This window comes from Megalobrama amblycephala, linkage group LG1 (assembly GCF_018812025.1).
Source record: "Megalobrama amblycephala isolate DHTTF-2021 linkage group LG1, ASM1881202v1, whole genome shotgun sequence".
Taxonomy (NCBI): Eukaryota; Metazoa; Chordata; class Actinopteri; order Cypriniformes; family Xenocyprididae; genus Megalobrama; species Megalobrama amblycephala.
In genome coordinates this window covers 42,914,490-43,018,625 of record NC_063044.1, presented here as the reverse complement: position 1 = coordinate 43,018,625, position 104,136 = coordinate 42,914,490, and the positions used below count along the sequence as shown (strand labels likewise).

The 104,136-nt window shown below is 37.7% G+C and overlaps 6 protein-coding genes, 1 long non-coding RNA gene and 1 pseudogene across 11 annotated transcripts; 2 read left to right on the top strand and 6 right to left on the bottom strand.

The window, feature by feature from the left end:
* Window positions 1-3,323: 3,323 nt before the first annotated feature.
* LOC125270539 lies at window positions 3,324-11,032 on the bottom strand (annotated as a pseudogene).
* A 597-nt stretch (window positions 11,033-11,629) lies between these two features.
* LOC125270555 (von Willebrand factor A domain-containing protein 7) lies at window positions 11,630-15,772 on the top strand. 3 transcript variants are annotated; one of them, XM_048194267.1, is made up of 7 exons: window positions 11,635-11,849; window positions 12,222-12,381; window positions 13,623-13,901; window positions 14,084-14,177; window positions 14,283-14,399; window positions 14,984-15,161; window positions 15,422-15,761. In XM_048194267.1, exons 2-7 carry the CDS (start codon window positions 12,223-12,225, stop codon window positions 15,534-15,536), a joined length of 942 nt encoding a protein of 313 aa, XP_048050224.1. In that variant the 5' UTR covers window positions 11,635-11,849; window position 12,222; the 3' UTR covers window positions 15,537-15,761. The 3 variants fall into 3 exon arrangements, with proteins under 3 accessions (XP_048050232.1, XP_048050224.1, XP_048050215.1); XM_048194258.1 differs by having other exon boundaries at window positions 11,636-11,849; window positions 12,174-12,381; XM_048194275.1 differs by lacking the exon at window positions 12,222-12,381 and having other exon boundaries at window positions 11,630-11,849; window positions 15,422-15,772.
* Window positions 15,773-25,773: 10,001 nt separating this feature from the next.
* Window positions 25,774-29,690, bottom strand: LOC125270588 (nuclear factor 7, ovary-like). The gene is made up of 6 exons (XM_048194340.1): window positions 28,112-29,690; window positions 27,904-28,012; window positions 27,576-27,793; window positions 27,472-27,494; window positions 27,272-27,390; window positions 25,774-26,554 (listed from the first exon to the last, which is right to left on the bottom strand). Exons 1-6 carry the CDS (start codon window positions 28,508-28,510, stop codon window positions 26,046-26,048), a joined length of 1,377 nt encoding a protein of 458 aa, XP_048050297.1. The 5' UTR covers window positions 28,511-29,690; the 3' UTR covers window positions 25,774-26,045.
* A 9,708-nt stretch (window positions 29,691-39,398) lies between these two features.
* Window positions 39,399-54,177, bottom strand: LOC125270424 (nuclear factor 7, brain-like). Its single transcript, XM_048194031.1, has 6 exons — window positions 53,304-54,177; window positions 48,828-48,923; window positions 48,512-48,742; window positions 48,403-48,425; window positions 48,203-48,321; window positions 39,399-41,496 (listed from the first exon to the last, which is right to left on the bottom strand). The coding sequence occupies exons 1-6, from the start codon at window positions 53,700-53,702 to the stop codon at window positions 40,994-40,996; spliced, it is 1,371 nt and encodes a 456-aa protein (XP_048049988.1). The 5' UTR covers window positions 53,703-54,177; the 3' UTR covers window positions 39,399-40,993.
* A 14,822-nt stretch (window positions 54,178-68,999) lies between these two features.
* Window positions 69,000-78,758, bottom strand: LOC125270451 (nuclear factor 7, ovary-like). Its single transcript, XM_048194076.1, has 6 exons — window positions 78,172-78,758; window positions 77,976-78,071; window positions 77,609-77,839; window positions 77,509-77,531; window positions 77,305-77,427; window positions 69,000-71,061 (listed from the first exon to the last, which is right to left on the bottom strand). Exons 1-6 carry the CDS (start codon window positions 78,562-78,564, stop codon window positions 70,548-70,550), a joined length of 1,380 nt encoding a protein of 459 aa, XP_048050033.1. The 5' UTR covers window positions 78,565-78,758; the 3' UTR covers window positions 69,000-70,547.
* Window positions 78,759-84,249: 5,491 nt separating this feature from the next.
* On the top strand, window positions 84,250-95,304 carry si:ch211-106h11.3 (CCN family member 1). 2 transcript variants are annotated; one of them, XM_048194065.1, is made up of 5 exons: window positions 84,250-84,889; window positions 86,745-86,958; window positions 88,005-88,409; window positions 90,169-90,347; window positions 93,221-95,304. In XM_048194065.1, exons 1-5 carry the CDS (start codon window positions 84,842-84,844, stop codon window positions 93,524-93,526), a joined length of 1,152 nt encoding a protein of 383 aa, XP_048050022.1. In that variant the 5' UTR covers window positions 84,250-84,841; the 3' UTR covers window positions 93,527-95,304. The 2 variants fall into 2 exon arrangements, with proteins under 2 accessions (XP_048050022.1, XP_048050013.1); XM_048194056.1 differs by lacking the exon at window positions 84,250-84,889 and adding an exon at window positions 85,386-85,652.
* LOC125270460 lies at window positions 85,256-90,287 on the bottom strand. 2 transcript variants are annotated; one of them, XR_007185350.1, is made up of 3 exons: window positions 90,150-90,287; window positions 86,721-86,950; window positions 85,256-85,394 (listed from the first exon to the last, which is right to left on the bottom strand). It is a non-coding gene; the product is annotated as an uncharacterized LOC125270460 (long non-coding RNA). The 2 variants fall into 2 exon arrangements; XR_007185349.1 differs by lacking the exon at window positions 85,256-85,394 and having other exon boundaries at window positions 86,557-86,950.
* A 298-nt stretch (window positions 95,305-95,602) lies between the features above and the next one.
* ddx39ab (DEAD (Asp-Glu-Ala-Asp) box polypeptide 39Ab) lies at window positions 95,603-103,274 on the bottom strand. The gene is made up of 10 exons (XM_048194043.1): window positions 103,121-103,274; window positions 101,288-101,496; window positions 101,073-101,200; window positions 98,986-99,262; window positions 98,781-98,899; window positions 98,402-98,533; window positions 98,064-98,173; window positions 96,689-96,833; window positions 96,464-96,611; window positions 95,603-96,044 (listed from the first exon to the last, which is right to left on the bottom strand). The coding sequence occupies exons 2-10, from the start codon at window positions 101,493-101,495 to the stop codon at window positions 96,028-96,030; spliced, it is 1,284 nt and encodes a 427-aa protein (XP_048050000.1). The 5' UTR covers window position 101,496; window positions 103,121-103,274; the 3' UTR covers window positions 95,603-96,027.
* Between the last annotated feature and the right edge of the window lie 862 nt (window positions 103,275-104,136).

The following is a 104,136-nucleotide window of genomic DNA, read 5'->3' as shown; positions in this document are numbered from 1 at the left end:
TTGGAAAAAAAAAAAAAATGAAACAGTTAAAAAAATATGAGTGTAGTGTTGGAAATAGAATAGAATAGAATAGAATAGAATAGAATAGAATAGAATAGAATCTAGAGCATGTAGTGTTGGAAAAAATAAAATAAAATAAAATAATAAATAAATCTAATGAGTGTAGAAATTAAATAAAATAAAATAAACAGTAAAAATTCAGATGAGTGTAATTTTGGAAATAAAATAAAACAGTAAAAATCTAGTGGGTGTAATGTTTGAAATAAAAGTAAAAAAAAAAACAGTAAAATATAGTGAGTGAAATGTTGGAAATAAAAAAAAAAATAAAATAAAATAAAAAAATTGAATTACTGTAATGTTGGAAATAAAATAAAAATAATAAAATATTTAAAAGAAAGAAAGAAAGAAAGAAAGAAAGAAAGAAAGAAAGAAAAAGGTGGGCAGTGACTGTTTTTAATGGTCTCTATTATATTTAGTCTGTCTCCTGACTAAGATCATGTAGATTTTGAGTGAGTTCACTGTGTTGGTCAGAGCTTCTGTCCTGCCGTCTGTTTCATAATTGATAGACAGAGAGAGATATAAAAGAGGCGAGCTGCACATGCTTCATGCTGCTGAAGGGCACGACATGAAAGAGAGGCAGAGAGAGAGATTGAGAGATGCTGATTGGTCTTGCAGGACTCCATGGCAACAGATGCTGAGTGTGTCTGATAAGAGATGAAGCCGTCAGACTGTAAGTGGCTCTTCATGCTGATCTGTGTGTAAATCTGACCTCATCATCATCAGGTAGATGTTTGTTTCTCATTCAGCTTCTCTTTCTGTATTAAACTGTTTCATCTCATTTTCATCTCTTGCTGTGTCTCTCTGTTTAGTGATTGAACCTGCTTTATTCTTGTCATCATTTATGATGTTGCTTCCAGAATACTTTAAATCAGAAATGTCACTCCACTTTACTAAGAGTACATGGTGATAACACATTTACTTTAATATATACCATAGTACTGTGTGATTACCACATTTATATGTCCATTGTCTTTTCATCAGAGTCTAAAACGTTGCATTAAAATGGTACTATATGCCCAAAAAACACTGAAATACCATGGTGCATTTAGTAAATATATTCATCATTACTATAGTACTGTGTTTATTTACCAATTTTCACAATTTTTCATTTGTTTATTTTAATGTAATGTTTATTTATTCATCAATGTGTTATTCATTTATATTAATATTATTTTTATTATTCATTTTACTTTTTGTTAACCTTTTCTCTAACTCTACACAGTAAAATCTCCAGAGTTAAATCAGCTCTGCATAGAGTACATTTGGTCCCTCTCTAAATAGTATTAAAGTAACACTGAAGCAGAGTTAAAGTTAATGAGATAATTAAACAATTAAAGGGATAGTTCACCCAAAAATGAAAATTTGATGTTTATCTGCTTACCCCCAGCGCATCCAAGATGTAGGTGACTTTGTTTCTTCAGTAGAACACAAATGATGATTTTTAACTCCAACCGTTGCCGTCTGTCAGTCAAATAATGCTAGTGGATGGGTACTTCTACTATAAGAGTAAATAAAACTTGCATTGACAAGTCCAAATTAAACCCTGTGGCTCGTGACGACGCATTGATGTCCTAAGATATGAAACGATCGGTTTGTGCGAGAAACCAAACAGTATTTATATAATTTTTTACTTCTAATTCACCACTATGTCCAACTGCGTTCAGCACTCGATTCGTAAGGTCTGATCGCGCTCTGACAGCGGAAGTGATGTCTCGCGCATATACTTCAATGAGTGCTAGACATCACTTCCGCTGTCAGAGCGCGAACCAAGTGCTGAACGCAGTTGGACATAGTGGTGTATTAGAGGTAAAAAATGATATAAATACTGTTCGGTTTCTCGCACAAACCGATCGTTTTGTGTCTTAGGACATCAATGTGTCGTCACGAGCCACAGGGTTTAATTTGGACTTGTCTATGCAAGTTTTATTTACTCTCATAGTAGAAGTTCCCATCCACTCGCATTATTTGACTGACAGATGGCAGTGGTTGGAGTTAAAAATCATAATTTGTGTTCTACTGAAGAAACAAAGTCACCTACATCTTGCATGCGCTGGGGGTAAGCAGATAAACATCAAATTTTCATTTTTGGGTGAACTATCCCTTTAACCCTTAAATGCATACCTCGGGTCTTTAGTGACCCAGGACGTCATTCACTACCCTCCTCCTTGTTCATTTTTTAAAGTTAGACATCAACCTTCTTGGTATTCCTCAATCAATTCATTATAAAGAATATAACAAGAAAAAAAATCATAAAATTATAAAAGAATGCCTATTTTTGTATTCATTTTTTGTAAAAATTGTATAGGGTCGCAAACGACCCGAGGTGTGTATGAGTGTACGTATATTTTTTCTGCACAACAATAATTTAATCTTAGATGACGGAATAAGTGCAATTCACCTTTATTCCACTAGGTGGCAATGTCTGATACACAATGCTGAAGTGACGACTCATTCAGACAGAAAACAAAATAATAAGAAAAACATGAAATGGCTCAGCGATTTACTGCAGAACAAGTACTGAATGCAATCAAATATGACTGTAACTGTTATTGGATGGATCTGGTGAAGCTGTTAGCGATCGAAATATTGACTTTGAAGATGTTGAAAATTATAGTTTTGAGAATATGTTTGAGATCGCAAATGGGCTCATATTCGTGACCTCAAACATAAAACTAGCCCAAATGAGCTCTGACGAGGACAGTGGTGATGGCATAAAACATCTGCTCAAACTGAGCCCTTTCAAGCTCCAAAAGGTAACAAAATATGCTTTATTTTATTCTTCTGTAATTGTTACTCTATCAGAGGAGTTTTATATTATCGCGACAGGTAGAGATCCTTCCGTGTTAGATAAAGATCCGGGTCGATAAAGACCCGAATATGTAAGAATGGTTGGCGAAACAGTCATGCATTTAAGGGTTAATAAGGCTGTGAATGAAGTCATTTGTAGTTCTTGTGTTTCTCTTTTCTTCAGTGATTCTGCTTGTTAACAGCAGGTGTTCATCACTAATGCACAATCATCACTTAATGAATTGCTTAATTATCTCATCAACTTTAACTCTGCTTCAGTGTTACTTTAACACTATTTAGAGAGGGACCAAATGTACTCTGAGCAGAGCTGATTTAACTCTGGAGATTTTGCTGTGTAAGAATGCTGGGTTAAAAAACAACTATGTTTGGGTTTTTTATGTACAACCTTGGTAAAAAATATGAAAAATACCTTAATTGTCACACTGTGGCTGTAGTAATCGTGCTACGCAAGAGAATCCGATAAACACTTCTTTATTCATTCACAAAGTAACATACAGGAGATCACAGGAGCAAACTAACAAACAACCACATACAGTGAAACAAAGACTGATGGCTTAAATACACTGAGAGGGTGATCAACTGAACAGAAACAGGTGTGTGGAGCTAATTAACAACCAAGGAAACTAAGTAGGGAACACAGGCATGAAAAACAGGGACAGAACACAGTAAACTAAACCAAACTGAACATAGACAAGTAACACAATGACCCAACAGGATTAACCCATCAATTGGGTAAAAAAACCACAGCATTTTTAGATGGAGAACCCCTATTTATTTTAATCTGTGAAAGTGGCTTTTGTGGAGTTGAAAACATTGATCTCTGTTCTTCCTCCAGCATGGATGAAACTCCAGGGAGGTCTGCTGGTTTCGGGATCACCATCAAAACTAGTGAGGATGGGGGAAAGCGTCACATGGTTAACCTCCGGCCCGCTACGCTCTTCCGTACGGTGGGTCTGACGGGTCTGTCTGCTAGTTTACCACCCCATCGTCGCCTGCGTTCAATCTTAAACACGACCCGAAACACATCGGGTCAGTCTGTTGATCGTTCTGACCCGTTAACAGGTCGACCTCACCGAAACGCACCCTTAAATGGACTCAAATGCATTCAGACACAAGACAGGCCATTACCCAAAATTATACATTCAAACCCTCAAAACAATGAGATATCCTTAAATAAACCACTGGAAAGAGTCTGCGTTCAGAGCAGGCATAATGGCAGACGGCTAAATGCTACAGCAAGGACCCGCCGCAGAGACACCGGAATTAGGACTGAAAAGGAAGAGTACTTGTTTGAAGAAGTTTGGCGGGGACAAGCGCCAAAGGAGATGAGAAAATACAAAAATAAAAGTCTAAACGGCAGAGACGAGGCATCAGAGCTCAGCCAGTGGATACAGAGTTTAGAAATAACAGACAGGAAGAGGAAACAAACCACAGAACGACACTGGAACGACTCTGGTGGGCGTGGCATCAGGGCGGAGCCAGTATGTAAATGGGAGGGGCAAAAGAGGAGAGACCGACGCCCACACTTCCTGCCGCCTATCACTCAAAGCGACTGCTTGCTTAACGTCCCTCTGATCCTTCCGGACAATTCCCCACCCCCGTCGCCCTGCTCTCCGTCGGACATCCTGTTCTTTCCTCTATCTGTTCCTCACATCCAGCCTTTTCCCAGAGAGAGGAGAGGAGCCGCACCAGCTCAACATGACTGACACTGTCTATCACTGACTGCAAGAGGATCTTCATGTGTGAAATATACAGGCAAACATTTGGACACTTTTTTGTTCTTTATTATAGTACTTTTACTATGTTAGTCTTTGGGGATCAAAAACTGTTTGATTACCAGCATTCTTCAAAATATCTTCTTTTGTGTTCAACAGAAGAAAGAAACTCATACAGGTTTGGATCAACATGAGGGAGAGTAAATGATGACAGGATTTTAATTTTTTGGGTGAACTATCCCTTTAAGAACATTTCTGAGAAGTTTTACACATCCTACCCGTGATTTATTACCAGCTGTAATCAATTAGTTCTAAACTAAGTTTTTAAATTTAATTAACATTTTTGTGGATTAACGAAAGCCTTTTACATTAATTTATTTCAACAATAAAAATATGATTTAATCACTATAACTGAAATAATACAATTATTCATAAAAATTAAATTTTTGTGTGAAGAAAAATTATATTTAATTTTTAATTTAATTATATTAATTAGAATTATATTTAATAATATGTGAAAATCATAACACTTCACTAAAACAATCAGGTCAAATGTACTAAAAAAGTCTTACAATTTTCTAATTGGTCTAAAGTGCCATAGAAAAATGAAAATTAACTGTTTACTGAACTATCTGAAGAAAGATGTATTAAAATGTCTATGTGAGTGTAGCTGTAGTGTTGGATATCATGTGATAGTCATGTGATCAGCTGTGGCCCAATCATACTCAATCGTACTGATACTCAGAACAACAATACTCTTACTCCTGTGATATGGATTAAATACCAGAAACTAACAGTTTAAGAGCATTTCTGAGATGTTTTACACATTCATATATTTCAAAACACGATAACTATCATTTGCCAGGCTTCATCCTCTGGAGGTCACATTTGAGATGTTTTTAAGAAAAGTAACCATTAAATTGCAAAATAAGAAAGAAATTACAGTATTTACACCTCAAGAGGAATAACAGTCATTTTTTTATGGCTCATATTCCTAAATAAGGCATAATTGATGACGCATGTGGCCTTTTAATGCGACCTCCGGAAGATGCAGCCTCCCAAATGAGATGCTGCATTTGTGTGTAAAAGATGAAAGCAGATTCAGACCTACAGGAGTAACAATTACTGACTACTGACCGGTAAGATCCTCAGAGAGTCAGAACAACAGAAGAATGGAAAGAGTGTGTCAGTGAAGGTGGTTGTGAATGTGTGTAGATGTGTGTTAGTTACAGGATCAGAGAATGACACTGTTCCTCTGTAATAGTCCAGATCAACTCTCACACGATCAAGCTTCTGTTCAACATGAAAACCAGACCGTTCATACAGTCCATATTGATCAAATTGCACACTCCAGACATCAGTGTTAAAGAAATCAAGTCCCTTCCTCTCGTTTGATGCTGTAGTTACTCCAAGACTCCAGGATATACTCTCTTTAACCTCCACATCCCAGCAGTGTGTTCCTGAGTTAAAACCCTCTGAACCCAAAACACACCAATTCTCATCAAATCTTTCTGGATTATCAGGAAGAGGTTGAGTTTTCGAGTTCCATGTCACACTGGTCAGATCATCAGACAGGATGAGAGATGGATTCGCAGTGTTTGGATCCAGGATCACAGGAGCTGATGAAATACAATCAACAGCTGATTTTATTCTGATGTTCATATAATGATCAAGAACCGTACACAGATTATTATGAATTATGACACTGTTGATCAAACACATCAGACATTTTCCTCTGATCACTGTCAGTGTTTTTAGTCACACACTCATTTTTATTATCAGTGTTTAATGGCATCAGATACAAACATTAAATGATTCAAACATTTGTGTCTCATCAAGAGAAACTGATATTTTGGAAAAAGTTTAAATCACAATCAAACAATCAGAGCTGTTGAGATGAAAAAGTGTATCTGTAAAGATTCTGTTCATCTTCATCTGATCATCTTCATTAAACTGAAATCTCTTTAAATACTTTGTTACTGTCTGATGTGTTTGACTCAGTAATGAATAATTTCAATCATGTTAATATTATAAGATGTAATAAATGTGTGTGTTGTGAGTAACTGAAGCAGTTCTTCTGGTAAACATCATTATCTGAACAAACCCTCATCATTGTGTTTCTGAAACATGGAAACATCAACATTCATGAAGCAGCTCTTCTTCTGGAAACCCTTAAAAATCATTCAGGATTCATGAAAATCCTCTGAAGAAAAAAACATTTTGAATGTTTCTGCAGTTCTTAAAAATTGAATATGTTCTCTAATATACCAATAACATCATCTTAATTATTGTTCTCATTATAAAAAGAAAACATATTTCCATATATTTATGAGCAATATATTAAATGGTTTAAATGATCTCAATATATTACATTATATTTAATAATACATAGGGAATTTAGTCTTTTCATATATTAACCCTTTCGAGCGTGAGTTTAAAATATTCTAACTGTCCCCCGAGTGAGTTTTTTTAAGGCGACCGTTATTTTAGAACGTTTGCCTTTAATGTTTCCATAGCGACGCGTCTTGTTGTCACGAGCGCTGAACGCAGCCACGATAACACTGTATGACAGATGGATAGCTATTATTTTGTTTTTCCTTGTTTATTTAAAATATTCACAAACTTGCTTTCCATGTTATCAACTATCTGATATTCCGATCCTCAAATATGTGTAAGTGAGTGTGTTTTGTCTTTAAAAGCCTTTATAAATGATCTTTATCTTGATCTATAATGCGAGATGGGCGCCGCCATCTTAGTTTGCCCGGCAGTTCACAGAGTCCTGTCAGTCGGATTTACAGCAGGTGAATTCATCCGTTTCTCCCGAAATATAAGCAAGTAAGTGGCTGGTGAACTGGAAGAATAATAGAGTAAACTTTATAGTTACTTAGGCCCATATGTGTGTCTGATATGAATAAATGTCGGCAAATTGTATTTGAATGGATTGTTATTGCTCCTTCCACTGATGTCTGACATCAGTGTGTATTTTATAAACTCTAAATATATTGTTTTAATGGTGCTTATGCGTATTTAAATGTCTGAAACCTTAAAAGAAACGTTATGTGGCTGAAAACACTGCATAGTTGTGATATATGACAAGAGCTGCGCGCGTCCGTCTCGCACCCAGGGCGCGAAAGCACAGTTTGAATCTGGCAGTTATGTGATGTCACTGAACGTTCGAAATCCCATATGTGGGACCCTACGCCCAGGGGCACAGAAATAAAAATCCCATATGTGGGACTGTACCGCTCAAAGGGTTAAAAATGACATTTACTATAAAGTAGCCTATGTGTGTGTTTAAGAGCACAGATCTTTTCCAGACTCACTGTTTTGGACGATGTCCTGCATCTTCTCGCAGACTCTGAACTGCAGGTTGCCCAAGTAACGTGACACATGAATCAAAGCTCCAGAAGCCATCTGTGGATCCGGCTGTGAGATCTGGACTCTGGAAGAACATTCAGGAGTCAGAACTGCAGTGGCTTTGGATCAGAACCAGAGAGACCAGAGACACCAGCAGATCACTCACCTTTCCATTGAGACTGGAAACTCCTGCAGAACAAACACACCATTTATCATCAAGAACTCAATCAATCATCAATCAATCAATGATGTGAAATCAGACCTTCAGAAAGCAGACGTCATTGTCTTTCATCATCTCCTCCATGTCTTTAATTGTGTGTGAAAGAGCTGAGATGTGTCTGTTTATCTCTTCCAGCTTCTCCTTCATCATCTGCTTCTTCTTCTCCTCTTCCTCCCTCAGTGCAGTGATTGTAGCTTCTTCTTCATCTCTGAGAAACTGATGAAGCTTCTCAAACCTCTGTTTAATCTGACGCTCTGTGTGCTGAGCTTGAGACTGAAATCACAGTGTGTGTTTCTCAATAAAGGAACATAAATTATGTCAGACAAATCAATTCAGCTGTTCTAATCAAACTAGTAAATATGTCAGTAGAATCAATCCTCACCTTGATGTGTTGAACTGTTTTCTCAAACTCTCCTTTAATGTTTTCATTGTGTTTCAGTTTCTCTTGTAAGGACTTCAGTGCTGTATTGAGCTTCTCCTGCAATTTAAAGAGAAAATCTATGAGACACCAGATATTTCTGTAATATGATCTCATATGTTATACATAAGGTTAATCAAGTGTTTATCTTCATCTGTAAATCAGTCTTACCTTATATGATGAAACAGCTTCACTGATGGGTCTGAATGTGTGATTGACGTGTTTCTGTGAAGTAAAGCACACTAAACACACAGGCTGTTTGTCCTCCAGACAGAAGAGTTTGAGTTTCTCACTGTGTAAACTGCAGAGCTCCTCAGATCCTGATGAACGCCTCTCATTTCTCTCCTTCAGGAACGACTCACACAAGTTTTTTAACACAAGATTACATGGAGGCTCGTGTCTTGACAATCTCCTGCAGACAGGACACTCCTGAGTTTCCTTTCCTTCTCCAGAACTGCTGAAGACACTCTTTACAGACACTGTGACTATAAAACAACAGGATCATTGAAGATTTCATGACACACAGGACAAGAAAAATCATCTTCAGATAGTGAAGCCATTTTCACTGTTTGACCTCCAGAAATCTAAACTCTTTCACTTTCTGAATCAAGGTTTCAAAAATGAATAACCACAAGAATCACAGAGATCTACTGTCTGATCAGAAACAAACTTTGCAAAAATCCTCATTGAAAGTGTTTATCTTCCTTCTTTGACCGCTGATTCCCCCCCCCCCCCCCTTTTTTTTTTTTTTTTTTTTTTTTTTTGTTTGCTTTTGTTGAAAGAGAAGAGAGTCAGTATGACAGGAGAAATAAGTCAGTCTCTTCCTGGTGAGTGTTGTAAGAGGGTGAAGTTTCTGTTTAAAGGTCAGACAGAAACATTATGATTTCTTCAGATTAATTTTTAACAAAATGCATTCAAAACTAACTAATGTTGAAACTATGAAGTTTAATGCTACAAAACCTTGATACAAACAAATATTGATAATAAAAAGACTCAAAAAACATTTATTGCACTTAATTTGTTGTTGAGTGTGTTTGAAACTCGAGTTTCACCAGGATCAATCATGAACAAATCTTTGTCAAATTGATTTCTTCACATGCTGAAGTTATTGCTCCAGTAATAAACACTGATTATCGTGCTGATTTTCAACGCGAGCAGAGGTGACTAAACAAAAACTGTACTCAAGTAAAAGTACAAGAACTTATAATTACTCAATCAGAAGCAATAGTTATAATGTCAATAACTACGAGTAAATGTGAAAAAGTATCCAACAGAAAGTCTAATTCATTAGCGGTACAAGCAAGATAATGATGATGTTGAATCAGTGAAGCATGTAGGCGATGTGAAAAGGGAGAAAGACTGTTTGTAACCAAAAAAAGATAAGTCACTAACAGAATACCCAAGACGTGTACATGAACGAAATGAACGTCCTGCATACAGAGAAATATGTAAGCTTGTCACAAAAAGAAATTGCATGGAAATAAATGCACAAGTGCACTGAAATGACCAAGTCAATGACAAGGACTGAAACCATTAAGATCAATAACTAGATTCTGAGTGTAAAGTGACATAGATGCAGATTGTAAAGTCAAATCACTAAGAGATCTGGATGCCTTGAAGAGAAATGACATGAGAAAATCACAATATAAACTAGGAGCAAAGTGAAGCCACAAGATGTCATGCTTGAGCTGAAGAGTTTGTGTTTAAGTCCAGGAGAAGAACAAAAAACATTGATAATATGCTGCATGTTGCTTTATTTAAAAGTCAGTAACTGACTAACAGTGATGTCTGTGATCTGCTCAGTTAACGTGATGTTTGAATTAATTCAGTTAAACTTTAGATACACAAAGTATTTGAAAAATATTTATGGTTTAATAAATACATTTAAATGCACAACCCATTTAAATATGGAGGACAGCTTAGGGCAATTTTTGACTTCACTTATTGCACATTATTTTGGACTTGAATGTTGTACTTTTTTTACATGGACTTATTTTTTTTTATTTTTGTTTGTTTTGTTATTGTTTTGTTTGAGATGTTTTGAATGAAATGAGTGGATTTAGAGGACCAGTGTTGTAATTCTACTGAATGGCATTTAATAAATTCATTCACTCATACTGGATTAACACTTCTTTGCTGAACTTAATTAAAGTTGGATGAACATTAACCCCAACTCATCTCGAAGCTAGTTGCCTTAAATGTTTAGGTTTTGTAAACTTAAATTTCTATGCAAGTAAACTGAGTAAACCCATTGCATCAAAATTATCAAGTGGCCCATTATTTTTTGAGTTCATTAAACTTCCACTTAGTAGAGGGATTTGGTTTCTTAGAAAACCTGAGTATTGGTAACTCTGTTTTGCAAGTTAAGTACTTAATTCAGTCAACTTTGAGACTGAAGTTCACTGAACTCAAACAAAATTTTATTTTTGTGTCTCTAAAACTTTTTCCCCAAAATGTATTAACAAATCTAAATTTAGAATGTCTGATCTTTGGCAAGAAAGTATTGGTGAATATAATCTATTAATAAAGAATAACCACTTTTAGTCAGTGATGAGAGTAGTGAATTATTCTACTTTATGATGCTGAAAACTATATCATCTGATCATCTTTGTTTCTGGCTTCCTTTGCAATAAATGATGTGCTTTGGTAAACACTGTTAAAGACCACAAACTGACATAAAAATTCAATAGTCAAACTGCCCAAATAAATGAAACACTGTCAGAAATAAAGACAATCTGGTTAGTAATGAGAGAAGCTCATAATGCTGTTTGTGAACTGTTTAATCCTCTGCTGAGATCTTCAGAGATTTGCCCCCAGTTTCAGACAAGGCTTAAGCTAGTCTCAGACTAATGCACGTTTCATCTGTTTTAACTGAAAGCAACTTGTACTCAGATATCTTAAAATATGTCAGTGCTATTGTTTTGTCTCAAGATGTACACCAGTAAAAAAAATTTCTAAAGCACATTTATAAAAGCTTAAATATCCTAATTGAACTAAGACCTAATCTTAGGCTAAACCTTGTGAAACCTGGCCAAGCATTTTCAGTTGATTTCATCTAAGGCTGTGTCTGGAAGTCAGTTCTTGTGTTCCTCTTCAGTGATTGTGATTGTTACCATCAGGTGTCTTCAATAATCAAACAATCATCACCTGATTAATCACTTAATTATCTAATTAACAATGCTTCAGTTTTATTTTTAACTCTCTGCTGGTGGTTCCCATTTAAACACAGAGCAGTGCTGATTTAAGGGAAAGTTGAGGATGTTGTGCTGAGGTAAGCATCAATACACTTAAAAGACTCTCTGCAATTTCACATTATCCTGCACTGAAAAAAAAAAAGAAGTAGAAACCGCTTTCACTCAGAAATTGCTAGTAGAATTAACGAGTAATTGCAAAGAACACACCTTTTTTTTTAAGTAGAAAAACAGATAGTAATTTCTTGTAAAATGTTGTCGAATAATCTCCGTTTTATGTACAACTTTTTACAATGTGTAAGGAGCACCAACAATGAAAAATATAAATTAATGGATTAAAGTTCTTCTACTGATAATAATTTATTTTGCTTTAAAAAAATGCCCTGCATCTGTTGTATTTCAAGTCGATCAGTGATATTGTGAATTGTTCTTCATATTCATGATCACCTGAGAATGAGGAGCACATTTCTTCTGTTGAGTCTTCTGATTGGTGCTCAGACCTTTCATATTCTGCAAAAGCTGAACTCTAAAAATCATCAGGACATCACAAGAATGGCCATCCTACATGCTACTGAAAGTGTCTGCAAGAGTGTTGACAAAGACTTCAAAACAGTATGAATATATTATATTTTGTACAAAAATATGCTGTGTTGTATAACAGAGTCAAAAGTGTGACATTTTAACAATGATGAATGATATTGGTGCCATACATTCTGTTTTTAAAGTAAAATACACATCATCTTCCATCATGATGTTCAAACTGTTTTTTTTTTTTTTTTTTTTTTCTTAAATAGCATCATTATTATAATTATATTTATGTAATGTACTCCTGGTCACCTTTACTGTATTTAAGAAAAGATTCCCAAGAAACCCGACATGTTTGATTTGAAATATTTTGATAATTATCAAAAAAAAAAAAAAAAAAAAAAAAATTCCCAATAACTAGATATACAAAGATGGTGCACTCATGAATAAATGGAAGACAGTGCAATATTATGGAATAAGTCCTGCCTTCTAAATAAAAGAGCCAATCACCTATTTTTTTTAAAAGTCATCGCGTCACTGCAGCTGCCGTTAGAAGTTTTTTAGTTGCTTTGTCATTCTGAGACACTCGCTTATAACTGCAAATGCGCACTGGCTGCTCCAGCCTGGAAAATTCAGTTTTCTGTCATGATTTGAGGCTTTAGAAACAACGTTCATGAGACAGTTGTTGTCAGATTTCATTGGTGGTTTCAAATATGAAATTTAATCATAAGCTTGGCGAACAGTTTTGGAGATTTTGATGTTTACCCATTCAAAGAGATTGAAGCTGTACGTGCATCACTGAAATAGCTTTCAAAGATGGCCGCCGAGTGACATGACTTGCCTTAAAGGGACTTTGGTTTTTCATAGAAGTTAGTGCAGGACAAAACATAAGTTTAAATATAGTGAAGTGATTTAAAATCGCCCCTTCACATCAGAAATGTAAGATGCAAACAAAACAGGACACTAACAGAGCATTCTGTTCAGTGTTATATTGTAACACAAATATTAATATTCTCTTTAAGTTAAACTGTACTTTATCTTTTTCCATTCAAACCACACATTATTCCTATAGTTTAATCATAATGTATGTTCAGAGGGTTTATTGCATAGCATTCAGTTGTCAAATGTTTCTTATTAATGACTAACATCATTTTCATTGAAGTGCTTCCAAACTTGCAGCAGTGCCATTTAAAGTTTAAAAACTTCAAAAGAGAAATACAGATGCATTGGATTTCTTGCTTTGAGTTGGCAGTGAATGATATGAACATTCATTATAGTAAGATTGTTTTGTTTGTTTGTTTGTTTGTTTGTTTGATGTTGTTGAACAGCCAGAACCACTGGACTCAAAGACTCTGGCAGAGGCCTGCAATCGAAAAGACTTTGCAAGTAACTTTGAAACGTGCATAAGAATGATCTCATTTTACAATGTGATGAGAGATATAGCAAATATTCCCGGTCAGCATCCGGAAGAACATTTTGACAATGAGAAATTTCAAGAGGGAAAAGAATCCATAACCAGTGGAATAAAGGCTATCACAGGTTACATTGAAGAAGAGAAATTTTATGATGCAAGAAAGGTGCTTGGAAAAATCTTCCATACTTTACAGGTGAGCTGAAGATGTGTCATTGCTGTGAATGAGAATCATGAAAATGTGATTGAAACATTAATTGGTGATGAGATCATATCAGATTTCAGTTAAACTGCAGAAATGCAGATTAATTTACACTCAAGCGATCATATGAAGTAAGTCTGAATCTCCTAATTCACGTGTGTAATTTTGGTAAAAAGGATTTCTACAGTCACAGTAACTGGATTGAGCTGAATTACACCAAACCCTGTACTGCTCTGATTGATCCAGAAGAAAATATACCCAACCCTGCTAGTAAGTGTGTTTTTTTTTTTTGTGTGTGTGTGTGTGTGTGTGTGTGTGTGTGTGTTGTACTTATGAAACATGTAAAGCAATAAAACATTTGCATCTTTCTTCCAGAAAAGGAAATGGAGACATGTGATAACTCTTCTGATTCAAACTCTGAAAATATTAAGGAAAGCATTATTAAGGAAAGGTTTCTGACATCAGGATACGCTAGAAGATCCAGACCAAAAGGTAAGATATTTTTATACAGATTACAGATGGACAGAATCAAGTGACATTTACTGTTTGAACTACAGTCAAACATTAGGGGGTAGGGGGCAGTCATGGCCTAATGGATAGAGAGTCGGACTTGTACCCCAAAGGTCATGGGTTCGAGTCTCAGGTCCGGCAGGGATTGTCGGTGAGGGGAGTGAATGTCCAGCGCTCTCCCCACCCTCAATACCACGACTGAGGTGAGACCCTTGAGCAAGGCACCGTACCCCCAACTGCTCCCCGGGCTGCTCCCCGGGCTGCTCCCCGGGCGCCGCAGCAATGGCTGCCCACTGCTCCGGGTGTGTGTTCACGGTGTGTGTGTTCACTTGGGTGGGTTAAATGCAGAGCACAAATTCCGAGTATGGGTCACCATACTTGGCCACATGTCACATGTCACTTCATTAAGGCCTAACCCAACCCAGCGCTGAGTCACACTAAAATGACCCAAATTTGGGTTGTTGTTAAGATTCCAGCTCTGCTCACTTGGGTAACCAGCTTCATTAGGTGTGCCTCTCTAGTGTGTGTAGAAATAAAACCACCATACCTGCCTTTCATTTTGACAGGAAAGTGCAGCCATGGAGGTTTTCCTGATTACCCAGAGGGTATAAATAAGGATTACAGTGATTCCAGTCATGGTTCACTCCATAATCAAGCTGCAGATATTGCTATTGATGCCTGTGTGCAACTGCTGGAGAAGATCTTGAGGAGCTTGAAAAAGGACCCAGCTCTCAACTTCTTAAGGTGGGGGGTTAACCAGCTTTAAGGAGTTAAAATCATTTATTAATTACCCAAACCCTGTCAGGACGATACAGGCATTCTGAGAAATTCTCCTTAGGAACAGCCAATCAATGATTTTAAATGAATGAGCCTACTGATCTTCCTATCCTTTACACAGTTAGTTACATTATATTAATTACATTGAGCATGTTTTTAGACTTGTGATCCAGCAGTGGAGAATCACTGATCTATGAGTTATTGTCTCTGTTTCATCTCCCTCTCAGACTGATGGGGCTTTATTCAGAAAAGCCAAAGGGTGAATGGAAACCTCTCATTTCTTTCTTGGACTTCAAACTGAGATATCCGGATGCAAGTGAGGATGAATATGTGGAGGTTTAATGTCAGTGTGTGATAATGATGATGATTAAATAATAATTTCAAATCTCTGTTGCTTCCTGTCATTCATCTTTTTCCTCATGTGATCAGTGGAATCATACTTTTTATGTCACAACAGATCAGAACAAAATAAAGGCCAAATGTATTTTGGTAACAGAAAAGAGGTCAAATGTTATTGTACTGGAGACTCTTCCACTATTCAGTTTTTGCACTAGATTTAGTTTAGGAAAATGTAGTTCAAATATTAATCTTGCTTCCTTGAATGCAAAGGCGATTGATATTGACTGACTATGCAAATGTTCAAGAGTATGTCAGTACGTCTGTTCAAAGTTACACTAAGAAAAACATCAAATTCATTTAATGTTCCACTGATCTAATCTGAACACAGTAGTCAGATATTATTAGCTTAATTTGTTATAACAAAAGAAAATATTCTTTACTTTTATAACTGTTTTCCAAATGTTTTCTCTTAACACACACTAAATCCACACTATCTCCGATACAGCTTCAGAGCGGTAAATGAAGGTATACACGTATCCCATCATGCATCATGTTCAGGAACTTACGCACCCAAAATCACTAGATGTCAAGGAAAACTATGCAGTGCAAGGTAATTTAATTAAATATTACGAATAATTTGTGTAAAACGTAAAGTGTTGCACATTTTATTGGTGCAGAGATGAGTTTACTTTAAATTCTTACAACACCATGTTGTAAGTGTGACCCATTAGATAATCAAAATTTCTACACACACTGCGGTCTTCACTTTGACCAAATATGAGAAATATGAAGTAGACAAATGGTCAAGTGCAAAGACCGCAAGTGTGGGTATTGGGACAGGCCCAGTCTCTCACATATGTATACCTGGACCACAAAACTTGTCACAAGGGTCAATTTTTTTAAATTGAAATCTGAAAGCTGAATAAATAATCTTTCCATTGATGTATGGTATGTTAGGATAGGACAATATTAGGCTGATATAGGTGCTGGTCATATAATTAGAATATCATCAAAAAGTTGATTTATTTCACTAATTCCATTCAATAAGTGAAACTTGTATATTATATTCATTCATTACACACAGACTGATATATTTCAAATGTTTATTTCTTTTAATTTTGATTATTATAACTGACAACTATGGAAAATCCCAAATTCAGTATCTCAGAAAATTAGTATATTACTTAAGACCAATACAAAGAAAGGATTTTTAGAAATCTTGGCCAACTGAAAAGTATGAACATGAAATGTATGAGCATGTACAGCACTCAATACTTAGTTGGGGCTCCTTTTGCCTGAATTACTGCAGCAATGTGGCATGGAGACGATCAGTCTGTGGCACTGCTCAGGTGTTATGAGAGCCCAGGTTGCTCTGATAGTGGCCTTCAGCTCTTCTGCATTGTTGGGTCTGGCATATTGCATCTTCCTCTTCACAATAAGGTCAGGCGAGTTTGCTGGCCAATTAAGAACAGGGATACCATGGTCCTTAAACCAGGTACTGGTAGCTTTGGCACTGTGTGCAGGTGCCAAGTCCTGTTGGAAAATGAAATCTGCATCTCCATAAAGTTGGTCAGCAGCAGGAAGCATGAAGTGCTCTAAAACGTCCTGGTATATGGCTGCGTTGACCTTGGACCTCAGAAAACACAGTGGACCAACACCAGCAGATGACATGGCACCCCAAACCATCACTGACTGTGGAAACTTTACACTGGACCTCAAGCAACATGGATTGTGTGCCTCTCCTCTCTTCCTCCAGACTCTGGGACCCTGATTTCCAAAGGAAATGCAAAATTTACTTTCATCAGAGAGCATAACTTTGAACCACTCAGCAGCAGTCCAGTCCTTTTTGTCTTTAGCCCAGGCGAGATGCTTCTGATGCTGTCTGTTGTTCAAGAGTGGTATGACACAAGGAATGCGACAGCTGAAACCCATGTCTTGCATACGTCTGTGCGTAGTGGTTCTTGAAGCACTGACTCCAGCTGCAGTCCACTCTTTGTGAATCTCCCCCACATTTTTGAATGGGTTTTGTTCCACAATCCTCTCCAAGGTGCAGTTATCCCTATTGCTTGTACACTTTTTTCTACCACATCTTTTCCTTCCCTTCGCCTCTCTATTAATGTGCTTGGACACAGAGCTCTGAACAGCCAGCCTCTTTTACAATGACCTTTTGTGTCTTGCCCTCCTTGTGCAAGGTGTCAATGGTCGTCTTTTGGACAACTGTCAAGTCAGCAGTCTTCCCCATGATTGTGTAGCCTACAGAACTAGACTGAGAGACCATTTAAAGGCCTTTGCAGGTGTTTTGAGTTAATTAGCTGATTAGAGTGTGGCACCAGGTGTCTTCAATATTGAACCTTTTCACAATATTCAAATTTTCTGAGATACTGAATTTGGGATTTTCCTTAGTTGTAATCATCAAAATTAAAAGAAATAAACATTTGAAATATATCAGTCTGTGTGTAATGAATGAATATAATATACAAGGTTTGCTTTTTGAATGGAATTAGTAAAATAAATCAAGTTTTTGATGATATTCTAATTATATGACCAGCACCTGTACAGCTATTTAAAAATCTAGAATTTGAGGGTGCAAAAAAATCAAAATATTGAGAAAATCACCTTTAAAGTTGTCCAAATTAAGTCCTTGGCAACACATGTTACTAATGAAGGGAAAATGTTGATATATACAGTAGGAAATTTACAAAATATCTTCATAGAACATGATCTTTACTTTACTTTAATATCCTAATGATTTTTGGCATAAAAGAAAAATCGATAATTTTGACCCATACAATGTATTGTTGGCTATTGCTAAAAATATACCAGTTCGACTTATGACTTGGTTTTGTGCTCCAGGGTCACATATTTAGAAAGATTCAATCTAGCACATTAGTATGTCCTTGTCGGTCCCCTCTCTCTCATATGTAATTTTGAAAAGTCAAATTCATTCGTGTGAATAATTCATTCATAAGGTTCTTGAAAATGAACAGATTACACAAAAGTTAAGCGGCTGTTTCGTGTCTAAATATAAAAATGTAGGCAGTTTTCTAGTTTGTTGTTGCTGTATTTAGTGTAAAAACGTTGTTTTTGTCCCAGAATACTATGGCTTTGATTAAAATATCAAGTAGCTGAAATAGCTTCATTGTTTTAATATTGCTATGTGTACAACTAGTTGCTTGATTAGTTTAATGACTTTAAATTATGAGTAGATTGTAGCTTGACAAGTTACTGTTTTAAAGCAGCTTTAAAGGGAGACGATGAGCATTGAGGTCCACACCGAGGTCCATCCACACTGTAAAAAATGACCGTGATTTTAACAGTAAAAGACTGTAAAAATGCTGCGGTGAAAAACTGTCAATTGGTTTACAGAAAGTTTCCGTACTATATACGGTGAATAACTGTAATACATCTAACGGTACATTTAATGTAATTTTACGGTAAAATACCGTTAAATTCACAGTTTTTAGAAGTGAAAAATAACAATTCATTGTAAAATTTACAGTGAAAAAACGTAAATTGACATTCCCACAATTCCCTGTGTGACACTTCACATTTGATATATTTTTGTTGAAATAACTGTTTCTTCTTAGTTTTTCTCATTTTTTTCTAATCAGTTACGTACATTAGGGTTTTATGTTACATCTAATGTTGTTAAATTAATGTTTATTGCATTTTTAAAATTTCATGCATGTTATCATGATGGTGTTTAGTGTGTGTGTGAATGACACTGTGTGCACCTTCTATATATTAGTATTGTCCTCCTCAGCTTGTGGAAAAGCTGCTTGTGATGAACTTTGATTCATCATGTGACTCTCATCACCACTGTGTTTGGTGACTGTCAGTGTATTATAAAGGTACAAAACAGATATTAGTACTTCATTAGGTTGGTAAATTAACATTATATCAGTTAATGAAATGTTATTTTACCGTAAATTTTACTGGGATTTTTTTTTTACAGTGTGTAACATTGATGTTAATATTACTGAAATTCAATGTTAAATATACATATTTAAAATCTAAAATTCACATGTAACTCCGTAAGTATGTTTACGGTTTGATGTCATTTTTACAGTATTGTTCTGGTAACCACAGCTGCCGGTATTTTTCCGTAGAAACAACGGGATTTTTTTTACAGTGCACTGGGAGATTTCTGGCCTCGCCACAGCTGGTCTTGACACAGAAAACGGTCACAATGTTTAAAGTCAGATAAGGACAGTCTGCACAGGCAAAGTCTTCTGAAGTGATAGTGACCACCCAAAAGGAGAACAGAATTATCCTGGTTTTCTTAAGGCTGGCACCTGAAATAACAACATTAAGGCGGGTTGAACATTAAGATGAAAGTACTGCAGAATGTTCTTTTTTTCCTTGAGGTGTGCTGACTGGATGCTGTAGCAGCTGGACATGTCTGTGATCCTCTTGGTCAGGTTTGCTTCCACCTGCACTTGGCTGTAGTGGTCTTCTGTCTGTGGAATGACTGGTTGTACCAAGTCTGTTGTGTTGGTCAGCATGAGCAGAACATGTCAGGAAAGTCTCATCACACTTTACGGAAACATCTGTCCGCCCCAGTTTTAATTGATCCTGTGAGAAGTCCTTGGTCACCTTAAAGTAGAAGGTTTGGTTTGCCGGGCAGGTCAGATCTCCATGGGTGAAGGATTCATTTCACTGATTATGCTCCATTGCGTGCAGGACACCTGAACAACCTCTGAGTGACCATTCAATACTTGAACACTGATGAACTTGGTGTTATTGTAAGATGATAAAAAGGGTTGTTGAAAAACACAATAACACAAAAAATAACAACACATGGTGAACTCATATTAAAAGTGTGAGTGGTAAACAAGGTCTCCTTTTAAAAGTCCTGTCTTTAGTGAGCAGGTCTCATTTAATCACCAGATTCTTCACTATCACTGTTATATAATAGTGGAATTTAGACTTGGTCTGGATGCGTTAAAGGCAACTATCAAAGAGTCAAAATAACTAGTATATTTACCAGTGGTACGCATAATTAAATACATCACGTACTTAAACATCGAAATACACAATTTCATAATTACAATTATAAAACTGTCTATATAATAGTTGTTTTAATTGCAAATCCTTAATGCAAAACTAAGGTTTCAATCAAATCAATTAGAGAATAGAATTTACAGAAACAGATTTCAAATCTTTTGTTTAGCTTTTACAACCATCATTTGTGCATTTGATGTACAGGCTAAATCACACTCAAGAATATGAATCTGACTGAAAATTATGTAACAGACTGACAGAAATGTCTGCATTTCAGTTCTAACTGTTTTGTTAAATTTGTCATTAGTCATATGTTGGAAACTAGGGGGCCCTCCTAGTTTCCAACAATGCCAAGGACTGGACATAATAAACGTTTTGTCCAATGAGTAGGTAACTTTAATTGATGTGTGACTAAAGCCATGCACATGTCCTGCATATTACAGTGTTTCCATAACACCTAAAAATTGGCACAATTAAAAAAGAAAAAAAAAATATGGCAATAATTTCCCTTGTCCTATATATATGAAGGTGAATGATGTATGCTAGATTTGCATTATGTCCATACTTTTAGCCTAGATATCTTATGATCTATGCCAGGTAGAGATGAGTTTGGAGTGTGTGTTCTGTATGTTTGTGTAGAAGGTGGGTGGTGTCTATCCTACCATAATTGTGTTGCATAATTTAGTTCCAGTTCTACACTGGGAGGCCATGTATCTATTCGTGTTATGAGATGTGGATGGCCTTTCTACAGTTTCTACACCCCCATCTCCTGCATGTGAAGTTGGGCACTCTTGTGGACACTCTTGTGGAATCTGGCCCTAAAAATGGCAGCTGTCAATCCTGAAAGGGAAACAGACACAGAAAAAACAAAACAAAAACAGATCTTGAACCTTTAAACAAATTGCATTAAGATAGATGGTGCTATCTTAATTTTTCTTGAATGGTCTTATACAGACAGTTGTTACAGATGGTTTTGATCTGTTAAGATTTTATGGCATTAGAAGAAAATTTGTTTTAGTTCACAGAGACATAGATCATTATTATGATTATGTTTCTGTAAAGAAAAAGGCCAGATAAACTGAATGTTAGTGGTCAGATCTGACTGCTGGTGTTTAAGCATGGTCAGAGAATCTTGCACCTTGATTTGCTATTGCAGCTGTGCTTATACAGTCTGTTGTGTTGTGAGCATTATGACACTCGGGTCTCCTGGGGAAATCTCATACTAGCTAGATCTGTGATTAGGACACCAGATCACCTTTTGTAGTGTTGTGCTGTTTGTTTAGCAATTGGTATTTATGGTGTCATTCAAATACTTGACCATTTGGACTTCTGCCTGATATTAACATTTCACACAACTTTAATTACATGTCCAGTAAAATAACTTCCCTGACAAGATCCCATATGATCTAGCGCTCCCAGACAGGAGTTTGCTAACACTTGTCCACTTTATATGTGGTTTTGTTGCAAAGGAAAATCAAAACTTGCACCTCCCCTTGTCACTGGGTTACAGATCAGTAGAATCAAATTTTTAATTCATGCATTGATCTTGAATGGATTTAGCCTATTCAAGATATGACAATCAGGTTGATTGTTTTAGTTGATAAATACTGGGCATTGTAATTTTTCTCATTAAAGATTCTTGCACAGATGGAAGATAAAGAAATTATTCCCCATTAGTATGATTTTTCTTTCCTCTTCCAAACCATTGCTTGAATCATCATGAAATTTAAAGGCCATCCTTGGCCATTATAATATAAAATATATCATAATGTGATCATGATATAAATTATATTAAAATGGTATAAATTAAAAATCATTTTATTTGCTGGTCTCAAAAGGGCATTTTGGCCCTGCAGCTACAGCTGTGCTGACATGAGCATTGTGTTCACAGCAACAAGACAAACTGGAAACCAGTTATACACTTTGAAGCTGCGAAAACTGGATCAAATCATTGCTCAATTTAAAGATTTTTGTGACTACAATATAGAATTGGACACAGTTTTCTTATTTTTGGACTAAGATGTTATCAATTACATTCCACTGAGAATCTATTTGGATATGAAAAGAAAAGGTTGGACAAACACAGGTCTGATTGAGAGCTCAAAGATTAATTCTGTTAATTGTTCGTTAATCTTTTGAGACACTAAAAAAACATACAAGAGTTCAGTGATTTTAAAGTCTGTAATTAGACCAAGGTAAAAGCTATGTTTTATAAGACTGAGCCTTAAACAGTGCTGTTTACACCATTCGTGACATCAGTAGTAAACCTTCTTAGCACCTCTTGAACAATTTCAAAGTATAGTGATGTGATTCATCTTATTCTTTGGCTAAATTTCTTTCATGAAACAAAGACAAGCTGAGCATGTCCTCTGAATGGGTGAAACCCTCAGGCTTGGTTACATTTGATAGGCTTGGTTTACGTTTGATCAATTTTAGTGTATTTTCTGCATGGTAGCTCTCCAGGACTGAGACATAATTTTAACCAAATCTTTTCTTTTGAAAGTTTTTAGTTTCGCAGCACTGTTTTGTCCAACTGCACATTTCACACACATAGGATTCTAGTGAGAGATTTTGTTCCTTGTTATCTTTGGGTTCATCCAATCACAAAATTTATTCAAGTTAATGTGGCCATTCGCTTATTTTAAGTGTTGCAATGTTGCTGCAGCAAAGCAAATAAACAAATAGCAAGACTTCTTTACCTCAGAATTGTATTTTTAGAATTATTATTATATGGAGTATCATCATTGGCAGCTGCCAAGCCACTCCCTAGCAACCAAACAGAGTACCCTAGCAACCGTTTTGCAAAATCTATATCTCTGCATCAGAACATCATACAGACATGGCGGTTGGCTCCTTTGACTAATGCTAGCAATCTGGACTTCCAACATGCTACACATGCTAGCAGTGAATAGCTACATGCTAATAGTGATTAGCTAAGTGCTAAAGTGGGCTAAGGTCATGCTAACTCTATAAAAACTCCATAGTAACCATCTGTGAAAACTACCAACCACCTAGCAACATCATAGCAACCACCCAGGTTACCATAGCAACCGCCTAGCAACCACCCAGAACACCCTAGGAACTGCCTAGCAACACCTTAGCAACCACCCAGGTTACCATAGCAACTGCCTAGCAACCACCCAGAATACCCCAGCAACCGCATAGCAACACCCTAGCAACCACCGATTACCCTAGCAACCGCATAGCAACACCTTAGCAACCACCCAGAATACCTATCTATCTATCTATCTATCTATCTATCTATCTATCTTTCTAATCTATCTATCATCTATCTATCTATCTATCTATCTATCTATCTATCTATCTATCTATCTATCTATCTATCTATCGTAGCAACCACCCAGATCAAACAAGCAACCACCTTGAACACCATGGCAACAGCACAGCAACCACACAGAGCACCCTAGCAACTGCATAGCAACCACCGAGAACAGCATAGCAACCTCCTAGAATATCCTAGCAACCACATAGCAACACCTTAGCAACCACCCAGAGTACCCTAGCAACTGCATAGCAACACCCTAGCAACCACCCTAGTACCCTAGCAACCGCATAGCAATACCTTAGAAACCACCCCGAGTACCCTAGCAACTGCATAGCAACACCTTAGCAACCACCCTGAGTACCCTAGCAACCGCATAGCAACACCTTCGCAACCACTCCAAGTACCCTAGCAACACCTTTGCAACCACCCCGAGCACCCTAGCAACCGCATAGCAACACCTTCGCAACCACCCCGAGTACCCTAGCAACGGCGTAGCAACACCTTATCAACCACCCTAAGTACCCTAGCAACCGCATAGCAACACCTTAGCAACCACCCCGAGTACCCTAGCAACCAAATCTATCTGTCTGTCTAATCAAAACTACTAAACTAAAACTTAAACTATTTCAAACTGAAAAGCTTCAAACTAAAAGGCTTTTAAAACTGTTTCAAACTTTCTGGCTAGGCTTTTTCGAGCCAACTTTACTTTTTTTATCTAGTTTTAATCTAATATTATTTGTTCAATTAAATGCAATGTTTGTTTATTTGTTTATTGTCACAGTCACCGTCTCGTCCCGTTTGTTTTGACTGTCACGTGCTTCCTTGTTTTCAGTTCCTGCCACTCATCATTCACCATGGACACTGATTACCCTCAAAGCTGTTTGTTATTTGCATTGTGTATTTAAGCTCCTTCCTGTGTTCTGTTCAGTGTCCGGTATTGTTTGATGTTACTCGTGTTTGCTGTCGCCTGTGCTTCCATTTCTTGAGATTAAACTATGTTGTGTTACTTGTATCTACTGTCCTCATCTTCCTTTGGAGTGAACTATAACATTAATATATTAATGTTATTAATACTTATTTAATTTTTACATTTTTGCTCTTTTTCTCTAAACATTTAGAGAATCCCTACCCCATTATTTTTAATCCAATTTTTTGTATTTGTTTTAATGTAATGCTTATTTATTATTCAATCAAATATATTTTTGTTTATTTATTTATTTATAATAATCTAATTATTTTTAATTTACAGTATTTATTTAAAAAAATATACTTTTCTTTAATTTTTTTTTTTTTACAGATCTTAGCACTTCCTTGTGGCCCCATGGACCCCAATTAAATAAATAATAATAAAATAAATAAATAAATAAATAAATAAATAAATAAATAAATAAAACACCCCTAAACGAAATGCATTGAGACTCAAGACAGGCCATTACCAAACATTTTATGTGAAAACCCTCAAAAAGATGATGAGATATGAATAAACAGCCACAAACAGTCAGTGTTCAGCGCTGGCTTCATGGCGGGGACAGGCTGAAGGTGGCCAGAAAAAACAAAATAAATGCATAAACAGCAGAGATGAGGTGTCAGAGCTCAGCCAGTGGATACAGAGTTTAGAAACAAACCACAGAATTCTGGTGGGCGTGGCATCAGGGTGGAGCCTTTATGCAAATGGGAGGGGCAAAATAGGAGAGACAGACGCCCACATTTCCTGTCGCCCCTCACTCAAAGCAACTGCTTACATAACGTCCCTCTGCCCCTTCCAGGCAATTCCCCGCCCTTGTTGCCCTGCTCTCCGTCAGACATCCTGTTCTTTCCTCTATCTGTTCCTCACATCCAGCCTTTTCCCAGAGAGAGGAGAGGAGCTGCACCAGCTCAACATGACTGACACTGTCTATCACTGACTGCAAGAGGATCTTCATGTGTGAAATATACAGGCAAACATTTGGACACGTTTATGTTTTTATTGTGGTATTTTTTCCATATTATGTTAGTCAACAGGGATCAGAAACTGTTTGAGCATTCTTCAAAATATCTTCTTTTGCATTCAGTAGAAGAAAGAAACTTATAGAGGTTTGGATCAACCTGGCAAGGAAATGATGACAGAACTATAATTTTTGGGTGAACTATCCCTTTAAGAGCATTTCTGAGAAGTTTTACACATACAAATAATGCAAACAAGATGAGTGTAAAAGCTTGATCCAGATATACAGGAGTACCAATTACTGACTATTGACCGGTAAGATCCTCAGAGAGGAATGACAACAACAGAAGAATGGAAAGAGTGTGTCAGTGAAGGTGGTTGTGAATGTGTGTAGATGTGTGTTAGTTACAGGATCAGAGAATGACACTGTTCCTCTGTCATAGTCCAGATACACTCTCACACGATCAAGCTTCTGTTTAACAGGAAAACCAGTGGAGGGTTGGAATACTGGGATAAGGACGGATGACTTATACCACACACTCCAGACACCAGTGTTAAAGAAATCACGTCCCTTCCTCTGGTTTGATGCTGTAGTTACTCCAAGAACCCACCATGAACTCTCTTTAACCTCCACATCCCAGCAGTGTGTTCCTGAGTTAAAACGCTCTGAACCCAGAACACACTGATAGATGTCAAATCTCTCTGGATTGTCAGGAAGAGGTTGATATAAGCGGAGTCTCACACTGGTCAGATCATCAGAGAGGGCGAGAGATGGATAAGCCGTGTTTGGATCCAGGATCACAGGAGCTGATGAGACACAATCAACAGCTGATTTTATTCTGATGTTCATATAATGATCAAGAGTGAACCGTACACAGATTATTATGAATTATGACACTGTTGATCAAACACATCAGACATTTTCCTCTGATCACTGTCAGTGTTTTTAGTCACACACTCATTTTTATTATCAGGGTTTAATGGCATCAGATACAAACATTAAATGATTCAAACATTTGTGTCTCATCAAGAGAAACTGATATTCTGGAAAAGTTAAAATCACAATCAAACAATCAGAGCTGTTGAGATGAAAAACTGTATCTGCATAAAATTCTGTTCATTTTCATCTGAACATCTTCATTAAACTGAATCTCAATGTGTGTGAATTTGTTACTGTCTGATATGTTTGACTTTAATGAATAATCAATCATGTTAATATTTTAAGATGTAATAAATCTCTGTGGTTTGAGTAACTGAAGCACGTTCTTCCAGTAAACAAAAAAAAAGAAAAACGTTTTGAATCTTCCTGCAGTTCTTGAAAAATTCTTAAGTTCTCAAATACACCAAAAAGAATTATTAAGAAATATTTTATCTTATCTAGAAATCCTTGGATTCATAATATTGATAATATTCCCAATATGCTCTTCATTTACTACACACTGAAATAATCTAGTGCCTTTGTATCATGAAAACCCCTGTGTGATTTCCAGTGTGTGTAAGAGCACAGATCTTCTCCAGACTCACTGTTTTGGACGATGTCCTGCATCTTCTTCCAGACTCTGAACTGCAGGTTGCCCAAGTAACGTGACACATGAATCAAAGCTCCAGAAGCCATCTGTGGATCCGGCTGTGAGATCTGGACTCTGGAAGAACATTCAGGAGTCAGAACTGCAGTGGCTTTTGATCAGAAGCAGAGAGACCAGAGACACCAGCAGATCACTCACCTTTCCATTGAGACTGGAAACTTCTGCAGAACAAACACACCATTAATGATCAAGAACTCAATCAATCATCAATCAATCAATCAATCAATGATGTGAAATCAGACCTTCAGAAAGCAGACGTCATTGTCTTTCTTCATCTCCTCCATGTCTTTGATTGTGTGTGAAAGAGCTGAGATGTGTCTGTTCATCTCCTCCAGCTTCTTCTTCATCATCTGCTTCTTCTGCTCCTCTTCCTCCCTCAGTGCAGTGATTGTAGCTTCTTCTTCATCTCTGAGAAACTGATGAAGCTTCTCAAACTGCTGTTTAATCTGACGCTCTGTGTGCTCAAGCTTGAGACTGAAATCACAGTGTGTGTTTCTCAATAAAGGAACATAAATTATGTCAGACAAATCAATTCAGCTGTTCTAATCAAACTTGTAAATATTTAAAAAATATCAATCCTCACTTTGATGTGTTGAACTGTTTTCTCAAACTTTCCTTTAATGTTTTCTTTGTGTTTAAGTTTCTCTTGTAAGGACTTCAGTGCTGTATTGAGCTCCTCCTGCAATTCAAAGATATCAGAAATGTATTTAATATATGATCATATATGTAAAACATGAGCTTAAACAAGTGTTGATCATCATCTGTAAATCTGTCTTACCTTATATGACGGAACAACTTCACTGATGGGTCTGAATGTGTGATTGATGTGTGTCTGTGAAGTAAAGCACATGACACACGCAGGCTGTTTGTCCTCCAGACAGAAGAGTTTGAGTTTCTCACTGTGTAAACTGCAGATCTCCTCAGATCCTGATGAACGACTCTCATTTCTCTCCTTCAGGAACAACTCACACAAGTTTTTTAACACAAGATTACACGGAGGAGGCTCATCTCTTAAGGATCTTTTCCTGCAGACAGGACACTCCTGAGTTTCCTTGTTCCTCCAGAACTGTTGAAGACACTCTTTACAGAAACTGTGACTACATGATAAAATAACAGGATCCTTGAAGATTTCATAACACACGGGACAAGAAAAATCATCTTCAGATAATGAAGCCATTTTCACTGTTTGAGTTCCAGAAATCTCAACTTTACTTTCACTTTCTAAACCAAGGCTTCAAAAATGAATAACCACAAGAATCACAGAGATCTGCTGTCTGATCAGAAACAGATGTTTTAAATCCTTCTTGAAAGTTTTTCCTCCTTATTCTTCATTGATTGCTGAATCTTTATTGCTTGTATGACAGAAAGGAGAAATAACAAGTCAGTGTTTTCCTGGTGAGTGTTGTAAGAGGGAGGAGTTTCTGATCATGCGATTGTGTTTAATCTCTCCCTCCCTCTGACTGCAGCTCCTTTCAGCTTTAAGTCCTCCACTATCATTCCTGTTCCACAGAAAGACACAGTCTCTTGTCTTAATGAATGCAGACCAGCGACTCTCACAGCGGTTCTCATCAAGTGTTTTGAGAGCTTTATTAAGAAACATCTCTTGACCCACTACAGTTTGTTTACAGCACTAACAGATCCACAGAGGATGATATTTCATTTACCATTCACAAAATTCTAACTCACTTGTAAAATAAAGACAGTTATCCCTGATTACAGTTATCCCTGATTACTAGTTCGGCATTTAACAATATGATGCCCTCAAACCTCATAACCAAGCTGTATAACCAACATGTTCACCTCTGAAAACACTCCTCCAGCACCTCGAATGAACACAGGTGATCCTCAAGGCTCTGTACTCAGGTCCTATTCTGTTCACTCTCTTCAGACATGACTGTGTCGCTGCCTAGCCAAACAACATCATCATAAAGTTGACAGGTGACACCACAGTCGCTAGGTGTTTTCGACTTCGGCTGCGGCTGGATGTAACCGATCGGCGAGATTAGCCGCGTGCAGGCGGGGAGGAGCTGAAAACGGAGACGCTCACTTTAGGGACAGTGCGGTTTTTCTGTTTTATGCTTTTTGTGTCTATTTTCAGAATTAAAGGAAAATAAACTATTTTGAAATGCAAATAGCACTGATATATCAGCGAAAATATGCTGCAAAAATATAAAGGCACTTAAAATATAATTATAGTATTCTTTGTTTATTGAACGTGTCATCAGCTCAACTTGAAGGACCGTGTGGTTTTTCTCTTATTCACGCTTTTTATGCTATATTGTCTATTTTTAGAAAAAAAGAATAAACTATTCTGAAATGTAAATAACACCGAAATATCTGTGAAAATTACTGTACAATTACAAAGGTATATAAAAAACAATTACATCATTCTTTTTTGCACGTCATCATTTGAATGCATTAATGAATCAATTGAATAAAAAATTAATTCATGCAAATATTACAGATTTCAATATCACAAGGTAACTGACTATCAGCTCCAGCTCCAGCTTGGATCCAGCCTGTTATGAAGACTTCAGATGAAGGACTCCAGAACATCAAACATGGATGATTATACAAAATTATCATGTTATCATTGCTTTGCATGCACACTACTTTTGCTTAAAAGAAGTAATATCTTACAACTGTACGTTCTGATATCAGGGTTTCATAGTGATAGTATGTAATAACTTTATTTTAATGCTAGATGACAATGTATTTGCACTCCTTAATAATCCAATTGTTGAAGATTTTTCATCACCATGAACAGCAACAGAACAACTTTAAAGGCAGCAGAGTTATAGCGAATAGTGCAATTTCTCATGTAACTGTTTTGTCACATCTCTCAGAATCATGGGATCATAACTCGATGCTACAGTAAAATTGCTGATAATGTTGTATGCTGACAGACAAGTTATTTGGGAATAGGGTTCCAGTGCAACTTTGAACGCACCCTTAAAGGCAGCTGAGATATAGCGCCTCAAATTGGGCCAAAAGTGCAATTTCTCATGAAACTTTTGTCACGTTTGTCAAATTCATGGGTCCATAACTTTAAAGTGCTACAGTAAAAATGTCTGAAAATGTGCATGGTGACAGTCAAGTACATTGGGAATAAGGCCCCAGTGCAACTTTTAACGCAGCCATAAAGGCAGCTGAGATATAGCGCCTCCAATTGGGCCAAAAGTGCAATTTCTCCTGTTACTGTATTGTCACATTTGTCAAATTCATGGGTCCATAACTTTAAAATGCTACAGTAAAAATGTCTGAAAATGTGCATGGTGACAGTCATGTGCACTTGGAATAAGGCCCAGTGCAACTTTTAACGCACCCATAAAGGCAGCTGAGATATAGCGCCTTCAATTGGGCTAATAGTGCAATTTCTCCTGTTACTGTATTGTCACATTTGTCAAATTCATGGGTCCATAACTTTAAAATGCTACAGTAAAAATGTCTGAAAATGTGCATGGTGACAGTCAAGTACATTGGGAATAAGGCCCCAGTGCAACTTTTAACGCAGCCATAAAGGCAGCTGAGATATAGCGCCTCCAATTGGGCCAAAAGTGCAATTTCTCCTGTTACTGTATTGTCACATTTGTCAAATTCATGGGTCCATAAATTAAAAATGCTACAGTAAAAATGTCTGAAAATATGCATGGTGACAGTCATGTGCACTTGGAATAAGGCCCCAGTGCAACTTTTAACGCACCCATAAAGGCAGCTGAGATATAGCGCCTTCAATTGGGCTAATAGTGCAATTTGTCCTGTTACTGTATTGTCACATTTGTCAAATTCATGGGTCCATAACTTAAAAATGCTACAGTAAAAATGTCTGAAAATATGCATGGTGACAGTCAAGTGCACTTGGAATAAGGCCCCAGTGCAACTTTTAAAGCACCCATAAAGGCAGCTGAAATATAGCGCCTCCAATTGGGCTAATAGTGCAATTTCTCCTGTTACTGTATTGTCACATTTGTCAAATTCATGGGTCCATAACTTTAAAATGCTACAGTGAAAATGTCTGAAAATATGCATGGTGACAGTCAAGTGCACTTGGAATAAGGCCCCAGTGCAACTTTTAACGCACCCATAAAGGCAGCCGAGATATAGGGCCTCCAACTGGGCCAAAAGTGCAATTTCTCCTGTAAATGTATTGTCACATTTGTCAAATTCATGGGTCCATAACTTTAAAATGCTACAGTGAAAATGTCTGAAAATATGCATGGTGACAGTCAAGTGCACTTGGAATAAGGCCCCAGTGCAACTTTTAACGCAGCCATAAAGGCAGCTGAGATATAGCGCCTCCAATTGGGCCAAAAGTGCAATTTCTCCTGTTACTGTATTGTCACATTTGTCAAATTCATGGGTCCATAACTTTAAAATGCTACAGTAAAAATATCTGAACATATGCATGGTGACAGTCAAGTACATTGGGAATAAGGCCCCATTGCAACTTTTAACGCACCCATAAAGGCAGCTGAGATATAGCGCCTTCAATTGGGCTAATAGTGCAATTTCTCCTGTAAATGTATTGTCACATTTGTCAAATTCATGGGTCCATAACTTAAAAATGCTACAGTAAAAATGTCTGAAAATATGCATGGTGACAGTCAAGTGCACTTGGAATAAGGCCCCAGTGCAACTTTTAACGCACCCATAAAGGCAGCTGAAATATAGCGCCTCCAATTGGGCTAATAGTGCAATTTCTCCTGTTACTGTATTGTCACATTTGTCAAATTCATGGGTCCATAACTTTAAAATGCTACAGTGAAAATGTCTGAAAATATGCATGGTGACAGTCAAGTGCACTTGGAATAAGGCCCCAGTGCAACTTTTAACGCACCCATAAAGGCAGCTGAGATATAGGGCCTCCAACTGGGCCAAAAGTGCAATTTCTCCTGTAAATGTATTGTCACATTTGTCAAATTCATGGGTCCATAACTTTAAAATGCTACAGTGAAAATGTCTGAAAATATGCATGGTGACAGTCAAGTGCACTTGGAATAAGGCCCCAGTGCAACTTTTAACGCACCCCTAAAGGCAGCTGAGATATAGCGCCTCCAACTGGGCCAAAAGTGCAATTTCTCCTGTTACTGTATTGTCACATTTGTCAAATTCATGGGTCCATAACTTAATAATGCTACAGTAAAATTGCTCATAATGTTGCATGGTGACAGTCAAGTGTACTTGGAATAAGGCCCAGTGCAACTTTTAACGCACCCATAAAGGCAGCTGAGATATAGCGCCTCCAATTGGGCCAAAAGTGCAATTTCTCATGAAACTTTTGTCACGTTTGTCACATTCATGGGTCCATAACTTAATAATGCTACAGTAAAATTGCTCATAATGTTGCATGGTGACAGTCAAGTGCACTTGGAATAAGGCCCCAGTGCAACTTTGAACGCACCCTTAAAGGCAGCTGAGATATAGCGCCTCCAACTGGGCCAATAATGCAATTTCTCCTGTAAATGTATTGTCACATTTGTCAAATTCATTGGTCCATAACTTTAAAATGCTACAGTAAAAATGTCTGAAAATGTGCATGGTGACAGTCAAGTGCACTTGGAATAAGGCTCCAGTGCAACTTTGAACGCACCCTTAAAGACAGCTGAGATATAGCGCCTCCAATTGGGCCAAAAGTGCAATTTCTCCTGTTACTGTATTGTCACATTTGTCAAATTCATGGGTCCATAACTTTAAAATGCTACAGTAAAAATGTCTGAAAATGTGCATGGTGACAGTCAAGTACATTAGGAATAATGCCCCAGTGCAACTTTTAACGCACCCTGAAAGGTAATTTAATTCACATTCACTTGTAGCAAAAACACAATAATCTTCTGTTATGAGATGATATCAGAACGTACAGTTGTAAGATATTCTTTTAAGCAAAAGTAGTGTGCATGCAAAGCAATGATAACATGATCATTTTGTATAATCATCCATGTTTGATGTTCTGGAGTCCTTCATCTGAAGTCTTCATAACAGGCTGGATCCAAGCTGGAGCTGGAGCTGATAGTCTCTAGTTGTGATATTGAAATCTGTAATATTTGCTTGAATTAATTTTTTATTCAATTGATTCATTAATGCATTCAAATGATGACGTGCAAAAATAATGATGTAATTGTTTTTTATATACCTTTGTAATTGTACAGTAATTTTCACAGATATTTCGGTGTTATTTACATTTCAGAATAAACTAAGCGTGAATAAGAAGCTACAAACGCGGAAGCGTCGCGTTTTTTAAGGTGGACCGGATAGCGTCAATAAGAAGCTGCGAATAAGAAGCTGGATTCAGCCTCGTGTTTTATTTTGATAAACGCGACACAATATAACATCGCGACTACATGAAAAGAGCTTTAACTGTTATAAAAACACAGATTTTTGAGCATTACTGGAACTGAAGGCGTGACAATAAACACGAAACACACGTGATCGTTGTCATGCGGTGAATCCGGCCAATTGTGAAACGGCTGTGTCGTCATCAGAGCTCGTGCAGCTCCTCTTTAGAAACTGCGCTGGTAATTAAATATATAAACAATACTGATACAAGGTGCTCATTTTGCCAATTGAAACAGAAACTGTCTATCATCTATTTTGGTTATGTTTCTATACTGAACAACTATGGAAAGATATTGAAACATTTATTAAAGTTAATATCCAACAATACTGTACTTACTGTAACTTTTAAAGATATTATTTTTGGCCACTTTGATTCTGATTCTAATAACAAAGCTTGTTTTGTTATAAATTTAATTTATTTTCTTGGCAAATTCTATATCCATAAATGTAAATTCTCTAACAACAAACCAAATTTTCTTGTTTTTTTGAAAGAATTTAAAATGTGGGGGGTCAGGACCCCCGCAGTTTTGAAAAGATAGAAGTCGACTCCCGCACTTTTGATAAGGGCTGCTTCAATTAGTCACACTATATCAACTTTTAGCTTAGGATATTTTCTTTCAAATGAGACCATTTTCACGTTTCTGTGAGCTTCCGTTTGTAAATAATCAGCTGTTTTGTCACGGATGTGAACAGGAAATGCGCTCTTGAATGGAGAAACACACAATCTCCAAACCATCGATCAAAGCGTGCTAACGTTTTAGGACAGGTTGATGGTATATAAATCATGCCCGAACGTTAGCGTTTGTCAATCAAGCCAAACCGTCCATTCAGAAACCGAGAAATTTGACACTTTAAAGGTGCCCTAGATTATGTTTTTAAAAGATGTAATATAAGTCTAAGGTGTCCCCTGAATGTGTCTGTGAAGTTTCAGCTCAAAATACCCCATAGATTTTTTTAATTAATTTTTTTAACTGCCTATTTTGGGGCATCATTATAAACGCGGCGATTTTATGCTGCGGCCCCTTTAAATCCCGTGCTCTCCGCCCACGGAGCTTGCGCTTGCCTTGAACAGTGCCTTAACAAAGTTTACACAGCTAATATAACCCTCAAATGGATCTTTACAAAGTGTTCGTCATGCATGCGGCATGCATGCGGCAGATTATGTGAGTATTGTATACTGTTATATTGTTTACTTCTGATTTTGAATGAGTTTGATAGTGCTCCGTGGCTAACGGGTAATGCTACACTTTTAGAGAAATTTATAAAGAATGAAGTTGTGTTTATGCATTATACAGACTGCAAGTGTTTAAAAATGAAAATAGCGATGACTCTCTTGTCTCCGTGAATACAGTAATAACTGATGGTAACTTTAACCACATTTAAAAGTACATTAGCAACATGCTAACGAAACATTTAGAAAGACAGTTTACAAATATCACTAAAAATATCATGATATCATGGATCATGTCAGTTATTATTGCTCCATCTGCCATTTTTCGCTGTTGTTCTTGCTTGCTTACCTAGTCTGATGATTCAGCTGTGCACATCCAGACGTTAATACTGGCTGCCCTTGTCTAATGCCTTTTATAATGTTGGAAACGTGGGCTGGCATATGCAAATATTGGGGGCGTACACCCCGACTGTTACGTAACAGTTGGTGTTATGTTGAGATTCGCCTGTTCTTCAGAGGTCTTTTAAACAAATAAGATTTATATAAGGAGGAGGAAACAATGGAGTTTGAGACTCACTGTATGTCATTTCCATGTACTGAACTCTTGTTATTTGACTATGCCAAGATAAATTACATTTTTCATTCGAGGGCACCTTTAAGGTAAGGAGGCTGATCTCTCAGGTTGATGGCTTGACTGAAGTTTTCGTGAGGATTTATAGTTTATGGACTGTTTTGATTTCGGTAATTACATCTTGAAAGGCAAAAGCATTGATGGCATCTATAAAAGAGATATCTGAAATAGAAACGAAAGTGATATTCATCCAGTGGAGGACGCACGAGAGGAGATCTGTGCGTTTCATTGGTATGTGTATACTGTAATACTGCATTTAAAATGCTTATCAGTGGCGTGCACTGTGATCGTGAAAGTGCCTTTTGTGGTCGCTTCGCGGTGCTCCCGTGTTCCCGATGTGAACGTGAGCTCCAGTCCATTACAATTTAGAGCGGTTAAGGCCCGGGTATACTTAATTTCCCGCGTTCCATTCAGTCTCGCGCGAGCCTTTCAGAGAAACTCCTTTGACCATGAGCGCCGAAAGACCATGGGAAAGACACGTTCGGCGCATGCATATGTGCACCGCACGTTGTCATAACACTGACCCCCCCCCCGGAATGCAGTTTGGTCCCCCTCATGTCTCCTGCTCCCCTGCACTGGATGCTTGGTGGACGGCCCAATCCTCGACCGCCTCCTGGCAGCCGGCGATGGCTCCTCTGTCTGAGGGCAGCCGGCAGTGAGTCCGCCGTCCCCTGCCCTGCTCCTCCCCTTCATGGCGGACGGCAGCAGGCTCCGGCCCACGGTGGACGACGGCAACTCCTCCGCTCCCTCCTGGATGGCAGCCACCCCACCTCGTCCCAGGAGCACGGCATCGGGGTCTCTGTCCCACCTGTCACAAGGCTCCAGCACCATCGCCTCGGGCAGCCTCTCACGGTCTTCACTCCCACGCTGCCCGAACTCCGCAGCACCGCAATCCCCCTCAGCAGCGAGGGCTCTCCGACAGCATGTCCCTCCTTCCTCCCGGGTTTCGGCACCAATGTAACGCAGTTTGTAAATACGGGAAGAAGGAGACGGGAACCGGCAAACGTTCAAACAAAGTTTTAATACCAAAATAAACAATTACAAAACGAAAGTAATGCCGGCAGACCCTCGCGGACATCTGCCGGCCACACAAACATAATAAAACATAAAATAAAGTCCAGGCCTGGTCCTCTCTCGTCCTTCACTGTCATCGCTCCTCCTTTTATGCTTCCAGAGCTCCTCCGTGAGAGACTCAAGGCCGGTGCACCTCCCAGGTGGAGCTCATTAACTCTCACACCACCGGCCTCGTGCCATTCCCTCACAGCTCTCGCCGCCCTGCTCACCACACAAACCTTACCATATGTTATTCTTACAACCTGATTTTTAAACTATTTTGTTTTTTGCATTTTTTTTTGCATTTTCTCGTTTCAGGCTCAATCATCTGATGTAGCGCCATTGTTTACGTAAGTTGTGCTTATTTTCATGTGTATCAGGTTTATGACAGAATTCAGTGAATAAACTATTTTATTTTGTCAGTTATTTTAAGCATTATTTTAAGATGCATCTTTTCTGAAGAGTAACAGGACACATTACTGAGATCATATGCTTAGCTGTGAGTCCTTGTGTTCACAAAAATGTTGTGGTGAATGAATGCACAATATTCACTTCTCTCTCTTCTGTCTCTCTATCTCTTTGCTTTTCTGCTTTTAGGCTCTTTGACATATACCCTAAACATGGCTCAAGAACCAGTAAGGGGGGGAAATGACCTTCTGTGAAATATGGTTTTGTTTAACATAAGTATTGCATCTAATTTCACATGTGATATAATCAGGTTTATGGCAAAGAATGGACTACTTGCACTGAGGCTTGGAACACACTTACGTTTTGAAATAATACAACTTGCCTATTTCCGCTTAGTGATCGATGCTGCAGTGTGTGTGAGACCTGATGAATAAGATCAGAACAAACCTTCATTTATTTTTATTAAATATTTGAATACCTATTTTTCATTGACAATCACACAATTCACACAATGTAATTCACACAATTCTTAGTATTCAAATTCTTAATATTCAAAGCATATTTTTAATTATTTAATGACAAATATAAGTGCAGTATGGAAAGCTGTATAAATGCAGTTAATAGCTGTAGATAAACAGAATAATACTGTAAAAGTTCATAATATTACAGCAGGATACTGTATTTGGTAATTACAGTACTGTACTATAAATGTTGAACAAGAAGTAGTCCTGTAAAAATACAGTAAGTAAAAAAAAAAAAAAAAAAAAACGTAAAGAAACCAGAGCACCTCTCACCCGTTCAAGCTTGTTTCCATTGATTTTTTTTACATCTGGATAAATGTAAAGGAGGGTATGAGTTAGGTCTGTCGCAATATACCGGTATTGACGATAACCGCAATATTCAAAGCATGAAATATCAATATCGTGTTAATTTAGGGTGTGACGATTATACCGGTATTGGCGATAACCACAATATTTAAAATGAGTAGGACGCTTATGATATCATGACATGTAAATACTCCAGCGCCAGTACCTGGTTGAGCTCTCAGGCGGCTGTATTGCACCTTAACGCCAGGCCTGGACTGGTAATCTGGCATACCGGGCAAATGCCCGGTGGGCCGACGCACTTGAGGGCGGGGCCGCTAATGATATGATTTTTTTTAATAAACATAAAATTGGCCAACGACGGCCCATAAAGCAGGGACAGCGGCCCATTGGTTCATTTTCCATACTGACACTGGGCTGGCCCAATTACATCTCTTAACAGACTCCACCCCGTCCCCTCTGTTTCGCCAGATCATCTGTGGATTAGGAGGATGGAGAAACAAAAGCGAGGGGGTGCGGAGAAGTTGCGGGCAAAAAAATTAAAAAATTTAGAGGTTGATGCCTCAACGTGCAAAAATTACTGGCATGTTTAGTGCGGTTACTGTAGCTTCAGTTTCCAAACCTACAGTACCTGACGTGCAAAAACAGGTGAACTGAAGAACATGGAGGAAACCTGTAAGGCAGAGGAGCAGCAGGTGTCTGACAGGAAGCCAATGAGGGGCAGAGTAAGCAGGAGACTATAATAGAAGCGTTACATGATTAACGGCGAGGGACTCATGATGCGACGACGACGACGATGATGCTTAAATGAATGAATAAGACAACATAATCGCCGTCGTTATTATAAAGTCAGACTGTCACATACTGCACTGGTCACTCAGTCAGCTAAAGTCAAATAGCACAGCAAAAGATATTTTGCACTGTTTTTTGTAGTTAGCAGTGCCCTTGTAGCTATCAGAGTTCACTTATGCAGTAACGGCCCTTCTCATAGAAAAACCTGAAAGATGCAATTTGATTTTTCAAAAAAAAAAAAAAAAATCAGGTTATTATTATAATGTAATATTACTGATGATGTGTTTATTTCACAACGAGACTATAGGGTCTATTTATAGCTGTTAGCGTGATGATGGTCTATAGATCTCACTTTTCAGCTATAAAAAGTTATGTTTTGTAGCTCTTGTACCCTATTACTCTGGTATGAACACTTGGTTGTTTATGGCAAGTGAATAACATAAATATCATTTTATTAGGACGTTTTTTTGTGAGTAATTTGGTAGTATAGTTTTCTTTTTCATTGTTTTTAATGGGGAGTATCTAAACAATGAGAGGTAAATGTTTGACACTTAAACAGGGGTTTGTGCTCTTTAAAACAAAGTATATTTGTAATTGTAAATTATAGTTTTTCTGCTGTCTGTTTCTCTTTATAGAATTATCAGTATTCTACATCCACGTTCTAAGGGTTAACTAGCTTTTATATCATGGAGCACATTGTCCATCTAGAAATCCTACTCTTACTAAGTGTACTTTTAATAACTCTACCAATTAATTGTAATACTCTGGTGGGTGGTATCCGACCGATTGTGGTGGGCCGGTCTGAGCAAAAATGCCAGGGCCATTTTTTTGTCCCAGTCCAGCCCTGCTTAACGCTGACGCCTGTCAAACAAGAAGATGCAGCGAGCAGCTATTCCGAGCAGGAGAGTGAGAGGCTCTGTCCACACCCGGAAAAAATGTAAAGTAAAGTAAGCTCGACAGTAGGCTATACGAGTTTTTCCGCAGGATTTGCCTAGCTACATTCAGCGCGAAGGGTGGCAACACCATCAACCTCTACCCACCTCCGTGTCCATCACCCTGCAGATTACGCCATTTTACAGAGAGAAAATTGTGATTATTTCATGGAATGGGAAATGTTATATTAACCTGTTAACAGCGGTTTTCGGTATTCATATATTTAAATAAAGGGTGATTCTTTTATTAAGCCTACCGCGTTTTCTTTACTCGTCTTACTCAGCGTGATGTAGCTATGCATGCAGTTATATGCCCTCAAAATTCAAGATAGATGGGCAGTTTTTGCCCCGACGAGTTTTTGTCATTATATCATATTATAAGATGTAGTTGTTTTACAATATCACACGAGCAAGAGTGCCGTTTTTCCCAAATCAGCACAAATGCAATGTTCCTTCAACTTATTGTTAAATGAACAATGTGAGTTACATTTTAGACACAGTATTGTTAGTATAGTTTTTTTCCTTTATTTCGCCAACGAACAGGCCCCGTGCAACAGAAATATTTTTGTTATACTGACTGAATCCGCATTTAGAACGAATGAATCCGAGCTTCATTCCTGAATGACTCAGTCATTTGAACACTCACTCATTAAGACAGTGACTTGCTGCCACCTACTGGCAGTTTAGTTTAGTTTCATATTTAAGGTACATTTTAATTAAAAAGTTAAAATTAGAAAAAAATTCCATATTTAAATATTGAATTAAATTTATGTAGACAAATTGTAAATGCTGTGTAAATATATTAATGCCACTTCTCATTCTGTGTCACCACTGTATTGCAAACATGGATTTTGTTGATAACGATTTCATTTGATTGGAAACAGCCATAATGTATAGGCTACTATGCTAGTATTAATTTTTATTTCTTCAGGTCTTAAAAAGCCTTAAATTTGACTTTAAAAAACGTGCAGCAACCCTGAAAGAGAAAAACTAAATAAACAAAGTAAACATTATTTAGACTGATGACCAGTATAGGCACACTGAAATGACTTGAAATAGAGAGTGAAAAAAGCGGGCACAGTTGAAGGAAGACAAAAGATTATGTAATGTCCAGTATATTTCTTTATTGAAAAACTGTTAATACAATGAGAAAATACAGGTAACCCTTTTTTAATATTGTTACATATCTTGAAGTGATGCTTTCACTCATTGACATATAAAAAATACTTGAATTGTTTTAAGTGGTTATAAAAAAACAAAAAAACAAAACAAACAAACAGACTCTGATAGTGAAGCAGCAGCAGCTCCATGTCCTGTCTTTTATTAATACTGATATCATCTCCCCTCATCAGGCGGTGAGGGTACTACACCCGCCAGGACCGAGTCTGGACATCCTTGATTTATCCTATATCTGTGAAACTATTTAAAGGTATAGTTCACCCAAAAAATGAAAAACATGATGACTGTGAAAGATGAAAGTAGCTTGATTCAGACCTACAGGTGTAACAATTACTGACTATTGACCTGGTAAGATCCTCAGAGATTCAAAACACCAGAAGAAAGGAAAGAGTGTTTCAGTGAAGGTGGTTGTGAATGTGTGTAGATGTGTGTTAGTTACAGGATCAGAGAATGACACCGTTCCTCTGTCATAGTCCAGATACACTCTCACACGATCAAGATCCTGTTTAACACAAAAACCAGTGCGGGGCAGGACTAGTGAGGTAAGGTGAGATGACTCATACTGCACACTCCAGACACCAGTGTTACAGAAATCCTCTCCCTTCCTCTGGTTTGATGCTGTAGTTACTCCAAGACTCCAGGCTAAATTCTCTTTAACCTCCACATCCCAGCAGTGTGTTCCTGAGTTAAAACCCTCTGATGCCAGAACACAATCATAATAGTTAAATCTCTCAGGATTATCAGGAAGAGGTTGACTCTTCCAGCTGTCTCTCATACTGGTCAGATCATCAGACAGGATGAGAGATGGATGAGCCGTGTTTGGATCCAGGATCACAGGAGCTGATGAGACACAATCATAGACTGTAAAAAAAATATGGACGTAGCGTCCGTGACGTCACCCATAGAGTTCTGAACAGCAGTTTTGAAGCGAAAATGAGGCCGCGGCCATCTTAGCTGCGCGTCACCGCACGTCACTCCCGGATAACTGAAAATGGGCAAAGAGGCGGGGAGGTGGTTTGAGCTGATATGACTGGTTGCTGAAACCACGCCCGCCTAGCTCGACCTGACCATGTTAGCAGCAAAGGAGCTATCTATCTAATCTTAGATACGATCTAAAATATTAATGAAGATAAGTTTTATCATCAGAACGTTCTAAAGGTTTACTGTCAATCTACGTGTTTTTTAAGATATAGATCCTCCAACACCAGTAGTGTTGGTTGTGCAAATAACAACATGGAAAATCAAAATGGGACTTCATACCTTTATAATGAAATACAGATCGCGAGATAAATCCAATCTGTGGCACTTGGGTAAAATATGAGTGTCCATTGCAAAACAAAAAAACATTTCACATTTCTTCTGAATGATCTGCTCTCTGTCATCGTTCTTCAAGAAAGGATGCAATCTGAGCAGCGATCGTATCTAACAAACAAATGAGCCTGTGTCCAAAGTATATTTTTTTCAAAATAGTGCAGCAGTTTTAGTTATAATATCCAAGCAGTGCTGTCGGATTTTGATATCCTCCCGCCATTGTCATTGTAGTAAATCTTACAACAAAAAATTTCAGCCAATGCCATGATCCAACAACGTGTGTTCTGTGTCTCTTCCCCATGCATGCACATCTACACAGACACACATCAGTCTCGAATATTATGCAGCAAGCCATATTTTATAATTGTATAAAATAATCGAGAAAAAAAGGACAAAAACGGCTGAGATGCCAAATTCAGCGGCAGCTGAGGTAACATGACGGCTCACAGAGAGCAGTGCCAATCCACCTGTCACTCAAGTGACCACACCCTTAATTATGCAGAACTTTAAGGCTTAATATAATTTAAACGGATAAGTTATAAAACAATTCACCCCCCTCAGAGTTGTCATGAAGGGCAAAAATAGCAGTATAGACCAAAACCACAATTTGAACCAACTTGTAAACATGTTTTTTTCTGCTATAAACTTGGCCAATTTAACATGGGACTCTATGAGATTCTGCTCTCTTTTGGAGCCTGTCCCTAGCGGCCAGTCGATGAATCGCAGTTTAAGTTACTTCCGTATTGGCTTCACGAGAGAAAGGGGGAGGTTGCCGCTTGGACACAATCAACAGCTGATTTTATTCTGATGCTCATATAATGATCAAGAGTAAACCGAACACAGATTATTATGAATTATGACACTGTTGATCAAACACATCAGACATTTTCTTCTGTTCACTGTCAGTGTTTTTAGTCACACACTCATTTTTATTATCAGTGTTTAATGGCATCAGATACAAACATTAAATGATTCAAACATTTGTGTCTCATCAAGAGAAACTGATATTCTGGAAAAGTTAAAATCACAATCAATCAATCAGAGCTGTTGAGATGAAAAACTGAATCTGTAAAAATTCTGTTCATCTTCATCTGATCATCTTCATTAAAGGTCCCATTCTTCGTGATCCCATGTTTCCAACTTTAGTTAGTGTGTAATGTTGTTGTTAGAGTATAAATAAAATCTGTAAAATTTTAAAGCTCAAAGTTCAATGCCAAGCGAGATATTTTATTTAACAGAAGTCGCCTACATCGAACGGCATGTTTGGACTACATCTCTCTACTTCCTTCTTTAATGACGTCACTAAAACTGTGTTTTGACTAACCTTCGCCCACAGGAATACACAAAAAAGGGGGCGGGGTCTTGTTGCGCTCCCACGGAGAAGAGCAAGAGTTGCGTTTGTAAAGTGTTTGTCGCCATGTCGTCGAAACGCTGTTATTTTCATCCCGCAGTCCAATCACCTTTGTTTGGCCTTCCCAGGGACGCTGTACTTAGAAATCAGTGGTTACAATTTATGTTTAACTCGGTTCCCGAAAATTATAATCCACATGTTAAACTATGTGCAGCACATTTTACTGAGGACAGCTTCCTCAATCTCAGTCAGTTTAATGCCGGATTCGCACAGAGATTATTTTTGAAAGATGGAGCAGTTCCCTCTTTGTCTGGAGAAGGCGTTGTTTGTGGACCACAACCGGTAAGTGTATTTTATTATTTACGTTGGTGCGTTTAACAGTTTCTGTAACTTATCACACAAAGAGCAACGCTGTTTAGCTTTGTTAACTAGATGGCAATTGAAACTTATCCGACCAAAACTTTTAAAAAGTGTAGTAATTCAACCGGACACCATCGATTGTTGGTGTTTGTTATGATCAGTTTAAATTATTTGTTGATTATATCTGTTGTTTACTGTTTAACCACATGCTGGTTTAGCTGCAGCCACGCGAATCATTGTTCTATGTTTAGGCCTATGTAACGTTACCTACTGTAAATAAACAGCTTACCATTGTGACACATCCTGCAAAAGACGTGTTTGCACAGGTTCTACTCGATCCTCTTCATCTATGTTCTCCGGGTCTGATTCCGGCTCAAATTGATAAGGTAAAATTAAAGACATGTTTACAATAACACTGAGCGCATGCATCTCCCCGTTATGGTAAGAGGCGTGACCTTTCCGGGCAACGTATGCTAAGATGCTGTCAAATCACAACACAGGAACCGCTGGCACAATCAGAACTCGTTACGTATTTCTGAAGGAGGGACTTCATAGAACAAGGAAGTCATCAGCCCGTTTTTATGACAGTGGAAACAGCGGTATACAGATAAGTAAATTATGTGAAAAATACTGTGTTTTTTTACACGCGAAACATGAACACATGTTATATTGCACACTATAAACACAATCAAAGCTTCAAAAAACCACGAAGAACGGGACCTTTAAACTGAATCTTAATGTGTGTGAATTTGATTTAAATACTTTGTTACTGTCTGTTGTGTTTGACTCAGTAATTAATAATATCAATCATGGTAATATTTTAAGATGTAATAAATCTGTTTATCATCATTGTGTTTCTGAAACATGGAAAAATCAAGATACATGAAGCAGCACTTCTTCTAGAAACCCTTACAAAATGATTCAGGATTTATGAAAATCTTCTGAAGAAAAGACAAGTTTTGAATGTTCCTGCAATTCTTGAAAACTTTAAAAGGTGCTGAAGAACATGTTTTCAAAAGATGTAATATAAGTCTAAGGTGTCCCCTGAATGTGTCTGTGAAGTTTCAGCTCAAAATACCCCATAATTTATTTTTTTTATTATTAATTTTTTTTAACTGCCTATTTTGGGGCATCATTATAAATGAGCCGATTCAGGGTGTGTGGCCCTTTAATTCTTGTGCTCCACGCCCCAAGAGCTCGCGCTTGCCTTCGCATGAACAAAGTTCACACAGCTAATATAACCCTTAAAATGGATCTTTACAAAGTGTTCGTCATGCAGCATGTCTAATCGCGTAAGTATGGTATTTTTTTGGATGTTTACATTTAATTCTGAATTAATTTGAGGCTGTGCTCTGTGGCTAAAGCTAACATTACACACTGTTGCAGAGATTTATAAAGAATGAAGTTGTGTTTATAAATTATACAGACTGCAAGTGTTTAAAAATGAAAATAACGACAGTCTTGTCTCCGTGAATACAGTAAAAAACGATGGTAACTTTAACCACATTTAACAGTACATTAGCAACATGCTAACGAATCATTTAGAAAGACCAATTTAAAAATATCACTAAAAATATCATGATATCATGAACCATGTCAGTTATTATTGCTCCATCTGCCATTTTTCGCTATTGTCCTTGCTTACCTAGTCTGATGATTCAGCTGTGCACATCCAGACATTAATACTGGCTGCCCTTGTCTAATGCCTTGAACATGGGCTGGCATATGCAAATATTGGGGTCATACATATTAATGATCCCGACTGTTAAGTAACAGTCTGTGTTATGTTGAGATTCACCTGTTCTTCTGAGGTCGTTTAAACAAATGAGATTTATATAAGAAGGAGGAAACAATGGAGTTTGAGACTCACTGTATGTCATTTCCATGTACTGAACTCTTGTTATTCAACTATGCCAAGGTAAATTCAATTTTTGAATCTAGGGCACCTTTAATAAGTTCTTAAATATGCCAACGACAACATCTTAATAAAACGATGGTGTAAGGACCCTATTGTAATTGCTCAGTCAATTCCTCTTCTTCTCTGAAATTAATGGCATTTTAAACATGCTCGAAAACTCATGAAACTGCACAAACATCAGAAGTGGTGAAAGATTATGTCTAATATGGGTTTCAGAATTAGGTGTGGCAAAAGTGTGGCACCTACAAAATTTCAATTAAGCGCCCATTCATGTACTAGTATGAAATTCGATAGACACATGTAACAGCCCAATACCTACAAAAAAGTCCCTAGGTGCAAAATCTGAAAACCCAACAGGAAGTGAGATATTTTTAATTTTCTCTGCAAAATGTTTGCAGATTTTGCCATTTCCAGATGTTGTACTTTAACAAACTCCTCCTAGAGCTTTAATCAGATCAACGTCATATTTGGTCAATCTAATCTAAAGGCCTTAGTGATGTTAAATTGTGAAGATCTCAGTTTTTGTCAAACGGCGTGCCCGTGGCAGCCTGACAAAGTTCGATGTTTCGCCATGAAACAGGAAGTTGTTGTAACTGAGCTGAGGCATACAGTGTCTGATCTGCCCCAAACTTCACATGTTTGATAAAAGTCCTGAAGACATCTACAGTACATGCCAATATTCAGTTAGTCATAGCGCCACCTGCTTGCAACAGGAAACAGCATGCTTACACTGTATTTCACTCCCTGAAACACATTTAAATATGTAATGAAGTACCAAACATGTTAGAACACCATAAATTCATGCTATTATCGTCATGAAACAGGAAGTTGTTATAACTCAAGCATACAAGTCCAGTCTGCCCCAAACTTCACGTTTGATAAGTGCCCTGGCCTGAACACTAAAATAACACTAAAGCAGAGTTAAAGTTAATGACATAATTAAGCAATTCATTAAGTGATGATTGTGCATTAGTGATGAACACCTGCTGTTAACAAGCAGAATAACTGAAGAAAATAGAAACACAAGAACTACAACTGACTTCAGTCACAGTCTTATTAAATGCTCATTAACTTTAACTCTGTGTCAGTGTTACTTTAACACTATTTAGAGAGGGACCATATGTACTCTGAGCAGAAATGATTTAACTCTGGAGATTTTACTGTGTACCTGATTCTCACCAGTTATATTACCGTTACATGCAGTATGCAGCCTTTTGATTAAAAGATTTCTCCCTCCGCTTTTCACAGCCACTACCCTGTGGGGCAAACAATGGCCTCCAAAACATTAAGCAATGCTTATTCCTTTATTATCCTTTAGTATTATACAGTGACACCATCCACAATATCAAGCCTAACAAAACAGATCAGTTAATGTGCAGCCATTCAATTTTCATTATTAATTTACCCATACCCCTCCAACCTAACCAGTTCGTTTCCTTATTTTTAGCCCACAGAAGTTTCAAACATTTAATTTCCTGCTGATCCCCTCTTTGTCAACAACAATAATACTCCCAACTCTTTTGAAACATTGTTCCAAAACACTTTCCAAACAGACTTCAGTTCAAACCCGTCACACATACTCAAGCTCATTGATTACCCATTCAACAGTGTAGTTGCTGCATATCTGTACCGCATGAATCAATAACTTCACCTGCTCTCCTCCTTTCCTCTGCAATTGCAGGATTTCAACCTCTGCCCTAAAATCTCCATCAAAGTGGTGGGAGACCACATAGCATGGGTTTCCCTTCAGGCTCTCCAGTGATTTCCCACACTAAATATCTATCACTTCACTGCCGCAGCAGTGATTTCTCCCCTTGCAAAAATAATCTTTTAGCAAACACCAATACTAAATTTTCCATATATTGGAATTATTTTTCACAGCTTATAATAATTAATTTAATGAGCCCATTGTTTCTGGCATAAATTAATCCATATTTAGATAACTGTGTGATTTGTATATGTACATTTCTGAAATACATTACTTGGACACAGTGACCTCTGATAACAGACCACACTAAACTGTAATGTAGATACATGAATTTCTGTAAAGTTGCTTTGAAACCATATGTATTGTGAAAAGTGCTATAAAAAATAAATGTTAAATTGAATTTTACCACCACAGCAGGTATTTTGGCCTGCGCTCTTGCAACCGCTTTCAGGATAAAACTTTATTGCCCACTGCCGCAGCAGTGAATTCAGCCTCCACTCTTGAACAGTTCTAATCATCTGTAGGGACAGAAAAGTATCCCTCCACTGCCCCATCAGTGATTTCTCTCTCTGTTCCTGCAGGAGCCTTTCGTTTTCTCTTTTAGCTCCCGCAGGAAATTCACCACACAAGCTGCCTTATTTTTTCCCCCCAAGACAACAACAGCAAAAAAATATTCTGCACATCTTTGGGGGGAGAGGGATTAAATCCTTTAAGTTTTCTGTACTTGTACTGCTGAACTACTCTTAGATGACTGCCCAGCTTGCTGTCCTTGTAAATACTTTTTGGGGGTTTAACTCGGAGCTCAAGCCGAGCCTCGGGTTCGAGTTTCTTTCGAGGCTTTCCGGCCATGTGTGATTTCCAGTGTGTGTGTAAGAGCACAGATCTTTTCCAGACTCACTGTTTTGGACGATGTCCTGCATCTTCTTGCAGACTCTGAACTGCAGGTTGCCCAAGTAACGTGACACATGAATCAAAGCTCCAGAAGCCATCTGTGGATCCGGCTGTGAGATCTGGACTCTGGAAGAACATACAGGAGTCAGAACTGCAGTGGCTTTTGATCAGAAGCAGAGAGACCAGAGACACCAGCAGATCACTCACCTTTCCATTGAGACTGGAAACTTCTGCAGAACAAACACACCATTAATGATCAAGAAATCAATCAATCAATCAATCAATCAATCAATCAATCAATGATGTGAAATTAGACCTTCACAAAGCAGACGTCATTGTCTTTCTTCATCTCCTCCATGTCTTTGATTGTGTGTGAAAGAGCTGAGATGTGTCTGTTCATCTCCTCCAGCTTCTTCTTCATCATCTGCTTCTTCTGCTCCTCTTCCTCCCTCAGTGCAGTGATTGTAGCTTCTTCTTCATCTCTGAGAAACTGATGAAGCTTCTCAAACTGCTGTTTAATCTGACGCTCTGTGTGCTCAACTTGAGACTAAAATCACATGTAATTATATCAGACAAATCAGTTTAGCTGTTCTAATAAAACTTGTAAATATGTCAAAAGTATCATTCCTCACCTTGATGTGTTGAGCTGTTTTCACAAACTTTCTTTTAATGGTTACTTTGTGTTTAAGTTTGTTTTGTAAGGACTTTAATGCTGTATTGAGCTCCTCCTGGAATTTAAAAAGAAAGTCTATAAGATACCAGAGATTTCTGTAATATGATCTTAACCCTCTACCGCACACATTATGATAAATCTATAAAAAAAAAAATTTGACTCTTTTTTTTTTTTCTTAGAATGGCTTAACTTGAAGTGCTGTTTGGAAAAAAATATTATCTTAAGGTACTTTATGATATGTTGCCATATGGCAACAACGTACAATAGTGAAAATAAGTGTAAAGGTCTTTGCACACTGAGTCCGAAATTCGCATGCGAAACTTTCGCACGTTAAAAAATAAATTCGACCTCACGTTATGTCAATCGCGTTTGCACACTGCCTCCGAAACTTTCGTCCGTCAAAAAAATATTCGGATCATGTTCGATTTTCTGCGTTTTCCGCATCCGTGGCACGCATTTTGAGAGACGTTTTGACAATTCAGAGCCACCGTACGCGAACGCAAAAATCCAGAATGCCGTCTGACAAGTTGATCCAGATCGTCTACAGCACAAAACAGCAGCACTGAATGACAAACAACGTGAGGAATACAAAGAGACCGAATATAAAGACAGATTGTGCCAGTAGTAAAGCATCAAACAGAGCCACTGACATCCTGAAGTAATCTTTGAAACGCTCGGATAATCCCGCAGCTCCTTGATGAGGTGAATTCTCCTTTCTCTCTATGCAATCTCGGGATTGAATGGACCCTCTTTCTTTTTCTCTTTTTAAGAAGAGAGGAGACAACTAATCGTGCTCACTGCTTGAAGACTTCATTTTGTATTGTTTTGCGATTTGTTTTGCGATTTTTTCGCAACGCATTCATTAATACGCATCGGACTCAGTGTGCAAGGTCTCTGTGCGTGACGAATTTTAGGATTGCGAATACGAAAAAACCAGGGGCGTAGGAGCGATTTTGAACCTGGGGGGGACAGTAAATGCCAGGGGGGTTCGGGGGAAATTCCCCGGATTTATATATATATATATATATATATATATATATATATATATATATATATATATATATATATATATATATAAGCACTTAAATGCTAATTTCTAATGACTTTTGGGAACGGATTGCAGTGTTTCCCACAGGATTTTGTGAGACTGTGGTGGGTGGACATCGGTTCCTCTAGGGGGGCCCGGAGGAAAATTTTGTACATTTTAAATTTAAATGGATAAATCTGGTGTATTCTGAGAGCAAAATTACGTGACTAGATCAATAAAGAAATTTGTTCTCTTGTAAACAATTTTGTGCTCTAAAAGTAATTTATTTATTGGTGATGGTAGGGCACATTAGTCATGTACACAACATATAGTAGGCTAAATGATAGTTCATACATGGTCAAACATGTAGAGTACACATTTAAACCATTAAAATATGTAGCAAAAGTGGTTACCTTTGTTGAATTAATTTATTAGTGGGAGCCTGTATCTTTGATTTGTTAACCAATCCAGAATGCACTAAACACAACATCTCATTATAGAGAAAAATAACAAATGAATAAAAATATATTCATAAGCTGACCAATAAATAAATAAGTAAACTAGGCGAGTATAATTCAGCAGCAAAAAAATATTCTAGCCTAAAAACTTTGCACAGTAATTTTATAAATCCAAATGTTAATAAAAAGTTAAAAATTACTATTTGTATTATGAAATTAGATTTATATGTAAATAATTATATGTATTTATATTAATGCAACATTAAAATACGCTTATTTTAAATGTATTGTGCAGCTTTTTAATGGGGCAACAAGCTATAGATACGACAGAACAAAACAGGCTATTAATAATCTTTCAGTGCGCAAAATCATGATAACATGAAACGCTTCAAAACAGCAGCAAAAAACCGCTAATGCGCATCCCGGGTGCAGAATGATGCGCTTGAAGCAGTATCGAGTCAGAGCGCGCAGTTGTGCTGCGCATTGAAAAGTTCACGGTACAAAGAGAATCCCTGTGTACATCTGACTGTATCTAACAGTTTATTAATCATATGTTTCTTTCATTTTTAAATTCCAGTTATTGTGTGTGTGACGCCAATTCATAGTCCTTGTGTTGTGCGATCTAACAGACATCCTGTAGCCAATATGATGACATCGTTCAGAAACAACAATAAACTCCAGCAAGATAAAGTCATTTTATGCAAATCCACAGCTCTTTATCTACATATCAAGTATTATAATGGGAATACTATATAAGTTAATATTGGAGAGTTTTACCGTGCTGACTGTCGTTACCGAACGCGACGCGCTGTTTAAATGCTGAATGATTGACAGCTGTAGCGGAGGGAAGACGAGTTTCTGACCGTGAACTTATCGATGTATATTTCTTCTGTCCCTCACATGAAGCTATGGAATGGCTTCAGATGACTTTGAATATAGCACGAAAACTTAATTGGTGCTAGTCTACTTATTTTGCTCTCTGTCTCCCACTTTTGCTATATAAAAGAGCGCAATTTACGGTGCGTGTGTGTGTAACCATAGCGACAAAACGACCAACTTTCTGAACCTGCACTTAAGCCTATAATTTCGTTTTTAAAAATTTACTTATGCATTTAAAAGTCGCAGAATGGATTAATTTGGAGACTCTGAAATCGGCAGAGATAGGCAGGCAATGCAAAACAAAATCTGACATTGGGAAATAGTGAGGGGGACAAAACTTAGATTTTGAAATGGGGGGCGTGTCCCCCCCACGTATAATGGCTCCTACGCCCCTGGAAAAAACGCATGCGAAAATTTAGGACTCAGTGTGCAAAGGCCTTAAGTGTATATAGTTAATATTTTTCCTCAGAAATGTTGTTTGTATTGAATCAATCGGTGCTATTATAAGCTTTATCAGTAATTATAAAGAACACCTTATACTTATTTTCCAACATCTTGTGCTTTTATTTATTCTATTCTCTTTTGCTGAATAATGCTTTATATTCTTTGAATTTCATTACATTTTTTGTGAATATTATTTAAATTGCAAATGTAGACAGTTAAAAACAAATCTAATACTGTTCATCATGTATCACAAAACATTGACATAAAACCAAAAACATTGCAGTTCATGAAAATTAAACATTACACAATCTTATGTGAGGAAGGTCGTGAACATGAACCCCCCATAATCCTTGAAACTTCATCTTTTTTCTGTACAAAGAGACACATGTACACATCACATTTGGTGCACTTCACCCTAACAATACACTTAACGTTACATCCACTTGCACCTGCCTTTTTGAGACACCATGGTAGGCCATTGGTTGGTCTGGGCCAATAGTACTGGCTGTGATGGCAAGTCTCTGATGTTGATTTAATCCATAATATAAATGCCATGGCAGTCCTTGACATATGACTAATTAACATTATATCACTAGCATTAATGTTGTTATTGTTATAGCTTAACAGACTGCAGCTGGCCTTTGCTAGCTATCTAACCTATTATAATAATGTCATTCCATTATTGTGCAGTGTTGCCATATGGCAACACAGACATTTTCTCGATTTACCAAAAACTAATTTCATAAAAAAAAATTTGAGTGGTGAATATGTCATCATAACTTACCAGAGATGATGTTAACAATTGTTTTGTGAATGTGACATGGGCGGGTCCTTGTTTGTTACTGATGTTTTAGTTTGCTTTCAGCAACTACATACAAGAGACGGCAGTCTGTCAGAAATCGCGCCACAGAAAAAAATTGTGCCATGTGACTTAACCAAAGCACATCATTGGCTAAACTAAGGTCTTCTCTTACCAACAAAAAAAAAAAACGAGAATGTTTATGAATATTTATGAGATATCTTAACATAATATTTATGTTCAGAATATTTATGTCATTGTTTTTACATTGTTACCATTATAGTCTAAAACATGACATTAAAGGGATAGTTCACCCCAAAAATTAAAATTGTGTCATCATTTACTCACCCCCAGTTTGTTACAAACCTGTATTTTTTTTTTTTTTTTTTTTGCTATGTTGAACAAAGGGAGATATTTTAAAGAATGTGGGAATCTGAACAGTTGTGAGACACCATTGACTTCCATAGTATTTTTTTTTTTCCTACTATAGAAGTCAATGGTGCCCCAAAGCGGCCTGGTTACAAACTTTCTTCAAAATATCATTCTTTGTGTTCAACAGAAAAAATACATTTTTACAGGTTTGGAACAACTTGAGGGTGAGTAAATGATGACAGAATTTTTATTTTTGGGGTGAACTATCCCTTTAACATAAGCCAAAAAAAAAAAAAAAAAAACTGAAATAAAAAAACGAGAATGTTCTGTTAAAGAGACAGTGGCAAGGAAATGAACAAAGAGTATGTTGCCATATGGCAACACTATGCGGTAGAGGGTTAAATGTAACAAATAAGCTTAAACAAGTGTTTATCCTCATCTATAAATCTATCTTACCTTATATGGTGAAACCACTTCACCGATGGGTCTGAATTTATGATTTTCGTGTTGTTGTGAATCTCTGCACACTAAACACACAGGCTGTTTGTCCTCCAGACAGAAGAGTTTGAATTTCTCACTGTGTAAACTGCAGATCTCCTCAGATCCTGATGAACGCCTCTCATTTTTCTCCTTCAGGAACGACTCACACAAGTTTTTTAACACAAGATTACACGGAGGAGGCTCATCTCTTAAGGATCTTTTCCTGCAGACAGGACACTCCTGAGTTCCCTTTGTTCTCCAGAACTGCTGAAGACACTCTTTACAGAAACTGTGACTACATAATAAAACAACAGGATCCTTGAAAATATCACGACACACGGGACAAGAAAAATCATCTTCAGATAATGAAGCCATTTTCACTGTTCCAGCAATCACAACTTAACTTTAACTTTCCGAATCAAGGTATTAAAAAAAAATGAAAAACAACAAGAATCTCAAACATCTGCTGTCTGTTCAGGAACAAACGTTTCAAATCCTTCTTGAAAGTTTTTCCTCTTCATTCTTCATTGTTCACTGAGTCAGTATGACCGAAAGGAGATATAACAAGTCAGTCTCTTTCTGGTAAGTGTTGTAAGAGGGAGGAGTTTCTGATCATGTGATTGTTCAATCTTTTCTCACTCTGACTGCAGCTCCTTCTGCTTCATGTCCTCCACTATCATTCCTGTTCCACAGAAAGACACAGTCTCTTGTCTTAATGACTGCAGATCAGCGACTCTCACAGCGGTTCTCATCAAGTGTTTTGTTAAAGAAACAGATCCTGAGCACCAAACCAGAATCTTTTGACCCTCTACAGTTTGTGTATAGGACAAAATCCACAGAGGATGATATTTCATTCACCCTTCACAACATTCTTACCCACTTGGACAATAAAGACAGTTATGACTGATTACTTTTTTATAGTTTACAGTTTGACATTTAACAGTATCATGCCCTCAAATCTCATAACCAAGCTGTATAACCTGAGGCTGCATATCCTCCTGTACTGAGTAACTGAGTTTCCTCAATGGCAGATCCCAACATGTTCACCTCTGAAAACACTCCTCCAGCACCTCGAAATGAACACAGGCAATCCTCAAGGCTCTGTACTCAGCAGTGTTGGGGAAAGTTACTTTACAATATTGCGCTACTCCCTAAAAAAGTAACTAATTGCGTTACTTCATTATTTTTTATGAAAAGTAATGCGTTACATTACTTTTGCGTTACTTTTTCTCACTGGGGCTGGGCTTGTTTGTTTTTTAATAACAACCAAAAAGTTCTATTTTTGGCAAAAAGGCCCTTCCACACCAAAAGTGAAATGAATAAGCCTCAGGCTCAAGGAAATGCATATTTACTCCTGTACAGTAGAGGGCGCAGCTCAAACAAACCTTTCAGATGTGCTGCCATTCTGGATTAATGAAGAATAGGATACAGAAGAAGGAAGTTCTAGTTCTTATTTCTAAATCTAATCTTAAGTATTTTTTGCTTATTAGTATGGTTGAATTAGGTATATTGAAGGTCAGCAGCAAAGACACTGGTTAATAATTGAGATTAAATACATAAAGTATATTTGTGTAATTTAATATAGTTTATTATTACAGGTTTGCAAAAATTCTGAGATTGCATTTCACTGTTTTTATTCATTTTGAGGAATACTGAATGTTTGCGTGCAAGTAAGATGAGTAAATGCATGTTAACATTTAGTCTAAAACTACAATAACCATCATGCTTACACAGCGTACACAACACCCTCTGCACTTTATTTCTCTCAACATGGGGACAGGAGAGCCGTCAGTCAATAAATGTGAAAAAGTAACTTGGATATTTTGTTGTAAATTGAAAAAGTAATGCGTTACTTTACTAGTTACTTGAAAAAGTAATCTGATTACGTAACTCAAGTTACTTGTAATGTGTTACCCCCAACACTGGTACTCAGGCCCTATGCTTTTGAATCTCTTCACACATGACTGTGTCACTGCCCAGCCAAACAACATCATCATAAAGTTGACAGATGACACAGTCATTGGTCTCGTCACAGGCAATGATGAGACGGCTATAAGAGGTGTCAGAACTGTTCACATGGTGTTGCTTCCAAAATGTTTTAATTCAGAAATATAATTTCACTTTACTAAAAGTAAATACCATGTTTACTATACCATGGTACTGTGTGATTACCATATTTATATTTCATTGTTTTTACATTGTTACCATAGTCTAAAACATGACATTAAAGGGATAGTTCACCCCAAAAATTAAAATTCTGTCATCATTTACTCACCCCCAGTTTGTTACAAACCTGTATAATTTTTTTTGTTATGTTGAACACAAAGGGAGATATTTTAAAGAATGTGGGAAACTGAACAGTTGTGAGACACCATTGACTTCCATAGTATTTTTTTTTCTTACTATAGAAGTCAATGGTGCCCCAAAGCGGCCTGGTTACAAACTTTCTATTTCTGTGTTCATCTAGAAATGCCAATGATTCTTTTTTATAATTCCAACTAAAGTCAAAGAAAAGTATTTTCCTTTTGTTAATTAGAAATGGAAATGTATCTCTTGAAATAAAATCTATTTTAAATGATAGATTATGGATGTTGCTAACAGTTTAATCCAGGAGTTTTCAGTCTTTTAGATCCCAAACATGATTGTGACTAAAATGTAAGAGACGCAGTTTCGTGTATAAATACCCAAATTTATACTATGAAAAATTAATATAATATCTCTACTGTATTTACTGTATGTACTGTATTTATGTAGTCATTTTTACTAAACATTTTATTTATTTATGTTTATTTTAATTCAATGTTTATTTAAATAAATGTGTTATTAATTAATAATCTTGGTTTTAGAGCTATCCAGTTTTATTACTTAAATCATGTATATTAACAACAATCAATAAAACAATTTTTTTTTTTTACTTAGTTTTTCTTGCATCAATTATTCAAAACAAAAAAACAAAACTCGGTAACACTTTACTTGAAGGGGTGTGCATAAGACTGACATGACACCTTCATAATCATGACATGACACATGTCATGAATATGAAGGATGTTTTATGAATGTTTATGACAACTGTCATTAAGTGTCATTCGCTCAATTATGTCATTTTTAATGCAAAGATGACATTGTTTGAGATGTCCGAGTTATGACAACTTGACATAAACCAACACATCATAACCTGTCAGTGTCTTTGTCATGACAACTTGACATCATTTAGCTTTATGGGTTAACATTGCATTAAACTGTCATGTGGTTGGTTTTGACATTGGCTGTCATGAGGCCATTATAATGGTGACTATAACTATAACTATAACTATAATGGTGCAGGGATTTTCAAGAACCTGGAAGAGAAGAAGAGAGCTCAGAAATAAACAAATAAACAACTCATCCATGATGTAGTCACTCGATAGGGATCGACTCAGAAAATGCTGCAGAGGTTTATTAAACAACAGCAGGCAGTTTGTGCTGTACTGGCTACTGAGAGAGGGAATGGCATTTGATGCCAAAGGATGCAGACGTTGCAGTCATTGAACAAGTCTTAAAAATACTTGATCCACTCAGTGTTTTCACCGACGCTTTGGCTTCAGAGACCAGAATAAGCCTGTCAGCCCTGAAGCCGGTGTTAAGTCACATCATTTCAGACATTCTTCATGAGACAAATGAAGACAGTGCCCTTACCAAAGACCTGAAGAGGTTGATGAAGACAGATCTCGAGTCCAGGTACAGCGATGATGCAAAGAAGGTGATGGACTTGATTAGCTTTGTTGATCCACGGTTTAATGGAAGCTTTTCTGATGACCTTGAAGCCACAGTCAACTTCTGCACTGAGGAAGCCTCAAAACTGACAGAGATGACAACACTATCACTGAGTGAGGGAGCAGCCAAGACAGAGCAAATCAGCAGAACCTCCCCCATCCCCATCTCTGAAAAACAGCGCCAAAGCTTGGCCACCCTCTGTGCCGGTAATAAAATCAGAGGCAGATCCATTGCAGTGGTAGAGTCTGCATGCTGAAGAGCTACCTCATCTAGCTACCGTTGCTCAGAAGTTTCTCTGCATACCCGCTACAAGTGTTCCTTCCGAGAGGGTATTAAATGCCAGTGGACACATCCTCTCACCTCACTGTGCAAAGCTCAAGCCAGAAAAAGTGAACATGCTCACATTTTTGCACTTTAATCTGAAGGACTAAAACATAACAGCTCAGAAGAAATATCCAAAAGATACTAGGAATTGGTACATTGTTATTGGTTACACTTTATTGTTCTTTTACTTTTAAATATGTTTAAAAGCAATTAACAGAACACATAAGTTGTTCTTTTGCAGTTTGCACTTTCTGTTTGATACAATTGTTCACTTTATACATCATTACTGTGTTGTTTTATTTATATTTAAATGTTTGAGGTACTCTTTATTATTTAAAATAACTAAAGTTGTTATTAAAAGGACAATACTGAAGTTGGTTTATATTTTCAACCTTTATTTCTTATATAATTGAATACCGTGACAATCAATTAATCAATTAGTCACAGCATGGAAATCTGATACCGTCACATGCCTAAAAGGAGTGGCTTCCAGACACTCCTTAACAGTCTAGGAGGGATGTGGAACGGAGGCGGAACAGGGGGTGGGATGGAGGGCTCGTCCTCTCTGGAACGTCCTCTCTGGTCATGTAGCGGCAAGCAGACAGTTCTGGAACAACCTCTGCGGTCATGTCGAGGCAGACAGGAAACTCAGAGACCACCTCCATAGTCGTGTCAAGGCAGACAGGGAACTCAGGGACGACCTCCGTGGTCATGTCAAGGCAGACATGAAACTCAGGGACGACCTCTGTAGTCATGTCAAAGCAGACAGGAAACTCAGGGACGACCTCCATAGTCGTGTCAAGGCAGACAGGGAACTCAGGGACGACCTCCGTGGTCGTGTCAAGGCAGACATGAAACTCAGGGACGACCTCCGTAGTCATGTCAAAGCAGACAGGAAACTCAGGGATGACCTCCGTGATCGTGTCAAGGCAGACAGGAAACTCAGGGATGACCACAAGGCTGGGTTCTAGGACTGGGACAGACACTGGACTGGACTCATGGACAGAGGTGGACTCAGGAATTGACTCATAGATTGAAGCAAGCTCAGGAGCAGACTTAAAGTTCTCTTTTTCCCCCACAGTGAATGATGAACCACACAAAATTAAGGCATAATCCATAAAGTCCCTTAGACTGCAATTGAACTTCCCTTCAGAAAACCGTGATTTTATGGGCTCATTTAGGCCAAAACGGAAAATGTCTTTCAAAGCCACATCGTCAAATGGAACTTGAAACGATAACTCACAGAATTGGTGAACATATTTCTCAATGGATAAGTCTCTTTGCCGAAGGTATAGTAGCTGGGTGACTGGATCCATGGTTGGACTGGAAACGCTCATAAAAGCCGCTGGATTTTGGTATGGCTGAGTATTCTGTAACGGATGTGAGCAGGACAACAGCGTTGGAGATCCGATTGATGAAGAGGCGATTCAGATAGGATTTATTTAAAGTTCAAAAGACTGTCGAGCACTGACTTCTTGGGTGCTCGCAGTTGGATAACAGATAGAAACAAAATAAAGGAAACACAGTTCTGGCGGATGGCTCACAGAAACTCAGTAGCTCAGTCCCGGACCTGGAAGAACCGCAGGTGGTAGATGATCCGCTCAATTCCTGACTGCTGGAAGACTGGGCAGAAACCAGGCTTGAAGAACACAGGGGATCAATAAGTCTGGTATCTGGACTGCTACTGAGACTGAGACTGAGACTGAGACGAACACACAATAAACATCAAAGATAACTGGTTTGCAAGTAGAGCTGAGATACACGCCACAACACGGATAATAATCATCTGGCAAAGAGGCAGGGAGAAATAGCAAAGAAAATCAGAGTAGAGAAGAAACAGGTGAGAAACTGATCAGCGCAAGCGCTGATTGCAACGACAAACAGCTGAGCCAAAGTGGCAATAATGATAGAGGAACAAAAAAACAAGGAGGAAATCAAAGCCGACTCATGACAAGGCAAGGCAAGGAACAAACGGAATGCAAGCCAATGGCTAAACAACACTCAGAAATGTGTGCATCTGAGTGAAGCTTATAAAGAGTCACTGATGGGAAACAGGTGTGAGTGTGTGATTGGTTCCTAGATGGGGAATGGTAGGAGTCCATATGACGACAACAGAACATGGACCCAGGGCACATGTAACAATACCACTGTTCAGTCCTTGTATCTTGAAGGCATTTTCACTTGTCTACCAGACCTGGTAATGTATCCATGTGGCTGAGACTAGGGTAATTCAGTGTTTTGTGTGTCCTTGTCAAGATGATTGAGTGTCAGTGATCATGTGAGTCCATATCACCATTAGTGTCAATGGCTGTGTTGTCCGTTGCTGTTGTGAAACTTTACTCTCCAGTCTTGAGAAGATATTTTCTGTTCCTCCTGTATGTTTTTCCATCTGGAGATTGTATGAAGGATCTTGGTTGCTCACGTCTTTTTAAGATTACTGCAAGGTTGTCAGATATCTCCTCGCTGCACTCTCAATCTTTCTCCTATGTGAACATCTGAAAGCAGTCTCGTTTGTCTGCAAAGTAAGCTTTTTGATTGTCTTGTCTTTGTTTCAGTTTGTCTTGGATCTGTATGTTGCTTTTGGGCAACACTAAAGGCTGATTTATACTTCTGTGTTGAGTGTACGGCGTAGCTACGGCGAAGGCTGTTTGCACCACGCATAGCCTACGACGTAGCCTGAGGTGCACCTCTTCAAAAATGTAACAAAGCGCCAATTCTACGCAGACCACAAGCACTGTGATTGGTCTGCTGGAACCCCTCCCACGGGTCAAAAAACAGGCACGGAGCAATAGGAGAAGAGCGAGCGCTTTAAACTTCCATAGGAATGATAAACGCTCTGTTTCAGGGGACACATGCAGTCAAACTGCAACAAAAGTCATTATCTATTTTTCACTTCTCTGCCGTTTCTATTTGCAAGCTTCTCTGACAACGTACATGACAAGCTGCTTCTTCTTCGGCTTTTGCCTTGATACTCAACATTACCGGGGACACTGTCCACTAGTGGTCTGCATGCACGTCGACACAGACAACGACGCATAAGTATAAATGAAAACAGATGCATAGCCTACAGCACAGAGGTAAATGATCTGAACCATTGTAATGAATAGATCTGTGCCAATTTTTGACCAAGGTCTTCCTGATATTGGAAGTGATATCAATGGTTCTTTTGGATAACTGTTCTTGTGTGTGCTGAACACTGGACATTTGGAGACAAACTCTTCAATTTCAGTTGACATGTTCAGCCAATACAGAACATCCCTGGCTCTTTCTTTGCATTTTACAACTCCAAAGTGTGATTCATGAATTTTCATCAGCATTTTTTGTCCTGCTTGAGTCCTTATTTGAAACTTATTTCTTCGTTGTTGGTTGAGATTGTTATTGTTATTGTTATGACCACGGACGGTGCACGTGTGCATACCGAACGCATTTTCCACGCTCATGGGCAAAGGAGTTTCTTTGAAAGGCTCGCTCGCCAGACTGAGCGAATGCGGGAAATGAAGTATACCAGGGCCCTAAATTGTAATGGACTGTAGCTCACGGTTCACATCGAGAGAAATGGGAACGCGGGGGCACCGCGATGCAAGGGCTCTTTCACTTTCGCGATCAAAGTGCATGCCACTGATAAGCTTTGTAAATGCAGTATTACAATATACACACCAATTAAATGCGCAGGTCTCCTCTCGTGCGTCCTCCACACTGTGTCACCGGTCGAGGCAATAATTTTCGCTTCGCTTTTAGATATCTCTTTTATAGATGCCACCAATGCTTTTAACTTTCTAGATGTAATTACCGAAAACAAAACAGTCCATAAACTACAAATCCTCGCGCGTCAACCTGAGAGATCAGCCTCCTTACCTTAAAGTTTCAAATTTCTCGGCTTCTAAATGGATGGTTTGGCTTGATTGACAAACGCTAACGTTCGGCCACGATTTATATACCATCGACCTGTCCTAAAACGTTAGCACGCTGTGATCGATTGCTTTGTTTTCTTATTCTTTCCAGTAGTTTGATGAGTCTGTGATCATGCTCTTCTGTTGTCTCACCCCAAACTAGGATGTCACACAGTAAATTCCCCAGTGTTAAAGGTGTCCTAGATTCAAAAATTGAATTTACCTCGGCATAGTTAAATAACAAGAGTTCAGTACATGGAAATTACATACAGTGAGTCTCAAACTCCATTGTTTCCTCCTTCTTATATAAATCTCATAGTTTAAAAGACCTCCAAAGAACAGGCGAATCTCAACATAACACAGACTGTTACGTAACAGTCAGGGTGTACGCCCCCAATATTTGCATATGCCAGCTCATGATCAAAGCATTACACAAGGGCAGCCAGTATTAACGTCTGGATCTGTGCACAGCTGAATCATCAAACTAGGTTAGCAAGCAAGGACAATAGCAAAAAATGGCAGATGGAGCAATAATAACTGACATGATCCATGATAACATGATATTTTTAGTGATATTTGTAAATTGTCTTTCTAAATGTTTCGTTAGCATGTTGCTAATGTATGCTACTGTTGGTTAAAGTTACCATCGTTTCTTACTGTATTCATGGAGACAAGAACCGTCACTATTTTTTTTTTTTAACACTTGAAGTCTGTATAATTCATAAACACATCTTCATTCTTTACACACTGTTGGAGAGATTTATAATGTTAGCTTTAGCCACGGAGCACCATCAAACTCATTCAGAATCCAAATGTAAACATCCAAATAAATACCATACTCACATGACCCGAAGCATGCATGCAGCATACATGATGAACATCTTGTAAAGATCCATTTGAGGGTTATATTAGCTGTGTGAACTTTGTAAATGCACTGTATTATAGAGTCGTGAGCTCGATGGGCAGGGAGCATGAGATTTAAAGGGCCAGCAGCCCCTGAATCGGTGCATAGTTAATGATGCCCCAAAATAGGCAGCTAAAAAAATTTATTTAAAAAAATTTATGGGGTATTTTGAGCTGAAACTTCACAGACACATTCAGGGGACACCTAAGACTTATATTACATCTTGTTAAAAAACGTTCAATGGCACCTTTAACATTTTTATGAGCCAAGCAAATAAGTCAACAAAAATCCCCTTAAAATCCAATGCATTGTAACTATCCAACAATATATACAAAATAATTAACATGACAGTCTGAATGTGAACATTTCAGTGGTTTCTGTGTCTGCAGATAACAATTCACCAATAACTTTATGGCCCGGTTTCACAGACAGGGCTTAGGCTAAACCAGGATTAGACCTTAGTTCAATTAGGGTATTTAAGTAGCTTTTATAACCATACCCTAGGAAAAAATATATTACTGATGACCATCTTGAAACAAACCCATGGCTCTGACATATTTTAAGATATGTCAGTGCAAGTTGCTTTCAGTTAAAACAGCTCAAACATGCATTTTAGTCTAGGACTAGATTAAGCTTTTTCTGTGAAACCAGAGGCATAAGCCTATTTATTTATGTCTCCTGGTCAGTTGCATTTTATAAATCATGTTTAGTATGTTTTACTGCTGTCTGTGACTCATCAGGACAGACTTGTGATCCACCAGTTGAGAATCACTTATCTGTTAGTTTCTAAATGCCTTTGTTTGTTTGTTTATTCCGTTTCTCTTTCAGACTGATGGGGCGCATGGAAAAAGCCAAAGGGCGCATGGAAAACTCGTATTTCTTTGTTTAACCTCAAATCAAGATATCCAGATGCAACTAAGAATTCAGATGTGGAAGTTTAATTAATCTACACTGTGTGCAGAATTATTAGGCAAGCTAACTTTCTGATCATATTTTTTTTCCAAACACATTTTACCAATTTCAATCCACATCAATCTTAATAACTACTATTAATAATGTTTTTAATCATTTATAAGTGATATTTAATTGTTCATGAAGGCTGGAAATGAAAAATGCCTTATATTCAGGTGTGCAGAATTATTAGGCAGGTTTGCTTTTACAGGCAAAATGAGCCAAAAAAGAGATTTAACTTAGACTGAAAAGTCAAAAATGATTAAATACTCACGAGAAGGACGCAATACTAATGCAATACTAGAAATTGCAAAGTTAAAGCATGACCAATGGACAGCAAAATGCTCATTGGGTCAGCGGGGTCATACAAAAACAGGTGGAAAAGAAAAGACACATGTTAACTGCAAAAGAGTTAAGAATTAAGGTGAAGAGTTAAGTGTGAAACCATCAGGAACCTTTTAGTCTCCAGCGCCACCATTTTCCAGAACTGCAACCTACCTGGAGTCTCCAGAAGTGCAAGGTGTCTCAGAGACTTAGTTAGGTTAGCTAAAGAATCCTAAAAAATGACCCGCTCTTAATAAGAATCCTTCAGAATCCTTCAGAAATTTTTATTTCACACACTTCATCATTTTAAAGACACAATTAACAATAATTAAATCACAAGCTGAAGTGTTATAAAATACATGAAGACTGGGTTTTTATAGGCCTTATAGACAGACAGATTGAGAGTGACTCCTGAAGGACCAGCACCACATCCTCTTTTACCACTCTTTGAAGAATTTATCTTCCAGAATCTGGCAGTAAGTTTTGGAAGATCATTTTTAGTCCATCTCTGCAAGACGGACATTTCAGGATAAGAGAGGGACTAAAAGTAAACTCCCACACCTTACTGCCAGATTCTGGATAAATTCTTCAAACAGTGGTACAAGAGGATGTGGTGCTGGTCCTTCAAGAGTCACTCTCAAGCTGTCTGTCTATAAAGCCTATAAAAACCCAGTCTTCATGTATTTCACAACATTTCAGCTTGTGATTATTATTAAGAGCGGGTCATTTTTTAGGATTCTTTAGCTAACCTAAGTCTCTGAGATCCTGACACCTTGCACTTCTGGAGACTCCAGGTAGGTTGCAGTTCTGGAAAATGGTGGCGCTGGAGACTAAATGGTTCCTGATGGTTTCACACTTAATTCTTCACCTTAATTCTTCAATCTTTTGCAGTTAACATGTGTCTTTTCTTTTCCACCTGATTTTGTATGACCCCGCTGACCCCATGAGCATTTTGCTGTCCATTGGTCATGCTTTAACTTTGACATTTCTAGTATTGCATTAGTATTGCGTCCTTCTCGTGAGTATTTAATAATTTTTGACTTTTCAGTCTGAGTTAAATCTCTTTTTTTGGCTCATTTTGCCTGTAAAAGCAAACCTGCCTAATAATTCTGCACACCTGAATATAAGGCATTTTCATTTCCAGCCTTCATGAACAATTATATATCACTTATAAATGATTAAAAACAATATTAATAGTAGTTATTAAGATTGATGTGGATTGGAATTGGTAAAATGTGCTTGGAAAAAAAATATGATCAGAAAATCAGCTTGCCTAATAATTCTGCACACAGTGTATGTGCATTAAAACATATATAATATATTCATCCTCTATATATTGCTTCCCATGTCTTCTTCCTCATATGATCACAGGAGTTAAGTGATGTTTTTACACAACAATTAACACAATAAAAAAGTGATGAATATATTTTGATTGCAAGTACATATAGTGAAAGGTTACATTGCAGATCTCCACTCTTCCAGTATTCAGTTTTTTGCAGATAGAATGCAAAGGCGATTGATATCGACTGTCTTTGCAAACTTCAAGGAAAATATGTCAATAGCCGCGTTTCCACTGTCGGGGCTAAAGTAGGCATGCAAGTGTGTGCCACGGCCAGTCGTGTTTCTACTGCCACTTTCTGGGCTTGTCTGGTCTTCCTCACCGCCAACGGTCAGGATTTTTTGGCCCACCGAATACCTTGTCCATAGCGGGCCAGCTCGGGCTTAAAGAATTAGTCCACTTTCAAATAAAATTTTCCTGATAATTTACTCACCCCCATGTCATCCAAGATGTTCATGTCTTTCTTTCTTCAGTCGAAAAGAAATTAAGGTTTTTGATGAAAACATTCCAGGATTATTCTCCTTATAGTGGACTTCAATGGCCTCCAAACAGTTGAAGGTCAAAATTACAGTTTCAGGGCAGCTTCAAAGGGCTTTAAACGATACCAGACGAGGAATAAGGGTCTTATCTAGAGAAACGATCTGTCATGTTCGAAAAAAAATAAAAAATACAATTGTATATGCTTTATAAACACAAGTGATCACCTTGCACATACTTCCGCTTTCCGTATTCTTCAAAACGCTTACGCTGTATGTCCTACGCCTTCCCTATTCAACTTATAGAAAAAAAAGGAACTGGCGCTGCGTTCGTTCTGTAAGTAGAATAGGAAAGGCGTAGGACATACAGCGTAAACTTTTTGAAGAATGCGGAAAGCAGAAGCATGTGCAAGGCGATAATTTGTGTTTAAAAGTGGACTAATCCTTCAAGGAGTGGTTACAAGTACAAGTACGATCTTGTTCATTAAATTTATATGGAAAACAAGTTACATTTTGCATATGTTGTTTATGTTAACTGAAATAGATCAGATTAATTGGTTGCGTGGCTACTGTTCAAGTATTTGGAGCATTTTTTTGAGTAATCAACTTAAGAATTTGTTTTAATTTACAAAGTTAAACACAAAAACCAGTGCGGGGCAGGACTAGTGAGGTAAGGTGAGATGACTCATACTGCACACTCCAGACATCAGTGTTACAGAAATCCTCTCCCTTCCTCTGGTTTGATGCTGTAGTTACTCCAAGACTCCAGTATCTCTCTTTAACCTCCACATCCCAGCAGTGTGTTCCTGAGTTAAAACCCTCTGAACCCAGAACACAATCATAATAGTCAAATCTCTCAGGATTATCAGGAAGAGGTTGACTCTTCCAGCTGTCTCTCACACTGGTCAGATCATCAGACAGGATGAGAGATGGATGAGTCGTGTTTGGATCCAGAATCACAGGAGCTGATGAGACACAATCAACAGCTGATTTTATTCTGATGTTCATATAATGATCAAGAGTGAACCGTACACAGATTATTATGAATTATGACACTGTTGATCAAACACATCAGACATTTTCCTCTGATCACTGTCAGTGTTTTTAGTCACACACTCATTTTTATTATCAGTGTTTAATGGCATCAGAAACAAACATTAAATGATTCAAACATTTGTGTCTCATCAAGAGAAACTGATATTCTGGAAAAGTTAAAATCACAATAAATCAATCAGAGCTGTTGAGATGAAAAACTGTACCTGTATAAAAATCTGTTCATCTTCATCTGATCATCTTCATTAAACTGAACCTTAATGTGTGTGTATTTGATTTAAATACTTTGTTACTGTCTGATGTGTTTGACTCAGTAATAAATCATGTTAATATTATAAGATGTAATAAATCAGTGTGTTGTGAGTAACTGAAGCAGGTTCTTCTGGTAAACATCATTATCTGAACAAACCCTCATCATTGAGTTTCTGAAACATGGAAAAATCAAGATACATGAAGCAGCACTTCTTCTAGAAACCCTTTCAAAATGATTCTTCTTAAGTTTTGTCTTAAGAACAATCTTTAAAAAAAACTGATAAGAAAACAAGCAATTCTTGGAAAATTGGAAAACTTACAAAATAACTTTTTACAAAATAAGTTTTTTTTACTTCTCCTCTCTGATGAGATTATAAAATTAATAATTTTCTTCATGAACTCTAGAGACTGTCAATAGTTCCTCTAGCAACACCATCATAATGGAAAATCTTTGAGGATCTTGAAATACATATTGAAGTTCTTGATTTCACAATATTATATTTGAGCTTCAGTGTTTCAGTCTGAAGAATCACAAATGAAGCCTCAAGTATCTTTTCACTTTTACACTGTTGAGCTTGTTCTGGATTTGAGTAGATGAAGAAAACAGAAACATTCTCAAAAAAGATTTTATAATATTCATTATATTATATATAATAACAGGAATTTATGTGAATTTATGAGAATTTATGGGAATTAATTGGAAATTTTGGAAAATGTATATAAATGTATAATATTTATATAAAATGTATCATATAAAAACATATATATATTTTTTTCAGATATTTATTTCAGTGTCACATGATCCTTCAGAAATCATTCTAATATGCTGATTTGATACTCAGTTATTATCATTGTTGGAAACAGTTGTGCTGCTGAATATTTTTTATAACCTGTGATACTCTTTTCAGGTTTCACTGATTAATAAAAAGTTAAAAAAGAATATAATTTATTCAAAATAAAAATCTTTTCTAACAATATCACTTTAATATCACTTTTTATCAATTTAATACATCCGTGCTGAATAAAAATATTCATTTCTTTCGAAAAAAGAAAGAAAAAAATTACTGATCCCCAAACTTTGAATAGTAGTGTATATTGTTACAAGAGATTTCTATTTTAAATAAATGTTGTTCTTTAAATTTTTATTCATCAAAGAATCCTGAAAAAGTATCACAGGTTATAAAAAATATTAAGCAGCACAACTGTTTCCAACATTGATAATGGAGTATCAAATCAGCATGTTAGAATGATTTCTGAAGGATCATGTGACACTAAAAACTGGAGTAATGATGCTGAAAATTCAGCTTTGATCAAAGGAATAAATTATATTTTAATGTATATCAAAATAGAAAAACATTATATTAAATTGTAGTTATGTTTTACAATATTACTGTTTTTTCTGTATTTTTGATCAAATGTGCATGTTATGGACTGGAGGAATGCACGGTGTACGCAGGGGGTGTGGCTTCAATAACCCAAGTAGTGTGCTGTGTGAATGTGATTGAAGATTGTGCAGGGTAAAAATTCAACTAAAACTGCATTAAATATGGTTGTTTTAACCAAGTAACGTGACACATGAATCAAAGCTCCAGAAGGCATCTGTGGATCCGGCTGTGAGATCTGGACTCTGGAAGAACATTCAGGAGTCAGAACTGCAGTGGCTTTGGATCAGAAGCAGAGAGACCAGAGACACCAGCAGATCACTCACCTTTCCATTGAGACTGGAAACTTCTGCAGGACAAACACACCATTTATCATCAAGAACTCAATCAATCATCAATCAATCAATGATGTGAAATCAGACCTTCAGAAAGCAGACGTCATTGTCTTTCTTCATCTCCTCCATGTCTTTGATTGTGTGTGAAAGAGCTGAGATGTGTCTGTTCATCTTCTCCAGCTTCTCCTTCATCATCTGTTTCTTCTGCTCCTCTTCCTCCCTCAGTGCAGTGATTGTAGCTTCTTCTTCATCTCTGAGAAACTGATGAAGCTTCTCAAACTGCTGTTTAATCTGACGCTCTGTGTGCTCAGCTTGAGACTGAAATCACAGTGTGTGTCTCAGTAAAGGAACATAAATTATGTCAGATAAATCACTTCAGCTGTTCTAATCAAACTTGTAAATATGTCAAAAGTATCAATCCTCACCTTGATGTGTTGAACTGTTTTCTCAAACTCTCCTTTAATGTTTTCATTGTGTTTCAGTTTCTCTTAAGGACTTCAGTGCTGTATTGAGCTCTTACTGCAATTTAAAGAGAAAAACTATAAGATAACAGATATTTCTGTAATATGATCTTATATGTAATACATAAGCTTAATTAAGTGTTTATCCTCATCTGTAAATCAGTCTTACCTTTTATGACGGAACAACTTCACTGATGGGTCTGAATGTGTGATTGATGTGTGTCTGTGAAGTAAAGCACATGACACACGCAGGCTGTTTGTCCTCCAGACAGAAGAGTTTGAGTTTCTCACTGTGTAAACTGCAGATCTCCTCAGATCCTGATGAATGACTCTCATTTCTCTCCTTCAGGAAAGATTCACACAAGTTTTTCAATGCAAGATTAAGTGGAGGATCAGGTTTTGAGGATCTTCTCCTGCAGACAGGACACTCCTGAGTTTTCTTGGTTCTCCAGAACTTTTGAAGACACTCTTTACAGAAACTGTGACTACATGACAGAAGAACAGGATTCTTGAAGATTTTATGACACACGGGACAAGAAAAATCTTCTTCGGATAGTGAAGCCATTTTCACTGTTTAAGCTCCAGCAATCACAATTTTACTTTCACTTTCTGAATCAAGGTATAAAAATAAAGGTTTCAAAAATTAGTAACCAGGAGAATCACAAAGATCTCCTGTCTGTTATGAAACAAAAATCCTTTAAATCTTCATTGATCGCTGATTCTGTTTTTCCATGAGAGAAGTGAGTCAATGTGACAGAAAAGAAAAATAAGTCAGTCTCTTCCTGGTGAGTGTTGTAAGAGGGTGTAGTTTCTGATCACTTTGGGGTATTTAAATGACCAAGAAAGATTAACAAGCTGAGTTTTTGAATAAGAACTATTAAAGATTCTTGTAATACTGATGTGTTACACAGGTATGGACATACCGCATACACAAGCATTTAAATCTTTTCGATACGAACCCATAGACACTAAACATGGCATGATTGAAGTTACCTTAAATGTATCATAAAACATACACATACATACGTGAATACATTGATTGTAATACAGCAATGGTAATAATGGATAATATTTCATTTCCTGGGATTGTGCATGTTCATTTATAGAACAGTCTGTCTATACATTAATGCAAGAGAGTCTGTGTTATGTGTGGATAATGCAGGTTATCATGGTTATAATGCATTTTTGTGTCTCTTCTCTGCTCTCCATAAAACTTGTAACTGAGAACTTCTCGGGGATGGGGACAGACCCCAGAGTGAGCTTAAAACTATTGGTTAACTAACAAATAATTGTGTCTGATTTGTCTCAGTCATTACATTGCTGTCTGTGACCCATCAGGACAGACTTGTGATCCACCTGTTGAGAATAACTAATCTGTTAGTTTCTAAATGCCTTTGTTTGTTTGTTTGCTTGTTTGTTTGTTTATTCTGTTTCTGTCTCAGACTGATGGGGCTTCATATGGAAAAGCCAAAGGGCGAATGGAAAACTTGTATTTCTTTGTTTAACCTCAAATCAAGATATCTATATGCAACTGAGAATTCAGATGTGGAAGTTTTTAAAATATGTGCATTCAATTATGCATTACAATATGTTGCTTCCCATGTGTTCTTCCTCATATGATCATAGGAGCTAAGTGATATTTTTTATTGGTTTCCTTTTTGGGTAAACTATTCCTTTAGAGCATTTCTGAGAAGTTTTACACATAAATACAAATATTGGAAACATGATGAGTGTAAAAGATGAAAACAGGTTGATCCAGACCTACAGGAGTAACAATTATTGACTATTGACCGGTAAGACCCTCAAAGAGGAAGAAAAACCACAACTGAATAATGGAAAGAGTGTGTCAGTGAAGGTGGTTGTGAATGTGTTTAGATGTTTGTTAGTTACAGGATCAGAGAATGACACTGTTCCTCTGTCATAGTCCAGATACACTCTCACACGATCAAGATCCTGTTTAACACAAAAACAAGTGTGGGGCTGGAATACTGGGATAAGGATAGATGACTTATACCACACACTCCAGACATCAGTGTTACAGAAATCACATCCCTTCCTCTGGTTTGATGCTGTAGTTACTCCAAGTCTCCAGAATCGACTCTCTTTAACCTCCACATCCCAGCAGTGTGTTCCTGAGTTAAAACCCTCTGAACCCAGAACACAGAGATAACAGTCAAATCTCTCTGGATTATCAGGAAGAGGTTGTTTGTTCTCTCTCCATCTTACACTGGTCAGATCATGAGACAGCACTAGATGTGAATTTGCAGTGTTTGGATCCAGATCACAGGAGCTGATGAGACACAATCAAAAGCTGCTTTTATTCTGATTGTTCATATAATGATCAAGAGTGAACCGTACACAGATTATTATGAATTATGACACTGAATATCAAACACATCAGACATTTTCCTCTGATCACTGTCAGTGTTTTTAGTCACACACTCATTTTTATTATCAGTGTTTAATGGCATCAGATACAAACATTAAATGTGTGATTCAAACATTTGTGTCTCATAAAGAGAAACTGATATTCTGGAAAAGTTTAAATAATAATCAAACAATCAGAGCTGTTGAGATGAAAAACTGTACCTGTAAAGATTCTGTTCATCTTCATCTGATCATCTACATTAAACTGAGTCTTAATGTGTGCGTGTCACAGACACGCCAGGCTCTAGCTCCGTCCAATCACAGCGCACTCCCTCACCAGAAAACTGTTCACACGCACCTGCACTCAAACAGCACGCCAATCAGTCACCACATAAAAGACACTCACACACATCCAGTCACTGTCCGGTCTCGTTCGCATCTAGACTTACCTTCATGCTTACCTCAAGGACTCCAGTCGATCTACTTACCTGTCTCCAGCGTTTTCAAGTCTACTCCTGTGTCTCCAGTCTGTGTGAGCTGTCTGTCGTCTACGTTGCTTCATCTCTCCACCATCGCCCAGGATCTTCACCACTACAACACAAAGGACAGTACCACTCATCTATCACTCTACATTCACCTACAAGATTATCAATATACTCACCTGCACTACTGTCTACTCTGCTGTGTGTCAATAAACATCAGTTCATTGTACTCATCTGTCTCCGACCCTTCTGTACTATAACAGAAGACTGGACCAACACTGTCAGACACCAGCATGAGTTACCCGGATCCCTTTCAGGAGCTCATTGATGCTTTGCGCCGAGCACTCACCACCAATCCACCAGCACCTCAACCAGCGATCACCTCCGTCAACACTGCCGTCACTCCTTCACCACCTGTGTACGCCAGTCCCATGGCCAAACCGGCGGCCTTCTTTGGTTCGGCGGAGGATTGCAACGGATTTCTCCTGCAATGTTCGCCCGTCCTGGAGATGCAACTGCACTTGTTTCCCAACGATCATTCTAAGGTAGCTTTCATTATTTCACAGTTAAATGGCAAAGCACTTCAATGGGCCAAATCTATTTGGTCGCAAAATAATGCTGTCTAAACCCAGTCTGATTCCAGTTTCGTAAACCACTTCAAAGAACTCTTCGGAAAACCAGCCAGGGATTCTTCAATTAAAAGAAATTATATAATTTAAAAGAAGACAACATGACTGTGAATGAATATGCTCTTAAGTTCAGGACTCTTGCTGCTACGAGCGGATGGAACGAACAAGCTCTGTTAACCACCTATTGTCATGGATTGGACCCTCGAGTGCAGTTGCATCTCACTGCATACGAGGATTCCGTCGGGCTTGAGCGCTTCATCCAACTTTCCATCTGCTTCACCACTCGTATGCAGTTGTGTCTCAAAGAACACCAGAGCCAGCCACAGTTCTCCACCTCCCTCGGCCGACCAGAATCCGTCAGCCCTCCAGAACCAGCCCACAAGTCCATGCAACTGGACACCACAAGACTGACGCCCACTGAATGACAGAGGTGGCTGACCGAGGATCTGTGCATCTATTGTGGTCCTCCTGGGCATGTAATCTCCACATGCCCAATTCGTCCTCCTCGTCCCATGGTGAGTGCCATCATTCCTTCTATTAATAAGATGAAACCACTCACCACTGTTGTAAACCATACTGCTGCTGATGTTTCCATTCCAGTCAATGCACTGGGTCAGCAGGCAACTTCATCTCTGGCACCCTCTGCTGTCAGCTCAAGCTCAAGACTATGGCAACGCTGTCCACCTACCAGGTCAACTCAATAACTGGAAAACTTCTCGGTAGAAGACAAGTACAGTGGGTACGGAAAGTATTCAGACCCCCTTAAATTTTTTACTCTTTGTTATATTGCAGCCATTTGCTAAAATCAAGTTAATTTTTTTTCCTCATTAATGTTCACAAAGCACCTCATATTGACAGAAATCAACAGAATTGTTGACATTTTTGCAGATTTATTAAAAAAGAAAAACTGAAATATCACATGGTCCTAAGTATTCAGACCCTTTGCTGTGACACTCATATATTTAACTCAGGTGCTGTCCATTTCTTCTGATCATCCTTGAGATGGTTCTACACCTTCATTTGAGTCCAGCTGTGTTTGATTATACTGATTGGACTTGATTAGGAAAGCCACACACCTGTCTATATAAGACCTTACAGCTCACAGTGCATGTCAGAGCAAATGAGAATCATGAGGTCAAAGGAACTGCCTGAAGAGCTCAGAGACAGAATTGTGGCAAGGCACAGATCTGGCCAAGGTTACAAAAAAAAATTCTGCTGCACTTAAGGTCCCTAAGAGCACAGTGGCCTCCATAATCCTTAAATGGAAGACATTTGGGATGACCAGAACCCTTCCTAGAGCTGGCCGTCCGGCCAAACTGAGCTATTGGGGGAGAAGAGCCTTGGTGAGAGAGGTAAAGAAGAACCCAAAGATCACTGAGGCTGAGCTCCAGAGATGCAGTCAGGAGATGGGAGAAAGTTGTAGAAAGTCAACCATCACTGCAGCCCTCCACCAGTCGGGGCTTTATGGCAGAGTGGCCAGACGGAAGCCTCTCCTCAGTGCAAGACACCTGAAAGCCCGCATGGAGTTTGCTAAGATGGTGAGAAATAAGATTCTCTGGTCTGATGAGACCAAGATAGAACTTTTTGGCCTTAATTCTGAGCGGTATGCGTGGAGAAAACCAGGCACTGCTCATCAGCTGTCCAATACAGTCCCAACAGTTAACTCCCTGAGGTCTGAAAACGCGCCGGCGCGTTTTGCAGGATTTTTTTCACATTGCAGCAAAACAGACTTAAAATACTCCGTCATTTCTTGTCATAGAGACATAAGTAATATATCATTTGAAACTATAGAATGTCTTCTTTTATTTGTGTACACTCAGAGTAAAAACACAATGTTGTGCTTTTTGTAAAATAAAGAAAACTAACATGATGCGTGATCTCTCCTCTCCCTCTGAACGAAGTCCAATCTGATAGTTCTCAGAAAATGAACTGTAACTTATGAATACTAATGACAAAAAAAATGACACTTATGTCTAAAGAAACATTGAAATTAGCGATCTCTAGAAGACATGCCGTTAGTTCCTAGTTCCTTTTTGTTCTTTATATGAATTTGTGGCCTAAAGGTGTACAGAGAGCGCCCTCCGGCTGCAAGTATGAATTAAAAACACCATTCCTGAAATGTCCTCTTCTTCTTTAGAATAATTTGTGGACTAAATGTGCACAGAGAGCGCCCTCCGGCTACAAGTATGAATTGAAAACACAGTATCCAGCACTCATATTGATGACAATAAATATTACTTCTCAGTATAGAAAATTGACATAAATATATAAGAATCCATCAATATTTCTCCAAATGTGCATGCTTTTAAGCTAAAAACCTATATGAAATGCCATAGAGGTAACATAATTGTTCAGACACTTTGCATCACAGAAATACATTATATTTTAAAGAATATAATAGAATACCATTATTTTAAATTGTAATAATATTTCACAGTATTGCTGTTTATGATGAGCTGAGACATTATTACAGAGGGTTTTTTTCACAGCCTACCTGACTGAAAGGCCTCATTAATATGCAAGTCATTTCAGGTCATTATTATGTGATTCTTTTGTCTTCTCAGGTGTAAATGGCCCATTATTCATGCAGATTCACGCCTCCACGCATACTGTGTTTCTTGACAAAAAGTGTCTTACAAAAACTAAATCAATATATTGTAGGCAGCATAATTTTTACATAATTCTGAAGCAAAAACTCTAGTCTACAACCTCTAATATCCAAAAGTCTTGTGAACACAGATTTAATATACTTTTTTTGGCCTTATTTCAGTGACTTAAGTTTTTTGTTTTTTCAATAACCACGCATAAACATTATTCCTTCAAAAATACAAACATGTACATACATGTTCCTCACATATTATTGTAGCCTAGTTTGTGCTGAATACAGTGTAATGACACTTTTGTCATTTATATGTTTATGAACAACTGAAAAAAGCACAAATGTCAGGGCATGTCAAAACTTCTTCAAGCCCCAAATCAGCCTCAGACTCCAGAGGGTTAAGCATGGTGGTGGCAGCATCATGCTGTGGGGGTGTTTTTCAGCTGCAGGGACAGGACGACTGGTTGTAATCGAGGGAAAGATGAATGCAGCCAAGTACAGGGATATCCTGGACGAAAATATTCTCCAGAGTGCTCAGGACCTCAGACTGGGCTGAAGGTTTACCTTCCAACAAGACAATGACCCTAAGCACACAGCTAAAATAACGAAGGAGTGGCTTCACAACAACTCCGTGACTGTTCTTGAATGGCCCAGCCAGAGCCCTGACTTAAACCCAATTAAGCATCTCTGGAAAGACCTAAAAATGGCTGTCCACCAACGTTTACCATCCAACCTGCAGAACTGGAGAGGATCTGCAAGGAGGAATGGCAGAGGATCCCCAAATCCAGGTGTGAAAAACTTGTTGCATCTTTCCCAAAAAGACTCATGGCTGTATTAGATCAAAAGGGTGCTTCTACTAAATACTGAGCAAAGGGTCTGAATACTTAGGACCATGTGATATTTCAGTTTTTCTTTTTTAATAAATCTGCAAAAATGTCAACAATTCTGTGTTTTTCTGTCAATATGGGGTGCTGTGTGTACATTAATGAGGGAAAAAAAAGAACTTAAATGATTTTAGCAAATGGCTGCAATATAACAAAGAGTGAAAAATTTAAGGGGGTCTGAATACTTTCCGTACCCACTGTATGTCGGAGCGTCGGATCCATTCAACTTCAAGTGGGCATTCTTCATGTGGAGAAATTACATCTGCTGGTTCTCGAGGAGTCCACCGCTGACGTGATCCTAGGGCACCCATGGTTGGAGCAGCACAACCCAGTCCTCTCTTGGAAGACCGGTGAGATCCTGAAGTTGGGCGACACCTGTTTCCCGAACTGTTTCTCTGCATTTCCTGTACCATCTTCTCCACGTACTGAATATCTCTCTGTCTGTGCCACCTCCATTGAAAGTCCTGTTGAGAGACGTTCTGTGGATATTCCACCATGTTACGCCCCCTTCAGTGACGTCTTTTGCCCAAAGAGAGCTTCCAAGCTGCCTCCACACCGGCCATTGGACTGTGCCATCGATCTGCTTCCGGGTGAATCAGTGCTCAGGGGGAAAATCTACCCCCTGTCAATCCCGGAGGAGAAGGCCATGGAAGATTACATCAAGGAGGCTCTGGCGCAAGGTTACATCTGCCCGTCTACTTCCCCTGCTGCTTCGAGTTTGTTCTTTGTGGCGAAAAAGGACGGAGGCTTGCGGCCATGCATCGATTACCGGGCACTCAACAACATCACCGTCAATAAACATCAGTTCATTGTACTCATCTGTCTCCGACCCTTCTGTACTGTAACAGTGTGTGTGTTTATTTTAAATACTTTGTTACTGTCTGAAGTGTTTGACTTGGTGATGAATAATATCAATGATTTTAATATAAGATGTAATAAATCTGTGTGTTGTGAATAACTGAAGCAGGTTCTTCTGGTAAACATATCATTATCTGAACAAACCCTCATCATTGTGTTTCTGAAACATGGAAAAATCAAGATACATGAAGCAGCATTTCTTCTAGAATCACTTTCAAAATGATTCTCCTGAAGTTTTGTATTAAGAACAATCTTTAAAAAAACTGATAAGAAAAAAGTAATTTTTGGAATACAAAATATTCTTAACTTTTTACAAAATAATAAGAATTCTTTTCTTCTCCTCTCTGATAATATTTTTTTCATGAACTCGAGAGACTGTCAACAGTTCCTCTAACACCATCATAATAGAAACTCTTTGAAGATCTTGGAATACATATTGAAGTTCTTGATTTCACAATATTATATTTGAGTTTCATTGTTTCAGTCTTAACAATCACAAATGAAACCAAGTTTCTTTTCACTTTTACATTGAGTTTGTTCTGGATTTGAGTAGATGAAGATAACAAACATTCTCTAAAAAGAGTGATAATATTATATACCTAAACTAGTATGATTTTCATTTACTACAAACTTAAACAATCTAGTGCTTTTGTATCATGAAAAGCCCATGTGTGACTTCCAGTGTGTGTGTAAGAGCACAGATCTTCTCTAGACTCACTGTTTTGGATGATGTCCTGCATCTTCTTCCAGACTCTGAACTGCAGGTTGCCCAAGTAACGTGACACATGAATCAAAGCTCCAGAAGGCATCTGTGGATCCGGCTGTGAGATCTGGACTCTGGAAGAACATTCAGGAGTCAGAACTGCAGTGGCTTTGGATCAGAAGCAGAGAGACCAGAGACACCAGCAGATCACTCACCTTTCCATTGAGACTGGAAACTTCTGCAGGACAAACACACCATTAATCATCAAGAACTCAATCAATCATCAATCAATCAATCAATGATCTGAAATCAGACCTTCAGAAAGCAGACGTCATTGTCTTTCATCATCTCCTCCATGTCTTTGATTGTGTGTGAAAGAGCTGAGATATGTCTGTTTATCTCTTCCAGCTTCTCCTTCATCATCTGCTTCTTCTGCTCCTCTTCCTCCCTCAGTGCAGTGATTGTAGCTTCTTCTTCATCTCTGAGAAACTGATGAAGCTTCTCAAACTGCTGTTTAATCTGACGCTCTGTGTGCTCAGCTTGAGACTGAAATCACAGTGTGTGTGTGTGTGTGTGTGTGTTTGTGTGTTTTAGTCAATAAAGGAACATGTAATTATGTCAGATAAATCACTTCAGCTGTTCCAATCAAACTAGTAAATATGTCAGTAGAATCAATCCTCACCTTTATGTGTTGAACTGTTTTCTCAAACACTCCTTTAATGCTTTTCTTGTTTTTCAGTTTCTCTTGTAAGGACTTCAGTGCTGTATTGAACTCCTCCTGCAATTTAAAGAGAAAATCTATGAGACACTAGATGTTTCTATAATTTGATCTTATAAACTTAAACAAGTGTTTATCCTCATCTGTAAATCTGTCTTACCTTGTATGATGGAACAACTTCACTGATGGGTCTGAATGTGTGATTTTCATGTTGTTGTGAATCTCTGCACACTAAACACACAGACTGTTTGTTCTCCAGACAGAAGAGTTTGAGTTTCTCACTGTGTAAACTGCAGAGCTCCTCAGATCCTGATGAACGACTCTCATTTCTCTCCTTCAGGAACGACTCACACAAGTTTTTCAGTGCAAGACTAACTGGAGGCTCGTGTCTTGACAATCTCCTGCAAACAGGACACTCCTGAGTTTTCTTGGTTCTCCAGAACTGTTGAAGACACTCTTTACAGAAACTGTGACTACAAGATAAAACGACAGGATCCTTGAAGATTTCATGACACACGGGACAAATATAATCATATTCAGCTGGTGAAGCCATTTTCACTGTTTGTCCTTCAGAAATCTGAACTTTACTTTCACTTTCTGAATCAAGGTTTAAAAAATTATTGACCACAAGAATCACAAAGATCTGTCTGTTATGAAACAAATGTTTTAAATCCTTGAAATTTTTTTCCTTGTTGATCTTCACTGATCGCTGATTGTGTTTTGCTTTTTCTGTGACAGCAGCGAGTCAGTGTGACAGAAAGAAGACATAAGTCAGTGAGTCTCTTCCTGGTGAGTGTTGTAAGAGGGTGTAGTTTTTGATCACCTTTGGGTTTGTTTAAACAGGTCAGACAGGAAGGATTTCTTTTGCATGGCTTCATTCCAATTCATATATTCTCATTCTTTTTTGAAAGAGTAATCACTTCACAAGTGCTTAACCATGGTTTTATTATAGTAAAGGTATAGTAGGCTATCCTTTATGATTACCATTTGTATAACCGCAGTTTTACTACAAATACCATGGACTGGTTAGTGTAGTTTTATTTGTAGTAAAACCATGATTAATTTTCGTAAGGGTTAGCCTAACACATTTTTTCACAAAGAATTCAAGTAATGTCTTCGACTGTAGGCTATGTTTGACTCGATAAATTAGCAGTATAATAGCCTATACCCATATTTAAACATTATTTTTCACCCTCTAACTTTTCGAATGAATCTACGTGTGAGGTTTCAATGGTCAATTGTTAAGTCGATTTAGACCAGTGGTCACCAAACTTTTTAAGCCCAAGATCCCTGACCTCGACCTTTATGAAAGACAAGATCTACCTATTGAAGAATTGATAGAAAAAGATAGCGCATAATGTATTTAGTATTTTTTCATGGCCAATTCAGATTCTGATTCTTAAAGGGTTAGTTCACCCAAAAATGAAAATTCTGTCATTTATTACTCACCCTCATGCCGTTTCACACCCGTAAGACCTTCGTTCATCTTCAGAACACAAATTAAGATATTTTTGTTGAAATTTGAAGGCTCAGTGAGGCCTGCATAGACAGCAATGACATTTCCTCTCTCAAGATCCATAAATGTACTAAAAACATATATTTAAATCAGTTCATGTGAGTACAGTGGTTCAATATTAATATTATAAAGCGAGGAGAATATTTTTGGTGCGCCAAAAAACAAAATATCGACTTATATAGTGATGGCCGATTTCAAAACACTGCTTCAGGAAGATTCGTAGCATAAATGAATCAGTGTGACGAATCATGATTCGGATCACGTGTCAAACTGCCAAACTGCTGAAATCACGTGACTTTGGCGCTCCGAACCACTGATTCGACACGCTGATTCATTATGCTCCGAAGCTTCCTGAAGCAGTGTTTTGAAATCGGTCATCACTATACAAGTCATTATTTTGTTTTTTGGCGCACCAAAACTATTCTAGTCGCTTTATAATATTATTATTGAACAATTTGTACTCACATGAACTGATTTAAATATGTTTTTAGTACATTAATGTATCTTGAGAGAGGAAATGTCATTGCCGTCTATGCAGGCCTCACGGAGCCATCGGATTTAAGATGGTCCTCACTGCAGAACACAAGATCCAGGGGATCTAGATTCAACTCCTCCCACTTTACATATACCTTAATCTAACCGACTCCGCCCCCTGGATCTCGAGTGTTCTGCAGTGAGGGGCTACTGTCGGATTTCTACAAAAATATCTTAATTTGCGTTCCGAAGATGAACAAGGTCTTACGGGTGTGGAACGACATGAGGATGAGTAATAAATGACATTATTTTCATTTTTTTGGGTTAACTTTAATTCAGATATCTGATTCTTTTATCACTGTCACAGTAGTAAAAAAATAACTACAAAAATACACTACAGACATTGAAATGTAGTGTATTTTTGTACTCATATTTATGTTATTTTCGGGAGTCACTGGGACAGTGATAAAAATCTACCAGCGATCGCGATCGACGGGTTGGCGACCACTGATTTTGACGATTAAACACTGGCCTAACATGTCGAATTTCTTTCACAAACCTGAGCGGGTGTGCAGGATCTCTGTGGACCAGCAGATGGCGCTGTGATGTTGTCCATCTCCCGGTGAGTGTGTGAACAGACCTGAGGTCTGTCCCTTGAACACACGGCTTCAGTTCTGAGGCGTTTCTTGTGTTTACGCGGCTCTCTGACGCGCTCACGCGCCTGCCAAACAAACACAGGTGCGGAAATAACAGGGATTTCTGGGATTTTTGCGGGCTACCGGTGGAAAGACGGGAAGGAGGCAGAACAAGGCGGCTCTCTGTGACACCATCAGCCGAAGAGTGTGTGTGTGACAGGATAAATAGATGTGAGCGAGCGATCGGTCACTATTAAGGGTGAGACTGTTTAAAGGAGGGTTGTATCTGTAACCGTTAGACTGATCACCATGACCTTTGAACTGAAAATCAGCCAGTATAGTTTCTTAAATCACGATATTAGCACCATATAGCTCCGTTCAACTTCGAGATTTTTTTTTTTTTTTTTTTGTAATTGTGAAATTTGCTAGACACTTAATTAGGAAAATTGTTGTACACCATTTTTCTTTACACTCACATTCATTCAAGATGTGAGGAAAGTGTGTAGCATAAGAATAACACTTAAATAGGCATAATAAGACTTTATGAAAATGTACTTACATATTTTTACACCACATAAATGCACCAAAAACGTTAAGATCAAGTATCTAATAACATAATTTTCATAATGTATTTCTTTTCATTTTCGTGGACCTTCATAACTGGCATTGACCCCTGAAGGGAGTTGCGATAATAATCATCAGACCCTCACAGATCATGTGACTGTCTCTGCAGAAACTCTGTGTGTGTTAGTGTGTTTCCGGCACTGTCAGGTGTGTGTGTGTGTGTGTGTGTGTGTGTGTGTGTGTGTGTGTTTGGGGAGTCAACACAGCAGTTCCTGTTCAGGGTTAAAAATAACCTCAGAGACTAAAATTCCTCTCTCTCTCTCTTTATCTCTGCTGGTGTGGAGTCCGTGTGTTACACAACCTCTAAAATAAAGCCTCTTCAGTTATTCTTTAGGGTCAGCAGAACCCTCTTCATATTAACAATAATATATAGCTTCACTTGAGTTGTGATATGGAGAGTGTTGGGGTGATGCATTACAAGTTATGTAATCAGATTACTTTTTTTCAAGTAATTAGTAAATGTATTTCTTTTATATTTACAACAAAATATCTGAGTTACTTTCTCAAATAAGTAATGCAAGTTACTTTGTTTTCCCATTTATTGACAACACTCCTGTTTCCGTGTTGAGCGAAATCGATGGTAAGCTTTGTGTGCACTGTGTAAACATGATGGTTATTATTGTAGATTTAGACTAAAGCATACATTTACTCATCTCACTTGCACAAAAAAAGAGATTCTGTATTCCTCAAAATTAATAAAAAGTCAAATGCAAACTGAATATTTCGCAAACCTGCAATAATTAATGTTAAATAATAGAAATATACTTTATGCATTTAATCTCACTTTATTAAGCGATGTTTTTGGTGCTGACCTTTGATTATCCAATTCAACAATAATAATAAGTAAAATGACTTTAGATAAACATTACATTTGTGTTTCTTTTCTTTGTCTTTATTGCTTAAGAGTGTTGAACTTTCTTCTCCTGCGATCCAGAATTGCAGTACAGCTGAGATGTTTGTTTGTTTGAGCTGCGCCCTCTACTGTACAGACATGAATTTGCATTTCCTTCAGCCTGAGGCTTATTCATTTCACTTTTGGTGTGAAAGGTACAGATCCCAGCACATGACATGCAGGAAAATAAAATAGTAGGATAAATTGTGCGCACAATTTAGCAAATTGAGTGAATGAAATAAATCGAGCACACAATTTAGCAAATCGATGGAATGAAATAGTAAATTGTACGCACGACTTAGCAAATCGAGGGAACAAATGAGTAAATCATGTGCAGAGTTTACTTTCTTTTCTTGATTGTCATTTGCAGGGCTCCGTAGAAAGGGCCTCTACATTTGCCAAAAAAAAGTACAAACAAACAAACAGCCCTACGGAGCCCCGGTCATGACATGCAGGAAAAAATAGTAGGCTAAATCATGTGAACAAATTTATTTATTCGTTCCCTCGATTTACTAAAACGTGCACACGATTTACTATTTCGTTACCTCGATTTATAAATCGTGCATCGCGCACAATTTTGTTTTCTTGCATGTCATGTGCGGGGCTCCGTACAACCCAGGTAAGAAAAAGCAATGTAAAAGTACCACATTACTTTTCATAAAAAGTAACTAAGTAATGCAATTAGTTACTTTTTTAGGGAGTAACGCAGTATTGTAATGCATTACTTTTAAAAGTAACTTTCCCCAACACTGGATTTGTGGATATTTCATTTCATTCCATACTCTTCAGATCAGTGTTTTGATTAACTCTAAATTACATTGTTTACAAAGTAAAATGCTCTGAACAAATATATAATCCTCTGATGCGGAGGATCCGGGATGCCGTTAAAATTAACCAACCAGTTGTTTCCAACTCAGACTCAAGTAAACTAAACAATCATCTACTGTATCCAGTGTAGACAGCATCTGTGATTATTATGGGTTCTATGTGCTTTTGATGCGAAGCTCTCATCCAGTGTAGGCAAATGTCGGCCGTCAAGTGACTGAACACCAGTAGGCGGGGCCTATGATGCGATGATGTATTCATCAGTGCCTTGGTCTGGAGGCAGTCATATGCAAATGAATTTGCCCTTGTGATGTCACAGATCCTACAATATTAAATGTACTTGATTAAATAAATGCTGTTTATAATGTTTTAAGCTATAAATTTGCAGGATGTTTTAATGGTACAAAGACCTCTTATATGTCAAAAGATCAAGGCAAACTGGATTTCTTATGCCACAACCACTTTAATTATAGAAAAATGAATGAGTTGAATTAAAATAAAATCTTAAACTAATGCACATCTGACTATAAAAGTCTTATGTACAGATTTGCACATAAAGCATGAAGATAAATGTATTTACATAATAAATATATATTGCATAAGTATCAATGACATCAGATAGTATAATTACATTTCGCATTTGAGGTGTTTACGTGATGACTACCCATACGGAAACATTTAGACACTTTCTTTCCTGTTAATGACCTTCAAAAGTCTGAATGTCTTTTTTTCTGTCTTTCTGTTTGTGTTTTTGCTCAGTCTTTCCCTCCGGTTCTTATATGCTCAACCTCTGCCCTCCATCTCTCTCTCTCTCTCTTTTTCACAGACGTGTTTTTGAACGTAGTCTGTTTGATCTGGTCCTCGCATTCCTCCACCCACACCTTTTTCCACATCACTCCATCCATCTCTCTACATGTGCAGAGTGTTGGTCATGCTGAGCTTTTCCACTCCTGAGGAAACGACTGAAAACACCACCTGACCTGAAATATCTCAGACATTCAAACCTGAATGTGGTTTACTTCTATTCAAAGTCCTTCGACAATCTGAGAGAAAGAAAAATATATTCTTTTTTTTAACCATTCAAGCATCTTATTTTAATTTTTAGTGTTCTTTTTTATTGTTATATTGTTTGTTTTTTTCTTGTCATGACTTGTTTTGTGCATAACATTTTGGCAATATAAACACAATCATGCCAATAAAGTGTTTAAATTCAAATTGAAAATGGATAAAACTGAATGTGAGGAAGAGTATGTGGAAATAATGTGATGAATCAGCAGGCTTTGCTGTGACTGTGTTTAATTCATCTGATCCATCTCTCCATCAGTCTTTTCATGCAGGAAATCTGCTCTATTAATGCAGCAAACATCACACAGCTGAGTATATTTATCTTGCCCTGCACAAAGCACACAGCGGACAGAGCTGTGCGTGTGAAAGAGACTTTAAAGCATCCATAATATTTTTATTAAAACTTAAGTCAATAAACAGCAGACAGCAGCTCTTCTCTGGAATGGAGTAGTTTTTATGAATGACTGCATTCATCGCTGGCCACGCCCCCCAGCTCACAGAACCCCGCCTGGATGGCTAAGCCACGCCCCTTCAGAAGCATACGCGCACAGCCGCGTTCTGATTGGCCGAGAGGGCGGGACTGCGGATGAAATCACAGCACAGCCGTATAAAGACTCACTGCAGTATGAAAACAAGTGTTAGAAACTTCTGTTCTCGAATTAGAGCCGACTCAATATCGTGCTGGAATAAACGCGCCTGTCTGGATTACTAACGCTTGTCTGTGAGAGTTGAACTCTTTTATTACGTTTACAGTTTCACTAAAACATCATCCGTGGACATTGAATGGTTTATTGTGAAGATGAGGAATTTAATGTGTCTGTTGGTATTTCTGATCATCTGCACGTCGGTAAGTCACAGTAGTTTAATGTAAACAATGTATACCACAACAGTTCATATATATAGTAAAAATTATATATATATATATATATATATATATATATATATATATATATATATATATATATATATATATATATATATATATATTCACACAATAATGCTGGTATAATAATAATTATAATTTTATTTTATTTTAATATTATGTATTATTTTATAACATTTATTTTTATATAGATCTTGTCTTATTTCTTATTTTAGTGCAAAATAACTGCAGTTTATATGTCCCACACAAGACACAGTCTGTGATTCATTATAATTAGTAAACATTTTGACTTGGATTAGTCTAGTCGTGTGTTTTTGAGGCTGGAGCTGTTGCCTGTACACATCTTATTCTCTTTATCAAGTATGAAAGCAGCACAATGACACCAGGAGCAGTTCAGAAGTTCTGGCCCTCTTAATGAGACTCATGGGCGATCTGCACACCTGAGAGAGTCGGCCCATCCTCATGGCTCCTGTGGATCAGAAATAGATGAGCTCAAAATAACCTTGAGCATAACAATCTAGCCTCACATCCCGCTCCATTAACCCCGGAGTCCAGAACCGGCCCCATCCGGGAGGGGCCCGACTTATGCTTTGATCTCAGCTCCACATATGGGTTTTGAGTGACTCAAGAGCTCATCTCCTCTGGTTTTAAGATGCCAGGCGCAGCGGGCATTCTCAGAGGACTCGGCTGGGTATTTCATAGAGCCATCGGGATGCCAGGGAAACAGGTGCAGCGCTTTAGGAAGTGATCCAATGGAAATTGGCTTCAATAGAAAAACCCTTTGGAATGACGTTGATCCCGGACAGGGAAACACTCTTTCGAACCCGATTCATCTTCACTTTACGAGAGGGGATCTAATTTCTAGCTGTCAGCCATTTCACAGTGTATGCTAACGCAAATTATTTATACATTTAAATTAACTTTCTAAATAACTTAATTAACTTAATAAATATCTCAATATATGCTAATGAAAATAAATGATAGATTTAAATTAGTGCAGTCAAATCAATTAATCGTGATTATTCGCATCTAATATAAAAGTGTAAATGTGTGTGTGTGTGTGTGTGTATATATATATATATATATATATATATATATAAAATTTACAAACTTTCATGTAAGATGCGATTAATCGCAATTAATCGATTTGACAGCACTAATTTAAATAGATTTTCATTAGTGTTAGCGTTAAAAATCATACATTTTAAATGAAAATTAATTTAAATGTAAAAAATATATAATTGAATAAAGGTTTCTATCACAATATATGCTAATGCAAATAAATTATACACTTAAATCAGTGCTGCCAAATCGATTAATCGCAATTATTCACATCTAAGATGTAAATATAAACTAGTGTTAGATGCGATTAATCGTCATTAATCAATTTGACAGCACTCATTTAAATACATTTTCATTAGCTTTAGCATTAAAATCATACATTTTATATATTTAAATTAATGTTAGCACCATAAGCTTATGCAAATTAATTTACATTTATAAAAATCTATGATTTTTTATAAAATTAATTCAGTTTGCGTTATAATACATTGTGACATAATGCAAATTTACAAGAAATCAAACATTTTCTACATTTAAATGAACAAACATCTTAACTGTACAAGAGGTGATTTCATTTCTATCTGTCAGCCATCCTGATGCATTTTATTCAGATTAACCACAATTATATTCACATATTTTTTTACTAAAGTAAAGTATTAAGAACTGAACATTAGATGTCTGCAGAGGTTTTATGTGGCCATATTCAGTTGCACCGAACTCAGTCTGAACTCACTGACTGTCTGTGTCCTGTCTGCAGGTTGGGGCGAGGTGTCCTAAGGTCTGCAAGTGTCTGGTGGAGCGGCCCATGTGCCCGCCAGGTGTCAGCGCAGTGCCCGACAAATGCGGCTGCTGTAAGGTTTGTGCCGCCCAGCTGAACGACGACTGCCATGACGACAGACCCTGCGACCATCACAAGGGCCTGGAGTGTAACTATGGCAACGATGTGGCCAGTATCCACGGAATCTGCCGGGGTGAGTAAACAAAACAACACAACTCCAATGTTGAAATACATTTTATACATTTAGATAAATCACAATATGTGCTAATTCAAACTAATACTAATACTAATATAATACTAATACTAATACTAATACTAAACTGTTTAAAAATGTTACACATTTTAAATACATTTTCACTGTCATCTATCTATCTATATTAGGTCTGTCAAATTGATTAATCGTGATTAATCGCAACAAAAAAGTTTGTTTACATAATATGTGTGTGTGTGTGTGTATATAGTATAAACACACACACATTCACAAACACACACAAAATAAAAAATTGAAAAATGTTTACATTTATTCAAAGGTTTGAATCCATTCACGTAATGTCTCACAATAATTTATCATGAGTAATAAATGTAATGACTAATTGTTGAATAATTTAATTCTAACTTCGGTTACATAGAGGACTGGTGTAGTTTGCTTGCCCTCGGCTTCAGGTTTTATCTTTATTAAGACATGGACATTCATTTCCTCACATACAGAGGATATTTTGTGCACTGGGCTAGTTGCTATATTAAGGCAGTTATTTGAGTTGGACTAAAGGGGGGTTTTAGGGGGCGTCTCAGCACACCCAAAGACTATCTGACGCTCAACGACATTGTAAACAAGTCAAAATTCCACTCGGCCCTAAACATAGAGCCTCTCTCATAAAAGCAAAGGATAGAGTGTCAATCTCTGTTTAACCCCTTACTGTCACTCTGTCTTCTTTCTGTATAATAATTCAATGCAAATCATTCGCACTTGAACACCCTGAAGGAGGTCAAAACAAATGCCTGTTTATCTAAAGGGTGTTTAGATATTTTTACTGGAAAACAACACAAAAAACTGACTGAGACCCAAGCTAACAAACATTATCCCATGAGTAAATCATGGGATAATTTTCAGTTTTGGGTGAACTAACCCTTTAGAACTAACAATGAACAATTCTCTTTTTTTGGGGGGGAGATATTGAATGTAATTGTAATTTTCAGTACCCTACTGTTGAGCTCTGCTCCTGCCTTTCCTTCTTTTAGCTAAACTGGAAGGTCGCTCTTGTGAATATAACGGGCGGATGTATCTAAATGGAGAAAACTTCCGAGCAGGCTGCAAACACCAGTGCACCTGTATCGATGGGGCAGTGGGCTGCGTCCCACTTTGCCCCACAGACATTCCCCTGGCATCGCCGTCCTGTCCCGCACCTCGGCTGGTCAAAATCCCCGGCCAGTGCTGCCTCAGTGTGGACTGTCATGACGGGTCCTCTGTCCTGCCGCCCGTGTTCAGACGCCCGCAGCCGCCTCCCTACCTGTTCCCTGACCTGCACGCCTTCAAGAAGCCCCGACCGAAGCCGTACCCCTACAAGCCCAAAGACTCCCTGAGCAACGAGCTCATAGAAGTGGAGCAAAAGTGGGACAAACCACGCAGTCGAAAACACCTGCCAGGTGAGGGCGCTGTTCTGTGTCCCCAAGTTTTGTAACTAGCAATAGATTCCTTGGTCAATAAGTGTCACTAGAAAGACCAAAAAACAGTGTGGATCAGCATGTAAATGTAGGCATATTTAAGAGGCCGAATTGTTAAGACAAAACACTACAGGAAAAAAACATTTTTTTTGTTTGTTTGTTTTTTCATGCACTGGTCAATTTTGTGATTTTGGGCTATTTTGCTTCCATAACTTGTCTTCTTCTTAGACTAGTGGAAAGAAAACATCCAAAACACACATTTAAATGACTATTTTCATATACTTTATCTATTTGTGTCTGTAGATTTCAATTTCAGTACATATCTTTAAAGGCTGTGAGTTTTTTCCTCCAGTTCAGCATCACTTACACACACCAAAACTTACAGTTTTATTCCAATCTGTATTCTGAAGATTTTTACTGAGGGGTTTATGATTCGCACTGATTTATATAACATTTTATTCCTAAAACATGGTAAAAATGTATTTTCTTCTGTCAGTTGACAGTATTTTCTTATTTATGTAGTGATAAAAACAGAAATTCAAAATCCCTTCTGTAAAAACATTTAACTCTAATATGTCAACGAAATAAAACAAGAACTTTAAATCTGGCTTTATCCAGTGTTTAGATTTATCTTCTGGAATTTTTTGCGAATTAGTCTAAATTTAATTACAAAATGCCTCATGCATTTTTAGACATTTCAAAAAAATTGTACAACAAAAACTATTTTAATGAACTGTGATTAATCAAGTATCATGAACTCTATTGGTTAAAACTTTTTTTTATTATTTTGTTTTCATTTTAATTTTATTTAAAGTTTTAGTAATTTTGTTATTTTTTATGTTTACATTTTTATTAGTTATTGTTTTTTTTAAATATGTCTATATAGTTTTTAATATTTCTTATTTCAGTTTTATTTTCATTTTATTTTATTATTGGTTTTATTTTATTATATCAATTTAATCTAAATAAAAAAGAAAAATATTCTTTTTATATTAAAAATATATATATATGTTTTTATTATATTTTATATTATATTATAAATATTATAATATATTATTATTTTATTTCATTTCAATATAATAACCCTGGCTCAGGGTGCGAGATGCATTGCTGTGGCTTCTTGTCTATTATAGTTTTTTTTGTTTAAAGTTTTAGTAATTTTATGTTATTTTTTTTATTTTTTATTTTTTGTGTGCGTTTACATTTTTATGTTTTTTTTAAACATGTCTATATAGTTTATTATTTTTATTATTTCTCATTTCAGTTTTAGTTTTATTTTATTATTTATTTTATTAATATTGCTGTTATTTTAGTACATTAATCTAAATGAAGATAAAAAATGTTGGCAACAAACTGAAATGAACTAAGTTTTTTATATATTTTTTTCTATATAATAACCCTGGCTCTGAGTGTGAGATGCATTGCTGCCGTCAAAGACCTCTGTTTAGCATATGTTTACATAAACCAACAATTAGTGCAGCAAAGTGCAAGAATGTGTCCTGTGTGAACGCCACCCTTTGGGTTTCGGTTCAATTAACAATCAGTCCCAATGTGAGCTGTGGCAGTTTCTTCTGCATGCACTTCTGTGTGAGTGCTTGTGTTTAGCAGCCTGCCGCTTCTTTTCCAGTAGATCCTTGTGAACCAGCCCCACATGCTCTGTAATCACTTTCTCTGTGCGTCAGTGTTCCCTGTTGGGTGAATGGCGCCTGTGTACTAACTTACCCTGTCTCTCTCTCCCTAGTGTGGAAGCAAGCCGGACGGCAATGTGTCGCTCAGACGACAAGCTGGACACCTTGTTCGCGCAGCTGCGGGATGGGCGTGTCGTCTCGGGTCACCAATGAGAACGCTCAGTGCAAACTGCTGAAGGAAACCAGACTCTGCAACATTCGTCCATGTAGTTCTGTGGCTGTGCCTATAAAGGTAAAGATCTCAGAAATTGTATGCACATTTACCACATGATCCTACTAAACAGACCAGTATAGCTAGTATCAGCTTCTGAACAACATGTTTACAATGCAAAAAAAGTATTTTGTCTTGTTTTTCAGTACAAGTATCTAAACATTCTTATATTAAAATACAATTACCTGAGACACAAAATTACATAAGTTGTTTTCTGAAAGAAGAGAATAATACTGAGGAAGAAAATCATTTTTTTGCAGTGTACCTTGGTCCGCCACCTACAGCAGCACCAAACTTGTACAAACCAACTGAAAACATTAATTAAAATAAATCCATAAATCTAAACCATGCAATCATTATTTGGCCTTTGGCTCTTTCTTGCAGAAGACCAAAATCATAAACATCAGCTTAAAGTAGAAAAGGAAGCTCAACTGTTGTTTACCGTCTTCATTTTAGTTCCTGCAATAGTAATACCTTTTTACTAGTAATTGTATTCATAACTTGCACAGTCTCACAATGGAAATGTTGCTTTTTTTTAAAGCCTGGCTTGTCTTTCATTATTATTAGGTATAAGGTATTAGAAGGAAGCAAAATACAGCAATAGTCACATTAGCAGTACTTAAAGTAAATAAACCGACTGAGAAGCAACATTTCATAAGAAATTAGGACTTGTTTTCATCTACAAAAGTGTATTTTGTCTTTCTGCACTGGATGCTTTTTTTACGTTTTACGCAACAGGAAGGAATGCTGACTTCATGTGCTATAATAATTACTGTAAATACAAGTTTCCTAGTAAAATATTGTACATGAATGTCCTTGCAAATCATATTTACCACTTGGGGAAATTTTGATACCCAAGTTCCCAAAATTGGGCATGCCAATAAACTTTAAACTTGGCGGAGGGGAGAACGATTGCTGCTGTGACTGATATGCTTTATTAGTTGTTAAAGCAGTGCATATTAACATTTATAAATAATCGTTTGAAGCGTATTGTATGTTTTATACACAGCGAAAAAATAGCCTGTATTTGACCAAATACAGATCTAGACGGTGCTGTGAATGTTTGTATGGTTGTCAATAAATGGGGCGCTTTGGCTTTAATAAGATTTTGGACTGGTCATTTTCTAAAAATAATAAAAATGTATATGCTTTTTAACCACATATGCTCATCTTGCATTGCTCTGCGTCACGCATTACATAATCACATTGGAAAGGTCATGCATGTGACGTAGGTGGAAGTACAGATCCAGTGTTTACAAAGCAAACTTACAAAGACTAAAGGCCTTCGCACACTGAGTCCGAAATTTTCGCATGTGTTTTTTCGTATTCGTGATCCTAAAAATTCGTCACGCACAGAAACCTTGCACACTGAGTCAGATGCGTATTACTGAATCCTTTGCGAAAAAAATCGCAAACCAATACAAAATGGAGTCTTCAAGCAGTGAACATAATTTAATTGTCCTCTCTCTTCTTAAAAAGAGAAAAAGAAAGAGGAAATATTGGATCCATCCAATCCTGAGATTTCATAGAGAGAATGGAGAGTTCACCTCATCAAGGAGCTGCGTGATTATCCCGAGCGTTTCAAAGTTTACTTCAAGGATGTCGGTGGCTCAGTTTGATGCTTTGCAACTGGCACAATCTGACTGTATATTCTGTCTCTTTGTATTCCGCACTTTATTTGTCATACAGTGCTGCTGCTTTGTGCTGTAGACGACGTGGATCAACTTGTCAGATGGCATACAGGATTTTGGCGTTCGCATACGGTGGCTCTGAATTGTCAGAACGTCTCTCAAAATGCGTGCCACGGATGCGAAAAACGCAGAAAATCGAACCTGATCAGAATTTTTTTATGACGGACGAAAGTTTCGGAGGCAGTGTGCAAACGTGATTTACATAACGTGAGGTTGTATTTATTTTTTAACGTGCGAAAATTTCACATGCGAATTTCGGACTCAGTGTGCAAAGGCCTTAAGTCACATGCCCTTCACAAAAAAGTAAAACAACAATGTCAGATGATTTTGAAGTTGGAGGACAAAATAAGATGATGGAGTACTTAACCGCGGTACTTCTGCCTACATCACGTGTGACCTTTTTAACGTGATTACGTAATGCGTGGCGCATCACAGAGCTACTGCAATTTGGACCTGGGTAGCGTTTCCCAAAAACATCGTAAACCTAAGTTGATCGTAGCTCCATTGCCACCAATGGAGCTACGATCAACTTAGGTTTACGATGCTTTTGGGAAACTCTGCCCTGGTTGGTAGCCGTTGAAGTCCACTATATGGAGAAAAATCCTGGAATGCTTTCCTGAAAAACCATAATTTATTTTCGACTGAAGAAAGAAAGACATAAACATCTTGGGTGACATGGGGGTGAGTAAATTATCAGGAAATTTTAATTCTGAAGTGAACTAATCCTTTAATTCACACTATATCTCTAATAGCACTTTGGAGCAGTCTTTGAGACTGAGTATATCCAGTCATCATGATCAGGAAATTGCGTGCCCCAATTTCACATCATGTCTATGAAAACTTTCCAGTGCAAGTTAAATTAATTAGATGTTACATATAATTTGGTTGTTCCAAATGGAGCACTACAATCAGGCAGTGATTAAGTGTGCCCCATTTAGTAAACAAAAGTCTTAAAACACTTGCAATCTTCTCAGCCACTTTGGCCAAACTCCGGACGTACTTCATGTAAGTAAATAAGTGGTCAAGTGCAAAGACCACAAATGTGGGTATTGGGACAGGCTCATAGTGTTTCAAAAATATGGTGGACACTGCTAATCTGACGTTTCCTCGTGATTCTGCATTGTCTTAACCCACTGAAGTCATTACTGCATGCTTGTTTTCCAGTGCAGATGTGACTGTAACTATCTTGTGTTTGTCCAACAGAAGGGGAGGAAATGCTCTCGTACGCAGAAGTCTCCCGAACCTCTGCGTCTGCGCTACGCCGGCTGCCGCAGCACGCGTCTCTATCGACCCAACTACTGCGGGATGTGTCTGGATGGGAGATGCTGCTCTCCCCGTCGCACGCGAACGGCCCCCGTGCTCTTCGCCTGTCCCGATGGTGAGCGTTTCGAGAGGGCCGTCATGTTCGTGCAGTCCTGCAAGTGCAACGACGAATGTGGCCACCTGAATGACGCAGCGCTCCCACCTCAGCGCTGGCTGTACGGTGACATGCACAAGTTCATTGATTAAGGGTTCCTCTGAAGACCTGCCCCCATGTCCTTCCCCATCCAATAGAGTAGCGTTTCGAAGTGTAGACGCCAGGCCAAGGCCTCATTATAACGCAAATCCACATGGAAAAAAGGGACGTTTTGGTTTCCGATCCCTTGTACCAAGAGCCTTAGAGTAGATGCGCTTTCCGTGAGGATCCAGGACGGGACTTGTCCCAGTCGTGAATATATACAAATGGATTTTTTGGTCCTCACCATGAACAGTGATGCATTATGGGGCACCTGCACAATCTAGATGAGACTTTAAGCAGGTTTGGAGTAAAAACAAGATGAGATTAGACACTTAAACATGGTGGGACAGACTCTCAGCTTCACAAGGGCTGGTCTTTACTTCTTTTGTAGTGATTGCTTTGCCTTGACGTTCAAAGAACAGCCGGCAAATACAAGGGAAACTCAACGGGAAGTTGTTGTAAGCTTTGGCTCGGCTGCTTGTGGACTCGACGCTGAGCCATTTTGTGAGCGCATGACTCCATCAACTCACCGAGGGATATCTGCCAAGCGCCGCGGCTCCCTGGCGTCAAAACGTCGGCTCCTCTGCTCCCGGCTAATTACAATCCTCTTCTATGGGGGCAGAAAGAAACCCAGTAACCCTCTGGTTTGCAATAAAAATATGTTTAAAACACCAGCATCTGATGTAAACATGTAATTTGAAAGTAATGGGTGGGACGGTTCTCTCAAACGCTGCTCTAGTCTGGTCTTTAATCTACCACGTGATGGCAAACGGCACTGTTGTCGGTGTGTTTTATGATGCAGCGGTCTCTATTTTTGCCTGGCATTGGTGCAAGAACTGACGGAGGTGACGTCGTGCCATCTGCCCTCAAGAACAAGGGTTTGAACAGGCTTTGAGACACAAATAGCCAAACTTCTGAAAGTGAGAAGCCATGTTGTCATAGAATGATTGTGATATTTTTTGCTAAGTTATGTTTCCCAATCATAAACATGTACTTCAATTAAGTAAAACTACATTTTTTACATTTCTACATTTTACATGTCAGGTATGAACTGCATAGGGAGTACAACAATATACTGCATGTAAAGTGATTAAATTGAATGGCTTTCTGTTGTTTCCTGTAAATGATCTGACATTGACTGCCTTCATGAATCGATTAATTAGCATAAGTTATTATAAGGTGCGGTAACATTTACCGTTCAGCGCATTTTCGCGGGCGAAATCCAGTCAGGAATCTACGCGTTCGGAAAGTTCATGTTTCGTGAGGGCGAAATATTTCCCTGCAGGTTTCGCTTAAGGTTCAGTTGATCACGTGAATTCGCCCCACAGAAATATTGTTAAATCGACGCGATTCAAACGACGAAGGTGCGACCAAACAGCTATTTCTCCGATGCATCGTATAGTTTAGCAACGAGTTGAGATCAACGAAAACGTAACGTTTTATCGTCTACTCTAGCAAGTGAAATTTGTAAGACGATTACAAACCAAGCATCATGCAGTCGATCTCATTTAATTTTAGCCATTTGCTTTTAAAAAAATAAATAAACGTATTTTTGTACATCCTTTTAAAGTCTCTGAGTCATACAATCATCAAATGACACTAGCCAACATGTTTTTAAATGCTTCATAAATTCATCAATCATGCTGCATACTTTGATACTATAAAAACAATTGCCTGTGTTTGGTTCTGGTTATAAGGTTTTCAATAGGAAGTTCCTCTCATTTGTGTTTTACCTCTGAAGACAGGACAACCACTCACTGTATCAAATAAACTGGCTTGTAAAAACGCACTGCAGGTGTGTGAGCATTTGTTTTAATTATATTGCAAAGCACATTATACATTTTTTAGATTGCCTAATAGCCATGTTGCTCAGATGTTAAGATTAAATAATTTAGTATGTAAAATGGGAGTAAAGTTTCATTTATGGTCATCCTAATAAATATGATGAATACATGATATATAGAAATTATCAGGATTTTTCAGTTAAAATAATTTTGAGAGGTCCAGTCAAATGATGATTGGATGGACATTTAAATCCTCCTGTTATGACAATTTTTACAAAGATGACTTTGGAAATAAGAGGTTCATTTTCTTTGCAAAACAATTGTTTTTATTTTTGGGTTGACATGACCCAGACACAAGAAACAGGAGTAAAACAATCAGTTAACCTCAAATAAAAATGGAGGTTATGACACTGGCCAGCAAGTTTCACAACATCCAGATGAAATATTTCAGAGCAAAGCTTTACTAGAAACAAAGCAATTTGGAAACCCAATAACTTTCAAAATGATACTTTTCAGAAGACAAACACAGCCAGCCAAGGTGTAGTATATAAAAAGTTTTAATTTCATTAAAACCCCAAAACAAAAACATGATTTTATGACAATCAAAACAGACATCTCCCCCGATCCTCTGAGAGAAGCGGTAAAAAGAATTGCGGGCTTGAGGTAAAAAGGAGGCTTTAAAAACGGAGGTTCGTCGTCCTGCCGCGGTTCTGGAAACATCAAGACCTTCATCTGGACTGTTCAACTGTACCAAGAAAGAGATAAACGTCACTTAAAATGCAAAAGACACCATATTCTTTCAACCAGTCACTGTATTTATGAGAGTTTGAAAAATTCAGAAGCATTTGGCAAGAAACCAATAAGACACTTCAAACTGGGAAAGACAATGAACCAGTGACACCAATATCTGGGATAATGGTTTGATTTTTGGTCTAGTTTAACACTTCAATTTGACCAAGCCACTGATGACTCATATTCTGGAAAACCAACAACGGCAATAACTCAAACTATCCAGTTAACAAGTCTCGCTTTAGCAACCACATCAGTGTCCTCCAATATTACGGTTATTAAGACACAGCAGCGCTCATGTTGCATTAAATTTGGAAGCAGATATTATCAGGGTTCATTCCTTCATGCTCAAAATGCACAAGACCGAAGACTCACTGTAAGTGGAAATGTCAATCTCCTCAGGTAACTCAGCCACGTTGACCTCAAACCGGTCCTGCACATCATTCAGGATTTTGGCATCCGTTTCATCTGACACAAATGTGATGGCCAAACCCTTGGTGCCGAAGCGACCCGCACGAGCCACCTGAGAACGAGACGGGACAGCGTGAGACGCGACCCTTCAGAGCTCTGAAACATTCATGCACGCGGCTGCAATCGTACCCTGTGGAGATACGTGTCTGAGTCCTCTGGCATGTCGTAGTTGAAGACGATGTTGACCCTCTCAATGTCCATCCCTCGACCAAACAGGTTTGTGGCCACTAGGATCCTCCTCTGAAAGTCTTTGAATTGCTGATACCGAGACAACCTGCGAGGAGAGATTTAAAAAAAAAAAAAAAAAAAAAAAAAAAAAAAAAAAAAAGCATTATACCATCCAGTGCTTGAAGTGTCCCAGCAGACCCTTGCTTTTAAAGGTTATACTGATTATTATTAAAATGTTATCCACATTATATTTCATCTACAACAGCATTGTGAACTTTTATAGCAATGCGTTTGGTCATTAACTTTTAAATGCATCATTATGCAAAGATGAGGAGTTCTCTGCATGAAAGACCCATGACTGGCAGATCAACATGCGACTACATTTCTCTCCGAAACGGGAGGAAATGAAATTGAATGTGGAGGATTTTAACTGTGACAAGATGATTGACAGGGTAGTTTGAAACAGTTACAGGTTGCTTAACTAAGCGACAGAACGTCCGTTAAAGACGCAATTATGACAAGGTAGTATGTCCCAAAGCTTGCATACTCTTCTGCTACACACTCAAAAGTATGTACTTTCCTTTACAAAAACAGTATACTTTTAGGACGTAGTACAAGTAGGCGAATTGGGACGCAGCAAAAGTCATTGCAACACATCTATTAACTAAACTGAAGGAGGGCCGATCACAAACATATGAGGAATTACAGGAATTGTTGCTGAAAGAAAAAGCTTGAGGGTAAATGCTGATTTAGTGAGTATGTAACACTTATATAAAGAGATGTTGCAAGCAATTAAACATCAAAGAGGAGTAATCACATGTGTTGTGTCTTTCAGGGATGAAAACAGGTTCCAAAAAAAAAAAAAAAAAAAAAAAAAAAAAAAAAAACAACAACCAAACAACTGGGGTCCATGAGTTCATAAAGCTAAATTAAAATATATACAATAAAAAATATATACAATTTATGGTCCTAAAAAAAAGTTAAAAAGAAAATGAAAATGTTTATTTTTGCCATTGAACTATAATAAAGATTGTACTTATTTGTTGGATCTGTGAATTCTAACCAATGACATTTGATAATTTGGCATGAAAACGATTTATATAGATGGCACTGTAAATATTCTACAAAAGGTCATTTACCTTTTGTGTTACATTTAAAAAAAATAAAATAAATAAAACCAAAAAAAAGTTACATGACCATTTATCAACAGAGAACTTTGAACATGCAAATGTACTGTTAAACTGAATGAACATAATTGGTGATTAAAGGGTTTTGGGCTGACAAATGTTTGTGAAACTCAGGTTTCATGTTTCAATAACCAGTGAAGCACACAGACCTCTCTTCCTGTGCCATTCCTCTGTGGATGGCGATGGCAGGGAAGTTCTGCTCCACCAGTAACTGTGAAAGAGCCACACAACGCTGAACAGACTTCACGAAGATCACCACCTGCAGGAAGAACACAGAATTACCCTCAAGAACATGAAATGCCAATGAGCTCAAGCATTTCTGACATAAACCATAATATAGGCTTCTTCCTGAACTAAAAATGCAGTGAAACTGGAGTAAATAGGGTCAAGTTTGATCACGTCATCAATTTTTGCTTGTTGTATTCCTTATTCATTAGTCGCTTTGGACAAATTGTGAAGACTCAAATGAGCATTAAGTCAAACTCACCTGGTTGAACTCCAGGACGTCGAGCAGGTCGAAGAGTTTGCGGTTCTTCTCGCTGTCCTTCAGTTTGCAGTAGTACTGCTGCAGACCGTGAAGGGTCAGTTTCGTCTCATCGTCCACAAACACCTCCATCGGCTGAAAACAAACCCCAAACCTTCAGACCGGACACTCTTCTTCACGCATTATAGTCTTAAACAATAATCAGATTAATAAACCTACAATTACAGCCTGACAACTTATAAATGCTCAAATGGCTTTAATTTCAATAAAACTTCCACTGCACCCAAAAGACTCAATTTTCAAAATGGGGACCCAATTATAAACATGGGAAAAGGTCCGATTTTCATGATATGTCCTTTTAAAATGAACAGATGGTACTCACGTCCTGCATGAACTTGCGGCAGACGGGACGGATCTCTTTGCTGAGGGTGGCGCTGAACATCATGCACTGCTTCTCATGAGGCGTCAGTCTGAAGATGTCCTGAACGTCACGCCTCATATCTGACAGAGAAACGCGCACGTCATTTTAATCATCACAGGCTCGGCTTGACAAACAGACATCAAGCACATTTCATTGCGATGCTCACCCAGCTGCTCCAGCATCTTATCACACTCGTCCAGGACAAAGTGCTTGACGTTCTTCAGGTTGAGGGTTTTGTTGCGGACCAGGGCGAGGATTCTGCCCGGCGTCCCCACAACGATGTGAGGGCAGCTCTTCTTCAGGACGTCCTCGTCCTTCTTGATGGACATGCCGCCGAAGAACACGGCCACCTTGACCGTGGGCATGTACTTGGAGAAGCGCTCATACTCCTTACTGATCTGAAAGGCCAGTTCACGCGTGTGACACATGACCAGCACCGACACCTGGATCACAGGAACACAGTCAGGATCAGAATCAGAATCAAATAAACCTTCCACAGTCTCGAGTTTTGAATGATACAGATCTGTGAAACTGCAAACACCAGCATAACTGGGCTGAACAGTTATACAAGTTGCCAAATGTTTGACAAAGAACAACTATGAAATAAAACATTTAAAGTGAAAGATTCAATTTAAAAAAAAAAAAAAAAAAAAAAAAAAAAAAAAAAAAGTAATATCAATATGGAGATACAAAATATCAATATGGAGATAAATCATCGTCCTTCTGTGCCATACTAGAATAGATACGCTGGTGCCAAATATCGATATTTTAATTAATAAGGCTCTTTTAAATAGATTTCTCTGCTCCCAGCATTGCTGCTTCTGTTTTATAACAGTTTGGACTTTAATAAAGAGAAAAATCTTTATAAAATCTTTTAAAATTATAGGATTGTCTAGCAATATATCGATTATCAATCACCATATCGTGATATTATAATCATGAGCCATGTAACGTGACCGTATCATGAGGTACCCTGCAATTCCCACCCCTACCTGCATGTCATGGTTGTGTATCTGCATGTCACATGACCATTAACTAACATCAATTAAAACATTTTTTAGTAAGGTTTTATTTTAAAATGACTTGAATCATAATGTAAAGTAAAAAAAAAAATGAATATCTAATTCACAAATCAGTCAAATTTCTCTGTTGGATAATGGACAGGCAGTTAAAAAGATGTTATTAATTTAAAGACGATTATTCATTTTAAATTTTATATTATGATTTAATTTTTAAATAATTTAACAAACTGAATTTAGGTTGATAGCCACAAAATGCAGATTTAAAAAAAAAAAATATATATATATATATATATATATATATATATATATATATATATATATATATATATATATATATATATATATATATATATATATATATATATATATATATATATATATATATATATATATATATATTTATTTAAAAAAGTTATCATTAACTTCACATTATGATTTAATTTTTCTATTATTTAAACACCACAAATCATGTTCATGGTTCTGAAATTGGTTAAGGGTCATGTGACAAACAAGTTCATCTTTTAGTGTTAAGATCATTTTAGTAAGTTTTATTTTGATAGTTTTATTTCAAAATCATTTATTCTTTTAAATTTTAACTAATATTTCAATTAACACACACACGAGATGCAGGTAAACAAAAAAAAAAAAAAAACATTTAAAGTAATATTTTAAAATAGGCCTATTTATTTTAAGTTTACATTAATATTTCATTTAACAAAAAAAGAAAAACATTTACGGTTCTGACATTGGTCACATGACATACAGAAACAAAAGTTCATCTTTTAGTGTTTTAAGTTCATTTTAGTAAGTTGATCATTTTTTCAAAGTGATTCATTCATTTTGATTTTTCATTGATTTCACCATTTCAATAACTCATGCACATCAGATGCAGATTAACAAAACACTTTAAAATGTTAATTAACGGTTTAAAATAGACATTTAAAGTTTACATTGATATTTCAATAATTTAACATGTTCAGTTCTCTAATGTTGGTTAATGGTCACTTGACATTCAGGCAACCAATTTAATTATGAACATGTTTATGTTCACATCTATCTGATGTCACCTAAATTTGATATGAAAAAAAAAATTACCAAGTTTCCATTTAATTTTTTTTACATCATGATTAAATTAACGTTTCATCAGCTCACAAACACCAGTTTGGGAATCCCCCGAGTAAAGTACCTCTCAGCCCTAACAGTTTCATCAAAACAAAAGTCACACACTAACCTGTCCGTCCACCGGCTCGATCTGCTGTAGCGTAGCGAGCACAAACACCGCCGTCTTTCCCATACCGGACTTGGCCTGGCACAGGATATCCATGCCGAGGATGGCCTGCGGGATGCACTCATGCTGCACTAAAAACACAAACATGACATTTACTCTCCAGACTAATCTCAACATATACAGTGGCGTCAGCAGAACCAGCATCTGATGTCCCTCACCTTCAGACGGGTGCTCAAAACCGCAGTCCACGATGGCCCTCAGCAGCTCCGGTTTGAGCAGGAAGTCTCTGAAGCCAGAGCTGTGGATGGACACATACGAGCCCTTCACCTCCTTCTTGCCCACCGGAGCGACGCTCTCCGGGGCTCCTTGAGGCTCCTCGTCCTCTTCGTAATCCAGCAGCTCGTTTTCAACGTCATTCTCAGCCATTCTGGAAACAAAAGTAGTGAGAAAACCGATTACAAAAGCAGCAGAGCAACTGAATCACATCTTCACCAGATTCACACTTTAGTACAAAAGAGCAAAAACCATTGAGAAAGTCAGAAACCATGTAAACAAACCTAGAAACCAGCCTGATGACTGTTGATGCACTTCAAGAGTCACAAAATGTACACAAGAGGAGGTTTTAAAGGGTTAGTTCACCCAAAAATGAAATAAAGTCATTTATCACTCACCCTCATGTCGTTCCACACCCGTAAGACCTTCGTTGATTTTCGGAACACAAATTAAGATATTTTAGTTGAAATCCGATGGCTCTGTGAGGCCTCCATAGGGAGCAATGACATTTCCTCTCTCAAGATCCATAAAGGTACTAAAAACACATTTAAATCAGTTCATGCGAGTACAGTGGATCAATATTATTATAAAGCGACAAGCATATTTTTGGTGCACCAAAAAAAAACAACAACTAAATAACGACTTCTATAGTGATGGCCGATTTCAAAACAATGCTTCAGGAAGCTTCAGAGCATAATGAATCAATGTATCGAATCAGCTGTTCGGAGCTCCAAAGTCACGTGATCTCAGCAGTTTGACACACGATCCGAATCATGATTCATTATGCTCCAAAGCTTCCTGAAGCAGTGTTTTGAAATCGACCATCACTAAATAAGTCGTTATTTTGCACCAAAAATATTCTCGTCGCTTTATAATATTAAGATAAAACCACTGTACTCACATTAACTGATTTAAATATGTTTTTAGCACATTAATGGATCTTGAGAGAGGAAATGTCATTGCTCCCTATGCAGGCCTCATGGACTCATCGGATTTCAACTAAAATATCTTAATTTGCTTTCCGAAGATTAATGAAGGTCTTACGGGTGTGGAACGGCATGAGGGTGAGTAATAAATGACAATTCTCATTTTTTGGGGTGAACAAACCCTTTAAAATGTTCAAAAATAATGTTTTCACAACTTAATAGGACTGTTACCAAATGCTAAAACAAATGTTCAATACTTTGGAAAACAAAACGCTTGGCCAATGAAAAAGCCATTCAGACTAATACATGTGTGTATATGTGTGGAGGGGGGGTTAAAAACAGCCAATGGAAACTCTAGGCCGTAAAGTTCCATGTAATAAACGTTTCATATACGTTTTGTACGAAATCAAATGAAATTATATGCTGGTATTCAACGCAAAGACGCTTCAACAGAGAAACTCGTCTAGTTATACAACTGTAACGAACGTTTCGTCGCAAACGCGCGGCGGACAATAGACTGACGCACAGTGAACGTTATGAATGACGGAGACGCTTAAAATATAAAACTAAAAACTCCCACACGAGCTTATGATTTATACGGCTTACCAGCACCGACGCCGCGAAATACATAAATAACATTAGATTATAAAGACGGAAAATAAACACGCGCGCTCTCTCTCTCTCTCTCTCGAGCGCTGTTGTTAGCACGCGCAGCTAACGCGCCAATGACATAAGGCTTTGAACTCCTATTAAACGTTCCTAGTAAATACAACACGCAGAGGTATATGTACAATAAAAAAAATCCATGAGGAAAAACATGGTATACTTGATTAAGAAAAGATTGTTCATTACCTGTAGGTGACGGTGCGTAAGGAAGATGTATGAACAAGAGCCGCTGTCTCAAAACCGCACGCGCCAGGCCTCAGTTTATACTACCGCCCGGAAATCCAGCCTCCCGAAGAACGCGCGCGCTCATTGGCTCGCGAACGCGTCATTTTCAGACGTATTAAAATGTAACCGTGTCGTGATTGGATGTTGGAACTGGAAGTTGCGGCGTTGAAGTCGTGCTCGCGTTGGACGCATTTGAGGTAGGCGGTATTTTTTGTAGCTCTTCTGGAGTTTGTGAGGTGACTGAAACGTTTTATTTATTTTATACTTGACGGAATATAACTGATTTAAAACAGTGAACTCAACTGCCATCAAATGATTTATATCTTTGCGCCATATATGGAAGCCCATTTCCGCGAGATAAGAAAAAATAACGCTTTTGTAAATCATAACTGTGATATAAAAGTCGAAATTATGACGTAAAAAGTCATAATTAGGACTTTTGAAATGATGAAAAACTTCGAAATTATGACTAAAAAGTCGCAAATATTACATATGTACCCAGCTAACAAAAAAAGGTCCCCAGAACGTCCCCTGAATGGCCTCTGCGAACGTCCCCCGAACGTCCATGTGTAGGGTCCTCTGGCTGTCCCGGGGACGTCCGCAAAGACGTCCTCCGGACGTTCACGGGGACGTTCACAGGACGTTCAGCGGCCATTCGGGACGTTTAGGGGACTTTCGATTAAGTCCTCTTATTGTTTTTTATTTTACTTCTAGGTTAACAAAAGAACACAAACACGTTGTAAGGAGAAAAATACATTTATTTATTTATAATAAATGAGCAGTTTCATAATTGTTGTGCTCTTTCTGTGTGTGTGTGTGTTATGCAGTTGTGCACGCGCGTCTCTCGTTGTCAGCTGTGGTAGTCCGATGGCAGTTTTTTCGATTGCTTCTAACCTAAAACGACAAAATGAACACATTCAATAATGTTTCAGGTATCGTTTGTCTATTAAGAAACATTTGTTATTGACAATTTGGAT

Excerpts from the sequence above, each read along its gene's own strand:
- si:ch211-106h11.3 (XM_048194056.1), top strand. The coding sequence starts at position 85,578 with ATGCCAGGCGCAGCGGGCATTCTCAGAGGACTCGGCTGGGTATTTCAT. Across the intron at positions 86,959-88,004 it reads TATCCACGGAATCTGCCGGG|CTAAACTGGAAGGTCGCTCT; the intron begins GTGAGTAAACAA and ends TCCTTCTTTTAG. Across the intron at positions 90,348-93,220 it reads CTGTGGCTGTGCCTATAAAG|AAGGGGAGGAAATGCTCTCG; the intron begins GTAAAGATCTCA and ends TTTGTCCAACAG.
- LOC125270588 (XM_048194340.1), bottom strand. The coding sequence starts at position 28,510 with ATGGCTTCATTATCTGAAGATGATTTTTCTTGTCCCGTGTGTTATGAA. Across the intron at positions 28,013-28,111 it reads AAGTTGTTCCGTCATATAAG|GAGGAGCTCAATACAGCACT; the intron begins GTAAGACAGATT and ends TTTGAATTGCAG. Across the intron at positions 26,555-27,271 it reads GCAGGACATCGTCCAAAACA|CTCCTGTGATCCTGGATCCA; the intron begins GTGAGTCTGGAG and ends GTGTCTCATCAG.
- LOC125270424 (XM_048194031.1), bottom strand. The coding sequence starts at position 53,702 with ATGGCTTCATTATCTGAAGATGATTTTTCTTGTCCCGTGTGTCGTGAT. Across the intron at positions 48,743-48,827 it reads AAACAGCTCAACACATCAAG|TCTCAAGTTGAGCACACAGA; the intron begins GTGAGGAATGAT and ends ATGTGATTTTAG. Across the intron at positions 48,426-48,511 it reads ATGACGTCTGCTTTGTGAAG|AAGTTTCCAGTCTCAATGGA; the intron begins GTCTAATTTCAC and ends TTTGTTCTGCAG.
- LOC125270451 (XM_048194076.1), bottom strand. The coding sequence starts at position 78,564 with ATGGCTTCACCAGCTGAATATGATTATATTTGTCCCGTGTGTCATGAA. Across the intron at positions 77,428-77,508 it reads TTTCCAGTCTCAATGGAAAG|AGTCCAGATCTCACAGCCGG; the intron begins GTGAGTGATCTG and ends ATGTTCTTCCAG. Across the intron at positions 71,062-77,304 it reads GACATCATCCAAAACAGTGA|CTCCTGTGATCTGGATCCAA; the intron begins GTCTAGAGAAGA and ends GTGTCTCATCAG.
- LOC125270555 (XM_048194267.1), top strand. The coding sequence starts at position 12,223 with ATGAGGAGCACATTTCTTCTGTTGAGTCTTCTGATTGGTGCTCAGACC. Across the intron at positions 14,178-14,282 it reads AAATATACCCAACCCTGCTA|AAAAGGAAATGGAGACATGT; the intron begins GTAAGTGTGTTT and ends TCTTTCTTCCAG. Across the intron at positions 14,400-14,983 it reads TAGAAGATCCAGACCAAAAG|GAAAGTGCAGCCATGGAGGT; the intron begins GTAAGATATTTT and ends TCATTTTGACAG.
- ddx39ab (XM_048194043.1), bottom strand. The coding sequence starts at position 101,495 with ATGGCTGAGAATGACGTTGAAAACGAGCTGCTGGATTACGAAGAGGAC. Across the intron at positions 101,201-101,287 it reads TTTTGAGCACCCGTCTGAAG|TGCAGCATGAGTGCATCCCG; the intron begins GTGAGGGACATC and ends TTGTGTTTTTAG. Across the intron at positions 98,174-98,401 it reads ACGTCCTGGAGTTCAACCAG|GTGGTGATCTTCGTGAAGTC; the intron begins GTGAGTTTGACT and ends TTCTTCCTGCAG.